The 144,179-nt window shown below is 35.8% G+C and overlaps 1 protein-coding gene across 3 annotated transcripts; it reads left to right on the top strand.

The window, feature by feature from the left end:
- The first annotated feature begins 28,689 nt into the window (after window positions 1–28,689).
- TBC1D32 (TBC1 domain family member 32) lies at window positions 28,690–103,237 on the top strand. 3 transcript variants are annotated; one of them, XM_063151084.1, is made up of 34 exons: window positions 28,690–28,755; window positions 30,825–30,979; window positions 34,714–34,875; window positions 36,017–36,194; window positions 36,814–36,885; window positions 38,031–38,156; window positions 39,041–39,119; window positions 39,276–39,376; window positions 39,452–39,513; window positions 39,996–40,140; window positions 40,852–40,911; window positions 42,719–42,818; window positions 43,086–43,223; window positions 44,603–44,695; window positions 44,940–45,082; window positions 45,808–45,932; window positions 46,872–47,073; window positions 50,726–50,808; window positions 52,409–52,547; window positions 53,062–53,149; window positions 54,610–54,728; window positions 55,324–55,440; window positions 58,897–58,985; window positions 69,138–69,260; window positions 70,537–70,645; window positions 71,482–71,575; window positions 79,235–79,360; window positions 86,182–86,265; window positions 94,604–94,673; window positions 95,474–95,589; window positions 96,569–96,723; window positions 98,144–98,284; window positions 100,099–100,287; window positions 102,545–103,237. In XM_063151084.1, exons 2-34 carry the CDS (start codon window positions 30,825–30,827, stop codon window positions 102,662–102,664), a joined length of 3,903 nt encoding a protein of 1,300 aa, XP_063007154.1. In that variant the 5' UTR covers window positions 28,690–28,755; the 3' UTR covers window positions 102,665–103,237. The 3 variants fall into 3 exon arrangements, with proteins under 3 accessions (XP_063007154.1, XP_063007155.1, XP_063007156.1); XM_063151085.1 differs by having other exon boundaries at window positions 28,710–28,755; window positions 39,330–39,376; XM_063151086.1 differs by having other exon boundaries at window positions 28,710–28,755; window positions 100,227–100,287.
- The last annotated feature ends 40,942 nt before the right edge of the window (window positions 103,238–144,179 follow it).

Below are 144,179 nucleotides of genomic sequence, written 5' to 3'. Positions count from 1 at the left end.
ATAAACAGAAATGAAGGATAGTGGTAAAGTTTGGGCTTTTCTTGTTTGCCTTATTATTTGGTTTTGTGCAGGAATGGTGAGAAAATACTGTAATTGAAACTAAAAGGTAGAAATATGCTCTTCAGTGAAGGAAAATATTTTCCAGCTGCCAGGGAATGGAAACTTCCTTTTGTTCTCAGTCCTTGTATGGCCTGAGTTGTTTATAACTCACTTGGACATGAACACTCAAAAGACAGCAATTTTGGAACAGCAAAATCACAGGTGAGAGGACATAATGAAAGCTATTTCCAGCTCTAAATCTTCTGATTTTGCATTTCAACAACTGGGGTCTTCTCCTTCATTGTGCTGGGGAGACCCGACATATAGTCATAGGAAAATAAATAATGTCCTCTTCTTGTGTCCTCTTTGAAGGCTTTGAAGATCAGTCTCAATGAAGTGAACAGCATAAAGAGATATCACCAAAGGCATGGGCGATTTTTAAACATAAAATCACAGAAGATGAAACTATCTGAAAAAGAAACATAGCACATAGAGATGAAAACTCCTTATTGAAAGCCATGCACCGCATGATGGATATGGTATCCAATATTGCTACAGACATTTCTAACAAACTGCTATCTCTTTAGAAAATACGCTTTAGAATTTCCAGTAGCTGGAAGGAACCCTCAACATGGAGTTGCTCTTAACAGTGGTGCATCCTTTAGAAGTGTGAGGATTTTTTATGCATGCAAAATGCACATAGGTCTGTACAAATTATTAGGGTACAAAAGAGATAATGATGTGATTAATGCTTTAATATGGGCTATACTTCTGTAAATGTAATCCAATTTGTTCTTGAAACAACCATATTGAGACATTTGTTTTACTGTGATCATTGCAGTGACATAGATTTTCAGTTCATCTTTTCAGTTTGGGTTTTTGTTTGTTTGTCTTTTTACCTTGTTTTCTATTTGCTCTCGTATTATGGAGTGTGCTTTGCTCAGTATTAAAAAATTTTCGGGATCAACAGAGTTAATTAAGTCTAAAGCACATTTAGTACTGAAATAACCTTGACTTTAAGTCATGGCTCAAGGTGGAGCAAATAATGGATAAATGTGGGAAATGGAAATTATCTCAGTTGTAAGGGCTTCATTTGGAAGATAATCTCTAGAAGTATCTCATTTATATGAGATTTAATGTTTGGATAGACTCAATAAGAAGTGTACCTCCATTATGAATTTTGTGCAAAGTTAAGGAGTGTACAAATGCCATGCTGCATCATTAGTGGTTTTTCTAGATTTGTTTGCCTTTTTCACCAGTTTTTCAAAACTATTCTCTTTTTATCAAGCAGTGTTACATTTGACACATACCACCTCTGGCAATCTATTGAAGGAAGACATGGCTATGAAAGAGACTGTATTAAAAGACAGATTCAACTTTTCTCCATGTAAAACTTCCATGGCACCCATTGTATTTACTGTGTCTGGGATGGATAGCCAGCCTTAAAACTCACAATTAGAAAAATCAAAATAATTCACATCTTGTAAACAGGTGTAAACTTTTATTTGGAGGTGAAAGGCGAATAAGATAACCATTTGGGGACTGTGAATACTAAATAGGGAATGATATTCCAGTCTGCGAGTCTCAGTGCCTCCTCCCAAAGCTGAAGGTCCACAAGTCCTCCAGTTACCCCTGATCCAATTTCTTCTTTACGTGAGCCCTTCCCGTGCTCCAGATTGTGAACCAGTAAGTGCTTCCAAGGCTGAGCTTTTGCACAGGTGAGTGCACTAGTGTGATTTGCTAAATGATCAACAGGTTCATATCTTATTCCCTTATCTCAGTACCAACAGTTCAAAAAAATTTTTTCCACTTTCTGAGATCAAAACTCCCAATTTTGTGGAGACAGGGTTTTTCCTAGCAGTGACACTCTATGTGGTTCTAGGATCTGGTTTCCTTACCCTCAACTTTTCCTCCAGGCATATGAATTCCTGTCACATGGTTTTCAGAGTTGCTTGGCTATTGAAGGATTAGCATTCAATGTCTGTTACAGAGTGTTCTTCCACCCGAAGCATAATTTGGCAAAAGACTTGAATTTTCTTTCTGTCTTGGATTGGCTGGTTTATGTATGTTTTTAATTTTGGAGTTTAATTACTAAAATTCTCAAGATGTGAATTTGCTGAATTATTAAATAATACTGCAGGGCAAACTAGGTTTTCATGGTCTGTCCATTTAAAAACATGATGGCAGTTTAATCAATGTTTTAAATAATTATTCATACTGAGACCCAAATAGCTAGCTATTAATGTGAACAATTCTGTCATACAGAAGCAAGGATATTGATGGCTGTGTATTTGTTGGAATGCAGAACAAAATTTTATGGAACCATTTTTATACAAGGCACTTTCCCCTTCAGCAGGATTTTAGCTGGAGTTTTGTTCTATTATTTATTTGCATAATGTAATAATCTGTTGCAGTGCAATTAAAAAGACAGATTGGACTGAACCTATGTTTGGAAGAATAGGATATATCACTTTCTGCTGCTGTAAAAATTCTGTTTAATTAGCACTGAAATTGGCAGCACTTACCTTTCTGCCTAAATTACTGTAGCAAACTAAAATGCAATGTTTCCATACCTGTAAAATGTTCAGTATAATCAGGAAGGAGTAAGCTGTGCTTTAAGGTTTTCAGACTCTCCTACAGATGTGGCTGAATGCACTCACAAATAAAATCTTTACCAGCATCAAAGTAGCAGATTACAGAACTGGAAACAGTTTCAGATTTGTTAAAAGACAACACAGCTATTCAATAATTAAGAGTTGAATCCATTACTTTCTTGTTCTGAAAACAAATCTGTTATTTTAATGTTCAATGTGCTCAGTAGAGGCAGGCTGTGGTCTGCATGTATTTACATAAGAGAAAGCAAGAGGAAGACTCACTAAGCACGGAAACATTAAAGCCCACATGTTCTCAACAGCTGCACAAGCTGGAAAATTGTCAGAAGCTGGGCAATATCAGTCTAGCAATGTCACCTGCCTGAGAGCTCAGGGTGCATGGTTTTATCATCACAGTCAAATTGCTGCATATGCTGCTGTCTCAATGATTGTTGTGGAGATACAGCCTGTTCCACAAGCACCCTTCATCTTTGAAATTATTTTAATGAAATGAATAAGAACTTTCTGCTCAGGAACTCCTACAGAGTTTCAGTGGGATGACTTCCAAGATAAGAGACTGCTCTGTTGAGAAAGACTGGCAATCGTTGTGATGGAGAGTGAATCAGGGGCAAAAAGGTGGGAAAAGCTGAGGGATAGGATAATATTTCTTTACAAAAAATAGTTTCTTTACTTTTTGATAATTTGCTGTCATCAAGAGTATAAACTTCTATTTGGACACAAGGAATCTTAGTAAGAGGGAGCTGCACTGAAGGGGTTTGCCACCAAAGCACTATGATTTTGTATTGGAGATATCCATCTGCTTGTATGGTCCTTCCAGTCACCACTAACCCTTCCTGCTGATCCTACCTCTCCCAGCAGCTGCAGAGTATGGATTTATTCCTGTGGAATACCTCTTGTGGACCACCCTTAACACAGCTCAGGGACCTCAATGGAAGCAGCATGGTGCACAATTATCACGCACAAGTAGCTCATTGGTCCATAGTAACAATCAAATTTACTTCAGTAGAACATGGAATGAAATCTGTTTCTAACTTGTCACTACAATACTATAATACTGTTTCTATTGACACATTCTAAAGCTCTGTCTCCATTTGTCTTTGAGAGGCTTGGAATTAAGTTCTGCGTTCCTGCTATGAAATTCATACCCTTTGGATGGGCTCTGAACTGGAGCTCTGCCTGGGGCTGGCTAGAGAATTCTTCAAGGTGACTTGAACTGTGCAGCTTTGAAAAATGTTTTTATAGTAGGAACCTGACAAATATCACATTTCTACCTTGTGCATTTTTATTTTCAAATATAACTACAGTCAGATGCTAATATGCCAAACATCCATGCCTCTTTCCCTTGTCACCTATGAAGAAGTATTTTCCTGATAAAGAAAACTAGATTTTTTTTCTTCATTCCTGGAAAACAAAACTATGGATTCTAACTTCAGCTTACCTAGGAAAATTAATTTTTTTAATAAGAATAGCAGATTCTAACAGAGATGTTACTTGGAGGAAAAAAAAAAAACTTTTATGACAGTGGGGCTCTTTTTCTTTGTTAAAAACCTTGTTAAAATAAGGCACTGCCAGGGCTAAATTGATCCTCCCAACAGAAATCATAAGCCATAATCTGTATTTTATTTATAAAATAAAGAGAAGGAAATTGTATTAAATTGTATTAATTTTCATTCGTATAATTTGTGTGTTCACCACTTTGATTACACATGCATTAAGTGCCTCAGAGTTAAGGGGGATGAAGGTACTAGTGAAAAGCAAATAGACTGAACTAACATGGTAAATTTTAGTGACAGGTATGCTTTCATACACAGGATGTAGGAGCCTAAACAGAAATTCAGTAGATGTTAAGGATAAAATCTAGTTGCATGAATTGCACATGATGAGACTGGCTACATTTACAGGTGACTAGGGCCATTTGGTGCATTTAGGATATTCGTGGCACTGGGAGAAGAACAGAAATATAAGAGATACTCAGCTCTTTGACAAGATTTTCCTTAAAATTCAGCTAAAATTTGTTCCTATGTTAGTTGGCTTAAATCAAGCTTCAGTTTAAGCTCACCTGGAAGTGAGCTTAAACCGAAGGATTGATTCAGCAGTCTCAAACAGACACCTACTGCCATTTGGGAGGCCTTAGGACATTTCAGACATGTGCATGTGTCTGGCAGATGTGACACAGGACAAACAGGATGTCGACACTGTTCTGGAGCATCTGGATACCACACACTGGGCCCAAGAATATCTCAAACTAAAAGCCATTTACAGATATCTGAATTTGATGCTTATTGTCCCACAAAAGCTTTCAAAACAATTACCCACAGGATTGTAACATAGCAAAAGAAGGCCACACTTAACCCAGAATTTTCATGTGAATTTCTCTACAATTAAAACTGGATTTTGTTAACAGATGGATCATTTTCCCATTGTTATTTTTACATTGTTCCAAATCATGTTCCCTTCAATTGCAGGGTACTTTTCAGCTCTTACTGCCAATGAAAACTGAAAAACATCAAGTAAGATGGTTTTGCACTGCCCAGTTCTGCACAGCAGGGTGCTTCACATAGCCAACAGATCAACACTTGCCCACATGCCACTGCTATTCTGCCAGATAGGGACAGAAACAAGTTTATGAGATTCCTTTGAGTTCACTAAACAGAATGTTTTAATCAACTGACATTTTACTTTCATTCTCAGCACTGATGATGTGGAAATTAATGACCCATATGCTGACAGAGCTGAAACAAAGGCTGGTGGTTGCTGCGAGAGCCCCTGAACCCTGGAGCACTTCTGTCACTTGCAGTCTGTGAGGGGAAAGGGGTAAACAGTTACATTCCAAAGGCAGAAAACAACTTTAGCATGAAGTCTATGACTCCATGTCTTAATATGGACTTCGCCTTAGCTAATTCAGTTTGTGTTTGCTTTGGGTTCCCGTTTACGTGATTGGTACTTACAGAGGTTTTGAATGTAATTTTAGCCAGATTCTCTCATCACTTAGAATATTATAAATGGAGCATGACTTCCAATGGACTAACTTGGTGTAAAATAAGCAAAAACAGGGAGAGAAATCAAATAATTCTAGATTGCCTGCATGCCTCCTATCCATTTACATCTCTGCCATTAAATCTCGTCTGATTTTGTTTTGTTTATTCTTCTAGTTAGCATCCTCTCAGTTAAATAATTCATTTTTGCCTTGTTTGTTATTCTTAGGCTCACGGAATAATCTAAAATAACTGACTTCAATATTGCATAAACTAACTGGTTTATAATCCAGTTCCACTGAATAATTTTCATTGATGTAAATACTTTAAACAAATTAAGTGCTCTTCCCTTATAAGATTTGTGATTTACTGTTCTAAATTACTTCAGATTTAACCAGCAGGATACATAAATAATAATAATAATAATAATAATAATAATAATAATAATAATAATAATAATAACAACAACAACAACAACAACAACAACAACAACAATAATATGCAAATCAGTGAGTTTTCAGAATTAAAATGGGTCAATTAAAGAACTTTGAAGGTTGAGAAAGTCATGGGAAAATATTAAATTGAAAAAAAATCAATACTAACAGTGTGACACTTTTGAAGAGAGGTGTTAAGTGTACGCAAACAGTTACGGGGCAAAATAGCTACTATGAAGAAAGTTTTAAAACAGTGCCAAGCTGAAAAGCACAGGACAAAGTTTGTGAGTGTATGGAGACAAAGAATTCCTTACTGAAGGAATCCAGTTATGGTGAAAGAAAAAAAATTAGAAAATATTATAATCTCTTTTGCTTTGGAAACACAGCAAAACCTTAAACAGAAAAGATTCCATGTTTCATCTAAGAATCACAATGCTTTGTACTAACAAATATTAGGGTTGCCATCCCCAACCCGTATTGCAGGAATCTGAAGAAAACAGTAAACCAAATCAAAAGAATTCAGAAGTTAAAAATCACACAGACTCAAAAAGAAAGATGTCAAAGAAAAGAAAATGCCAGGGACTCTGTATTCCTTCAGGAACAACTTTGCTCTTTTTTATTTTTAATCTGAAAGATGACCATATGCTGTGATAATGAATTGGAGTATAAAACTATATTGAGAGTTATTTTCAAAATAGTAGCAGTGAGACTGGTTAAACAAAATGCAAATCTAATTATCTGAACTCTCACAAAGCTTGCCGTTTCTGCTACATCAAAAAGAAAACAAAACAAGGCAAGTATGACCTAGAAAACTCTCCTGGAATATCTTGTAGGAGAAAATTCCTTGACAGACTTTAGGACAGAGGGTATGACCTTAAGAGCCAACTTTCAAAGGGCTTTCAGCCTTGGCTGTAAATTGAGTATGTTGCCTGAGGCACAAACAGGATCTATGCTTGCAGATAAGATTTTGCAGTGTTCTCAGATCAGGGCTGGGTCAGTCACTTGCGTGCAATAGATCTGCAAGAGACCATTAAGGAGTATTTTAAAGCTGCTATGACAAGTAATTTCCTTCTCTAATTCAAGCATTTCTGCAACAGACCATGCTAATCTATGAACAGCTTATTGCATTGACATGTTCAGGAATGCTCCACCCTCTACATCCAGCAAGACATCGTTTCCATCAGCAAGAGCAGATGGCATTAAGCACTGAGTTTATTCCATCAGTAGGCTCACAGCTCTGCACTACTGGGAAAGTAACGTCATTATATATTTCTAATGCCAACTTTAATTGCATTGTGACTTTGTCATCAACTTACCTCTTTCATTGTAGTTTCCCCAACCCCTTTTCTCTTTTTCTCCTGGTCTTTCATGCTGGTCCTTCTCTCTCTTTCTGCAAAACTCCTAGCTCCTACTCCAGCCAAAAGTATCTGCTCTGGGTATGCAAGAGGCTACAGGTTTTATTGTGCTTTCTGGCATCCTTATACTGAAGGTTTATTTTCAAAAGTAGTTGAACTGGAAGAATGCAAACTCTTTATTCAGTTTTCTAAAATAGAAATTTCAAATTTAAATTTCCTGCTGTTATGGACAAGCACTACAAGATAAACTGACACACCATTAGCTGGAGAGGAAGGGTGCACGAATAGAAGTTGGAATACTTTTTTCACAGAGGATATTCTTTCTCGTGATGCTAAAGGGGCTCCTTTAATTACTTTTGGAAGGCTTCTCCCGTCACCTAGAACTGATGCAAGAAAGTAGGCTGAGATTTTCAGCAGTGGCTGGCAGCAATGGGTGCAAAGGAGACCCAAAGAAGCTGCGCAGAGCATGAGCACACAGCGCTTCCTAAAATGCATGGTCCACCAAAGTTTCCTGAAATATACTTAAACACCCCAAAAATCAACTATCTTTTCTGAAAACTCTCATCACCACCTTTTGACATCCTCATAGTGTGTAACTCCGAATAAGCACTTGAAGGGAACTCTAAATAAGCACTTGGAGGGAGCTCTGAATGGCCATCCCTTTTCTCCTCCTAGTGGAACCTTCTTCCATACCCACTGAAGTTAGTCAAACCACTTACACAGTGATCAAAATTAACACAAGAACCCCAGAGTGTTTTGTTGCATTAAAGGAGCTGCCACCATCACTTTAAATAACCAAATTCAGGTGGTGTTTTGTTTCAAGCCTCCAGCAGCCACTGTAAAATCCACGTGGCAGAAATAACCTCTCAATTCAAGCACACATGTAGCCCCTCTGCCTTTCCTTTATGCTTGATGCAACCACTTCTTTCCTGCAACTTAACACATAAATTATGTTTTCTTTGTATTCAGACTTGTATTAAAATGCATTGAGAATTTGCTATGTAGCTATAATTAATTTTTTGTTCTCTCACGCTCCAAAGAGATGCTCAGGGTGCAGCGAGGGCTGAGTGCTCCTCAAGTGTTATAATTGTACTAAACAATGCCAAAACCTCAGAATTAAGAGGAAATCTTAGCTAGAAGCACAATGCAAAAATGAGGGAAGTGTAGAAAAGATCATCAAGTACTTGTGTTGCAGAAGACCAAATCATAACTACAGTATCTGTACATTTTTTTTAATTAGCAAAGAAAAATAATTTTTTCACATGTCATTTTATTAAACATAATATATCTAAATATGCTAGTGTTTTTAAAAGCAAATACACACATCAATTTTTTCTCTGATCTGTCAGAGGTTCATATGGCTCACTGGACTTTGTGCAGCTGTTTGCTTGGTTTTTCAGAGGACTGTGGGTTTCTGTTGTTAGTACTAGTCAGACACAGGCTGAATGGTCAATGGCAGGGAAGGTTATATTGTTTTACATTAGCGATGTAAGCATTATTTCTGACACCTATAATGGAAAATTAAAATTTAATGTAACCTTCCCTGCCATATGGACCTCTGACTAAGAGAGACTCAACATTTCATGTGGCCATAAAGTTCCCACCTTTTCCACCTAGGAGGACAGTGTTTGGCCAGTGCTGCATACTTGTTCAACACTGGCTATACACCTTGCTATCTGTGCTGTGTCTGTGCAATTTAGTAAAAGTCACAGCAGCTTCCTTTTCCCCTCTGTCTACTGATGACACATTTCTGTCCCATATTACAACTTCCATTGTAATGATAAAAAAAAAAAAAAAGAGAAACATGAAAAATTGATGGGGCTGTGTGTTTTCTTTAAAAAACACTAGCATATTTGGATATATTATGTTTAATAAAATGACACATGAAAAAATTCTTTTTCTTGGCTAATTTAAAAAAATGTACAGATACTGTAGTTATGATTTGGTCTGTTCCAACACAGATACCTGATGATCTTTTCTACACTTCTCTCATTTATGAGGTTGTACACTTGTATAGCGTGTGACTAGGAATATGAGGCACTATGGTGCTGTGCTGAAGCAAAAGACTAAAGCAATGGAAACACCTATTTCTTCTTAGTATTTCTGCCACCATCACATCATTATATTATTAGATAGACCCACTGTTGCTCCTGCTGGTAATGTCCTACTCAGTACATGCTTAATCAGAGTGGGTCTAATGACTTCTATTTGTAGCTAGATCAGTGACCACAGGACTGGCACACAGACTGATGATGTTTCCTGTACTGTGCACTTTGTTAGGCAGAGCTTGATACCAAAAGAGAAAAGCTCCAGCCCTGCTGGGTGGGCAGGGATCCTGTTCTGGTTTCCTGGGACCAGCTTCCTATTGCAGACACCATCTAGAGAGCACACAGGATTTAGGTTGTGAATGGCTTAATTTTCCCTTTGAGTAAATAATAAAGTTCCACAGTATAAAACTCACATTGCTGACTCTTGGTTTTTCCCCACTGAAAAAAATAGCAAGGAAAGGAATTCACTGTACTCAGACCCAACTGGACTCAAAAGCAGCTCAGCTAACACTGGAGCACCATCTCCTCAGGTCCATTAGACTTGTTAAGTGTCATCTGAAGGTCTGCTCAGGAACACTGCGAGCAGAAGTCTTTACAACTATGTGTTCCCGCTGAAAATAACTGGAAAAGATTTTGCAGCCTAGGGAAAAAAAGTAGGGATATGAATGAAATTAACTCTGACTTGTCTAGTAGTAATTCAGTAATTCTAAAGAATAAGAATTTCTCTCAAAAATTATTTTCCACTATCCCCCTATTCCCCCCCCCCCCCCCCAGATCTGACTCAAACATTTATTAGCTGAATAACTACTTCAGATTTAGTGTTTTGTCCTGAAGATCTAGGAAACCTTAGACTTTGGGCTTTTTGGCCCCTCCAACTTTGTACAGACTAATTCAGTCGATTAATTTTCAAAATACTTTGAGTAACTCTAATTGACGACACAGTAAGCTATATTTACATGTAAAATTAGTTGAATTTTCCTGACTGTTAACAAAACCATTTAAGCAGCCTTCAGTAATGAAGAGAAAGCAGGTCTATTGACTGACTCCCTGTAACACAAGTTATCAACTGTGGAGAGGGAAAAACAGTACAGTAAAGAAAAATACCTGATCAGGAGGAATACAAGATTCAAGAAGAGTATCACTTTTACAAAGCACATCTATCCACAATTCCTCAATTGACTGTAAAGAATTAATAAACTTTTTTAAATGCAGTTTCAGCCTTTTAATAAGTAATTAGTCAGTGAGGCACCTCGCCACTGTGCTGCAACCCTCTTGCTGCTTGTTGCCTGCACACACATTTTTCTGTCCAATTTCATGCTTTTCTCTTCTCCCTCACTTCAGCAGACCACCAGACCACAATCACAGGCACAATGGGGAAATGTTCCTATGATGTGGTTTCTGAAATTTGTCTAATTTTTTTTTTCTTGGAAAAGGCTTATTCATTTCCATGCTCTGTGCCAATCTTGTTCCCAGTAAACGATAGCTGTGTGAATACATGTGAGTGCAGAATTTGGCTTTCTGTGTTCAGCTGGTTTCACAATGACTTTTTCTGACTCGATGCTCATTCTGCCAAATTAATACAAATTCTGGGAAGTAGGGCTGCCGCTTAGCAAAATCTTTTTTATTAGTTAATTGATTTTTTCCTACTACTTTGATTTTGTTTTCTTTTTCTCTGACATTTAAAATCAAATCCTCATTTTTAAGAACCCTTTAGATTCTACACTAGATTAAATTTTCAGGTGTAAGTAACATATTGTTCCACCTCAACAGAGATCAGTTGTGCCTGGTGCCTACTGTAAGCAATTTAAAGAGTTACTTACAAGATAAGAACACTCTTTCAAAAGGAAAAAAAAAATAAAGATTCTAAACATATCCTTTACAGAATGCAGACACTGACAGTTGTTCAAAGGCTGTATGATAAAAATGCTTGTGAGGTCCTTGCTGCAGCCCTGCTACAGAAGACTCAGTGCAGGGGTTGGACTGGGCGCTCCTGTGATGTCGAACAGAACAGGTCCCAGGGCAGATGCACTGGTGGCACTCCACTGCCACCAGCATCCAGGTAAGCACAATCCTCTAACTACTCTCTGTCCTTTGAGCCCAACCATCCAACAGCTTTTTAACCAACTATCTGCCCACCCATTTGCAGTGTAATGACTCAACTTAGTTCCATGAAGTTTGAAGGAGACTCTGATGGAAGCCTTGCTAAAGTCAAGGTAAATGGCACCCACTGCTGTCAGCTTGGTAAGGTATGATTGATCACTCCCTGGAAAATCCATGCCATCTCTTGCCAATCACTTCCTTCTTCACTTGCCCCAAAATGTTCTTCAAGAGGACTTGCTCCATGGTCTTCCTTGGGATCAGCATTCTGGAGACTACTCTAACTGGTGGAAATTGTTACAGCTTCCATGTAACATAATTCGATTGCATATCCTTCTTTACTGTTAGACAGATTTGAAATCTTCAAAGTGGATACAACATTTAATTAATCACTGAACTTCATTTTAAGTTGGTGTCTTCAAAAGCCTCATTAAATTCTACTTCTTTCATAAGATCTTTTGTCCATTGCTTGACAGCAGAATTTAAGACTTAGTTTATAAAATCCCATCAAAGCTGCTGAAATCTATGAACATAGGTGAAGGAAGCTTTGTTTCTCCTGGGGATAAGTGATGACCATAATTAATTCATCTGAATTCAGTATAAACATTGCCTTTATTTAAATTTATTATTAGAATGATACATTTATTTTCACACTCTTAACTATCTGTTGTGAAAGAAACCTGAGTTATGGTTTAAAAAGTTAGACACAAAAGAAGATAGAAAATACATTGCTTTGTGTATTAAACCTGTGTTTGGGGTACATGCCCAATCCTAGGATATGAGTGCGCACTAAGAGGTCTGAAAACTGGTTTTGCAAGAAGAGTTCACTTGACATTTCCAAATTCTGACTCAGAAAACATATTTTTTAGCATATTGCTTCTTGCTTTCTCCTATTATTTTTATTCTGTGATTATAAACTGACAGGCACTGTTCTTTCTGTGTTTAGACAGCACCTGGGCACTGCAGCCCTGGTGAGTGACTTAGGCTCCTGGCAATAGTGAAAGGGAAGGATCTGTAACATATATCTAGTTGCTATACCCTGAGACACTTCTAGGTTGTGTGTCACTGCCAAAACCAGCTTTACCATAGCCTTATTTCCTTCCTTCCCTCCTCCATACACATGTAGTTTAATATGATGAAATGGGGATTCCAATCACCTGGTTTGTCTGGGACACAATTGACAAGAACCCAGCTTTTCTTCTCCCTGTTCCTGCTCTGCATTTCTACTTCAGGGAAACACACAAAATTTGGAGGTTCTGCAGCAGATTTGGAGATAGAGCTAATTCCAGTCTTAACTGTGTATTTTGGCATTGCATATTGATTCCAATAGAAAGAAGAACTGTTTTTTGCCTTGGTTTCTGAATCAGCCCAGCCACAGAGTTTCCCAGTCCTTGAATATTTCAGCTTGCTATCATAGTCTTTTCTTGTGGTCCATGAGCTAAAGAAGGCCAATGGCTGTATGGGGCATTAAATCTCAGCAGAAGCTTACCAGAATTTAATAGGACAAAGAAGAAATATTTCATCAACTATAAGTACTCCTCCTCTCAAAATCCTCCAGCAAATTATCTATAAATATATAAAGAGTCTTGTAGAAAAAATTGCAAGAATGCTATTAATGCAAAGTGTATAAAAGCCAAAACTTAACTGAGTTTCAAGATAGTAAAAGGAATGTAATGCTTCATTAAATCTCTGAAGGCTATCTGCAGAGGTATTACCCAACAAAAATGAGGATGTGCTTTAAGAACTGTGTCAAGTTTTCAACTCCTCAACTCAAAAAAAGACATGCACAGACTAGAGAGGATCCAAATGAGGGCCACAAAGATGATTCAGTTGCTGGAGAACCTGACTCACAAGGAAAACTGAAGGAATTAGGCCTTTTCTCTCATGAGAAGACTCATGTGACCTCATCAAAATTTTCTAGTACTTAAAGGGCAGTTAAAAAGCAGAGAGAAGGTCACTTCAGAAGGACACACAGAGAGGACAAGGGACAATGAGCTTAAGCTCCATAAGGACAGGTTTCATCTTGATACAAGAAACAATTTATTTCACAGTGAGAACAATCAGCCATTGGAACAATCTTCCAGTTATGTGATAGTCTCCATCATTGTAGGTTTTTAAGATACCACTGGACAAGGCTAGATGTCATCAGGGCTCCCTTTCCCATGAAAGTTTGAATCAAATGAACTTTTTATCTTTTCCAACTTAGGCTTTTCTACTTTTCTATGACCCATCTACTACTTTTTATTAGCATTTGGACATGCATTATTAATCAGTTTATTTTTGCTTTTTTTTTCTTTTTTGTTTGGTTGCTTTTTCTTTTGGTGTGGGGGGGAGTGTTTTGTTGGGATTTTTTTGTTGTGGTTTTCTCTTTTTTTTTTTTTAATTCGGGAATTCCATCCAAGCTGGAAATTTAGAAGCAGATGGGACAATTTACCATTTGCTTGCCTGAACAAGATAATATCAAAAATCTCTCCAAAATGTTTTATTATCTCCTTTGTCTCATCATCCTTACAATTCTCCTGGATTCTAAATCAGGTCTGATAAATTATTTGAGGATTTGGTTTTGACATGAACAATTGTCTTCTGCCACGGCTCCAATTCACAGTCACCATTGAACAAATGGCATATCTGCCTCACTGCAATTTTTTGGCTGTCTAAAATAGCAAAATTATCAGTGTTGCAGTGACCTCTTTTTTTCCATGATGAAGGATCATGCTGATGTTTTTGAATAAACTAAATTACTTTGAACATCTATGTTGGCAGGGATAAGAAATTGGAAAAAAAATTCTACAGTTGAGAAATCACAGTAAAATGAGAGGAAAGGATTATAAATATCAATAAACAAAATGCAATTTGTGGATCAGCTTGCATAGATTTTGTACTATCTTCATTTGATGTAACTTTAAAGCACAAATCCAGCACATAAACCCCAAGGATTTAAAAACACAGGAAATTCTAGTTATCTAAAGAAAAAAGAAAAAAAAAAAAAAAAAGAAAAACAAGACTCCAGAGGATATTCTGATTTGTTCCTAAAGGTTGGAAAAATTGCATCCTGAGGTCAGAATTAATTGTCAAAAAAAAAAAAAATTACAGAGAAAAGATCTTGTGCAACTTAAGCCAAGAACTCACAAATACATAGTTAGGATGTATGTGCCAAGAAGAAAATTTGGAGTTCCAAGATATGTGAAGTAATTTCTTCAAGAGTTCATTAAAAATATTAATACATCATGCCCACCTTGTTATACAAATTTACCAGTCAAATATTGAAATTTGAATAGGAAAATTTGGCTAATAGGTCGAGAATTTTTAAACTGCTTTCAAGAAGTAGAAAAACATTACTAAATTACGAACTTCAGTGAAGAGTAATAGAAATGGTCAGAATGTTGGGACTAATTATACGGAGCAATTAAAAGTCTTGAATACCTCAAACTTAGCAAGGGGCTGACTGAAGGGTAACGTAACACGTCACAGATATTTCTTTAAAAATGTTAACCTCAATATGATATGGATAAAGTAAAACTGGGGAAAAATTGGGTAATTACCAGTAAAAAATAAGAATAAGCATATTCTGGTTTTCTTCATGAAAAATTAAGGAAATTGCATACCATAGGAATATTTGCTATGTGAAGCATCATTGTAAAAGTGCAGATGTATTGTATGAATCAGTTGGCCACTTTCCTTTTTGAAAAGGGTAGGTTTTTTTTGTGGAAAGGTAGCAAAAATTCATAATATTGTGATCACTGAAAAAGTAATATTTCCAACAGCTCAAGAAACAAGTCAAGAAAGAGTTTCTCACTGTAGTAACCACTTACTATAACAGTGAACAAGTGTTTTGGAGAATAGGGTGAGCCACGGCATTCCCCTGGAATCCTGGAATCCTGGATAAGGTTGCTAGGGAAAGAAATTCTGACCAACACAGCCATGGTCTCATGGCCAGTACAAAAACAACTTCCCTGAAATTATTGGAGTCTTTCCATGGACTTAAATAGACTCTGACATTCTGTGAATGAAGTGAAATGAACTTATGGATAGCACTCAAAGTTCAAGAAAGCCCAGAGGACAAGGTCCTGACCTGTCCCCTGCCTAACAGGGAAAGGAAAGAAAAAAAAAGAACAGTAAGGCAGGAGGGCAGGCAGGAGAATGGTATAGCAACTCTGGGCTATGTACCTCTTGGAGAAACTGATAGGGAAGGGAAGAGACATGATCAAAGAAAGGTGGGTCACCAAGGGGGAGGAAGATGAACCTGGCACAGCAAAGGGAAATGAATAACACAGTTGGAAGCCCCTTAATGGAGCTCTGATTAAAGCTGCAAGGGTTCAAGGTCCTCCAAGTACCTCTCCCACTTTGTTATTCTTATTGCAAATTCCAACAAAACTGAAAGCAAAAAAGCAAAGAAGACAAAGAGGAAAGCTATTGCATTGGTGACTAGAAGAAGCAAGTATGCTAGTCATGAGAAAAAGAGAGAATGCAAATCACAGACCAATAAAGTACAGTTTCTTGCATTCATAAATTAACACTGAAGAGAAAGTTTTAGCTCAGAAAAATACTTTGTGGTTCAAGTGAAAGAGACATAACCCAAAAAGATCATTATCTACAGGCCTGGTAAAAATGGTCCTCTATTACTGATGAGCATGCATGAAGCAGAATGGGTGGTCTTAGAAAGGGATTATGAGATGAGATGGGAAAAAAAAGAACACCCACATCAGAAAACCGATGAAATCCATAATAACAATAAGTCTACATAAAAAATATTTTAACCTAAGACTGCACTAAGAGAGCTGTAAATTTTTCATCCTGGGAGATGGTGAGCAGACCAGCTTTGACTATTGATGAAGACACAGCTCCTCACCCAGACATGGGTCATGGTGCAGATGACAGGTGCTTTTTGGATCTTTCACCAGCAGTGACTTGAGTGAAAGGGTTTTGCCTCTCTTCCCCTGCCAGCTACTCCAATCACTAATATTTATTCAAATGGGATAAACAGTAGAAACAATTTTTGGAAGAAAAAGAAACTCAGTTCATTAGGACTATTGAAACTCAATGCCAGATATTTAAAAGTATAATCAAGCCACTTCAGTCCAGCCATAACATTTAGATTCTATTTAATCCTAATGTATTTTTGCAACTGATTTTTGATAAATCATCCTTTTAAAATTTTTTACGTAAACTGTTCTTTAGATTTATATGCAAATACTATCCTTTGTAAACTGAAATGTTGGCATATATTCCTACCACAATTTACAAGTAGCTTAACTATTTACCCTTCAGATTATTCCTAGATTTTTTGATGGTAAATAGCATCCAAAGAAACAAAAGTGTTACCTTTTGGTATACCATTACAATAAACCCTTAGAGATAACAAAAATTCCCGATGTTAACATGCTTGCAATAAGGCTAACCTGATGGGTTAGATCAATTTTCTTCTGATTGTTTGCTTAACATATGCATTAAGAACAGTTTGGGAAATTACCTACATTGTACATGAACTACTTCAAAAACTGCTAGAGTTTGTCAAAATTCATGACATCTGGCAATGTTCCTAGTTAACCAAAATGGTATTCTAACCTCCAGCTGAAGTGAGACACCTGAATAGCACAAATTCAAAACAGGCAACGGAGCAATCTCTTAAAGAACTGCTGATCCCTGTACAAGGTCTGCTCTAGAAAAAGGGAAAGAACCTTTCATTTTCTCACGTGCCCTGCCTGCTACAGCAATGTGTGCTTCTCAAGCTCCCATAGGAGCTTCCACACTTACATGTTTGCCCTTGTGCTACAGATATTTTCATCCCTGTCCAGTAAACCGGAGTGGTCAAAAAAGTCAGAGAGGCTACAAAAAACAAAAGTCATAGTCCTGAGTTAACAGAATAAGCAGTGAGACAACAATTTGGCATAGCCAGTTTAAATATAGTGAAGGGCCCAAAAATGGCCTGCTAGAGCAAAAAGCCTGTAACCTCACCTTTTAAGAGGAGCAGAGATTCAAACTTTATCCTGCATCTCCTCAGATTTCCAAGAGATCTTCCCACACACTACATTGTGACAGGGAAAGCTGCAATTTCAGTGAAATGTCAACAATGTTCATTCTGAATTTTGGCGCAGTCTATAACTACAAGCTCCTATAGATGCTTTCAGGTCTCCTTAACTTCATTTATATATTTCTCATAGTAAAGAATCACAAAACACTCCCTCTGAGTAAAATATCCTGCTTAACATACAGAAATATACAAAATCCCTCCTACAAAACATTGCTACATTAGGCACCACACTGCAGGTCTAACATCATGTCACACAATTTTTGGCTAATGCATTCTATATAAACACCCTCAAATATCACATCTGAAATACAAACATAGAGGATAAGGCATAATGAAAGATATACTATATATCTATCTAACATAACATAACATAACATAAAGACCAAACGATACTTTATTTTTCTCATCAGCCAATTAAATCTTGCTCAAACAGGCACTGTACATAGTCAGGATTTAAGGACTGAGACATTTTCTAGAGTTCAGACAAAGCTCTATACAATACTAAAATTTAGATAACAAATGTAACAAGGTTTACCTGGGGACACTTTTAGCTCATTCCCACATATGTTTTTTAAATGTACTTTTTCCCTTGGTGGTGCAGAAGCAAATTAACAACATGGGAAATCTACTAAGGAAAACAGAAGGTGTACATTAATTTCACACCTAATTATTAACTAATTTGCTCAGGCTCTGCCAGAGTAATCAGCACTTGAACAGCTTCACTTGTTCCCAATGAGCCTCTGCAGTGCCTGTGTTTAAAATTCCAGGGGGGCAGAGTTGCAGCAGGATGAATAATAATGATTGCAGGGAGCCTGAGCCTGGCTTGGGCGCTCTTTTCCATGGGGCCAGCACCACATTCCTTTATAGTACCAAGAATTATTTGGACACTAATGCTAGAGCAGAGAGATGTAACTTCTTTCTGATAGATGTGCTACACTAGCATAAAACTGAAGGGGAGGATGATGCAGATGAAGTAGCTCCATTGGTTTTGTATTGCTGTAAAATTGTAACAGTATTAAAACAAAGTCTGTGTTATTCACATTGGAAAATTATTCAGGACAGATGAATCTGCATGCTGTACTATGAACCAAGGCTTTGGTGCTGTGATACAAACAATATGTAGTGTTGGGAGATGACAAGTTCAACTAACATTACATAAAACAGAAATCATCTTTGACAGACAGATGATGTGAAAGGCTGACACGAATTTTTCTACATGCTGCCTCTTTTGCAGATAAAACTTCTAAACACACAGCACAGTTCCTTATATGTTTGATCCAGATTGTATTTCACTTCCTTCTGTACCCCATGCAGGTTTTAATTTGCTGTAACACCTGTCTGGTAAAGTCTTACATGTATATAAAATCACTGGAAATTTGAAGAAAAACATTATGCTTATATAAACATACAAACATCTTCTACATCCTATCCCTATTATGTTATCCTAGGTTACAAAAATTTATATATAACCCATCACTGACCTAGGAAAAGAGGGACACGTGAAAAATGGAAGACATTTAGGACCATATTCAGAAGGTTTGAAACTGAAAATTAGGGTGCAGGGTGCAGCTTCCTGCTTGGCTCTGAAGACTCCAAATGCCTACACACCTCTTTACACTTCAGTCTCACAGTGCCCACTGACAGTATTTAAATCAGCTCTAGAAACAGGGAATTTAAAACAAACCTGCTTCCAGGAGAACTTTTTAGTGGCTGAGAAGCAGGCTCGGCTGAGCAAGGCTTTCCTCCTCTGCTGAAGTTTTTGTGAAGGTGGTAGCGATTTGCCAAAGAGGGAGGGAAATCCAACAAGTGGAAAATTGACTCTGGAGAGACACTTGGGTAGGAGTGAGTTGTGGGACTGTCTCTATTGTCAGGACTGATCATCCATTTTATATTAAACAGTGACTGGACTTCATAAAAAGAAAAGTACATACACTCCCACATCAGTACTTAACCACAGTGCTGCCGTCAAGCTTCATCTCTGTGTAAGATTTCAAGGAATTTGTAATTCCTATAGGAAAGGAATGCTTTCCTTCCCTCCTTTTCCATTCTCTGTGGAGCTCAAAATATGGAAAGCTGAGAGGAAGGTTTGCCTAAAAATTGCAAATTCAATGGTTCCTTTTGGCTCTTAGGTCCCATTCTGGAATTAAATCAACAAAACGAGAACTGCACAGTGTATTTTTGCAGAGGTCAGCTCATCTCATGAAGCTTAGATCATATCATAGAACAAGAGAAAATTTATTTAATGCCTAAATTTACTCTCTTAACTAAGCATCAAGTCTTTAATGGATAGGAGTTGGACTGTTGTGGTCAACATGCAAAAAAAATCTGCATGGGGTAAATAGCAGAAAGAATAAAAGGTTCTGATCTGCAAAGTGAGATTCTTGACATTCATTGCCTTCAGAAACAATTGAGAATGTGCAGTGACACTCAGGAGTGATCTTCAAGTAACCTTTGAGGCAAAGCATTACAAGTATGGACTAATTTTAAAAGACAAGTGTAAAAACCATAAAATCCTAGCAGAGCTTATTTACGCTTTTATACCAAGATCTGTGTTTCTATAAAACTTTGTGGAATTGCACCTAATTTACCACGGGTTATATCTTGAATAAAAACTAGGAAGAAAGGGTATAATAATTTCTCTATAATTTTATATTATTTTCATCACAGTAGATAACCTACCTATAATAAAAATCCACCAACTCTCTTTTGTAATACTATGTTTATTGTATTGAGTTATATGCAATATAGTACACATCAATACCATAGGGTGCATAAGCAGTAAAATAAATAGTATGAAACACAAAGGCATTACAATTATTTAGTGTCATAAAAACTATAAACCATTAGAATGGCTAGTAAAATTATTCTAAAAACTAAGCAGGTATTTTTAAAGTGTTCTAAGAGGTTTGCCAAGAATTACTCATCTGTGAGTATATCTTTCTTCCTCCTTAAAACTGGGGTTGAATCTTCTACTAATGTATTCTGATAGATCCATCTGTATAAATCAAGTTAATCAACCTACAACAGCCTAGAGTCTACATCCACAAGAATTCTTCCCTCCAGCTACTGCATTATTTTTCAGTGCAAGCTCAGGAACCTCAGTTTGGCAAAAAAGAGTGCATCAAAAGGAAATCAGACTGTAAAATAGTAATTATCACATTCTTAGCATACTTTTCTTATTACAGGAGTGCTCCAAGGATTCCAAGCAGGAAAATCAGTTTCCAATCAAATCACAACAAGTTCACAAAACTCATCTGACTGATAACAAAGGGATGAAGATTACACTCAGCCTTATCAAAACAGAATATGCTCCCAGTTGCTCTGACTGCAAAGCCAGTTATGAAGTTCCAACCCCTATCAAGAGTTACTATTACTCCAGAATCACGGCTCTTTCCCTCTCAGTAGCACTGACTTGCACACTGCAGGTCTGGTATAGTAAACAAGACCATTCACAAGTCTGGGAAAAAGATACCTTCTGAATCCAGAGACCTGAGTCACATCTTGTGAATTCAAATAAACTTCTAACCCAGGAGAACAGGGACTCTGTGTGTGTTTTTCCGGGAATTGCCCCAGACAGGTGCAGAATACAATTGCCTGGCTGAGAAGGTGGTTCTCTGAAAAAAAAAAAGAATTGAAAAGATGAATTTTCTGAAGAGGAGAAGAGGGATCTGGACAGGCTGGATTGATGGACCAAGGCCAGTTGTCTGAGGTTCAACAAGACCAAGTGCCAAGTTGTGCCCTTGGGTCACAACAACCCAGCACTAGAGGCTGTATGATAAAATGTGCATTACAAAATTTGTAACAGTCAGTGAGCAGGTGTACCAAGATACAGAAGTATTTTTCTTATTCCTCTGTGAAAGGAATTCGACTGACAAAATCATGTCTCTATTGGAATTTCACTCACATCATGAGGGCACTAAAAAATACCAGTGAAAATATTAAATATTCTTCTTGTTACTTGGAGATTATTTTTCATGTCAGAGGAATGTATTTGCAGATTTACTGAATCAAATTCATCCTTGATACTAAAATTCACTGGAATCACATTGAGATGATGGCGGCATATTGACTTCAATAATGCAAAACTGTAACACTTTTTAAAAAAAGAAATTAGATTCATTATCTTAAGGAATGTGTGTTACTAATAAGATTCCATTGCTTAATAGATTCTGTTCCACAACAATCTTAAAATAAATTTTTTAATAAAAGAACATATTTTGTGTATGAAGATATTCAGGACTGGTGTTTCTCTTCATTCATTTTTCTGTATTTCAGACACTGTATTTCTTCACAGAATCTCCAAAGAATTTTCTCAGATGTAAAATTCTGTTAGGATCACAGACATTATCTAAGTGAAATAATAGAAAAAAGTAAAAACAAGTGTTTTCTGGAATTTAAATAAACAGTGTTGTTACCAAGCAATGCTTTGACTATTTCTTTAAAACATAACTTTGAGGAGGAGGTCACAGTTTGCTAGGACACAAAACATTTGAAAAACAAAGCACACAGTTCATGTTACTGAAAGTACACAAAGGAATAAAGCATGGCAAAGGATGGGCCAAATTCTGTCTTCCTGAGCCTGTCTTAGAAGAGTACAGCTTCAAATGAGCAGCAAAGAGCATGATTTGCTTACTTTTCAAGTATTTTACAACATTCCAAAAATGAACAGAACAAAGTTATCTGTGCGTCACATCTGGTCAGATTAATCTGTACTTGTAGAAGAGACTCTTACAAGAAGACTATAACTTATATTAACAAGAGAATATAAAGCAACAGCTTACACAGCAAATGTCTCCAGTATTTGACTCCCTGCAAATATTAAGATTACAGACAGCACTTGGTTGATGATCCAGGAAGGAAGCTGTATTGTGTTTGGGATTCAGAACTATAGCAGGATAAGCCACTGGGTAAGGAGAGCAGTAGTTTATCTGGACTGGTAAAATTTCCAGAAGACAAATGGGAGACAGGAAAGAGAAGGTGGGGTCACTTAACACTTAAACCCCAAGTAACAAAATCACTTATGCAGGCTTTGTAGTAATAATGGTGTAATAAAGGAAGTGATACCAGTGATACATATTAGAGAAATCTAAAAGGGAGCAGAAATGCAAAGAGGAATAGCAGTCAGTGTCTGCAATAGGATACCACATCAGCAGCTCACAGGAGCTGATGACTGAATTCTGAAATGCCATGTGACAAGCACAGGAATTAATGCTGATCTTGAGATGAAATCTTAAGGAAGTTACTTTAGCAATACTTTACTAAGGATGAACATAAACTGAGCAATTATAAAAATATTCAACTTCAGGACATCAAAATACTGTTTTGGGAGGTAGCATAAACAGTCATTGGTAAGGACAAGAATAAAGATGGACAATTCTAAGGCACAGAAATATTCATATACAACTACTAAAAAGGCCACCAGTTTTGCTGAGCAAACTTCTTAAGAAGCACAGTGTAATAAAGTCTGTCAGTATAATTTAAAATTGTAGCATTTGTGTTCCATGCACATTTAGGAGTGGAGATTACTTTAAAGAAAAAAAACAAACATTTCTCTCAGGATGAAACATTCAGATCTAAAGGTATGCAAGGATTAGGGAGTCTGTCTGGACCAGCAAAAATTCACAAGAAATCCCCTGCTTATGTTTTGCATTTTGTTTAGAAGCATGGCCATTGGCAGCTATGCAACTGACAGAATCACAAAATAGGTGAAGATAGAAGGAGCCACTGGAAGTCATCTAGCCTAACCTCCCTGCTCAAGTCAGGTCTTCCTAGAGCACATGGTACAGGATTGTGTCCAGATGGCTCTTGAGCATCACCAGTGGGGGAGATTCCACAACCTCTCTGGACAGCCTGTAACAGTGCATGGCTACCTGCACAGTAAAGACTTTCTTCCTCATATTCAGGTGGAACTTCCTGTGCATCAGTTTCTGCCCACTGCCTCTTGTCCTATTGCTTGGCACCGCTGAGCAGAGCCTCGCTCTATCGTCTTGACACTCCCCTTCAGATACTGACAGACATTGATGAGGTCCCCTCTGTCTCTTCTTGAGGCTGAACAGGCCCAGCTCCCTCAGCCTTTCCTCTTAAAAGAGATGCTCCAGTCCCCTCATCATCTTCATAGCCCTCTGCTGGACCTGCTGCAAGAGCTCCGTGACTCTCTTACTGAGGAACCCTGCATCAAAATGGCATTTCTGGGACAGCAGGACTGGTCCTTGGGCCCTTATCCTGGATGCATCGTGGGAGCAGCCCTGGAGCTGACAGAAGACTTGCAGGCAAAAGAATCACCTGACATAATGCAGTTCTGTTAGCGAAAGACAAAGGGGAGGAAAGCCCTGCTGCCCCCGTTGTGGGCTTCCGTGATCCTCCATTAAAACTGCAGTGGAATCTGCAACTCCCTGACCAGGCAACTGCTAGCAAAATGAAAGGAGACAAAAGTTCCCTAAGTTATTTTGTATTTCTAATGTTGATGCAACTGCCTTGCTTCAGTTGCAGATGCATTTCATAAAAATGCATTGTACCACATCTGCAGTAAAAGGAGAAATGTTAAAGTTTCTTTTTTTTTAATTGAAACCCTGCAATGCTCTGAGATAGTTGGCCTGACCCACTCTAGCAGTGATTTTAAATGATTAAGATCAAATGGAGGAATAGAACTGAAAGAAATCCTACAGACTACAATCTTCCTTTAGTGATCACACATAACATTTGTAGTGTTTTGAACTGCTAATGTAGGGCCCACAAAAAAGCTTACAGGTCACTTCAGAAAAAGCATACAATACAGGCTTCAATGAAGACAATGAAATGGATAATTTTAACTACAAGCAATGGTAAATTGCTAATTAATTTAATACTTTAGAAATGCTCCTTTTGTTTACGATTTTTTATCATACAAAAGAATAAGCAATTCTAACACTCCAGGTCAACATAGTTTCTTAATATTTTCTAATTATATTGTACATACAATGTCTACAACTACAATACTGACATCATCAAATTTTGATTTAAACATATTATTAGTGTCCATAAATACAAATACATAAACATTGAAAGAAATGCTGCATTACGGGTCAGTAGGTTCAAAAGTCAGACATTCACGCAAGTCCTGAATATTGCTGCCACCTTCAGGAAACATATGATAAAAAAGGACCAAAATATTAATTAGAAAAGAAATGGAAAATAAAGTCAAGATCTAAGAGGCCACTTGGTTATTATGTTGTGAAATTAATTTTCATAATGGCATATAAAGATATTTTTATTATTCTCAATTTCCAATAAAGACCTAAGTCTGATGCTAAGAGATCTGCCTAAGGCCAGTCAGAGCTAGTAACACATGTCCTTGGTTCCTTGAAGTTGACAAAAAGAAAGTTGTGGATCAGAAAATTATTTTATTGGCATTTGGATATTTACATTGTCATTGAAGCTTATTTTGTCTTTGATTCTTTGAGGTAGTTACTTAGCATTGCAATATAAATTTTATCACCTCAGTTCCAGTAGTTACTTTTACAACTGCAAGCAGAGCATCTATTGAAAGTGCATCATAAAATACAGATGGAAAAATCGGTACCTATATATTCACTAAGCTATATTTTTAATCAATAACATTCCTGATTGTTATAGGACAGGCTAGTTCAGAGCTGATGCTTTACAATGTTATGCAAGAGTCCTATTGATTTCCTGCCAGTCTCTCACTTTTCAGAAAAAAAGCGATCAGGAACAGCAAAGTAAGATCTTCAGTCTTTTTGAAATGTCAGCATAACTGAAGTTTAGTCACCAAATAAGCAAACTGGCCCAATTTAATTTTTTGATTCCTGTAATAGTTTGCATGCATCTCATACCAGCTTAGCTCTCAACAGGTACGTACAAAGTCATCTGATGTAACTTCAGACCTGTCAGGACACTTTACGTTTTTCCTGTTATGGAAGTGATATAAATTATCTTTGCATGTGTTTTAACACAAGATTTCTAAGAGCAGCTGATCACATAAGTGTTCCAGCCTGCAACCCTCATGACCATTTAGCCACCAGTTGCTGCGTGTTTGTTTTAATGGAAACATTTATCCAGGGGTTAGTATTTCCCCAGAGTGCACAGGGAGGAAAGGACACACGGTCTCCAAAACAGAAAATTTTATTTTAAAAGATTTTCCCATCAGCTGTAATATTTTAAGAAGTTTCCTTTTTTTGATATTTATGATTGGATTATGATCTAATGATATCTTAAAACATATTCATTGTTCCTCCAAATTTGGGAAACTGCCATAAGTGTGATGTGAGAGGGCAACAAATGCCACAGCATTCATACAAGGCTGGAGAAGTGTCCTCATCTTTTATTTGGAGTCTCAAGCATTGCTTAAGGGATGTCAGTGTGCAGAAAGGTGGTGAAGACTTCTTGTGTTACCTCCAGAACCAGAATTCACACTTATTTCTGCTTTCCTAACTTCTTCCTTTTCATATCTTAGTTTGGGAAAATTCTAAAGTGAGGACACCTTGGCTCCTTCTGATCTTGATTTAGCTCTGAAAAGGGAGTATAGAAAGTTGGTTTTGTTTTGGTTTGGTAGGGTTTGTCTTAGTCAAATGGAGTTTGCCTTCCCTTTTAGTTCTTTGGAATATAGTCCTTTGAAAACTGTATCAGCAAAGGAAAGGCTGAAAAACTGAAATTTCAATAGATACTGGCTATGCTAAATTTTTTAATCAGATATTAAACCCCAGTTTCTTTAGTAGGTTCTACATATAGAGTTGGTGAAAGTCTTAGCTAAAGAGTCTTGGAGAAACTAACAGCTCTGCATCAACTATATAAAATGAAAATTTCTCCAAACCTTTGTGTGTCATCCAGAAAAAGAGTGGTCTTGTGGGAAGTTATGGTGAAGGAAAAGGGAAAAGTCAGAAAGAGCAGAAAGAGGGGAGAGAAATTATGTCCTGGTTGTAATGACATAAGCACCAACACAAGCTGTTTCCAGTATTATCCAGCTGTAAAGAAAATTCTTCTGTTTTTCACAGTTTTCTTTTTTTCTGGTCAGCCACAATGAAGACACTGCAGAAACGTTTCAAATTTACAGAAATTTGGCATAAACTGATAATTCAAATTCTGGGACATGTTCAAGATATGAAGAGAAAATCATATCAAATTAAACTTCTCTATAATACTTAAATTACATTCCTATAATGTTTCATAGTTTGAAACTCTGCTTACCTTATATGCTACACACTCTAAGAATTTGTGTATTGTTTCCCTCAAGTTTCTAAAATTATAGAAGTCAGCACTGTGACTTTCTAACAATGCTGAGATCTTATGAAGACTATGCCTTCCTGAACCAGGGTCAGGAGCCAGGCTTTCCTGTTTGTACAACCGAGGGAGAACATCTGGAATATTTTTACCAAGGAGAAAGAATTCCTAGAGCAAGAGAGAGTGGAATTTCACCAGTGTGAAATCCACATGAACAATTTCACAGTGATTGCAACCTCTCTCACGTGACAGACATCCATCCATGAAAACACACTGTACTTCAGAATGGTGATGCTCACTCTGGAGTATCACCCTTGGAGGGTGTCTGCCTGGGTATCCCAATAATCATGGCCAACAGCATCTGAGGTGTGACAGCTTTGCTCACAAGAAAGGGCTCCAAGTTCAAATGGCTGCAAAACGTGGCTAAAGAAGCTGGATGCAATATAGAAGGTGGGAGAGGGTAGAAAGGAATGGAAGGATTTCAGAAACATGGCAGGCATCATGAGGACATCTTTCTGTGATGCCACTACAAGCCCAACTTTTCTTATAAGGTTTTTTTAAGATAGGGGCTTGTTAAAGTGGAGGCTCTTTCAGTAAGGACTATGAACGCTGAACACTATGTATATTGATTTTTTTTTCTATTCCTTATCAGCTATGAAACTGAGATGCTGTCACTTGAATCAGTGCTTGAGAAGTGATAAAGGAATTGGAAGTGTTGCACCACTGCACCTCTCAGTGGGTATGAGGACAGAAAAGAAGCAAACTATTCTGTTGTCTGTGAAGGAAGAGCCTGGCAAGGATGTGGAAAAAGCCGCTGTAATGTGTAGCCCATTCCAAACAATGCACTTAGAAGGCGGGGAGAGTGCATGGCCAAGCTACCAGGACTCTGGTCAGTTTACTGGAGCTCTTTTGCAAGCAGAAGTAAGCAGACAATTTTTCCAATTTTATTTTGTGGATACCAGAGCACACTGGCCACATCCAAGCACTGAATGGCTCACTGCTAAAGGTATCACAGAAACTTTGTTGCCACTGATCAAAACCCAGTTTCTGAGAACCAGTAGTAAGAGAGGTTTGTGTTGCTCCTGAATTGTCCCTTTCCAATAGAAATACAGGAGTTTACAAATTTAATTCTAGTGTGAAGGTGGATCCCCACAACTAAGTAGGGCTCTGTTAACTGAAGGGGCTACAGGCTCAGTTAAAGCAACAAGTGCTCATGGAAGGTAAGTGTTACATGGAAGATTAACATTTGAAGGACACATCATCATGGAAGAATAGCATCACCCAACATCAGAATCATTAGAAAAATGTAGGAAGAAAGGATAATAATGCACTATGTAACACCTCACATGCAATCACTGAAGAACATCATTACGAGTGTTTACGGTAACTAAATTCTGGTTTATTATAGCTGACCTAATAGAAATTATTTAATATTAAATAATAGTTTTTGTGTTATGAATTTATTTGAATGTATTTGAAAAAAGAGAAAAAAAATACTATTTGATATCTTTGTAATATTTCCTTCACCACAGGAATGGAGAGCCAAAGAGGACTGAAAAATTCCATGCCTTTCGTAACTTTATTTACTGAGACAACCTGCTCCCCTGCTGATGTAAATTGGGAATAACGGCATGACTGCATTCCTTTGATTTGGCTGCGAAACCTGAGGGCCACCTGAGGGTTGAAGAGGGAGGACCCTGAAGCCAGGAAGCGCTGAGTGCTCCTGAGCTGTGCTGGGGTTGCCCGTACCGGCAAACACATCCCGGCTGGCAGCGGAGCGGCTCTCGGCGGAGCAGCTCCCCCCGGAGCCCTCACGGCGGCCGCCACCGCAGCACCGCCATCCCGCGCGGGCGGGGCCGGGCGGCCCACGGGCCCTCTCGCGATGTTTCCAGGGCCCGGCGAGACTCGGCGGCGGCGGCGCCGCGGTTGCCAAGGGCCGCGGCCGGCCAAGGTGAATCCCGGCGGGCTGCGGGCAGGGACGGGGAACGCGGGGATGCCGGGGCGGGGGGAGCGTGGCGGAGCCGAGTGTGCCCGGGCAGAGCTCCCCCGCACTGTCAGCGCCGGCTGAGGAAAGCACTTGGACCGACCGGCTGCTCTCCTCCTCTGTGGGTTGTCCCGGGAATCGTGGTTGCCGCCTCGCCCCGGTGCGCAGCCGAAGGACGGGCGGTAAAGCGCCAGAAGGGGCAGGGGTTCCCGCCCTGCTCGCGTTCTGGGAGCTGCTCTCCTCGGCTCCTCGCTAAAATTGCCTCCCTGCCCAGGCGCAGGTTGGTGTAAGGATGAATGCTGGCAACAACAGGCCGCTGCTGAATCGTTGCCTGGAGGCAGGATTTACATTTGGGATAGTGCTGGGACCTTGGAAAGACTGTTCAAACTGGGCTTAGGGTAAAGTTGTAATTTAGAGAGAAATTGACCATTTAAATGTTGCCTGGAAACTGAGTGAGGGCTGTTCGTGCTGGGAAATAACCCCCAAAGCAACAGTCACCAAAAAACCAAGCATAACAAACCGCAAACCTTTGCAAATGAAATGTAAGATATGTATCTTTGTTAGGGATTACATGAGTCAGGTAAGACTTTTCGAGGCAAACTGGAGGTGGAGCTGCAATATTCTCATGATTTCTCTCTATGGATAACCTGGGCAGGGCTTTGCACTGACTGCTAATGAGTATCTGGATACCTTGCATTTCTAAAATGCCTAGTTATACCAAAATACTTTGGCGATTTATTTTTTCCCCAGAGGAATAGGATATTGTCTGATGTTTATACAGAGCTATAAGTGCATTAACTTTAGCTAAGTATTTTGAGATTCTATAAGAAAAAGAAGGCTGCAAATCAGTGAGTTAAGATTATTGCAAGGGATTTGGGGTATTGTGATTGTTTCCTCTGAGTTTAGTTTAATAACATTTCTGGTAAAATGATTCAGTTAATATTGAATAATGATAGGTATAAGTAAAATGTTCAACAACTGTGCTACTTACCACAGAAGAGTGTTACCTTGATGAACTATTACCTTTCATAAAAGATAACTCTTACAGCTGGTGCTATATGGCTTTTTTTTTTTCCCTGCTGGTTGATACTATTTGATACTTAAATAGTAATTTGCTATACTATCTCTTCCAATGTGTGTGTATTGTTTATTCACAGGTGCTTAGAGATTTTTCTTTAAATTTAATTTAAAATCTTCAATTTTTAATTCAAAAAAGTCAAATATCTCTAAGTAATTTTCCTTAAACAGGCTAGATATATATAAGATAAAACTGCCACTGGGGTTTGAATGTCTTCCTTGCCATTTAAAGATTTTTAAGCCATTTATTAATAAAGGTCAAAATGAGGTTGTATTTTTTGTTTTTTGGCAGTTCTTGAAAATTTAACTGATTGTCCACCTTCTGGATTTGGCAGATGTTTCCAATGTCTTACTGCTTCTTCTCCTCACAGTTTTCCCCAGCAGTTTCCATGTAATTTGACAGAACTCTGTCAGGTCACTGCTGTTGATTAGCACAGGGCAATTAAACTGTTCTGATAATTCCACCTGGCCCTTGCAAAAGCTGACAGCACTTTCAGTCATGGGCACAGCAATAGCTCTGACTAGAGGGATTCCAGAGTCAGAACTGGGTAGTAATAGTGGATGAGAAGCGGGTGAAAGATTATTTATAAGGCTTTCTTATCAAGTTACTGTCATTACATCTGTTAAACCTTCCCTTCTTTTTATTTTTTTAGCTTGCCATGTAGTCTTGTGCCTCTGTCATGGACAAGTACAAATAGAAATATTTAGGCTTTCTTTAATATAATATCTCCTTTAAGAATATTCTGCTAAAAAACCAGGAGTTTTAGTGAAACTGATTTGATTGTTTTGTTTTCAGTTGGTCTTGAGATAAGCTCTGTCAGATATTTCTTATCTGTGTTTATGACAATCCTGTTGATAACAGTAGAAAAGTGGCAATTTAAGGGATATGTGCTTTTCTTAGCATCCTGAGGAAAAATAAAACTATGAGAGTTTCTTATTCTTCTGTCTGTTTTCTACAGATGTCTCACTTTACAAGCGAAGATGAAGCTCTATTACAGTCTATGCTTAGACAGTTGCTGCAGAGTGTGAAGGAAAAAATCACTGGAGCTCCATCAGCAGAATGTGCAGAAGAAATTCTCTTGCATTTGGAGGAAACAGATGAGAATTTTCACAAGTAAAATATTTTTTGCTATTTTTAGTCTTTTGAAGAAGTTGGTATATTTTAAACTGTACTATTCCTGGGAAATGTGTACACTTTGTATTACTTTGTAAATGTGTGTGTATTTATACATATGTAGATATTCCTGTCACTAATCAACTCTCAGATGATGCTAATTTAAAGAATAAAAGTCATGTTGCCATTTTCTTGGTTTGCTTTTTTCCCCATCCACTCTTGCTAATATATTTTTGCTGTAGTAGTAATTCATGAGCTGTTTGTGAGAGAGGAATTTACAAAGCTCTGATGCATGTGCACACATAATGTACTAAATGCACATGTGGAGCTAGAAGAAGTAGTCCCTGCAGACTCTCAGTATATTTGACACCTGCTAGACAGCATAGTTGTGTTTTCCAAAATAGAGTACTTTTTCAGAGGGCCATTTGGCTTCCATATTTGATTGTTCTCTCTGGCCTATATTACTGATCGTGTCTATCTTATCTATCTATTCCAATCATTGTTTTAATTTATGTTTTAAGTAAAACAGAAATGTATCCCCATCACACTTCTGTTAAATCAGATTTGACAGTGTGACCTCACATGCAATGTAAATTTCTAGATCCTGTGCTGCTCTTTCCTTTCCATGATGTTATAATTTGATTATTTTTTTGCTGCATGGGAGATTTTTAGTACACGGTTTATCACAAGCCAAGGCAATATCAGGCTGAAATAACCTGAGGGCATTTTAATAAGAAACAGTTCTGTGACCTGACTTCTGAGAAAGCTGGTTCCCTGTCAGTTTTTTTCAGAAGTGGCACTATTTACATTCTCTTAAATTTACCTGGGTATTAGCATTCCTTTGTCAGTGGTAGGAGTTAGGTAAAAGTAAAGAAGTGAAGTTGAACTAGGGTTTATCTAAAATTTCACTGTAATTTAAAAATCTTGATGATTGAATGTGTTCTGAAGATTCTTTAAAAGGTATTTTAGTTCAGTTTTAGTTTTTGTTACCAATGTATTGAATTACCCTGTTGCTTTTACTCTTGTGAATTTTGAATAATAGGTTGCTGGGTGACAAGCATGAGAGTAAAATAATTTGGTTCTAAACATGTGGAAGTTGAAAGACAGGCATTTCTGAAAGAAAAAGAAATTATTTAGAGAAGATATATACAATAAAGATCAAACAAAAAAAAATTCTGTCATTTTTTCTAAGAACCTAATAGAATACCGAGGGTGAGGGAGTAAGGTCTGTAAGTGGTTGAAGCAATGCCTATATAGCTTTTTTCCTTTTACAGCAGTGAAACCTTGACATCCATTACTCTTTCTTGTATGTTAGAAAATTGGTGATCCTAAAAATACTTTTTTTCATGAGAACAATTTTAATTTACATTTAATGGAAAATCAAGTGGTCTTTAAGTTCAGAACATGAGGATTACTATCTGATACCGCAATATTTCTGGAGGTATTCTTGTCTTGTTTGTGACCCATGGCAGTATAGACTGGGTTTCATGGAAAGTCAGAGAGGTCATGTGGTTATTTATAAGTGAGGAGATTAAGAAACTTTTTCCTTAACCTATCCATCCAGATTGCAAGCTCTGTTCTTAGTTGTGGTGGTGTTTGCAGGGGTCCCAGGATGAGGAAAGAGATGAGAATCTTGACTCTATGTTTCAGAAGGCTGATTTATTTTTTTATGATATATAATATATTAAAATTATGTACTAAAACTATACTAAAAGAATAGAAGACAAAAGGATTTCATCAGAAGGCTAGCAAAGGAAGGAATGGAATGATAATAAAATCTTGTGACTGCTCACAGCCTCAACACAGGTGTCTGTCATTGGTCATCAAATAAAAACAGTTTCACATACTGGGTAAACAATTCTCCAAATCACATTCCAAAGCAGCAAAACATGGGGAAGCTGAAGCTTCCCAGCTTCTCAGGAGAAAAGATCCTAATGAAAGGATTTTTCATAAGATGTGACAATTAGTAGTGTGTGCTTTTGGACTGTCCACTGCTGCTCTCAGCATTTTAAGCAGTACTGTTTCTGCCCCATGCCTATTTTGACACAGTAATTTTACCAGATTTTGAGGCCTTCCCCTTTGTTCCCACTTTGATGTAGAAAAGACAGAAATGCAAGATCCTCAGAAAGCTAACAAAAAGGAAAATTGAATCAAGTAAAAAAATTTCTGTGCGATAGTAGACAAAAGGATTTTAAACTACATAAGTAACATGTTTTCTGTTACATTTAGTGGTATTTTTAACCCCCAAGTGTGATTCCTTGGTAAGTCCTGCCAGATCAGTCTGAATTGATTCTGCTTGTGAAGAAGTAGAATTGTCATTGCTGAAATGCATAATTGTTACAAAACATGTCTAAGGTAGAAGAATAATGCAGAAGATGAAGACTAGAACCTCAGACATGAAGGTAGTGGTGTGAAGAGTGATGTGGTTACTGCATATTTCAGACTGAAGGAGTCACTGCAAAAACTGATACCCTGAAAGTGTAGCCCTTATAAAACAAAGGGGAGACAGTTTCATGAAAGCTTTCATTCAGTGGAGAGTTGTGTGCAATTTTACAAATGAAAAAAATAAACATATGTTACATCGTTCTTGAAACACATTTCTATTACTTTCACTGAGAGCAAAAATGGAAAGATAGGGGAAAAGAAAAATACTGACATACCTGATGGAACCTGAGGTAGGCAATCCAGTGAGGAAGTATCTATCATGATACAATTTTGTGTGCTTTGTTGTTTGTGTTTTGGGCTTTTTTAATCCAAGTCAACATGAAGTAGGCGCACATCTACTTTTGATAAAATGAAAATAAAATTATGCACCTATTGTAACTATGTGATTACTTTTTTATGTGTTTCTTTTTGCCTTGCCCTTTATACAAATCACGGAACTAGCCAAAAAGAAAATTTGATTTATTGTGAGCAGTACTCTAGCAATTTCTGTAGCTAATATGAAGCTGGAGGGCCCAGGAAGAGTCTTTAGTTTGAGATCTCCCTCTGATTATTCTATTCTGTTAGCAAGTGTCTGTGGGTATCTGATCATAAGACTGCAAAGTGTTGAATCCTTGAATTTGATATGTGTGTGATCACAGAAAGCTGCTTTGTCAGTTTGATTATTCCATGATAAATAAAGTTACTGAACATTATTTGTCCTGTATACATGTCCCTTGCCCTTCTTGGTAACTTCTGTGTTGCCCTTTGAGTCTATTGTCATGACACATAGAATTTCGTAGGCCATAGGTGTTCTCATATGCTCTAATTTATAAACTGTGTTTTCTGTCTATTTTCTAATTTTGTATATATACTGCATAAAAAATATTACCAGACATTTTATATTCTAAGACACGTTTAGAGTGCTACAAGGAATGTTTCTTTTGGAATTTGAAACTTCTTGATACTCATTGTTCTTTGTCTACAAAATCTTTACCTTTTTGTCTGGATTTTTACTTTTAAAAGAAGCACAAAGTGAAAATGTGCATTTTGGTAAACTAACTCTTGGTTTTGTTTCTTCTATTTGGTGTTATTTCTTCCTACAACATGCTGATACTGACCATATTGAAGAAAATCAAACTGTAATGTGTTATTTTACACTCCTGAAATTTATTTCTATGCAAGTCATCAACTCTTACCTCAGAGTAACAGATCTACTGGGAGTGAAGGTAGTGGTTATTGTTATAATATTGAAAATGTTTCATGGTGAATTCAAAGAGATTTAGCATTTTAATTTTGCATATTTCTTGCAGCTATGAGTTTGTGAAATACCTTAGACAATACATAAAAAATACTGTGGGACCTGTGATTGAAGAAGAAACAGAAAAATGTACCTCTGCTCAAAGTCAGGGTGAAATATCTGGCTATGAAACACTTGTTCAACATCTTACTAAGAAGGCCCGTGAATCAAAAGAGTGAGTATATTCCTCTAATTCACATTTCTATTTCTTCTTTGCCTTGGTCTTCCTTTTGCTTTTCCATAATGCGTTTTGAAAAAATAAGATCTGAACCAATAACAATTCTGAACCCTTAACCAAGATGAGTGCTAAGAAATTCACATGTTGCCACCATACGTTGCAGTTTGTCATGCTTTGTCTCATCCTGGGCTTAAGGCTGAGAACAATTGCATAAAAAAAGAGAGGTAGCAAACATGTGACATTTTTGAGGTATTTAGGATTTTAGCATCAGTGGTCATTTTTATGTGTTGCAACATAAAAAAATAGGAAAATAGATGTTAGGGAGACCATTTTTTAGATTATGCTGTTTGTATAATTTTGTTTCAAGGATCAGGACCTACCTTAGGGTTTTGTGTGTATTAAAATTGGTAGAGGAAATGCCAATAAACTAAAAATGAGTCTTATATTTTTAATTTGACATGTAGGAAGATATTAAAGCACAGTATGATAATCTGCATCTTTGATGACTGTAAAATAAATAATTGTACCATTAAAGTAAAAAATAATTTGAAATAAAACATTAATATTTTACAACAGGATGCTTTTCTGAAGGTTTTTTTTTTTTAATTGCTTCCCTGTGGATATTATTTTGCAATTTATGGAAATTAGAAAAAAACAAGTTTTGTTGAAAGAAAATTATTTTGTGTGTATGACCTGTGCTCAAGATCTTGAATCAGGATGATGTGTTCGCTTCTACTGGTTCTGCTCAAGCTTTATAGCAAAAGAAGAATTGGATGTTGAGCGACAAGAAACTAACAGTAACAAGGATGAGAACTGGCCTGTTTTCTCAGGGACAGGTCCTCCTTTTTGGTGGACTCATGTTGTTCTTTCTTAAAAACGTCCCAATAGAATTATGAGAGTGGTATTTCATTGAGTGGTTCTGGAAGGGAAAAAAAGGAGTTTTGTTGTGATTTAAAAACATCATTAACTGAAACATGTAAAACATCTATGTTTCCTTGCTTAGTTTGGATTTGGATTTGGTATTCATTAATTTTTGTAAATTCAGTGAGTTCAAGTCCAATTAGCATTATTTCATATTCTTTTTTTTTACATAGTGATTTTTATGTTCTTATATATTAAAATCATCTTTACTTTGAAGATACAGAGAAATGATGCATGCCTTGAAGAATGTCATGATGGTTGTGGTAGAATCTTTGATTAACAAGTTTGAAGAAGATCGGATGCATGATAAGGAGCTGGCCAGTAAAGCAAAGAAAGAACGTCAGAGTGGCTATTACACAGACAACTGTTCTGACAGTGACTCCTCCTTCAACCAAGTACAATGGATTTTCTCTCTATCTTATGAAATAGGCATGATACTGCAAAATTATTAGGTTACTGTCAATGGAATGGCCCTAGAGAAAGATTAATTTTTCCCATCTTTGTTATATCTTAAATTATTTGCTTTTCTTTCAGTTTTAAGTACTAAGCTTATACAAGCTACCTTAGGCATCACGTGCTAGATGAGATCAATATGATGCCATATGCTCCAAAGTACATATCCAAGTATGGTATAGAAAAATAATGATAAAATCAGTACATCATCTAACTTTTGTGATTTTACTTTAGAAGCCAAATAATGTGCAGTTCATTTCCAGACTACTGTACTAGGCTACATTTCTTGCTGAATAAATTATTATATGGAATTTTTTGAAGATACAGAAAACTTTGAAGTAAAGCAAACAAAATATGTCGTGGTGATTTCATTATCGTAAGTTTAACTTTGGGCAAACAGCAGAAAACATTTGGAATGTTGACTTTACAGTAAAATTAGTATAAATGTTGAAGTCCTAATTATTAAAAGTAAATTAGGTATCAGAAAGACTGATGATTTTAATATTCTGCGGTTCAGTTTAATAAAATACACTAATGATCATTTTATAATGTGTATTACAGAGTTATGCATTCATGAGTCAAGAACAACTGCAGCTGCTCACAGAAAAGCTTGACCCTAGTCAGCCCAAGGAAGTAAGTTTAAAAACAGAAATGAAATGTTGATACAAATGAATGCTTATTGCATATTGTAGAGTAGCCTGTATGTACATACAAGTTCCTATGCATCTGAGTGGAAACTTTGTTGGTTCATTTATTTTACCTTCCATGCAGAAAATACTCTGCAGTGCAATATTTCATTGTTTGTAACCATCTAGTTCAAAAACTAGTCTTGCAGCAAGTATCTATATGTTTTTTGAGATTATATGCTAAAGATTGGCATTTTTACTTAAAAAAAAAAAAGCTGTTCCATGATAAATTAAGTTACTGAGCATTATTTGTCCTGTATACATGTCCCTTGCCCTTCTTGGTAACTTCTGTGTTGCCCTTTGAGTTACCCCTGTCCAAAGAGAGAGGTGCCTGCTGATTTGCCAAATACAAAAAATAAATCCAAGTTAGGTTTGCAATCATGTCAGTGGCAATACTAATTTGTGTCTCTAACCAACAACCAGCACCAGCTGCTGGTATTTTTGAAGCTTGGAAAAATACCAGTTTGAGTGTGCTGCCTTGATAAGACTTGTTGAGGCTTGTCTCGCAGCTGAAACAGGCATGGTAGCTAGGAGGTGGTAAAAACAATTTTTTTATTAGAAAACCAGGTAAAAAATCTGATGCTATTAAATGTTATTAAAATGTCCTAAAGTTTGTTTCAGTAGGATGAAATAAATTGCTAGAGATAGCAGTTGTCTATGAATTGAAAAGAAAAAGTTACTTGAAATTACTTAGAATGCTGATGAAAATTCAGCAGTTATAACACTATGTCTAATAACTGTTTCTGCTTCTCCTAGCTGAGAGCTTTAGAGAGCTATATTCCCCAGTTTCAAAATATTTGATTACAGCCAGAAAATAGAACATAAACCTTGCATCCAGTATTGAAAACCCATTTAAAATGGTTTTGTTACTTCTTCGAATACACTCATTTTCCCCACTCAGTGATGTAGTGTTTTGTCTAAATAGCCATAAAAAATATAGCAGAAGATAAGTAGTTGTTATTCCTTATCTGTTCTACAGCCAGGGTCTGTTCCTTCCTGTCTTCCCTCCCTCCCTCCCTCTGACTTGTAAATTACATATTTCAGAGGCTGCTGTGAATGGATTTTTGGTGTTTATCTTTTTGACTGCTCCAGGTTCGCCAAGAAGCTTTGCAGACGCTGTGCTTGGCCCCTGCCTCTGATATCCTGAACTCTGAGAGTTGGCCAAGTCTGAGTAAGCATCTGACAATCTCTCTGGCAGATCCAGATGCAACATTCAGTGTAAGGGAATGTTTTGTATCTAATTACCAGATTTGTATCCAAAGAAAGGACTACCTCTTACATATTATAGGAAGTTACACCTCTTACATATTATAAGTAGTCCAGCAGGGTTCAAGACATTTTATTATTTGTTTGTGAATCACATAAACTATTTCTTTAAGTAACAGAAATACAGGATTCCAGTACATTTTGGTTTAAAGAACTGCACAGGCTTTCAGTAGGATTTTCGGACACCAAGGTAGTCATTTGCATTTCTTTTAATGTCAGTGAAGACATTTGAATTTATTTTAGCCGAAACGCATGTAAAAAGAATGGCCAAAACTGCTCTGTAAAATAGGTCATGTTAATATTTCCTGTTCAAGTCACGTTTATGCCCTGTGACGATGAGAAAATTATACATAGTAATATGACAGAGGCAGTGATGAGGAAAAGAAATGACAGCTGCTTAAATGGCTTTTAGATTATTTATTATGTCAATTAAACTTCTTTGCTTCTTCAAATTTTAAAGTGATTACCAAATAAATAGGAAACTTGCTCCAGCTGCTGTCATAGATTTCTCTTTTGCCTGAGTTCTACAATTTCTTTTAAAACAGTGATAATTACAAGTTACTGATTCTGAATGGAAAGGTAATGTTCCTTGGTCTACTTTATAACTCAGTGAGGCTTTACATTGGTGCTGTAGTTCAAGTATTTGAATAAAATTTCCTTTGAACTGGGGGTTCCTGTGATCAGAAGCTATATTTTTATAAAACATGCTTAACATCTGTGCAGATGTCTAGATGAATGATATATAACATTAAGAATAAATGATATATTGATTATTTTGCAATTATGATACACAGTTAATGACTATTTAATACCTTCCTTGCTTTTTTCACCCTTAGGAGAAAATTCTTAGGTTCTATGCAAAAACCTTTTCTTCTTGTCCATTTAATATGACAAAAGAAGTCTATACAAGTTTAGGTATGTGCATTTAATTACATTTCAAACTTCATGAGTTATGTACTTTTTGAAAAGTAAAATTTTATAATGAAGATTGTATAAGACAGTCTGTTTTATCGCTGTTGTCATGGAGCTGAAGTGATTTTTTGTTGTTTGGTTTCTCTTTATTTTTTTTAGCACGACACTTGGAGTTGTACTTTCTTTCTGAAGAAAATTCTCTTCATATTTCAGCTGGTCTGGATGTATCTAACTCGGATGTGAATCGTTTACTTAAAAAGGTATAAATGAACTTTCTGTCAGTACTGAAACATTATTCATTAATTATTTTTTAATTTTAATAATTATGTTTTCAGGTTCGCCTTTTAAATGAGTACCAAAAAGAAGCACCTTCTTCCTGGATTCGACATCCAGAAAAGTATGTCACCTTCAAAACCCTGTAACTGTTTTTTAATTTAATAGTCCTTGACATAAGATACATGTAACTTTAGCAAAGGCTTGATTATAGGATGCGCAGTGGCTGGTCAGTGGCAACAGGGGAAATAAAAGTAGAGGGTGGGAAAAGTAAAATAGGGAAGTTGCATAGGAGTAGTCATATTTAGCTGCTTACTTAGCTTTTGGAGTGTTCTAAGTACTTTTGAACAAAAAGTAATTTGGATGTAAGAGTAGTAGGGGTAATACACTTAGAAGTTGTAATAACTTACGAGAATATCGATGCATATTAGCTTTATTCGTGATATTACAAAGAATTAATGCCCATACAAGAGCAAGTTAATGCTGTTGGTATTTATGATTTATCTGAACAAGGTTTTATGAGAAGATTGTTCTTGACTATTACTGGTGGAAGGACTTCAGTGATTTTTTTGTTTCTTGTCTGTTTTTTCCTATTTGTGTCATAAGGTATATGGAAGAAGTAGTGGAGAGTACCTTGTCACTTTTGTCATTAAAACACAAGCCTAATCATCCTGCCTCTCCAGATTTCTTGAGTCCAATGCACTTCTTGGCTTTGCTAGATATCAAAGCAGTGTGGTTTAAGAAGTGGACGGTAAGCAAATAACCTGCAATGCAACAGCATATAACTTGTTCATGTCAGACACTTATTTTGAAAAGTTATGGTTCTGACATCACAGACCTATTGTGTCCTATAACAGCCTATACTGAGAACTGTAATTAAGGAAGTGCAGGTTTTTTTTAGACTTTTATGTCCACTGTTTTTCAATATTACACTCCAAGTCAATTTCTGTTCAGTTACTTGTTTTCATGAAATTTAGGAATATTGTCTGTGTTTTGTGTCTTCACTCCCTTTAGAGGAATTGACTGACAGCCACCAAAAGATGCAAGTATTTGTTTGGAAGAAATGATGAGCATGAAAGAAAACATTTATATTACACACTACACACAACTTGCTAACTTCAGTGGACATTAGAACTTTTTCCAGCCTACCATAAACTTATAATTTAGGATTTACTTGGCAATTTCAAAATGCGTAGTTTAGCATTTGTGTACTTACTGGTTTTCTCTTTTAACTATGTGTTCTGCTACACTTTTTTCTAATGACATAGATATTTTTGTCATAAATGTACTGCAAACAAAAGTCTCAGTTGAGTATAATACTGGCTTACACGAGCTGGATTTCATTGAATATGTACTGTATATGGGATCTCTCCTAGAACAGAATTAGAGATAATTTCCACTTCTTAGTTAAAAGTCAGAACATTTCTTTGTAGTTGATATTACATCTTCTTTGTCATTCAAGCATGCATATTACAGCAGAAGAGTGGTATTTAGGCTTCTGGAAAGGAAATATAAATCCTTGGTAAGTACTTCTGTTAATATACTTTATTGATTATATATGCAGTAATAGTCTGTAAATAAAATTTATTGATAGAACACAGGGTAATGGCTTGAACCTGAAAGAGGGTAGATTTAGATTAGATATTAGGAGGAACTTCTTTTTCTGTCAGGGTGGTGATACATTGGAAAAGATTGCCCAGAGAAGTTGTGGATGCCCCTCCCCTGGAAGTTCAAGGCCAGGTTGGATGGGTGGATGGAGGTGCAAGGTGTCCCTGCCCATGACACTGCTTGGAACTAGATGATCTTTAAGTCACTTTCAGTCCAGGCCTTTCTATGATTCTATGCATTACCAAGGCAAGTTTACTTGCAACTTAGTCTTTTTTTGCACATAGTGGTTTGGACAATTTTTTTCCTTTTTTTTTTTTTTTTTTTTTTTAAATTTTATTTTTGGTAGCTATTTCATGTTCTTCAGCTAAATAAGCCTTTTGATTTTAATTTTTTTTCAGTTTTTTTTGCTTAAATGGATCACTGATAAATGCAAAGAAGCATATATGGCCAGCTCTGTGTAAGGGGAATTTGGATATTTTATTGCAGGTGTTTATTTAGGATTATAATGTATTAATTTGTTATGTTTCATTCATGTTTAGAATTATTTACAAAAAAGCATAAAAATGACAAATGATGCATGATAAATACTGTGAATACACTGTACTAAATTTGGATTTTTGTTGAAAAGAGGCTAAACAAAGTGCCATTCTCTGAATCATAAGGGATTCAAAGTCAGCAAGATAAATCAAACTGGGAAAATATATTTAGTAATATAGTTGTTAATCTTGTAATATATTTTGTATGGGCAGATTTCTTTACTGAGGTAGAATTTTCATTGTTTTTAATAAGACCGCTGTAGATGTGAGATCCATTCATTTAAACAGGACTTGGCTATGTTATATAAAATCTTGTCATACAGATGAAATCAAATGTAAAATATATTGGACCAATAAAACCTTAAGATGGAGAAAGGACACAGATGAGAGAACTTTTTCTTTTTTATCTGTGTGCATAGAACAGGACAGAATAAAGCATGATCCATGCAACAGAGTTTATAATAGAAAGTCCATAAGCAGGGTAGTCTAATCTAATTTGTAGGCAAGGGTAAGCATCCGATTAAGGTTGGAGGTTTTTTTTATTGTGTATGCCTGCATATTTACACTTGTGAATAAATCTTGGCAGCTCCAAGCTTTAATAAATCTAATTATTCTTCTCAGATCATAAGGAAATAGAAGAAATAAATTCTATCCCACCTGAAACCAGGACAATGTGCTTTGTGTTTCCTTGCTACAACAATGCTTATAACTTTTAAACTTTTATATACCTTGATTACATTATAGTGCAATGACAGTGATACACCACCAAGAACAGTAATAGCACTGCAGCACCTGGTAACCAAATCTACACTTTAGTAAGTGTATTCAAGACAAAGGTTTTCACTTGTGGAAATTTAAAATCTTCCACAGTAATGACATTAGGGCATTCACAGATTGCTGTTGACTTCTCAAAACTCTTCCATGTTCTCTGTACTCTTTTTCATAGACTGTCTTTATGTGTATAGAACTGGTTGTGTGATAATGTAATAATAATGGTGATATGTTTTAATAGCCCTGTAAAAGTTTGTCTTCTCTTGGTTAATACATCCAAAGCACTGAAAAATGAAGTCAATGAAGTGAAGTGGATATTTAAGTTCTTGTGTTAAGGGACAGTACTTGAATGCAAGAGAGAAGGAGTTTATTGGAAATATCAGGTACTTTATTATTTTGGGTTTTTTTCCACAGATTAATGCAGCAGTCCAGCAATGTCTTGATTATTTTGAATTTTGCAAGGCAGCAGTTAATAAAAATTCCAAAGTCGGTGACTTTTCTCAGCAGCACTGTAGTGAGTATCTTTGCATGTCTCACTTTATATGTGCATACATCCCCATTCTTTAGGCTTTTGAGCATGCTGCTTCAAGAGGAAGATGTTCTATCTCTTCCATTCCCCTGATGTTGAATGACTATCTTTTAAGAGAAAACTAACAGCAGTGAGTAATTTCTTAAGCTGTCTTTATATCCAAAATTATCTGCTTGTGTTGCAGGAAGCAGCTAGGTACTGTGAAGTAAACTACAAGAGTAAAGTTCTGATTTTTTTGCTTTATTGTTATAGGTGATACGCAGGATTTTTCTTACACTGGACCAGAATTGCAGTACATCTATTTTGTTCATTCACTGTGCCTCTTAGGAAGATTGCTGATCTATAAGGAAGGCCAGAATCTCTTTCCAGTACAGCTGAAAAATAAAAAAGGTAGGGGGAGAGTTGAGGAAAATGGAACCTATTCAGAAAAACTGTATCCATTCTTGATATATATTTATATATTTTCACTGCAATATAGTGGGTATTGAAGAACAATACTTTTTTCACCAATTCTGGGCCTGGAAACTTTCATAAAGGCGGTGTATGTGTGTATATATCTATATATGAAAATTTGTACACGGTTTTTTATTCTTTGATGGATGTGGTTAAATGGATTGTTTGTGTATTTTACTTCTAATACATTAATTTTGTGTAGAAGGATAGTTGGATCAGTATGTAAGTGATTAATTTTTTTCTAGGTGTGAGTAATAGCTTCTGTCAAACCATTTGATGTAGTTGGTTGGAGGAGAGGTATGTCCAGGGGCCAAAACTGGTTTTCAGGTGTGAGAGAAAAATCAGTATTTCAAGCTAATTGCAAATTGAAAACAAATGCTCTGAGTTTAATCTGTTAATTAAGATAAAAAAAGTAGAAGAAAAGTTTCACTTCTGTGGAACAGAGGTGTTAACAGGGACACAAGAAATGAGAGGGAAAAGCTCTTCAACAGACAGAGAAGTCTACACGGGGCAGGGCTGGCAAACAGAAATGTGTGAGGGCAATTGTAGCATTCCATTGCTTTAGTTCTCTATTAATTCAACGTATAATTCCAAACATTACTAGATACTCATTCTGTGACTTGCCTTTTGTCCCTCTGGTTAGAGGACCAAGACTTGATAGATGCAGTGTAGAACAGTTGTGAGTAAGAAATATCTACTAATAAAGTGCTTTCGTCATTTATGCATTACCAGTGTAACACCCGTCCAGCAGAGATCCAGGGATGGTGGTTGCTTATTTCTTTCCTATAAAATGTAACAATCTTGCCATTTCTCTTCTTAATAGTGTCCTCAGCTTCATAGATGGCAACTCTTTCCTCACAAAGTGACTGATTTATTAACATAATTACATGTAAACTTGGAGCAATTTTTCCTATCTTGCATTTAGCTACATTTGTTGTACTTGTTCCAGACCTGAGAAAGAGTTGTGTGACACCTTCTCTCTTTACCAGTTGTTTCACTTAATCTAATAGAAAGGTAATGCTTTTTTTCTACAGCCAGTATTTCCAAATGTTGGCATTCATTTATTACAGTGAAAGACATTGCAGAATTTCAATTGGCTACATTGAGAGCAAGATCAAGTCTTATAAGGTGATCATGAAATGCCTTAGTAGAGTCCCAAGGACACATATGTCCTTTGCTTTATAACTTGTATGTAATTGATTTCCTCTCTACAGCAAAGCATTCTTTACATATATTTACAAAATCCATTTTTTTATTTGGAAAATTTAACTTAATCTTTAATTTACAAAGTTCTTTTCTTTTTTTTTTTTTAATAGCTACTGTATCCATAACTGATGTGTTGGTATTATTTGTTCAACTTATTTATTCCTCTCCAAGTTACCCAAGGACAGCTTTGCCAGCACATACAGGTAAATGCTTTGTTTTTCCTTATACGTGAATATATGTACTTATAATGAGGCATATGATAACTTCTTTTGCAATTTTTTTCTCTGTTATTAAAGCAGTTTTTCCTCTTCCCTTCCACCCTTACCATTCTTCCTCCCTCCATGTTGAATCAGGACTTCACAAAATTAATAAAAATTCAGAAGCAACTGCATAAATCATACAGAGATATTTGTGTAAGTTAAAATAAATATTTCTTGTGCTCACCAGAAAATTATTCTCCAGAAAGTCTTGTTATGGAGATTCTGCAGGTTTTTTGTGATCAAACAGGATGTGCTGCTGAATGTTTGTACACAGACACAGTGATAGATGCCCTGCTTCATCCTGTCCAAAGTTTGCTGAATGGCACAGAGGTTTGTAATAATCTTCCAAATTATTTTTACATGTATAGAATATTATATTTTATTAATATTTTCTATGTAGAAGGTTTATTTACTCACATAATATGGTAACTTCTGTGGTATTTTGTTCCTTAACTATCATAGTGTGTGTTGAATAGTTTAGTCTGTTATTATGATTGGTCTGACATGGAAGTCTTGTTAATAGTAGCAAAAATTATGCTGTAGTGAGACTGTTTCATTGGAAAAAAACACACTTTAATTTTTTTCATTGGTTTTAGCTTTTTTCTGTTGTCGCTTGGATACTTCATGGATGAATATTTTCTCTACTTTCTATTTGAAAGGCAGCCTACTTTTTATTTTTTAATTCAGTTGGCAACTTGTAGGTTAGGTGTTCTCAATAACTAGTGTAAGTAAAAATATATAATTCTCCATGGAAAGCTGCTATTTTCTGGATTGATAAAAGAAAACGTTTTTTTTTCTCTTTTTCTTGTTTTTTTCCTTGTAAACATTTTTATAAGGGCTATGAAAATATTGGGAATTAGTGCCCTTTGTGATGAAGATTTCTGTGTAATGACATTTGAACATAAGCTGTTAACATAACTGTGTTTAAGACATTAAGAAAACATCAGAAAGGTGACCTTCAGGTTCTGCATACCTAAGACAGACTTGAAAAAACAGCTTTCAATAAACCATTGAATTTGAAGCTTCTTTTTTTTTTTCCCCCCTCTTCCAAATAGGTGTATATCAACTGCCTTGAAACTACTTTACTTGATGTAGCTGATATTTTGGCAAGGATTGCTGGTTCAGAAGATGGTCTTTCTCTTCTTCTTTATGGAGAAAATGAAAAAAATGCCAAAGACAGGTAAGAGTGTGTTAATGGATGGCGTTAGTGAGCACTTCAATGAATTACATTGCTCTTATGAGACTCGTTTTCTCATCTTTCATTTATCTATAATGTGATACATTTTGGTTTTGAGTAAGATATCTGATTATAAATTAAAGTAGTAAGTGTTTTATAGAATGTATGAGGGAGATCTTTATGTGTCGAACCAGGTTAAATGACAATGTAAATAAATACTAGTAATAAGGGAGATTTTAATGTTTTTCTTCTTTTTCTAATTAATGTGAGAGCTTTCCTTTCTCTGAATATATTCCATTATACTTGTGTTACTTTTCAGACCAAAGGCCTCTCTTCTTCGATTTTCTTTGTTTGATTTTAGAATAAGTATTTAAACTAACCAAATTTATTGAAAGAATACATTTAATGTAGCATTCCCATTTCAGTACATCTAGTAGAGACAGATCTTGTATATGAAGCTGCCATGTGTAACACTCTACCTAACTTAGGATCAGTGTGTTCATATGTGTGGAATATAGTTAGCTGATGCTAAAACTTCTAACACCAGTAAAACTGAGATGAGCCTTTGAAAACAGCTAAGCTGCAGGTCATGAAAATGTTTGGAATGTACATCTTCTAAGTGGAGAAATCTCCAAGTTGTCTTCCCAACTGGACTCCTATAAAACCAAGAGTCTGTGTAGTTCATGGTCCTGTGGGCTGTGTGGAAGGCAATGGATGTATTTTTGCATAGCATTGAACTATTTGCCAAGGTGACATCACTTTCTGTAAGTTTCTAATCTTCTGACTGGTGTTACAAATTCTAACATCTTTGTCCTTCTGTAGTGGGTCATAGTCTCTTTCTGTAGCTTCTTTTCCCAAAAAAATTTTAAATCATTTTAGTCAGAGGATTTGTTTCAAGGCTTACTACAAAAAAAAATTTTAAATGCATTATTTTATTTCTAGTCCTACAGCTGCTCATGTACTTGTTCAGTTCACAAAGAAACTTCTTCAAGATGACATTTCTCTTTTATCTGGATCTGAGTTTATGCCAGTTGTTAAAGGAGCTTTCATTTTTGTGTGCCGTCAAATGTACAGAACTTGTGAAGGCCTACAGATGCTAATTCCTTATGGCTTGCATGAATCTATTGCAGAAGCCTGGAGAAAGGTAAATTCTGCTTTTGGATTGGGAAAAATCTTACTGTGAGAGGTTCAGCTTGTGTAATAGTTGTTCTTATAGGTTAATTATTTTTAAGCAGTTAAATAGTACTTGAAAATGTTGTAAAAATGAAGTTCTACTTACAAATTTTCCTTCTGAATGTGAACCTAGCAGAAATTTAATTTGAGACTTCTATACCTGAGATTAAAACAGGAACTTTTATGCATTGGTAGACTTGTCATTCATTGTCCTTGATGGTAGAAGTCACTCGATGTCATCATAACCACTGACCACCACAGATCTTGCCTTCGTTCTTGGTTTGGGATACTTTGAAGGAAAATACTCCTGAGATGTGCTCTTATCAATTTTTAGTTAAACTGGTTTGTATCAGGTGAGAGAAAAAAATAGCAGAGTGCAATTATTTGTTAAGTAGTGAGGTGACATTGAAATATTCTCTAGAGACCATAGTTAAAAGTGCAAGGCAGGAGTTTTTGTCTTACCTGAGTACATGAATTTGTTATGAAGCTTAGATTCTGTACTTTAACTTCAATTTGATTGCTAGTCCAGTGTTTTTTCTACATGAAAGAGCTTGGATCCAACAGTTCTGTGCATTTTGCTTTCTGTTATCACAGAATCACAGAATGGGTAAGATGGGAAGGGACAACAGTGGGTCTACTGGTCCAACCTCCCTGCTCAAGCAGGGTAATCCTAGAGCACATGGCACAGGATTGTGTCCAGAGGGTTCTTGAGTATCTCCAGTGGGGGAGACTCCACAAGCTCTCTGGGGAATCTGGTCTAGTGCTCATTCACCTGCACAGTTAAGAAGTTCTTTCTCATGTTCAGGTAGAACTTTTGGTGCATCAGTTTCTTCCCATTGCCTCTAGTCCTGTTGCTTGGCACCACTGAGAAGAGCCTGGATCCCTCCTCTTGATACCCTCCTTTCAGATAGTGACAGATATTGATGAGATCCCCTCTCAGTCATCTCTTCTCAAGATTGAAGAGGCCCATCTCTCTCAGCCTTGCTTCATAAATGATGATGCTTCAGTCCCTCATCATCATCAGTTCTATTTTCATTGTTCTAAAAGTCACATGCAGTGTGAAAATCTTTGTGTATTGTAAAAAATTACTTAAGATGGAGAAATGATGGCAGATCCTGCATATGCAGTTTTCAAAAAGTTCAAAAGGAAGCAAATTCCAACCTTTGAATCTTTAAAATAACATTGGCACAATTTAGGTAAAGGTAGCAAACAAATCTTCAGCTTTGGCTTCCAGCTTAACTGAAAGCATATTTAAACTGTAGGTATTAGGACTCATAGTGGACACACAAAGTCTAGCTGTGTTATTCACTTTACCCTGAAAAATAGGACTATCTTTTTATATCATATCTTAGAGAGGGATCAGATCAAGCTGGAACAAAGAATAGACTAAAAGACTAAATTTGTTTTTTTTCTGGAGGCAAGGAAGTGGGAGGGAAAATGAATGCAAGGGAAACAGAATGGAAGAGCTTTTCTTCCTTCTTGTATGCTTCTACTGTATGCTTTTATTGTGATGAGATATTTTAAAAATACAGTCACAATGTAAACTAAGGCAGAAAATACCAGAAGGCAGAACATGAATAGAAGATACTTAAATCACCAGTTTGAGGGTATTTCTCACTGTTTTATATATTAATGTTGCCACGAAGCCAAGGATTGTCTTGAAAATAAAATGTATTATTAATAAAAATCATAATTATATCACAATAAATTCTGTTCCTCATCATAGAATGTTGGTTTTGAAACTTATGTTATTCCTTGCATTGAAAACCTGAGGATTTTTATTGAATTAAGGAGCTTAGTTCACTTGATCCATGCTGTAATTTACGTAACTCAGCAATCTTTTTTTTTGATGCTTTCCTATTGTGTAACTTGTCAATCTTACTCCAGCTAGCCTCTTACTCTATTTAATGTTTATCAAAGGCCAGAGTGTTAAAAGCTTTTGATGGGTATTTCCAGTTATTTCCTCTAAAAAACACAGCATTTACACTTTGTACAAAAGACTTCTTTCCAGGTTAAAATCCCTTATTAAGGTATAGAACATAATTTAGACAAATTGTCTTGACATGTAAAAGATAAGTAGACTGAATGTGTTGAGTGAAAACAAAGTTTACCCTACAAAATGCTATTTCTTCACTTCACTTTGGTAGTCAGATATAAACTGAAGAAGAATCAATATATTCTTGACTTCAAGACTCAACAAGCTATTACAGGAAAGTCAACTCCATCATCTTAACTACTTTTAAAACTATTTTCTGTCATTTTTCAATTTTAAAATACCTGAAGTTTATAAAATATCATGCCATTTATAGTGTAGCAAAACCAGTGGACTATGGTGGATTCCTTCCAAGTCCAAGTGTCAATTTTTTCAATGGCGGGACTGGTAACTTGTATCCATTTCTTTTACATGTCTCCTGGAGTTTTAAGACTGATGGATAAAGAAATTATTTTTTCTCAGCAGATTCTGATTAAATTCTGAGAGAGAATTTATAAAGATGATAATAAAAGGGGAACAACAGATCCAGAATGATTGACTAGTTTAAGAGAATAATATTTTGTTGATTTTTCACATCACATTTATAAGGTAGTAAATTAATAACTTCTCACTTTTATGTCAATGGTGTAATTTGCTTCTTATCCCATAAATGTAAAACAACTGAAATAATTTTGAATATGCATTCTTTTATGCCAGTTATTTTAAAATATAATTTAAATGTTCAAATATAAAAATATGTATATATTAATGTCTGTAACTCCAATGACACCCATATCAATATAGATAAATTTATATAATTTATAAATAAACAAAATAAAAAGTGGCAGAATTAATAACTTTGGCATGGTGACTTCAGAGCCTGTTATTTCCATTACCTGTGACAGAAACAGAGTAAAGAGCTGTGTTACAATTTTTTCTTTTTTTCCTTCTTTACTTTTAAATACCAGTTTTTTGATTTTGGGAGTTTCCAGTTGGAAACAAAAGATATTTACTTAAGAATTCTAATAAAAAATTAAAATGTATTAGCTTTACAATTGTTTATACCCAAAGAAGAAGAAAAAAATAAACTTTTCTGGAATAAAAACAATATAAAGGAATAGTGTATTATGTACCAAAGACTGGACTATAACCACATCACTGTGGTTTTTTGTCCTTTGTATATAACAAGAGAATGAATTAGATCTGGAGTTTAAAAATACTGCAAATAAACATTAAAGTGTGGCCGCAGCTCTCTTCACAGAGAGCAGCAGGCACAACCTTGCCAGGATTTCTCTTAGGGAAGGCAGTGAGAAAGCTAAGAGAAAGAATCTTATCTCTATTTGCTGCTCGTGTTGTTTGGCACATGTGGAATGTGTTATGGAGGTAGTTTGCCAAAAGTGATTTCTTAATTGGACACTGGTGTTGGTTGTTTTGACTGATTGACCAATTAGGTCAAAGCTGCATCGTGACTGTCTGAAAAATGGTCATGGGTTTTTTCTTGAGTATAGTTTAGTGTAGTAGTATAGTATAGTATAGCTTAATAAAGCAATTGTTCAGCCTTCTGAATCTTGGAGTCACTGCATGTCATTCCCTAGCAGGGGGACATCCTGCATCAATATTAAGGAGGTGTTTATTTGGTTTTGTTTTGCAGACAAGTTTGCTTTCAGAAAGAGTACCTACTCCTGTAACTGATGCAGACTCCACTTCATCAATAAGTCAAGAATCAAAAACCAGGTAACTTGGTACTTAATTTATGCACATGTATGAGTGTGAACACAAACTGCTGCTTTAATTACAATTGAAACATCTTGTTAACCCCATGTCTGTGTTCTAGTTTGATTCCAGCTGGCAACTAAATACTGCACAGCCATTTGCATCCCAATAGCATGGAGAGGAGAATCAGGGAAAAAAAAAGGGTTGAGATACAAACAGTCTAGTAATTTAAACAAAGTCAAATGTAGTAATCCTAATAATAGTAGTGCTACTAATGGTAATGATAACATTAATAGTAATGAAAAGCAGAGAGAGAAGTAACACACAAGAGAAACAAATGACACATGACTCAATTGCTCCTCACCCTCTGACTGATGCCCAGTTCATCTCTTAAGAGTGATTTTGGCCAGTTTATATACTAAGCATGACTTCCCATGCTATGGAATATCCCCTTGGCCAGTTTGGCTCAGCTCTCCTGGTTGTGCTCTCTCATGGTTTCTTGTGTACCTGCTCACTTGCAGAGCATGTGAAACTGGAAAGTTCTTGACTTTGTGAAGTGCTACTTGGCAACAACTAAAATATCAGTGTGTTACCAACCTTATTCTTGTCCTAAATCCAAAAAACAGCACTTTACCAGCTACTTAGAAGAAAACACACTATCCCAGCCAAACCCAGGACAGTCTTTTTTTGCCAAAAGGATAGTGGTAGGTAGAGAAACTATCCTAGCATCAGTCTCAGTAGAGCTACAAAATTCTTCCTGGCCTTTGAGAATTTCCTTGGCTTAGAGAGTGGTGTCTGATCTATGTAAAATTGACTTATAGTTGATTCTCTCTGACTAAAGAATTTGGTTAGAGGAAAATGTGAGTTAGAAAGCACAGAACAAAATAGCTGTCTATCTTATGCTTTTTATGTGGTGCTAATTTAACATGTTGTTCTGCTGAATCATATTTATACCTTCAAAGTATTATGTAGCAAGATTGGCAGCCTTTTGGCTGATACCAAGTGAAAGGTGTCCTTCCTTTTATACTGAAACTTAATGTCCCTTTATAGAAGTTCATTAAGATGAGAAATACACAAGTATTTGGGAGTCTGAAAATTCAGGACAATGTTGATTTTCCATTTTCTGCTCTTATTATGTGACGCTATTGTGTAAATATAGCACCTTTCTTCATAATTCCATACCAAGTTCTTGTAGGAACCTTTAGCTCCTCAAATGTGAGTCCCTCATAGTGTTTTTACATTGTTGAGAGATTCTGTGCCTGTTTTACCAAGATGAACTGCCATGTTAATATCTTAAGACTGTATAGAGTCAGACTGTAAGTCATACATATATTTAGGGATATCACAGGTCTTTTGGGTTCCCTTTACATCATCTCTCTCTTCTGTGCTCCTACATAACTTTAGATTTGCCACACTGAGTTTGAATGTTCACATAAAATGCAGTCTGGTATATTATCTTTTTCCCCAAATGCTCTTTTAAATCTAACATAAGCTTATAAATTAAGCATTGAGTACAGTGAGTAAAGTACTGTTGTTCTTCAAAGTTAGGAATTGTACTTTTTCCTTTTTTCCCATGCTATTTTACATATAGTTTTTAATTACTATTTTGTTACTCTTGCAGCTTGTTATGGGAAGAGACTTTGTTAGATGCCTTGCTAAATTTTTCTACCACACCCAAAGGACTATTTCTGCTTCATAGTACAGATGCCATGAATGACTGTGTGAACTTTATGTTTAACAGTTTATCAAAAAAAATCCAGGTAAGCATTGCAGTCTTTGTAGTTTACTTTTTACTGTAAAGTTTGAAATACTAGAAAATTTTTTTTCTTTTCTTCTAAGTGCAAATTTTCTTAGACAATATTGGTAGGTCATGTTGAAATCTAGATATGCTAGACAAAGCTTAAATACAAGCAAAAAATCAGATAATGTGCAGTTTTAGTTAGGTAATGTGCAAAAAAAGTAATGCCAAAGGCATCCTACGCTATGTGTACAAAAACATTATAATACTAATGGTTTTATTTGCTCATATTGCATGTCTCAACCACAGTATTTTGTGTTTAATTTTTTTTATAAGATACTTGATAAAGATGTTTGGTTAGGAATCTGGCCCTGGTAAGTCTGTAGAGGATAATATCTATGAATTGTTCAAGTCTAAACATAAAGTGAATTAAATTCTGTAAACAAGTGTAAGAAAGATCAATATTTAAGAGATCATTTGAGAGTTTCATGTCTTTTGAATAGCTAACACTGTGCTTTTATACTTCTTATCAACAGACAAATGAATATGAAGATTTTGGTAATAGAATCATTGTTACACAAATGGCAACAACACCAATGGCTGCAGTGGCTCTGCAGAATTCAGGTAAGATGCAGGATGATGTTATTATGAATAATTGAGTGCTGTAGTCCTTCATTTTGAAAGAAGACGGTGGGAAAGATGTTAAATAAAGATCAACTGTGTAAAATAATTACACAGTATTAACAAAAACTCCTAAATGTTTGTTAATTATTTCTGATGGAAATTAATTCTCTCAAGCTTTTAAATCTTTCATTAATCTTGATGCAGAATTTTAGAGTTTGTTTTATTTTTCCTTCTGATATTATGCAAAATCTTTACTTTACTAGTTTGGATTTACAGAAATTTCCTGTATGTGTGTGAAGACATCTGTACTGTTTAAAAATAAATTTGCAGGTGCTTCTTATTGATCTGCAGATCAGAATTAATAACTGTTGATGTCTGTAATTTTTATGTACATTTCCATGGTTACTGACTGCTCAAAGGGTGAGGAACTGCAAGGGCCTGAATGTCACAGGTGAAGTTACACATTAATGAGACGTAAAAGAGATTGTGGTGTGAGAAGAATTGGCAATTCAGACTAAGTCCCTTCAGAGTCAATCTCAGATAACCCAACTGTTACTATATCATCAACAGTCCAGGTAGCCATTATATTAAAACTAGAATCTCATCAATAAAATGAAGGTAATGTCTTAAGCTGCTAAGGAAGTCCATGAAGTACAAAAGCTGCAAATCATCTCTCTGAAGTATCTAGAAGGGGCTGGTGTTGACTGAAAGACTGTCAGAAAGGCAGGCAAATTCTGCCAGTCAAGGAAACTGATTGGTTTCTTAGTTAGTTGCTATTTATGCCTCTGGGATTTTTCACAAAGCAGGGAGCAGATCCACTGAGGAGTTACCCATCTGTCCTGGTGTAAGGTTTTCAGCCAAATTGCTTCTTACGGCCCTTTTGTGCCCTTTGTGCTTTAAAGACAAATGATATACCAAAAATAATCAGCATTGATTTTCAACCCTTACATTTGAAGATTTCAGAGTTAGAGGGCTCTTTCCTTTTCTATTTAAATATTTAACATTTTAAATTTTAACAATTTAAATTCAGCTAGTAGGGCTTCTCCTAAAGTTGGGGTTTTTCTAGTCCTTTTCACTGTGGTCTGTTATAATTTATTTTTGAGTTATAGTGAATCTGTATTTTTAGAACCACAGAGACAATACTAGCTAAGCCTTGATCCATTGCAGTTAACTTTTTAAAGAAGGTCAGAAGCTCATTTACATAGAAGATATATGAATGTAATCCTACTCTAGTGTAATAGCCTTTGGAAACCATTGGTACAGACTGTAGAATGAACATAAGCAAACTGCTCTAGGAACGTAGTTTGGAGTATTGAGAATAGCAGGGATAGTAAACCTAAGGCAATCTGTGTGGTGAAATTTCAGCCTTCAGTATAGAGAATTTTACACATCTTGGTTAGAATTGTGGTGTAAAATATTTCTAACAGGAAACTCATGATTAGAACAACCATTTGTTTTAGGCTTTGTGAAGGCGCTTGTAACTGAATTATGGGCTCTTTTGGAGTGTGGAAAAGATGATTTGAGAATAACCCAACCTAAATCTACTCCGGTTGACCCTATTGACCAAAGTTGTCAGAAGGTGAGAAATTATTAATCTTATGTTTTTGTATGGAAAGAAACAGTGCTGTGGTTCAGATAGGAAGACACATACCTTTCTGTAAATTTTTATTATACCTGCTTCTTGGCATGTGAGTCAAAATTGGTATAATACACTAGTTAAATCATGACTGATACAGGATTCTTATGTTGCATGGCTGTTCACAATGCCAAGGATTAACTATGAAATAATGAATAAAAATCAGGGCAAAATGAAGTCTTAAGGGCTGGCCATCAGTTTATATCCAGATTACTGTAATAAAATCAGCAATTTTAAATTTTAGATTATTCTGTGTCTCAAGATTTTAGAATTAAGTGGTAATGAAATACTATAATTTTCAAAATTGTATGTACCATATGATAAGTAATAGATATTTCATACACTACTGCCCTTTTAGATTATACAGATGCCTACCAGATATGCAGTCTTATTTTCAACAGTTCTATTTATGTTAAGTTCAGCCTGTAAAGGATAAGAACAAAGTTAATGTAGATTGCAAACAATTGCCAACACTTACTTGATTGCACTTAACTAAGATTACTATTCCCTGTTGTCCCTCCTTTTTTTCTTTCTCTAGTCATTTTTGTTTCTAGTAAACTTGCTAACTTACCCAGCAGTTTTTGAGCTCCTGAGTAAACGAGATATACCAAATAAACCCATGTACTCATTCCGTGAAGTACCCACAGATGTAATTGTAAGTATTTTGAGGGAAAAATAATTCTGTGAAGACATTTTTACCTGAGAAAATGTTTTTGTTGTAAAAGAGTAAGTTTTTTTTTCCTATTGAAAGATTTTGAATTTTTCTGCATTTTGTATTATATACAGCATGAGGGCAGTATATGCACATATCACTTCATATGAACCTAAATTTTCATTTTGAAATCTTAAAGGTAATATAAATTTTGATGCCTAATTTAAAGATCATCTTTCCTGACTTGTGTTTTTTCACAGAAAAAAAGTAACATAAATAATCATGTTTGTATGTGCCTACAGTTGCATATGGGAAAATGTTGGAAAATATGTATACTTGTACTTTATACAGCATTGCTCTATCACACTACTTGTGGATTTAAAAAGAATAAAAGAAAAAAAAAACAAAACAAAATGAAAACACAAAAGCCTCATACCTCAGGCTGTTTTTTAATAGGACACATAATTCACATAAAGGAAAAAATCAGTAATTGGAAAGCTACTGATTAAGACATCTTCAGAGAAATAGCTTCACCATTTCTGTATTTAATATTATTTTGTATTCAATCATTCTACTGCAGTCAATTATGGCTTTTTTCTCATCTACAAAGCACAGAAAATTTGTGACCTTGTGTGGCAGTTAAAATCAGATTTTTTCCCTAATGAGTTAGCACTTTAAATTGCTGTTATGTTGAAGTGTTTGTCTAGCATAGGCTCTGGATTGGTGATATTTGAAGTTGTTTAGACAGAGTTTATAATAATAGTGTATATTAGGTTTGGAAGGTATTTTGGGGTTCTTTTTTGCAATACTGTTTTGATGATTTCAAGAGGAAATTGCATGACAAATTTCATTTTTCCAATCTACTCAATGCTAGTGTGTTTACCGATGGATAGCTTTGTTCAGTTATCAAGTTTTTTAAGGAACTAAGAGTGAGAAAGACAGATGTATGCTGAAAATCATAAGTATTTGAGAGCATTCAAATTGTGGTTGATCTCAAGAAGGATTTTTGCAGCTTTTGAAAGCCAGAGTTATTTTAACTTTAGAGGCACTTGAGTATTTTTATGAAATTTTCTAGGTTTCTAGAAATGCCAATACTGATACAATTGTTCAGAGTTCCCTGAGGAGACAAAGATATTTTGGATGAGGTTTGTCTCAGTGAACTACTGTACAGCAGTGGATTTTGTGGGCCTAGCCATCCAAGATACACCTAGATATGGAAGATAGGCATCCAAGATGATGTAGTTAGCAGAAAGGAAATTGTGAGATCCTCTAATGTTAGTTTAACTTATAATGGCCCAGTCTAAGTACTCAGAAAACTTCTGAAGTTAAGAAGAGATACAGGTTTGTTATGACTACGTTTTTGGGCAGTGATTCCAGAAAGCAAAAGGTAAAAGATTTTGACTGGATATAACTACAAGAAGCAAAGTAAAAGCAACTTCTGTGCCACCGGAAGATTTGATGGGAAGACCTAACTGCTTTGTGTCTCTATTTTTGAATTGTGTTGTGTTGCCATGGAATGTGACTTGTTTATGCTAAACTATATTTGCTAATGCACAGAACTTAATCATCTTGGTATATCCTTTATTTCTTGAAAACCCAGGATTTAAACATTTTTACTTCCTTTATATTTTTTATCTGACTAGCTGTATCATTGATTGAACAGATTACCAGTTGGTAACAACTGATAATAGTGATAGTTGATAACAACTTTTACAATTTTTAACTGTAGACTAATGAGGTTTTCATTTGTGCCCTTAGGGAAATTTTTCTTAATGCATGTAAGATTTCTCTTTGCTATGTTTGGCATGTAAAATTATTTTAGAGAATGGAACACATAAATGAGGATTTTCTGCCTGCCTCCAGTCTTTGAGGGTTTCTGCAGTGCATATATTCAGGGGAATCTAGTTTGGAAGTTACCCTCTAGACCTGTAGCTTTGAAAGACATTAGAAAAGGTGATTTTCTTCAGTGATTCTAGAGAATCTTAGATGGTTTGTCTTAGATATTCCAAGTAGATGACATCTGACCTGTAATATTTAAGCTATGCTCTGTGGCTGAGCCGTGAAAATCTGTCCACACATTTTTTGGATGTAATCCTGTGTTAGACCTTGTTCATTATCTTCCTTCCTAAAATCCCAAATCAGAGTTTAGTCTCCTTTCTCAGTAGTCCTCTTACTGTGCCTGCTGTTTGTACTCTTTTGCAACTCCAAGCTTTGATTTATAAATGAGAGAAGGAACATAATGCCAGAGAAATATCCCTTAGCATTTAACTCTTTGTATGCACAGATACCTGAAAAATCTTAATTCCCAAACAAATCAATTGCTTGCCTTATCAATTTTACGAAAAGCCTTGAGGTCCAAGTTGAGTTTTTTAATTGAGAATTTTATTGTAAATATACTATGTGGAAAAAGCTGTCTCCCCCAGTGCCCCAGAAACCTAATAGGAAAAGTATACTTTCACTGTATTTTAAGTAAGAGTACATTCTATGAAGACAATTTAATTTGAAAAGTTCTAGACTTTGTTTTTTTTCTATTGTGAGTTTTACTTGTGATTTTTACTTTTCTCCATTGAAAACCAGAGCTTTTGTTAATTTCAATAAAGTATGGGTATTAACTTTCCCTTCATATCGTATTGAAATGACTCATTGATCTAATTAGGTGAATAATAACTCCCTCTGCTGTCTCTGAAACTGTACTTATAAAATGTGGACAAAATAAAAGTTTGTATTTAATCGAGATTAAATAAAGCTCATAAGGATTTTGTAATCTGTTTCTTGTGACCATAGCACAGCAATCTCTCTCTGACATGATAACACTGAACATGAACAATGTTTTTGTTCATTCCTTAGTTTTTTTAATGAAATAATTTTTTCAGAAGTAGTTTGCATATGCAGTGAGCCAGAGGGGAAGATAATTGGGTTGGCTTTGTGGAAGAAGTGGGAAGCAGCCACAAAGTCATTGTCTGCTACATGAGATGCTCCAAGATGAAAGGTGTAAGCCTCAACATCTGAGCCAAGCCTTGTTAAACCAAGACTAAATGGCTGTGTCTTGAAGCATGTAGTACTAACTGGTGTGAGAAAGGGTTATTACACTGAAGGAGTTGCTGTTCTCTTTATTAAAATAGACATGTACACACTTCAAACGTGCAAAAAAATTTTAACTTTTTTTGTGGTTTAATGCTAAAGAAGAACTAGGATAGTCGACATGCAAGGATCTTTTTGTATGTTTAAATTTTTAATAGATTTCTTTTCCTAACCTTCTACATGGTTAGGAAAGTTTTGCCATTTTTGCCTTCAATTTTGCTGTTGACTTTTGTGTGGAAAACACCTCCTGTTACAGAAATAATTTCAGTGTGTGTTTTAATAATAGTTTTCATTCAATAGTAAATATCCCTATGAAACTATGATGTGCATAAATTATAAAAGCCTACATGGTTTTTCACATTTCTCTTCCTTTGGCAGGATATTATTGACAGGCTTATAATTTTGAACTCAGAAGCTAAAATTCATTCCTTATTCAATTATGAACAATCCCATATATTTGGTCTGAGGTAAGGTGCATGTTTTTTATTCTCTGGTCACATTAACTAAATAGGATATAATGTGCTTGGATATGTTACTTCTGACAAGATAACATTGTTTGGGTTTTATTATGTATGAAGGTGAAATTTCCCCTTTTTTTACCATAAGATTAAATGAAAAATGGCCTTCAAAATGAGAACAGTGATGGATCTTATCTTATTATCTGTAAATGGATATATTGTGATATGAGAAGCACTGATAGAAATTGCATGTTATTTTGCCTACTTGACTGTAAAAAACAAGTTGTACATCCACGGTACACCAAAATACCAAAATTATTTTTACTATGTTTATGTCATTTTGGTTTATGTAGTTTCTCTGTACTTAAAATTGTTTTTTAACTATTTGTTTAATTATCACCTATTTCACAAAAACCTAGTTTAAGGAGTGTAGCATTTGGTTCCAAATATTTTTGGAACCTAAAGGTACACTTAAAAGATGCTCACACTGTTATGCTCATGTATTGTAATATTCAGTGCTTTATAATTTTAACGTAGAAATTAGTTTCTGAATTTTTATTCTGTTTTCCAAGGATGACTATATAAATACTTGAATTCACATTTTTGTTGGGAACTTATTATAGACAGTTGAAATAAAAACCTATTGGATTGTACTTCAAAATATGGAAAACTTTGATTACCTTGCTTGAGCATGATATAGCCCAACTGATTAAGTTCTGAAACCTTAGCTTTTTTGCAGCTTTGTTTTTACTTTAATATCACAATTAAATTATTTCATGCTATATATGAATGGCCCTAAGATACAGTACAATTTGTTGATAAGGATGAGCATAGAGGAGATGAACAATGGCAGATATTGGACTTGAGAGATATATATGATTTTGACATATAAATCAGAAGTTATAAATGCTGCTTTGAGGAAATCACGTTTATATAGGAATAAGAAGTCTTAAGATGAAATTTGAAAAAAAAATTGTTCTTCATTTAGGGTTAGACTGTCTCCATAGAAAACTTGACAGAACTTCCATTGATTTAATTAGGATCAAGAGAAAATGAGATGTTTTACAGTTCAAAATAAAGGGTGGTTGGGCACTGGAACAGGAACGTGATAAAAGAGCCAAGTCTGACAGAGTTCACAAAAGCATTTGGACAGCACTCTCGGGCATGTGCTGTGATTCTTGGGGTGTCCAAGGGGTGCAGGTCAGGAGTTAGACTGGATCCTGATGAGTCCCTTCTAACTCAGGATTTACAGTATTAAGACTTACTTAGAGTATTAAAACCTGCAAATAACCGTGGCCTGTATTACCTGAACATGAGAGGTGTTCATTTCAAAGTTCTGTGATCTTTCCTGTGAATGCTGCTGACTGCAGACGTCCATGTTCTGTAAATGAACCTTGCCTTGTGTAGTTGATTTGCTCCTTGACCAAATTCCATCAAGAGTTCTAAGTTCAGCAGGAGTTATACCAAATAATATTAGATGCTTAACAGATCTGAAAATGTGCAAATTATAGCAAAAGATCTAATTTTCTTTGCTGTTATGTAGAAATTAAATATTTATGTGATAATTGCAGCATTGAAAAACAGTATGATTTTGTGAAGCAATTGTCTGGAAACATTTCTGCTAGACTTAATACCAGTAATTCAGCCAAAGCCACATTCTTTTAATTGTTCACAGATCCACACCGCCATACACTATATATGTGGCTCAACTCAACCCACAGTTGAGTGCTGAAATTCAGATCTCTTTAACTTACAGTGTTATACTGTGAGGTCCTGCTTTTCTTGTTCAAAACAGTTACACATGTACTTGACTGTTAAACAACTTCTGCATTTAGAACTACACTTTGCTTTGTGTGTATGCTGAGCTTCAGTGTCTTAAATTATGTTGGTTATTAGGTATGCAATTGCATATAAAGCATAAAATACATAGGTATTTCCACAGTCTCTTTAATCCCAAATGCACGTGTATTTGGGATATTTATGTTTGTAGTGTTATTACTTCATTTTCTGGTGGATATTTTTTTTTGTTTTGAATAAGCGTGTATTCTGTATTACAATTTTGAAGAACAGTATGGTAGAGGCTTTGCTGTCAACTTCACTTTTCAAGCTCAACCCCTGTAAAGTGATGTGCATGCAGTAGAAGGCAAACAGAAAACATAGGGAAGCAGAATAGGGTGTGCATAGCCAATATCTCTTAGTCTTTAAAGAGTACTCCCTATGGTGTATTCATATAGATTAGGGTTTGTGTGGTCAAGGGTGAAATACTCAGTTCCATCACAAGCTGTAGCTAATTTCAAATCTGTGGTTCCTTTGGTTTTCTTCTTGTTGTTACTCTTTGGTTTTGTTAGGGTTTTTTTGTTTGTTTGTTTGTTTGCATTTTTGTTTTGGTTTGGTTTTTTGTTTGGTTTTTTTATTTGTTTGTTTTTAGGTTCTTGGAAGTATCGTTGCCTAGGATGATTCTTCAGTAGTTTCAGACAGTGATCTGATATTCCATTATTTTAATCTATTATGTGTTTGTGTGATGAGATTTGTTCACTTGAAAGTCCTTTTAAGCTAACTGGAGAAAAAAAAAGGTGTTATTATCATTAATATTATTTATTTATTAAAGGGAAACCTTAGGCAAGAAGTTGGAGATAGGAATAGAAATGTCTAAGTATATAGACAGTTCCTAATTTGTCTATAGAAAGATTTTCAAGCTGTCAGTTCAGCTTTTAGCTTCAAAGCAGATTTACACTTATTTAGAATTGAGAAGTCTCCCAGTTGGCCAGTATCAGTTGATAAAAGAATACTGAAGGCTGTCTCAGACACTCCTTTGTACAGGCTGAAAATCTGGATGCACAGGAGCTAATGCAGAAATTCTCAATGGCCTTTCAGTTGTAGAAGGTTCTGAACTTGCCATCAGAGCACAAATCCTACTAAAAGGAAGTTAGGAGCAGTATATTAATATTAAAGCAATATTTTTTTTAACATACTAAACAGAGAGTATTTTCTTAGTTTAATGATCAGCTTTATTTCTCTGATACAAGTATACCCATAAATCTGATTTTAAAACATACTGCATATGAGAAATAACAGTTTTCTTAAAATGTGACACTAGAAGTCTTTACCACCTCCCTGTTGAGGCCAAGCTCTTTGAAGAGCTCTCTGTCTCTAACTTTTATTAAAAAGGAATCTTTCACATTAATGATATTATATATTATTAACACATTTTGTCTAGTATTTCAGTATGGTAAATGCATTCATGAGTTTTTACAGCCTGCCAAGAAAATATATGCATAATATATATATTTTCAAAGTCTTTGCCTGAAGGATTATTCAGCTATTTACACATTGCTGTTCTCTCTATTCAGAAAATAGGTTTCTTTGAATGATAGTGACACTGTTTTATTAGCTGTATTAAAGTGTGGCAGAGTAAGAATTTCTAGCTTTGATAGTCAGGTTCCTGTCTCTAAACAGTATCAATACCCCAAAATAAATTAGAAGATATTAAATTAGTGTTGGCTTGAATAAAAAACAGGAGAAACAACATTACTGGCATATGTCTACACTGTGGGCAGTGGGAAGAGATAAGAGTTGATTTACAAGCAGGTCTGCAAAAATTCCCATTTACTAAGTACTTTTGTAACACGCTGTTCTTGGAATCTCTTTTTTGTGGATATATGATAAAATGGCAGTAATGGGCATTTGAATACTTTAAAGAGGAAAATTAGACATTTTTTTTCCTTTGGCTATCTTTTTTTTTTTTTTTTTCACCAGTGGCTTATTTTAAGCATAAATCAATAAAACTCCTAAATATTGTGAATTCAAAAGATCTTTTGTACATATATTCTGAATCAGAAGGACCTTTGTTAGTTCCACTCTTGTTCACTAAGGTGCCTCCTGCTAGTGAGCATCAAGCAACTCTGTTAAACTGTTTGGCTTTCTGCAGGGACATACCTGGAAAATTCTGAGGGTAAACCCTTTTCCTTCAGATATGCAAATTGTGACTGTTTAATTTTAAAGATTCAATGAGTTTGCCTGTCATTAGAGATATCTGAAGATAACCCATTTTGTAGAAGTGTAATTTGAACTGCAATGGAAAATAGATTTATTTTAGGCTTCTCTAAGGCAAGGCTGAAAACCCAGCATTTGTTACAATACTTTGTGTGAATAAATGCATTTCTTTTTCTGTGAAATTAAAGAAAATTGTAAATATTAGTCTAAGTCATATGCTCATCTGTATCAGCCTCAGGATTGTAAATCTACTGTCTGCTGCAAATAGAAAAATAATATTGGCTTGTTATTTTCAGGTTTGTGTAATAAAGATTTTGATATTGTTAGGTCACATTTTCTTTGTCATATAAAATAGTATGGTGAATATGTTTTTGTTTGTTTTCTTGCCTACCAAGTGAGTGCAGAGAATTATTAAAATGCATTGTATCTATTTCTGTTGCCCTAAAAAACTAGCAGAGAAAGATTTAGGAAAGAAAATTTAAATGGCTTATACTATACTGACATCAAAATCAATCAGCATTTTGAAATTTGCCTTAAAGCAGTACAGATCTGGCAAAATTTAACCTAGATAATTCCAGTGGAATCCAGGTGAATGAAATAAATGAAAAAAAAAAAAAGTGATAGGCAAAAGATAACTTTGTGAGTTTAGGAAATACAAATAATAAATGTTCCTGCATTCTTCTCCATTACTTTGTCAACTGCATTGTAAACAGCTCCTCCATTATATAATAGCATTTTAATAGTGAGGTAGCCTCAGCACGTGAAATAGGTCATTCCTTAATTGTACTTGCATTATGTGTATTAATTAAGAGAATGTGTGATTTTAATGATTGCAACACAATGCTGTTTATATTTAGTCTTCTTTTCCTTTCTCTTTATGAAAAAGCATCATGAGTAGCAGAATCCAAAGGTAAAAGGGGACAGCGTCTGGATTAGCAGTGACTACTAATGATGGGGATTTGCAACAGGATTGTGCGAGAGTGCTTCCACATTATCTGTGATCATGGAGTTACACAGTTAATTCAGTTTTTTGCTAACTGATAATTTAATACAAGTTTATTAGGTTTATTAATTTAAAACAAATAGTTATTAAAAAAATAAGAACAGTAGATTCTGTGATCAGATTTTACTTGTTTGTTGACTTTTTTTCCTTAACTTAAAATTTTTCACTTCTGATCCTCTAGGCTGGCAAGTGATGCTCATGAAAAGCATTTTTATTTAGCGGGGGAAACTTTTATCATTAGCAATCACGTTACATGTCATTTGAAGGTACATTGGGTAGCTGAAATGGTGTAGGTGGCTCTTTTGCAAATCTTTTTCATGTGGAAAACATTGTAAGGAATATGTTAATCTCTGAGTTTTATTTCTGGGAGAAACATGACTGCTCTGAGGTAGTAGCTTCCAGCACCTCAGGCACAAAATGTGTAACTCCTGTATCCAGAAACCCATTTTTTTTTTTCAAAACCATGCATCATCCTCAGTGGAGCAATTAGAAGCCTCAATCCTTCAGCTAGACCAAGTGCAGAGGCATCCTCTATGTGCTCATTTCTAATGCCTTGTGTTCAGTTTGCAAAGGCAGCGTGCAAAGCTTTGCTTGGCTGAAGCTTCCAAATGCCCTTTGTGTTCCAACACTGAGTAGCTTTGGACTTCTGTAGGGCTTTTTTTTAGCCATAGCCTCTGTCTACTGGTCTGGCACTTGATAATAATTGCTGTTCACTGTTTGGATCCATCTTCTCATTGAAGCTTAGGCTCTTACTCAAAGTATAGTAAGGAGTAAATCAAATTATTAATGTAAGCTCTGATGTTAAATGGGCTGTCCTCCATTATGTTGACACTGGAATTGTTTAATGCAAGTTTGGCTTTGGATTTCACTTTTGTTGTACATAGCCATTTAGTGAAAAGGAGGTCCTGCTACTGCAAAGTAGTTCCAGGTGTTGCTCCATTGCTCTTCAGTTTTTAATATTTATTCCTGAGAGATGAAAAAAATGCACCTTCCCTTGTCCCACAGCTGAGCTCTCTACAAATATCATGCTATGTATTTCGCACCGGCCTGATTCAGCCATGCCTATATCTGTAGAAGGCATGTAACTACAAGCCAAAAGAAAACTTTTTGCTAAAGACCAATTTAGTCCTCTATTTCAGCATCATGTCACTGTCTATAGCAGAGATGTAAGCATTTTGTGTTTAGTTGGCCATTTTATGCTGCATGCACACATCCATTACTGAGATTGTAGTATAGTTGACTTTGGATGAGCTGCTTGCTTTTTTTTATGTGGTGGAAATTTTGTCCTGCTTATAGCATAAAATTTTATCTTGTTTCTCTGGAGTCCATACAGACTGGGGTCAAATTTTCTAATAGCAACCCACATGGGTGCTGTGTTTTGAATTTGGGACTAAAAGAGTATTGATAACACAGCATGTTTCCACTGATGCTGTGCAAGCAGCAGCGCAGCAACAGGGCTTTCTTTTTTATCAACATTAGCCATACCTAGGAATGTGTGAGAGGTTGGGAATGAAAGCAGCTGGGACAGCTGATCTGAGCTGACCAGAGGAATGTTTTGTACCACATAGCATCCCACACTGAGGGCCTTGGAGGCTGGTCTTGCGGGTCTCATTAGTCAGAGACTGGCCTGGCGCGAGTGGTGAGGGAGTGAGAAGCAGGGTGGGTGCTTAGTTGCTGACTGGTGTCAACCCACCACAGACTGTTACAGCTGCTGTTTTCAAGAGTAAAATCTTGCATCTTTCACTGCCAGCTGAGCATTAGCAGATGTGCCTGAAGTAAGGACAGAACATTAGAGTGGCTTTGGAAAGAACATGTGAAAGTAAGGAAGAATAGTGTATGGTGGTGTTGTGGAAACTGCAGAAAAATAGAAAAACATAATAAAGGTCCTGTTTGAGAGAAACATGGTTTGATATTGGGAAAAAGAACAGAGAACATGCTCTTTTGTGTTCTTAAAAGGAACTCCTAGAAAAAATACTGAGGTGGTCATAAGCTATGCTCATAATATGCGTTTTTAGCAACTCAGAGTAAATCATGGACAGTTGATTATATTATTTTCAGGCAGAAAAATTTAGAGAGACAGCGTAAAAATTAGCAAGGTTTATTTACTAGCTGATTTATATCCCACAAAAGAGCTTTTGTTTTGTCGTAATTAAGGAAGTCAATATGATTCCACATAGCAAAACTAAGGAGATAGCCCGTGGAACAAAATAGTAGTTAGAATGCTTTCTTTTAGATTAGCGATTTCTTCAGTGAAGTAATAATTGCGAAATTGTAGTTCAAGGGGTAGAATCCAGGGAGGAATTTTCAAGAAAAATGGATAGGGGAGGAAATGCAGAGTTCAGAACAAAATTACTTATTCCTAGCATATTTTCACAACCATGATATGTATTTTGATATTTCTGTATTTCTTTGAAACTGCTCTTCTATAAAGGACTGCGTTCAGAGAAACTTTTATTTTATATGCATTGCAGTTTGTTCCTGGGTGTGTGGTATATTGTACTAGTAGTACACACTGCAACAATCACAGAATTACATAATCAAAATTGAAAGGGAGATGGAAGGTTGTGTAGTACAACTGCTCTGCTCAAAGTAGGTTCAACTATAGAGCATTACTCAGGGCTGTGTCCAGTCTGGTTTATAGTACTGTCAAGGCTGGTGATCCTGCAGCATCTTTGGGCAATTTGTTCCACTGTTTTACCACCGTCACAGTATATTAAAATGGAATTTCCTTTCTTTCAATTCATGGCCTTTGCATCTAGTCTTTTCACTGGGTATCACTGAGAAGAGTCTGACTCAATTTTCAAACCTTCCTGTTAGATATTTATACACATTGACAGGATCTCCCCTGAGGGTTCTCCGGGCTGAGCAGTCATAGCTCTCTCAGCTTTTCCCTATGTCAGATGGCCCAAGCCTTAATCGTCCTCTTGGCCTTTTGTTGGACTTGCTCCAGTGCATCCTTGTCATGCTGTGACTGGTGAGCTCAAAACCAGCACTCCAGGTATGACTTCACCAGAACCAGTAGAGAGGCAGGGTCACCTCCCTCCAGCGACTTTTGGCAGCACTCTTCATTACACAGCCCAGGATGGTGATTGCCCTCAAGGGCATGTTTCTGGCTCATGTTCAAGCTATTGACCATCAGGACCCCCAGGTCCTTGACTGATTGTCCCCAGCCTGTGCTGTTCCTGGGCTCTTCCCAGGTACAAGAACTTCATCAAAATGTATCTTCCAATTTTCAGCAGTATTTAGGTTGGGAGTCTTTCTAAAGAAAATTTAAAAATGTATCTGAAAAATATATGCTTGATCATACTGTGTTATATCTGTAAAGGTTTTGTACATTCTCATAAGCATGTACTTCTTATAGATGAGATATTGAGATGGGGAGTCTGATCCAATTCTTATGTTCCAAAAACAAACAAAAAAGACAAAAAACTCCATAGCTGTATTCAAGCATGTTTACAAACATACTTACTATAAAAAGTGGGTTATTTTTTTTTAATTGGAAACTTTATACATCTATGACTTTGGAAGGTAATTAATGGAATAGCATGATTAACCAAATAACCTCTACTTCAATAGTTGCATTTTTAAATGTCTTTTTCTATGTAGGTGAAAATTTCACTTAAATGCCCAAGCATACGCTAGATCTTGTGTATTTCATCATTTATTCTACCACTATTCCATCCACCTAATTTTATTTGCTCATGGTTGGTTGCTCTTGTTTTATTTTTTGCTCTGTCTTGCCTACCAGAGGAGATGATGTTATAAAGCATTCTCAGCTACTAGTCTTCTCCCAAGTGGTTTTTAACTGCTGGTCTTTGCCACTTACTGTACTTCACAGAAAAACATTATCCATCTTCATAATGGTTTCAGAGCTCTTTTCTGGGTTTTTTCTTCTAAATAATAATAAAAATTATAGTTGAACTGTCATTTCTTCTTCTGTGATTTCAAAAAGTACTGAGAACAAATTGATGTCACAAAATAGTTAATGTTAAAGAAATAAAGCTGAAGAGTACTGAAACTGAACACAAGAAGTTGTTTAAAAAACAACAGAAGAAAACCTGAGACATAATCTCATTTTGGCTGTTTAATCCTTGGCCACAACTGTATAAATTTGCAGGTGTTAAATTATTGAGAGAATGGCTTATGAATTTTTGCTTTTCTCACTAGAAACATATGAGGAATTCCATGGAAGAAAATAAGCTTTGACTAACAGACTATGAATTTAAAACAGTATATTTTCTAGTTCATATAAAATCTTATGTGAATGCAAAATATAATGCTGATCAGCCTTAATTTATGTTGCATTTTATGACTGTGTTAAAACAGGAAATAAAACCAGTAACAAGAATGTTTAGTTACATTGTTTTCCTTGAACTGGAAGCCCTCGATGAAATTATTCTGTTGTGGTCTTAGAGTGATTAGATTAGTTAAACAAAAATTAATGTGATTTGAACTGTTTTATTTCAGATTTGTATAAAAATATATTGGAGTACTTACCCTGTTAATTTGCCCCAAAGTTATGAAAGAAAATTGTATATAATGTACTGTCTTGTGCACTTGTTATTATTCATTTCATTTACCGTTTTTGTTTCTCTGAAAAAACCTAACCCAGCAGATTTGTTGGTTGTTACATGCTAAATCTTTTATTGCTTTTGAACTGCGTTAAATATGATTATACAGAAGGTCTTAAAAGCCTCTTTTCTAAATGAAAGATATTTTTTTACCTCCCTTCCTTCTTCCCCCTTCAGACAACCTAATTTTGAGTTGCTTTACCAGCCTATTATTGTATAATTTCCTTATATTTCACATAGAATGTCTTACTAAGCCTGTATCATTTTTGTTACAGTGTGATGTAAACTCAAAAGTGACTGAGCTGACCAGTGGGTATTTTCTCTGGTTGTTCAGTGCACACAAAAAAACCAACTGTTGGGAACCATTCCCTGTTTGCTTAAGGTTGTGCCATTTGAGTGGTTGAAAAGGATATTAAAGTGTTCCTGACCTAGTTGTATGTGAGGTTTTTTCAGGCACTTCAAGTGGGTTTTTTTGCTGTTTTTTCCTCTTCTCCCTTTCCATTGCAAGATCTCATAAACATGTTTACCCTTGTCTTTCTGTGAATTACTGGAGTCCTGACTGATGTACTACCATTTCAATGTCTCCTTCTGCAGGCTATTAAATGTGCTGTGCTGTGAGCTCAATACCCTTTTACTCTTGGAGACTCAGTATAAAGTGTCACAAGTTTTACTAACTGCTCAGGAGGAAAATGTCACAGAAACTTTAGAAGGACCAGGGTAAGAAGTGATTGATGTAAATGTTATTTTAACTATCAAACTCTTCTCCTGAGAACAAATACATAAATGCTTTAGTAGCTTTAAACGTACAAATGCTTTCACTTAAACTGGCTTGTAATGTCCGTAAATTTCCTTACATGCAGGTTTGTCAGCAATTTTAAATTATGAAAAGAATAATAGCCTTCTCTTTCTCCCATGTTCACCCCAAAAGTATAAAAAATAAAAAAGCAATTTCTTTTTTACTTCTTAGTTATATTACTCTTAAGTTGTTTCTAAAACAAAAAGTGTTTAAAACTTGTGAAAATAAGTATGCCTTCTAATTTTATATATTTTTTAATGTTATGTATTTAATATAAAATCAGGGTATTTTAATGTTCATGAATTACAGGCATCATACTTTGGGGTTTTTATGGGGGAGTATTTTTGTTCTTGTTGTTATTGTTTGGTTTGTAGCTTTGTCAACTCTCCAACAGCTTATTTGTAGCTCAGTCAACTCCCCAGCTTCTATGACTTTCCACTGCTGTCTTCTAAATAAAATTGCATAGTGCATCCTTTCAAAAGAAAAAAAGTATTTTTGGGACGGAAGCGGACAGTCATTTAGTTACTGACGTTTTTTCCTTTCTCATGGCATGCTGAGTTTGAAGTATTTTCCTCTTACTGTTTGTTATATGGGACCATTACAGAATGTAAGTCAAACAGTTTGGATGAAGATGATAGTTATTTACTATTTGAACATGAAAGCTGCTATTTCCCTTCTAAGGAAAAACAAACTTTTATTAAGAAACTTGGTGAATAAAACCTGGATGTTACTGCTTTCAAAGATTTTGTACCTTGGGCTGCACCGTGATTTCAGAAAGCAAGTTGTCTCCGTTTCAAGTAGTGAGCAACTCTGCTTATTTGTGACAGCAGAAATATACTGGTAGGCAAAATAAGGAGCAAATTTTTATGGTCCATTAACTGTCACTGCCCTAATTATATAATTTTTTATGTGACATAAGAAAATCTCTGAGATTTTCTACTCTTTTGGGTCCAGTAATTGCTCAACTTTTTCTAATCAGTAGTAGGTAGGGAAGCACACAGAACAATGCTTGGAGACAACTCAAAATACCTAATGTTTCTGTTTATTGATGCCTATTTGTATTCCAGCCTGTGTTTTAACTCTGGTATGTTTCTCAAAATATTCTTGCTTCTTTAAGTTTTCTGAATTAAATAGTCAATAAATCAAAGCTTGTCATTTTTAAAGGTTTGTTGTGTTTTGTTTGGGGTTTTTCCACAGAGTTTTTATAATTGATGGTCTGTCAGTGGAGAGAAACCATGTTCTTGTAAGGATAAATCTGATTGGAGGACCACAGGAAAGGATATTGCCTTTGAGAGAATTAGATAAGGTTAGAATTTTAAGTTTACCAGTTTCTTTCTGTACCTTTTGCCTTCATTAACTGAACATTTTTGCTGATAATTAAGCATGTGAAAAATTATTTAACACCAGACCACCTTTAGCTTTATGAAGTGTTAATATTTTAAAGAAGTGATACACTGAGCAAATACATTGCTCCCACTATCTGGGGATTGCCATGTACCTAGGAGATGCTATGTTCAGATGACATCTTTATTTTGCTCCATTTTAATGTTACTTTTTAAGTGAACGCAATTTGTTTGGATTTTTCCTTTTATATTTCTGTGGTTTCTTTACTAACTTTCCATTTATCTTTGTATTATTTGATATTTTTTCCATTCTTGGGTTCTTATATGCAGTATCTAATACCTAGAGCTTTCATTAATGTTCTAACAAAGGAGTGTTTGTCAGGCAACTTCTTTAAATGTTCTACTTCTCGCTGGCTGTCAGTCTCATAAAGATGAAATGCAGATTACTGTCAGCACAACAAAGACACCTAAATCAATATATAAAGTTGGAAATACAGTTTAGTAGGTTGTTGGGGTTTCTTTTTTATATTTTTTGTAAAACTTGCAATTTCCTTTGTGGTTGAAAAAAGGAACTGTAAAATCAAAACTGTCAGTGATATATATGCCATAAAAGAATTATATTCTCAAAGCTTTTTGGATTTTCTATCCTTTTTTTTTGGTGATAGCACATCTCATTGGAAGTTGTAGTATCAAACAATTTTGGTGCATAGGCTGTAATTCTGGGAACTGTACCTTTGTTAATCGAGAAAAAGCTATTAATGTTTCTGTTAAATTAATTTATTTCTGTTCCTGTTTCTAGGACAGCGGTCTATATCCTTGGCCAATGTTTTCATCGCTCCCTGTGCCAAAGTGCTATCTTGCAGAAATTCCTAGGAAAGCTGAATCCAGACAAGGTATGTAGAAAGCATGCGAGCAGTGTAGATTTCATGCAAGTATCTCAGTCAATTAAAAAATTTTCTTATTCCTTCCTCCCTGCACCCTGCTCCCCACGCTCATGTCCCACTGATCATAATCTCATGAAAGACTTAAGGTTATTTCAATGCTGGCTGCAATTGTAGCTAAATAAGTTGGTTTAGTTTTGCTTGTCTGGCTTTGTGCAACTGTCAATCTGGAAAGCTGTTTGGTAATCTAATTCTTATGCACACTTCAAGATTAACCTCCTGTACTCGTTTCTGGTGGGTGACTCATAAGGTACATTTATATCATCTCTCTAGTAACTGAAGCAAGACAGTTTGCTTAAACTGCAGAGTTCTTTGTACACTATTTTCGTGATTCACATCCCTGTGTTTACTGAGCTTGGTGGTGTGTGAAATAGACAGCGTTTAAGGATAGTTGGTTTCCACATTGAACATCAATTTGGAATGTGAGCAGACTGAAGATTCCTTTGAAGAGCTACCTAGGCACAGCAGTTTAATTCGCACAGAGAAACTCTTTAAAGGTTTTAGTTTGCGTAGACAATGCAAAAGAATCAGGTGAATTGTTTGGTAAATAAATAAGTCATTGTATTTATCCATGTTTACTATCTCCCCGAGATGAACTTATTAGAAATTATGAATTTCCTTAGCAGAGACAGATTTACAGAAGTGATAGAAATTTTATATTAACTGTGGACTATAAAATAGTCTGTTTGTAGACATCTGGGGGGAAAAAATTAAAAGGTGATTTCCTACTCTGACCAGAAGAAAGGCCATATAGTTATAAAAGAAGGGAGTTTTCTGTATCTTAGCTTTTTAAATACTGTTCCAGGCTTCCCAAGGCAAGTTTCATAAGACAACAATCAGATAATGATGAAGTGGGTGTTTTCAAGGAGGCAGTAGTGTTGTTCTTGGGTTGGAAAAGCATATTGTATTATTATTATTGTTATTCTCAGAATGTGTTCAAAGGATCCCTCAGTTCTCTTGTTCAGAATAATTCTGTTGCTCATCATTACCCAGTGGGCCAATGAAATAAATATTACAGTTATCACATTTGTGGATGACAGCCAACTAAGTAAACTTGCGTAAAACTTTGATTAAAAGTAAATTTGCTGAAATGAAGTGTCAAAGGTTTTCAAATGAGTTTGAAAAATTGAAATCAAAGAAATATTTTAATTTGGAATGGCATTTTTGATGTTAAGGGTAACTGAAGTAAGATTATATAACTGCAAAATGAACAGAATGTTTGGTAGTGGCATCAAAATATTTTGTGTTTGTTGTTTGAAAATAAAAGGGAAATAAACCATTGAAAGTGTTCTATTTCAGTGCTAGGTTAAAAACACAACAAGCCACTCAATTGTGAACATAGGATTTGCCAGACCGAAGCTTTCAGGATGTGCAAGTTATTTTGAAAGAAAGCATTAGAATAAATAGATCAAAAATTAAAATAATGAGATTCATAAATTGCAATTGTAGTGCTTGCAAAAAAAGAAATCAAGAGCATGAATAGAAAATGGAGAATATCTGAACTGTATTTTTAAGCACTATTATATGGCAGCAATAGAAGTTTTCTTTCACAAGAGAGTTTAAAAATGCGATTACAAGATGGATCCATGAGTTACATTTGTACAAGATCTTACAACTTTATTGTTGTGCATATTCAGAATTCATATTGTGTGCTACTCCGATTGCTTGGAGTTTAGAAAAATACTTGTAGAATTTTCATTCTGCTTCAGGGTTCACACAGACTTCTGACTGGCAAGAGTTCTGCAGTCATTGTGTGAGTGGGAATGCATGACTGCTTCATTGTATCTGTTGACAAGGATTGAGGGCCAGCACAATGTCTGTTTCCTGAACCTGCCTGTGTTCAGATTTCATGCTGTAGTGTTTCATTATGTAACCTGTGAGGTATCATTCTGGTGCCCTTATTTTGGTGTTTCTATGACATGAATAATTAAGACTGGTAGATTCTTAGTACTGTTAAAGAATGTATAGTTTCTTTGGCTGAAAAAGCTGTAACTGTAACTGTCATCCTGTCTGTCCTGACCTCTTATTCATGTCCTCTTTTATTGCTGAAGAGGATTTCACCTTTTCTTTGTACTTTGAAAATATATCCTATATACATCACATAATTGTGATGGCACATGTAAAAACATAACCTGAGTTGATTTTTTTAGTATATTTATATAATAGATGGAGATGGCTTGTGAGCATTTAAAAAAAAAAAAAAAAGATTTACAGATGTGCCTTGAATATGGTACTGCTAATAGTCCTGTTTATGACGCTCCTTTCTGATGGAGTTGAATGACAGATGCTATAACAGAATATTTTGGAACTAGTGTGGCCAAGCTGAGGTCAGGGAAAAGGAAGCTTCATTTCCAGATCTCAGGACTTCTTTTATTCTGTATCTGGTATAATGGAAACCATGGATAAAACTGAAAGTAGCTTATGAGTGGTGGTTAATTAAAAGGACTTGTTCACATGGAGATTTCCAGCATGAAAACCCAAGAAGTGGGTAGGGGCTTTATTCTATAAATTCTTTTGAAGAACAGTGCTAAATGTGCAACACTGACACCTTACGGTTCAGCTGTAATAAAAAGCAGAGCAGTGGTAAATCTGGCATTGTATGGAACCTGTTTTCTAGCACAAAGGCCTGAAGGTTGTATGTAACAGAGCTCTTCTTTTAACACTCTTGCTTTTATTCTATTCTGTGCTATTATAGTGATCACAGACCCTGGCAAGAGCATATTTTGACTCACTGAATATAAAAGGACTCTATTGTAATTTAGTAACTGCACTGATGTAGTAGAGTATCTCTTTGAGGACACTTTGAGTAAGCAGACTTGCTCCAAAAATATGTTTGTATTTGAGGAAAACTTGCAGTGCGTCAATGTTTACAAATATCTGTCCTGGCTTTACAGGTGCTAGGTATTGTTTGTGTGGTATATGAGTCTGCAGGAAAGGATTTATGGAAAAATAAATTTGGTTGATTGTATGTTAATATGCTCTAATAATTTCAGCCAGTAGTTAGAGTTTGAAAACTACTGGATAGCCATATGCTAATGATTCACTTCTGTCAAAGATAACTTATAGTGAAACTTCAAATGATTTATGTGGATCATTATTTATATGTGAAAATTAATTATGCCATTTCTACTTGTTTACACTCCAGCAAGAAACCCTGTTGCTTTTCATGTTTATTTGTTCAATTATTATTTTATTAAGGTAATTTGAGGAACAACTATTAAGTAATTTTCAAAGAGTGATATTTATATTCAGGAAACAACTGTGTAAAGATTTTTTTTGAACTTGTAATATTAACTATAGTGTCGATTATTAAAAGTTAAACTCTTTACAAGGCTATTAAACTGTAATATTCACTCTTCTATTTGTACAGAATATGTTTTTCTTTTCTACTCCTAGCTCTGCAATTATGACAGTTGGTAATGACTGTGGCTGAAGAATATTTTCTGTAAATGTCCTGCAGTGATGCATTCACTGCTTGACATTTCCCTAAACTTGGGTATTCCACCATTCATTAATTATTTTTAATTATTTTCTTCTGAAATCATACATTCCAGAATTGGTACCAAAAATATGGTTATTTGTTATCAAAATAATTTTGCCAATTTATCTCAGCCACTGTTATCTGAGTTCTTTGCTTTAAACTTCTAACTTGAATGGGAACATGCTGCCATGTTTACAGTTTGATTTCATTGAGGGTTTCTTGTTTGTTTGCTTGTTTGTTTTGTTTGGTTTTGTTTTTTTAATCTGATTTTATTCTTTTTTTTAATACCTGGTATTAGCAGTGTTTAAGTTTTTTTTTAATTTTCTCTGTCAAAGAATCAGCTGTATTATCTTCTCTGTTATTCCTTATAATGTCACATAAATGCCTCTATCACCTACGCTTCTTTGACTTGTACTCCTTTTTATATTTGCCGTGATATTAATGTACAAGTTTGTTGCCTTTTGCTTTTAAGTCCACTCAATTAAAAAAAGATGAAAGAGTAGTAAGGTCTATGAGAAATGCACATTAGCTTTCCTTAATTATACATCTCTATATGGATTTGTTTCTATGTACTAGCCGAAAAATTGTAGTCAGGTTATTAATCTCTCAGTTTAGATTTTGAATAAGATATGCATGGATTTACAGATCTTAGTTATTAATCACAGAAAAACACTTCTGCCACAAAGCACAGTCAGATGAGAAGGTGCTTGTTGCATTTCTTATGTTTTATAAAACATTGATGAATTTTTCTGTGTCTTACTAGCTTTAGAAGATCTAAACAAGCTAGCTGAAGAATTATTTGAAGAAGTATAAAGCAGCATCTTTTAGAAAAGGGAGATCAATTTAAACTTGCTGTTATGATTCAGTGGTTCAGATTTCATACGTGTGGAAGTGTAACTTATTTATAGTGCAATTTCATAGCTTCGTAAACTAGTGAATGTGGGAGTTTTGTTTTTGTTTTTTTTCATGGGATTACACAGAACAACCAATGCTAGCACAAGGTAAGTACAAGTAATGGATGGGATGGCAAAATATAGCTACGTGTGAAGAAGAGAGCAGAAGTGCAGCAGATTAGTTAAATTGACATTAGCTTCTTTTCAATGATGTCCATATTTAAAAGCTTGCTAGCTTTTAAATTACTAAGACCTACCTCAGTAGAGGAAGGTGTTAGTCATTTTCTTCCTCATATTTTCTCTTCTTTCTATTTTTTTCTCCTTCCCCTATTCCCTCACCTTGTATCCTTCACGTCATTCAGAAGGTCTAGTATTTTTTCAGGAAAAAAATCAAATTCAAGTCATTAATTTAGAATAACTTGTGAACTCATTTAGTGACAAACCAGAAAAGATAAGAAATAAAAGCAGGACATCTGTTTCTCTGTGTTGGTGGGTTTGGAACATCTCTAGTGGTAGTGGTAGTGTGACAGCCTGCCCTCAGTAACACATAATATACATAGCCCAGAACTATGTTGTTCCTTAAGTTTCAGCTACAGGGTAATACTGTTGGACAAGTTGTAGTTGCCTACAGAATTGTGAAAGCAAGCTGCTGTTTTTTAGATATGAGTGTTTGGAAGCAATTGTCATTCCAAAAAACCCCCAAGGTTCTGTCTTTTTTTTTTTTTTTTTTTTTTTTGTACTATGATGACCTGCTGGCAGAAGTGATAGTCCACATTTAATGACAAGTTAAGGGAAGCAGTGGTTTACCTGGAAGAAAATAAGCTGCAGTGAGTTTCCACAGTATGATACCAGTTTCAGTTTGTACTGGATATATTAAATACATGACTGCACCACAGTATCTTGGTTGCATGGATCTCTGGTACATGGACTGATTAAGTGTCAGCTTGTAGTCTCTGATCCTTGTCTGCCAAACTGAATTACTGCAATCCTTGAGGAAGTAAAATAGCTATTTAACTTGTATCAAGGAGTGTTTCTTTGCAGCTCCAGGATTTTCTTCAATACTCAACTGTTTCAGAAATAACAAAAAAGGGCAGAGAAAGAACTAGAAATCCTACTGATAATACTGTAAGAGTTAAATCCTTCTTCACGTTAAATTTTCATAAGTAAGCTGTTCTAAGCATGACTGTGTGTTATTTGGGAATATACTGAGGACTTATTTATTTGAGAATAACAAAGAGATTTCAGGTTAATTAATTTGGAGGCATTATTAATGATAATAATCAAGTTATTATAATAAGATTGTTTTGAAATGTTATGTATTGTATAATAAATTCCAATGACAGGGATACAATCTACTAATTAGAAATCATTAAGGTTTTTAGATGAGCTTAAAATAAATTGCATGCAAAATCATAATTCTGTTGAAAATATTATAATAATCTAAAAAGAATAGGATCATTTGAAAAGAATGTTTTGAAATAGAAATGGTATAAAGAAGTAAAAGTACCAGCAAATATTTTTCATATCCATAGACTGGCTCAAACTATTGACACTTGATCTGGTTTAGGGCAAATTTAGGGAGGAAATCTCTGGAGAGGTTTCTCTAGAAAGCAGATTCAAGCGGCCCCTCCTTCCACCAGTTTGGGAGAAAAAATTTCCTTCAAGAAAAATGGAAAAAATTTTATTTAACAAGCAAAGTACTTGCAAACATGAAAAATGTGTAATATTAATTGTCCAACAGCAGAGGGATTGTACACAGCTGGAGTGAATGCATGTGCATTTGCTTTGTGTCAGGTATCATCTTTATTTTTCTCCTCCAGATGGCCAGAAAGTGTTTCATAGCAGCATCAAGGACTCTGGGAGCCAAGTTACCTGGTAGTTGCCAAGTGCCCTGGCAGCCAAGAGGGCGAGCTGTGTCCTGGGGGGCATGAGGCACAGCATTGTCAGCTGGGCAAGGAGGGGATTGTCCCGTGCTGGGGGCAGTTTTGGGCACCACAACATAAAAAAGACATTAAGCCATAAGAGAGTGTCCAGAAGAGGGCAGCAAGGAGGGTGGATGTCTGAAGGGGGGAGCTTTAAATGGAGTGGTTGAGGTCATTTGGTCTGTTCAGCCTGGAGGAGACCTCACTGTGATCTTCAAAATCCTTGCAAGTGGAAGGGGAGGGGTAGGCACTGATCTTTTCACACTTGTGATCAATGACAGGATTTGAGGAAATGGTATGATGCTGAGTCAGGGGAGGTTTGGATTAGACATCAGGAAAATGCTATTCATCCAGAGGGTGGTTGGGTACTGGTACAGGCCTCTCGAGGCAATGGTCACAGCAACAAGCTGTGAGTTCAGGAAGTGTTTGGACAACACTCTCAGGCACACGGTGTATTTTGGGGTGCCCTGAATAGGGCCAGGAGTTGAACTTGATGATTCTGATGGGTCCCTTCCAACTTGGCTTATTCTGTGACTGTATAATAGAAAAGCAAAAGCCATGAACACAGACAAAGCAAAATTAATTCACTGCATCCAGGTGGCAGGCAGGTGTTCAGCCATCTGCAGGAAAGCAGGACCCCATCACCTGTAATGGTTACTTAGGGAGACAAATGCAATCATAGAAATAATTAGGTTTGAAAAGACCACAGATATTATTGAGTCCAGCCTTTGAACACCACCATGTCAACTGTTATCATGTCAGCATCACTCAGAATGCTCCTCCCTTTCCTTTTTCTTCCCCCGACTTTATATACTGACCATGTCATATGGTATGAAATACCTCTTTGGTCAGTTTGGGTCACCTGTCCCAGCTTTGTCTCCTCCCAATTTCCCGTGCACCCCTGGCCTCCTTGCTGGGGTAGCAGTAGGAAAGCAGAAAAGGCCAAATCTGTATAAGCTCTGCTCTGCTGACACAGATCTCTAGAACATCTCTAGATTATCTGCAGCACAAATCCAAAGCATTGCCCCATATCAGCCGTGTGAAGAAAATTAATTCTACCCCAGCCAAAATAAGCACAAAATCCCATCAGTAAATAGAATGTTTTGTATAAAGCAGAATGTCATCAGTTTTAGGACTGCTTCTCTGGTTTAATTGTCTTAGGAAAAGGCATATTTATGTAGTCTTTTCTTAAGAGGTCTGAAATACATGTGGCTATGGAGTTGGGGCTACATGATCTTTGAGGTCCCTTTAAACTCAAACTATTCTGTCAGTGTATGATCATTATAGAATAACACTAATTTTTCATTTCTTCTAGATAAAGATCTTGACAAGCTCTTAAAACTCTTAAGAAGTCCAGACAAGCCAACTGGGTGGGCAGAAGTTTGTAGAAAACAGTTCTGCAAAGTCATGAAAACCAGACCAGATAGCATCAGTGGACCAAGTGAGTATGACTTAAGAAGTTTAACAAATAAGGCAGACAAAAGACTACTATTAAGCAACTAATTATTTTCATTGAGGAGTACATTATCTATACAAGTAGTCCATAATTCTATGTTGATTATGAAAACTATTTCAATGGTATTTTCCCAAGAAAGCAAGGTTTATGCATTTTATGTCCTATTTTTCACTTTACGACTATTATCCCTCTATGTTGTCAGTGAAACTTGACAGAGAAAGAGAGCTCAAATACAAGTCTTTGTTCCAGATCTTTAAAGGGTCCATTATTGAGATACTGAGAAAATGAAAATGAAAGCTTGAAAGAAAACAGACTTTTCTCAGAGACTAGTGAATGAGTTAACATGGGTTGGTAAATTATATTAATGGGCAATTTCTGAAAAAGAAAAATCAGAATTAAACCATACTAAGCATCAAAGAATTCATTCATTCAGGTTTTTCTTAATTTTCATATGCATTTCTAATGAACAGTATGATCATGAAGTGCTATAGCTCAGTAAAAAGCCAAAGCAAAAACACTGATCATTGATACGACATAAATCATCTGAAGTAAGACATAATAATTCCCTTGTGATATATAAGCTTGTGTAGCCATAAAGAAGTGAAGTGTTCTCAGAAACTTCAGGCTTCTATTCCTATAGGAATTCTGATTATGGTCACTTGTTTACAGGTGCCCAAGGTTTCCCTTTATGTTATTTAGATAAGCAGTTAATACAACTGGCTGTTGCAAATCTCTTCAGATGTTCTGTATCTGCTTGGAGATATTTCAGAAGCAGCAAAATATTGCAGCTCTGTGGTTTGAGACAACATCATGTTTGCTGAATCACTTTACAAGAGACAGCTGTACTGCCGTGTATCTTTTGCAGCTTGCAAAGCTCTCCCAAATTTCAGAGGAGTGAGAGACTTCAGTCCAGATGCCCAGAAATCAAAATTTTCTCTATAGTTACAGATGGAGCAATCTCCATGGTTTACAGAACAAAGATGTACACTTGTACTTTCTTTACTGGGCCCATTCTAAGGGAGACTGACATTAACAGGAGTTAAAACAGAATATAATGGGAGAAGATAACATTAGACTCAAGGACTGTATGGAGTAATGTATATTGATTTGTTAAAAATATTCTGTGATCTGGTGTAAGGATTACCAGATGCTGAATCTATAGAACTTGCTTGAACTCCATCAAAAAATTCTTGAGCAAACTGTACAGTATCAATATCTGCAATTCACCCTTCCCATGTTGATTACTCTCTGAGCAACTTGGTCAATACTTTTGTGCTAAATGCTCTGGTAATGCATTGCTTTTGAGATGTCCTTAGACTGGTGTTTTCTCTGCTAAAGCATCACCTCTGACTGTAGCTTTTAAGTAATTTCTGTTCTCAAACATCGAAATCTGTTTTTTGAAAGGCTTTATTGAACTGCTGGAAGGAGATACAAACCTTCCCAGGCTTGCATATCTTTTAATACATCAGGACTGAAAGTCTGGGAATTTTCTTGGTCTCCTAACACAAAACATTGTAGACAATCACCTCCTACAGTCTGGTGTTCTAAGCACAATAAGCAGATGACAAAGGCATTCTTCCAGTCATTCCTTCCATTAAGGTGCCACAGATCTGTGGGTGTTAGGGTGTATAGCTTGTTTTCTTTGGGTCACTTACCAGCAAGAGAACCATGGGGAGAGCCTTTGGCCAGGTTATGTCTTGGCTTCTTTTGGACTACTCATTACAATATTTGTGGCCTCCCTCAAGTGTCTTTAGTACATCTAGAAAAGAACTTTCTGTGTATTTGCATCTAAGCTTTGGCAGAAAAAGAAGCAGGCAAATCAACTCCTCTGAATAAAACCTTAGGTTTATGTAGAAAGTTATTATTCTGTATGAATCTAGGCTTAGCATAGTGCATGTTCAAATAGTTCATATGACTGAGAGATGGCTTGTGGCTTTGGTTTTTTTTTTTCTCTTGAACCAGAATCTCATCTTGACTATTTCAGCCATGCCTTTTTCAATTATCTCCTCCTTTTTGTCCTTCAGATATGGCAGAATGTTGTTTTCTATTCCAGAAACTTCTTTTTTCGTCTGTTCCCAGTTAACATTGTATCAGCATCTGACTTCTGGGCAGATTCAACATCCTTATTCCACTCCCCTTTTAGGAGACTTTAAACCCAAAGCAAAATAAATTAAGGGTGTTGCAGAGATTATATCAATTATATACTAACATTTTTCCCTTCATAATGAGTTATTCTGTCCCCAAATCCTATTCTACTCAAGCTTTATATTCATATGTGATGTGGGTAGGTATAGTAAACTCAGCTAAAATTACTTTCTCCATAGAGTCTTTCAGATTTTCCATCACCTATCACCCTGAGGATCTGGATTTAGATATCCAATATTCTTTAGGGCCTATTAATTTACCTCCAAATTGTTTTTTTCTTAATAAAAACCAATCAACCAAGAAAAGAAAATACAGCAGCTCTTGAACTTGCATGTGAGAACTCACTGTAAAACAGGAATTTTCTCCAGCTTTTATAAATGAAATGTTTGATGGAAGCAGAGTGGTTACAGTAAACACAGTGTTCAGGAATCCTTTAATATTTTGTGAGCTCTGCATCATCTGAGATAGCTCTATCAAAACAGGTTGACAAAAAATACAGTGAGCCTTTGAGGCTGTGTTATTGTTTGTGATGTATGTGTGCTGCAGTCTTTAGCAATTGCAACAAAAAGTTGAAACTAACTGCAGGACTTTCCCCATAGGATAAAGAACCCATAACTGTTGTATGCTTTTGTAGTGGTTTTAGTTCAGGATAACAAAATGCTGATATTGTATTTTCAAAAGAAGTTTTTAGAATAATACAAATTAGATGTTTGTGGTTTTTATTTTTATGTCCTTGATTTTCCAAGGAAGCTTGTTAGAATTTGAGTGAAACAGTGGGTCTTTATGTTATGCAGAAAAAACAATTGCAGATCACAAATTCTTTCTTCTGACCCCCAAGTCAGTTTGAGCCACTGTAAGCAGTGGCACGTGAGTGCACATGAATGTCTGTGCAGGTGTGTAAAGATTTGGTTTGGTTTGAAGGGCTGTTTTTTTCCATTAATAAAGAAAATGCTTGTATATTTATATAACATATGCAATGTTCATCTCTAATGGAAGCACTGTGAGAATTTTTATTATCTTGTTTTCTTCTTTCCAGAGAAAATGTAGGTTGTTCATTTGTCATTTTAATGTACAATAATTGAAAGTTCTCCTTGTTCTTGCCATCACTAATGGAATTGCTAACTCTGTTTTTCATATACTTAATAAACTGAAGTATGGTTGATGGAGTTGAAAATTCTGACACTACTCTTGCAAAAAAGTAATCTGTCCAAGATGTTCACTCTTGAATTTCTAGCCTCTTAACAGAAGTCACAAAAGCACAGAATCCCTTCCGCTCAGCAGAGTTGGAAGAGACTGTCAAGGATCATTGAGTCCAACCCCTGGCCCTGCACAGGACCATCCCCAAGAGTCACACCTTGTGCCTGAGAGCAGAACTGCTGTTAAAAAAATCCGTTGTATTTTCTTTTAAGCTCCTTTGAAACATCTGGATCATAGAACATGATCCGGTTGCAGTAGTTAGAGGTTTTTTAAAAGTCTGATGATTTTTACTTTTTGACCTTTTTACTTAAAACTTTCAGAGTAGGAATTAAGTTAGTGCTCATGGTTGTTACCTATTAAAACAGTTTTAACCACATGCTTTTTTTAAAGCAGTGTTCTTTTGCAGTTTTGAAGCTGTTTCAGTTACCTTCTGTTGTACACTACTTCTTCAAGGAAAAATAAAATCCTGGAGGAAAGTAGGCATTTTATAAGCATACTGCAGTAATTTAAGAAATTTAAAAGCATTTCTCTTTATTTTGTATATGATGACACGCACCGAAATTAAAATTATATTTATTTTTTGTGTAAGAATTAAATTTCCATTAGATTATTTCTAGAATCTTAAAAACTTCAATACTAACACAGCCAAGCTACCATAATTTAAGAAAATCAACATTTTCACTGTGCTGGTAGGCCACATAAACTTTACCTGAAAATTTCGACTTTTACAGCAATACTGACTGTATTATAAAGGAGCACAATGTACAATGCACCTGCCTAAATGTCTTTTTTCTAGTTTTCCAGTTAAATGAAGAATCACTGAACCAGTTTCTACAGTGGTGTCCAAATGGCAGCTAAATGATGTAGTAATAAAAGAAAAAAATTGAAATAGCTACTTGTCATTTCACATGGACATTCCTTTGGAGAAGGCACTGTCCTGTGAAAACCAGTTATTTAAGTATTAACCACTTGTGTTTTGAGACACGTTCTTGTGTGTCTTCGTCTCTCAAACTTGATGAAAATATTTTCAAAGATCCTGATAGGCACTTAGATAAATACTTTCAAATGGTGGGAATGAATTTAGTGCTTGAATTTCAAAATATTACTTAACCATTGAACTCTCACTTCTATTAACTCAAGCACTGAATTGAAGTATTCACCTGCTAGGTCAAACATGTGGTTGCCTTATGACAAAAAGAAGAAATGTACAATGTGCCAACTTGGTTTTAAATTTCCTTAATTATGGGATATTTTAGTCTTAACGTAGTTCTCATTTATTATTATAGTATGGCATATTTCAGTAATCACTGTACAAATAATCATACAGTAAATATATAGCTAATTACAAACTTAAAGTGTAATTTCTGCTTTTGGCTGTCTGCAGTTGCAGAAATAGACATGTTTGCTCATTTTACACAAATACTTGTTATATTGTTTGTGAGCCAAATTCCACTAAGCATATTAGTGAGGATTAGTGAGTTTGTATATTCTTCAAAAAAGAATAAATTGTTACTCTTCTGTAAAGTAAATTGCTTTTTTTAGCCTCATGTGTTTTATTAACCATGATTAAAAGTAGCTATGTTATATTTAATTAGCAGTTTCATTTCACTGTAAAAGTGCATAAGAATATAAATTACACATGTAGGTTTTTAGTTTTAATTTAGTAGTTCCTTGCAATGTAAAATTAATTTTGTTACCATTGGAGTTAGAACTCTAACTGTAAATTCATGTTTAGTTCTTGTAGTGAAACTTCTTTAGCATTACCAAAACACAGCCTTTTAAAAACTTTTTTTTGGACTCATTCAGTGTAATTTCTGTAAATATTTTAGGCAATTAATCAAAACAAAAAAGATTGTGATTTAATGTCAGTATGTTAGCTTAAAATAATTGGAACAAGAATTAATTACCTTTATTATATATTTTTTTGAATTGTTTTTCTGGCATAACAAGCATCAGAGTGTGGGTGGAAATTCTGTCTTTCTCCTCCTCCTCCTCATTCCCAAAAGAGCATTAACTGCTTGTGTCGCTTTTCCTGTCATCATGGCTAGCTCAGGAGGTTTCTGGCTTACTCTGTTGCCACCTCCAGCATGTGTCACTGCTCTGCCTCACTTGTGCTGCTGCAGCTGCTCCTACTGCTGTCTGCTTAAACGGTGTACTGGTACCAGTGGTACTGGGTGTTCCTTATGGTCCCTTCCAACCCCTGCCATTCTATGGTTCTTTGAACTATTCAATTCAAAAGCAGAAAACCCACCTTGGCAGTGGGTGCCTGGAGTTATGTGCAAGAATGGGGGAACAGGAGCTGTTGCCTCATTGCTATTAGCTGGAAGTGCTGGGAGGGAAATGGTAACATGGTGTTTAAACAGGAAATCCCACAGGTGGCAGCAGTTGTTACTCTCTAAATAGACTCCCTTGCTTTGATTTCTTGTGAGAAGTATCAGTATGCAGATCTGTATGCTTTATATACCATTTATGGAGGCAACAGCAGGTGCTTTAGGATAGCATTTACTTCTAAAAGAAGTTCGTTGTTGCTATCCTAAATTCCTAATATGCCTTATGTCATGCCGGCCTCCTCTGTGCAGTTGGTGTAAAGGCTTCCTTGTAACCTTTGTTTAAACTTGTATCATGTCATGTGTTCAGTTGCCATAGCCTCAGACTTGGGGAATTGAGGCATCAGGGACAGTTTGGATAATGATTTGTCAATGAGAGGTCCTGCTAACTTGCTGGCTAACATCCTGTCAAGGTGGGAGATAAGATTGCCTCCATACGATGCTGAAGAGGTGTCAGCATCGGGCTTAGCGGTGCAGTGCCTGCAGACACAAAGTTCCATAGCAAGAACTGAAGAAGAACATTATGGTCACCATTAAATGCAGAATTTCCAAAATTAAATACTCCTATTGCATAAATTTAAGTGAATAATTTTTATTTTGTGATGGCATAGGTAGTTTTATATTGAAGTTTGTTGGAAACAGCCCTTAAACTTCATGTGCTTTTGTTAGCATAATTTTGGGATGGTGTCAGCTTTTTGTTCTGTGTGGGTTGTTGAGTTTATTTGGGGTATTTGGTTGGTTTTTTGGTTTGTTCGTTTTATTGTTTTCCTTTCCTGTCTCTATACACAGACAAATGTGGTGAGATATTATAGTTTAATTATAGTTAATTTTCATTTCATATTGAAACCATGTAACAAATTCTGAAGTAATCCTTGGAGGATATGAAGATGAGATTCTCTTTCTGTTTACACTGAATATATTCTCAGTAAAGCTATTAAAATTTAATTTAAGTTAGGAATGGTGTTAGGAATGTAAAAGTGCAATGCATGTTTTGAGTTGTTTCCCCATAAAAATATGAATAAATATGCAGGAATTTAAATAGCTTTACTTTCCCATACATTGTCATTTAGTTAAGTGACACATTTCCATATTTTTGTTTGTTGCCTCTAATTTTTAATGGGTTTTTACTTCTTGCAGTTTTGGCAGAATTAATTGAAAAGTTCGTGTCACATCTTTCTGAAAGCAAAACAGATTGTTATTTCAGCACAGGAAGCTATAAAGGTCAGTCTCCTAATAATTTATTGCCATGCAGCTTCTTCATACTTAAATTGCCTTTCTTCTAAATGTATCTGTACCATTTTGGGGGTTGTTTAAAATGTTCTTTAACAGCTCAGAAATTCATTACTTCACTGTTGGGAAATACCTCACTTTGCAGAAGAAAATTATGTGCTTGAGTGAACAGAACAGATAATTATTAGTGATGGGCTTTCACATTTCTGTGTGTAAAATGGAAAGAGGAAGATGCAGAGCAAGTGAGGATGAGATTCAGAGTATTTGTACTGAGTATTGACACCTATTATAGATGATTTGCAAAGCTGGTGGCATAAATATTTAAGATGGTGTCAGCAATCTGGCTCATTTTTGAAAGCCCCACAAAGGCATACACTTTATATTGTATTAAGGCATATGTATTAAAGAACTGTTATTGTTGCCAGAGTAACCTGAGTGTTAGTTTTGTACAGATTTTGTGCTTACAGCCAAGAATAAAGGATGAATGATAACGTTGATTTATTCTGAGTGTAAATGGATGTGTTTTAATACTTTGAAGCACTGGTAAAATTAGAAGATTTAGAACCAATGTTAATATCTGGAAAATGCACTTCCTTTCTTCACTGTTTGTCCATGACTCTTCTCTCAGGTTGTAGTTCAGCCATTTAGAGTACTTATTCTGTTACTAACTGTGGAGAATCAAGCCTGCTTTGGGGAGAGTCTGTTGTTTATGCTGATATTTTACTCTCCTATCCATAGTATGCAGATACAGTATCCTTGAGGCCTGCCTTTGAAGTTTCAAAGCATAAAACCCCTTTAGAAATTTTAGAAGCTGTCTTTCTTTATATTTAGTGGCCTTTACCTTTCAAAAGCTTGCTAACAGGATACCCTTAATTTAATTTGAGAATCTGTCTCTTTGCTTTATGAAGACAGTTGTTGATGAGACGGTTATTTCTATCACAATTTTATTTTTTCTTAAAAGATACTGATATCTTTGTCAAGGACAAGATATTTGTCTTGTCCTGTATTACTTTTCATCTTCTCATGAGGCATAATGAGCAATAAAGCAATTCCATGGACTCAAAGGCTTGCTAATTACATATTTCTGAGACTTCCTAATTCAAATAATAATAATTTTGGTTGTTCCTTTAAAAGTTAAACATGCAAAAACTAACTCAAGGAAGAAGAAACATCTGACTCTGAATGGATGCCTTGCCCAGCAAAAACAGCAAGCCTGCTCTTCATTAATTATGATAGCTAAGTGCTTCCATCTAATGTGTAAGATCTCTAAAGAGAAGCAGTAGGCCTTACTCATCAAGTACCTTACTTTTAAACCACTCCTCTCAATCTTCTGGTCAAAGGTGGGATTTAAAATACATTCAGGAAGGTTGAACCTAGATCTTTTTGTAATTGATTTCACCACGAACCACTGATTAGACAGATGGGGCATCAACACTGCATAATTTATCTAAAATTTAATGTCAACTTTGAAGAAAACAAAGTTTGAAAATCCCTGGATAATTGCAGGTTCAATTAATTATCTAGAATGAAAAATCCAAAAGAGTAGATACAAAACCAAAGATAACGTAGTGAAAACCTCAGTTCTTGGTTTTCTTGAGCCATAAAGACTTTCTTTTAATGATAAACCAACTCTGTCTAATATTTATTTTTGTATTTTCCGTATGAGAGAGTGTTTTTGAGTCTTATACAGGCACTGCTAGGCATTAATTCTGGATAAGTTTGCCTGTGCAGTAATCAAATAAAGGCTCCGACATTTAATGGGTTGTCTCAGAAAGAGTTTTCATGTGCATATGCTTTTGATATTCCATGTGCTTTAATGAATAAAAGCTTGGAAATGGGAGAATAAGAAGTCTTCTCAAGAGTAGTCAGTAATCTGGTGGTAAGAGGTAGACAGAGGGCTGGTGATGCCCTGTTGAGTTCTTTCCCTGTGAGCAACAGCGTTATCACAGACTTCTTTTGTGAAGAGTTCTCTAGCCCAGAAGTGTTGCTCAGGTAAACACCATGTATTATCAAAGGTTTATTTTAACTTTTATATGAAAACAGTTATTAAGTGTTCATAGCACCTTTTCCAGACAGGTGTAGCCATAAGGGTTAACTAGGGAAGTTAGTTTAGGCCAATAAATTTGTGCTGATTGACATGAAACAAAAGTCTGACTCTAAGACTGAATCTGTGATCATATTCTAATTCTACTCTGAAACAGTAAAAGGACAGGATTTTAGGAATGGGTCATATAGCTAAAATGACGTTCATTTTGGGTTCTTTTTTACATCATAAAATAAGCAGTATGGCCTTCCTATGAATGGAGGGTGATGAGCATTGAGAACCCAGGATGCATCATGCTTCCTGTGTTTGTACCACAGGGACAACAAAGCACACTCAAATCTTTATCCGACCTTATTTGTTTAAAATTAGATTTCTCACTGATTGAATAATGATTGGCCAGATTTCTGTACATTTCCCAAGATTTTCTGGTAGTTTTTATGAAGCATTGCAATTGCTTCAAGGACAATTATTGAATGCCATGTTATTTCACAGTATATTTTTCATATCCTCCTGTAAGAGCCATCTAACCTAAATCCTAAAACTAGTTACAATAGAGACTTTTTTGGTATGAGGTAAAGCTAATGAGTTGTTAGAGGTAACAAAATAAATTTGGGTCTGAGGAACTGAAAGCTGGTTTCTAATAATTGTTTCATTTCAATGAAGAAAAGTCACATTTTGCATGAAAGTGGATTCAGTACAGCACATAGATATTCAGCGTTTATCATGTTTCCTGAAATTAGAATTTGATTATCTTAAAAAAATGACAGCCTTATAAACCTGTAGCTAGTTGTAATTAGAATAACACAGTCATCCATCTGTCGTGGAACCCCTTAGGATTTCAGTCTCTTATAAAATTTGCAAATATGGAAAAATTAAATTAGATTGGGTTGTTACCGTTTTCAAGATAAGAGAGAAGGAAAAAATATCTGATAAAAAACTATGCAGTTGCAATATTCAATTATAAACAGTAACACAAATCTTACATGAAGTTTGCTTTCTGCTAGCAGCCACGATACTGCTGTGATGCTTATTCAGATGACTGAATCTGTGCATATGTTGATGATCTCTGTCTGTCCCCTTTCCTAGAATTAATAGTTTCTAGTTTTCTTTTATTTTTTCTTTCTCCTTTATAAACCCTAAAACATTGAAAACCAAACCCTTGGTGTCTAGCTGTAATAGGTAATAAAATGGCAATAAATTGAAATTTGCTGTAGTAGTAAATACCATGCATTATATATTAGGGATACGAAGTTCCTAAAATAGCCTCTTCCCTTTCTGTTAGCAAATTCTAGTTCAATGTAACAGAAATGCTTTGTGAAAATGTCATAGTTTTCTCAAGGTTTAAACAACCCATTTATCAGAGAAATGTGAAGTCATCTAATGTATTGGTGTCTTGTGCTTCTCAATTGATCTCCATGATGTGTTGCAGACCATGATGTGTTGCAGACACTTGGGACTGTTGCAATGTTCTGTGTTCAGCAGGTGTTTTTTTGGGAGCTCTGCTTTTGCAGATGAACTTGCAGTCAAATCCTCTGTTTCCACTGGACTTTGTCTCTGAAACAGCTCTGTCATTTACTGCCAAAGGGACAGAACCTCTGGGATTTCAGGTCTTGGCCATAAAACTCAAATGTCATGATGTGTTCCTTCTCCTAGATAAGCCTAAGTTCTCTGACTGAACAAAATCTCTAGGAGCTTTCTAGCATTTAATGAGCTCTTAATCTTCAGAGGGTCAGGTGTGTCAGGTAACAAACTGAGAAATTTTAAAAACACCAGGGGGAATGTATCAATATAGAGCTGTTCAGGAAGAGCAGCAAACGAGAAACACTGATTACAACCTGAAATTGTGCTGAAAGGGAAGGAAGAAGGAAGGGAACTTTTCCATTCTTTCTGCATCATTTGATAAATTCAATTCTTCAAACTGTCCACCATTCTGAAGATGCTGTTATCAGAAAGCATTTTACCCATTGCCAATTTAGGTAACTGGATGGAAAATGTGGTTCATTCTTAATGAAGCTGTTGCCAGAAACAACTTGAGCATTTGAGATGATCATTACATAAGTTGAAGTTCCAGATATCAATATTTTGGTCTTGTATTGTTATGTTGAGTATTGATGGCATAAAAAATACTTCAGATAGTCAAACTAGAATTGTGCATAAGGTTACCTCTGAGAAGTCATCACCATTCTCCAGCACTCTTAGATCTTTACATTGTCTCCAATACCAGTTCAAATCCAAGAAAAGTAATACTTTTTTTTTTTAAAAAGGATTATTTTATAGACATTTCTAACAATGAATGTGAAGTCAGACTGTCAGAAGTGTTCTAGATGAGTAGCTGGTTGAAGGAGGTGACATCATGAAAAAACAGTAGCAAAATGGCAGAACAGATTGTGGAGAAAAACTCATAAATTTTGCTCTGCCACCAGTCTAAATAATGTTTAAAATAGAAAACTTTCATAAGAACTTTAGAATGAGAAAGGATAGTTACTGGCATAGCATAAAGATTAATATTAACTGCCTGGGTATCTGCCAATGGACAGGGTTAGTGTTTAGGTACCTGTTGAAGAGAAAGTGAAAACCTGCTGGTTTGTTAACATAAATAATAAATCAAAGGAAATAAATTATTAGTTCCATAATTCAGTTTATATGGACAAAGCCATAGACTAGAAATCTGATAGCAAATATACCTATATACTTCTAAGTATTTTAAAGCATTTATGAGAATCATGCAGGTGGCTCTGGCTATCATGGTATTTTCAACTGTTTGCAGAAACTTTACTTAAATATTTTCTTTGAATGAAAAGTCTTTTTCATCCATAGCAAGAAACCTAATCTTTGTTATTGTCGCTGAAGTTAAAATTTAGCATCCATTAGTATATTCCAAAGAGTATTTATATAGATATAAAACCATTTGGCCTGGGCACCAGGAACTGAAAGAGCTAAACCAATAATGTGAGTGACAGCTTTAGTAATATTTTTAATTAAGACAAAATGGAAGCCAGTTGTGTCTTTGGTGTAACAGCACTTTAAACAGGGAAATAAATTAAATATTATCCAAAGACCATACAAGTTACATGACATATGCTGTAAAGCTGTTTCAGCTTAGCATCCTGTCATTTCAGTATGAATGCTATGTAGCCCATTTTCTGAATTAACCACAGAAAAGCTTTGTCATGGTAAGAGGAAAAATTAGTAAGAAAGCAATCCTTAATATAAATTGTAAACTTAATTGAAGTGTAGGCTGACCAGAAAGAATGCCACAGGACTGTGCATGTTAGTTTAATTTATGCTGGAGTGCTTATAGCTATAGACTGATTTTAATAATTTAAAAAATCATGCCTCATGGGAGTCTCTTTTTGTGCTCCTGAATGCTACAAAACATTTTGAAAAGTGCTGCCCATTGAGGCGCTTTCTAAGAATTTTCTTAGATCGTAAATCAGCTCCTAGAGAATTTTGATATTCGTCAAGACACCAGTTTAATTTTGGCTTCTGTTTTACAGTGTTTTTCATTTTTAAAGAAAAAAAAGTGTGAAATATCTGTTCAACATAGATTATTTTGCTTTAAGATAAATAAAAAGGAAGCTGCCAAAATATGTTGTTCATTCAATTTAATAATAGCCAGAGTGCTGTATCATATTATTAATTCACAGTTCAGAGAGGTGGTCTGGCCTTTGATGATGAATGGCATTCTTATTTAGAGAACTGATTTTTCTCCATGCCTTTTTGTTATGAAACCTTTTGTGTTTCAAGACAGTTATATCAGTATTGAAAAATATTTTTCAAAGCATTTTTGTATAAAATTAACTCAGTGCATTAAATCAGATATATGGACATCATCACAATAGTACAGTTACAACAAGCAAGCTTTTTGTCCATGGATTGCAATATTCCACTTGTTTTTCATAGCATTTTTCTAAGTTTAATGGAGCATTTAAGGTTTCTAGGTCCAGTTTTTAATCAGTGGAAAGTAGTCCTTTGTGTATTCTAAATGACTTTACAGCGTTCTTAGGCCTAGTCTTCCCAGTTTGTTAAGTAATAAGCAAAAAGGAAAAAAAAACTTTGGACCCAGGACAAAGAAACACAATTTTTGGATTAGGAGGATACAGAGCTGTGATTATGTGGAATACAGTGGTGTGTGAAAGCAAGAGGTTTTGTTTTGATAAGGTACTGTGTGCTAGAGAATTATTATTCAGTCCAGACTTCAAGTTAATTTTATCTTCCTTCACAATACAGAAAAAATATAAGAAGGAAATGTGGTGGAAAAAAAAAAAAAAGCCCTTTCCAGCCACTAAGAAATTGTTACAATAGAGAAGTCGATGAAAATCAGTGAAGTCAGTTGTGTTCTTTTAATGTTAATGGACAATGAGCATTCAGTACTTGCTGTAAACTGTTACAGGGCAGACACTGGGGGCTGTGACAGCTTTTCTTTGTTACACCCTTGCTGGACTGGGAAACCTGCATTGCCACCCACAAGAGGATCAACCTCAAAATGGAAGCAGGACTGCAATGGAGCTTAGGGGTCATTGCTGTCCTTGCCCTGTGCTGCCATTAAACTTGGTGGTGTTAGGACTGAATTAGTCATTAGGCACAGCCAACTCATTTAAGTTCCCCCTATTTCCTAGGATGTATGTATGCCTCTTGCCTTCCCACTTGCACACACAAACTTGAAAATATATTGATTTCATATGGCAATTGCAGCCTGAGTAAACAGGTAACTTGGAACAGGAGCTGTAAAAAGTTATAAATGTTTCAGTAATCTCCGTGGAGTTTTAACTGAAATACCCTGTGAAGTTAATTGTATTCTTACAAAGATTGTGCTGCTGGTATGCTATGTAAAAGATATTTGAACTTCTGTTCTTTGGATTGCATAAAACCTCTCTGATGTGTGTTTATTGTTTCAGTCCCATCAGATTATTGAGTAAGATAATTTTATTCAAAGAGCAGTTGATATTTGTTATGTATAAATATATTGTCAAAGGTACAAGGTTAACTTCTCACAATGCTAACACAAATTATTGTTCTCTGAAAAATATAAAACAGAGTGGGGTTTTGTTCTTGCCATACTTACTCTGCTGAATTTTATTGCTTCATTGTTGAATGTATTTTGCTGTATTATTTTCTTCATAAAATTTTTGCCCTAATCCATCTGATATGAGCAGATTGAATCTTATTTTTTTGGGTTTTGGTGGGGTTTTTTTGGTTTGTTTGTTTGTTTGTTTTCCCTTTGAGTCCTTTCCTCCCTGAACTTGTAACTATTTCATCTTTACTACCTTAGTCCCTGTTTATGTGGCAGGAACGTAGAGTCTTTACCTACATGAATATCAGGGAATCCTTCACTTTGATTTCTCTGTCTGAGGATATAGAAAATATACATAAGAAGTTACTGTGTGATTTGCTTTATTAGATTTTTACATTTATTGTTTACATGAAAATACTTTAACTTCTGCTGACATATCTTTTATTTACATTTTAAACTCATGTTGTCAGTTAATAAGGGTTTTAATTTGTTTCATTTCTTTCTGGTTTTAAGCAGCACTTTCAAAGAAGTATATTCAAGGTTTATTCCCTGAGCTTTGTAATCATAATATTATAAGACTGCAATTTTTATCTGTGATATAGTTATCTTAGATGATAACTAAGTACCTGATGTACTGTACCTGATAGGGAAAATGCCCATTTAAAATTCAATTTAGAATTTAAAATTTTGAGGAAATGCTACAGCAGTGGTTGCTTTAAATCCTTATTTATTAATTTTTTTCTAGCTTGGATTTTTAATTTAAACAACTGCGGAAAATGGGGTATATTTTACTATAGGAAAAAATGCATTTAAATATAGGATTTAATTAATTAAATCTATCAGTTTTAAAGTTTTCTGTGATTCATATCAGAATAGAATTTTTGTTAATAAAGTTGGAATTACAGTTAGGAAATTTTAAGGCCTCTGGAAAGGTAGAAAGTGGATCACAATAGGCTGCTTTTTCTGATTTCTAGGCCAGAAAGGATGAAGTTCTACTAAGATATGGGGCTGAAAACTATGTTGCTTGCTGTAAATGTAATGATAACCATACCAACCATGAAGATTTCCTTAAAACAATGGTGATTTTCATTTTTAAAAGAATCTTGTGAAAAATGGAGATTTTTTATGACTCCTTTCCAAATGCTACCAAAATAATTTTGAATAGGAGACAGTTCTCCAGAGTTGATATTCATACACAGAAAGAACTTTACATTAGCATTCAGTTCAAATCATATTTCTTGTAACAGTTTATTTAATTTATTTTGTTTTAGCCATGGGTGCAGATGTGAAGAAAGAAAACCTTTCATCTGTGCAGCAGCTTGGTGTTGAAATGACAGTCAGGTACATGGTATTAAAATATTTCCCTAGAGTATTTCTAAGATTTGTTTGATTTTCATGGAATGACTTTAATAATACGTAATCCATCAACTCATTGCTTTATAGCATTTAATCTAAGATAAACTTTAAGAAAATGAATTCTAACTAGAATTGAAAAAGGTATTAGAATAGAATTAAATTATCTTTACAGTTTATGTATGTTATTATCCTCTATTTTTGTAAAGACTAATTGTAATGTGCTAGTAAGATTTACCATAAAATTGCATTATCCTGATTTATGTGGCTTTTTTTCCCTCGCATTACTTCTCTAAATGGTTGTGATTAGCTAAGCTTAGTTATATGTCATTTAAACATTTTATTTGGCTGGGAATTTGCAGAGCTGTGATGAAGGAAAAGCTTAGATGTCTGTACTTCCACGGATTGCTATCTTTAGCATTATTGTTTGAATTCTGATTATAATAATTACACGCACAATAATTATATCGAATTCTAAATATTGTACGTGAAGAAACTGAGTTATGTGTGATGGAGTACTTGCTCATCCCCACCACTGTCTCTAAAACTGAACTAAAGGCAATTTGGGTGAAGATTTGTAACAATGAGCAGCAGATGTTTGCTGTGAATCCTTTCTAGATAGAGCACAAGTTTTATTTAATGATCTATGTGTATATCTACAGCATAGTTTTAGTGATGAACAACTTCATGACAGCTTAACTTTTACAGGTTTATTAAATATGAGTTCTTCCTTTTTAGGAATTCAAAAAATATTAAAGAGGGTTTTTTTTTTACACTTTATGAAATAGATATGGAAAATACTTAAACTTGCTAAAAGAAGATGCTGAAAATGGGCTGTGTTTCGTGTTAAAGAATTGTGAGGAGTTTCTGAAACAACAGCAAAGAACTGTGGTATCTTCACTTTGTATCCTTTCCTGATGGTATAAGTTATATTGTCTAAAAATTTCAGTGTAATTTGAACTCCTGGTTTGTACTTTTAATAGAGGTGTAAGTGTGTTATATTTATGGAAAGAAAAAGAAAATTAAAAGAGCACTTTTACTTTGAAATTTTATTTTGTTAAATGCATTCCCAATGCACTTAGGAAAATGTTCACCCTTTCGTTCCCCTACTTTGTTAGAAGTGCAAATCACATTCACTTTTGTCATCAACTGTTTTGGAGTGGGATCACATCTTTGGATGTGATAAAGAGCCTGCAGCAATGACCTTTGAACATTAGTGAGTATTTGTGGTACTCCCACAATACCAACACTGTTAATGATACTGCCCATGTAGTGATAAGTGTGATAAGTGTAGTCAGATCAACAGCACTGGTTAGACTTCTGGTTCTTTTGCATCTACCGTGGAACTTCCTGTAAAAAAAAATAAAACAGATAATAGCTTTTCAAGCAGCTTTGCTATATTATTCTCTGTTTAACTTGCATACCACTATTAAATTATACTTCGGGTGTATTACTCAGAATGTGCTAAATCTCATTTTTAAGGCTTTTTACTTTTTTTTTCCCCCAATAATTTTAAGTCCTGTTTTATTCCTCCACTCTTCTTCTTTCTTGCACTTTATAAGCACGCTCATTTTGGTGCAGATTTTTTTTGCATTTACTTAATTTTTTGTTTTTTATAAATCACTTTTACTGATTTAGCTTGACTATATATGGACTGAAAAATTTAGTATATGGGGAAAACAGCTTAAATTGTTTCTCTTAGTTCAGTTTGAGAGACAACTGTGCCTTGATGCTGCCTTCTGTGCAGCTCTGTTCCCCTTGGCCATGCCTAACAACCCAGCTCCTGGCTCTGTGTGCAAGGGCCTTGGAAGGAGGAGAGCTGTGGTTGCTGCAGGAGAGTGAGGAGGAGATCTCTGCCCAAGTTCCTTAACCTTCCTGTCCAGGCTGCTTGCAGGAGCACTATGCTGGTTATGACTGGTTTGCATCTTCTGTCTTCCTCATAATGTCAGGGGACAGGGAGAGGACACTGATGTTTCTTCAGCAATTTTCACGTCTTCTTGCTTCAGCGTTTCTCTGGCTACCAAGACTGCATTTATCCGTAAGAGTTTACAACCTGTTTCTTTCTGAAATGCTCCTTTGAAAGTTTAAAAATGAGAGTTTATTAATCTCATTAGTTTTTTTTTCCCTTGGCAATTTTTTGTTTGTTTGTTTACTTTTCTAATGCATTATATTATCCTTATGCCCCACTAGCTAAATACATGACCCTGAAAAATTAATGTAAAAATGTAGATCTGATATTTGCTCAAATTTTTGTTTAAAAGGAGAGAGGTAGCAGGTGGACTGAAGACAATGTTACTGAATTTTAAACCAGACAGTAAAACAAACTTTGTTAGTGGCACTAAATTCTGTGTGAAGTCAGTGATACTGCTGAATGACCTTTTCTTTTTTTTTTTTTTAGTTATCAGATTCCAGTAAGAGAGCAAGTCTGTCAATCTGATTTTTGGGGTTTTTTTAGTGACAGTTTTGAAATTTACTTAATACATTTGAATATATTCAGTAACTTTTAAAAATTATTACTGCACAAATACTGTATGATTGACAATTTTAAATTGTCAGTATCTGGATTGAGGTTGTAATATAGGAAGCATCATTTCTATCTTTCATTATGGGAGTTTTCAGCCGTTTAAAATAAAACCCTTTGTACATTGTCATGTTTTGAACATAAACTCTAAACTGTAGTAGAGACTTCCAGAGAAATCTGAGATACAAAAAGCACAGATTAGGTTCTGTGTTTCTTCTGCATGGAGGCTTCTGTAGCAATACCAAGTGATCTGTCTTGTCACTAGGAGGGGTGATGATATCGGTCCATTCAGCACTGAGTCTGGCCTGAGGTTGTTCCAACATAATAAAATTTGTGCTGAAATTTGCTTCACTTTGCTAGTGCTGAAAAACCACTGCTGCCAAGGATTCATTAGCTGGAACTGGGCATTGATATCCAGAGCCTTCCATAGTGATAAAACCTCTGCTCCTTTTGTGGTACACAATAGAATTTCGCTCACAGCCTCCACACATACTGCAAAGATATGTGCACACAAAAAACAAGTTGAAATACCATGAAGTTTTACTCCACCACAAAATGAAGGAAAAATATTCAGCAGAAATCAATCTTTTTTTTTTTTTTCTCCTGTTAAAAATACAACAGTTTCTCCATCCCTGTTTTGACAATTAAAGCCTGTATACAATAAGGAGCTAGCTAGCTACTAATGCACAGTAACAATCAGGATATATTTACTAACACTTTAGTTACCCACATGTTTTTCTTGATGGAAGTACAACCTATTTTGTTTATCCTGTTTCCTGTCTCTAAAATAATCAGAATTACTTATCTTACATATATAAAGGGTATATTTTTATATATTGTTCTCAGCAAGGCATTAAAAACCAACATATTTCTGCAGTCTGTAATCCTGTTCCTCAATTTCATTGTTGTTGATGACGATGATGTTGTTGTTAACCAGATGCACCTGCCTGTTACAACAGTGGAATATGGCATCCATCCAGTCTATTTTTGCAGTGCTCACCACGTTGAAATGTTGCTGAAAGCTGAGTTGCCCCTTGTCTGTTCAGCCTTCCACATGTCTGGTTTCACTCCATCCCAGGTAACCAATTCAAACTCTATTAAATGATCATCAACCTATTGACTTAAATCTGCAAAATCAAGAACACTGAGGAACTACTGACCATTTTTTTTCTAAATGGCATTTGTGTGGTTATAAAACTGAGGGTAAGAGATAAAAACACATAGCGACTTATCTGAGTATCTGAAAATAGAAAGTGACTGACTCATAGAATAATACCAGTGTACGGGAGCTGATGACCTTTTATTACATGTTCATGAAGAAAAATTGATAAAAATAATATATAATACATCCTTAGATTTAGCATTTAAACAAAATGCCTTATTCCCTGGAATAATTATCTAAATCTTCCATAGGAGAGAAATGGGTAATTTGCAGTAATTATATACTAGGAAGCAGTTCCTGTGATATTAGAGAAAAAAAAATTTTTTATGAGCTACTATAACTATTGGAATCAGGTAACACACTGTTCTTTCATATTAAAGAAGTGTTACAACAGCAGAATAATTATCTATAACATCAGCTTTCATTTTGCCTACTTACAACAATTGTTTGGTAGTATTGAAAGCTATGGATGAAGTATTGTTTGTGAAGATTGCAATCATGATGAAGGGTAAAGAACTCTGTGCAGTGAGTTAGATTGTCCATGCAAAGAACATCTTGCCAGAGCGAGAAAGTGTACTGCTGTGCCAAGGCAAGAAAAACATTTTTCATCCTATGCCTTCAAAATTCCTTTTTGCTGCAAGATTTGCAGCTGAAGAGACTCTCTAATGGGGCAGATGTCAGTGTGGTACAAACATTGCTTAAAGTAGTCATCTTGGAGTTTGGTTTTTTGGTGAGAAAAGAGTGGCAGATGAAGGAATTTATCTCAGCATAGGAATAAGGTGCTTGCAATAAGGTTCCTGTTTTAGGATGAAGAAAATACAAGGGGACAGTCACTCCTTCAGCTATTCTTGTGCAAGTTATACTATTTCATTTTTTTAATTGTGTGCACTCAGTAGTAGACTAGATACTGTTCGAAACTGCTAATAATGATGTTTTTCATTTATTTAATGAGCTACTGAAATACCACTTGTGGGTACCACTCTATCTTCTCTGTGATTTTGCAGTTTTACTGCAGCATTAAAAACAAACTCTGAACTGTAGAAACAATTCTGATGTATTTAAGTGATTGTGTGCCTCAATAAATACCTCAAAACAGATTTACTGCCAGACTATGGTTGTCATCTAATTGGAATTGTGGTAATTCTACTGCATATTTTTAAACACTTTAAGGAATGATTAGCAGAAGATTTGTGGTCTAGAACCAAATGAAATGTTCATTATACCTCTTAATACATTGTAATTTAGATCAGGGCAAAGGAGTCACTGTGTTCATACTCACTTCATTAAATGAAAATGTGTTTTAGGGGAGGACCTAATGTTCATTTATAATGCAGATAACTAATTTAACTGAAAGGAAAACCCATGTTGAACATGTCTTCATCACTGTCATTACCCTTTAGGACACATTTAAAGCAAAATCTTGAAAAAAATCACATTTTCTTTCATTGGGCTTTGAGTCTCAACCTCAGGAGGCGCTGGAATACATTCATACAAGTGAGCTGCATGGATACAGGCTGTAATGTTTAGTCTAACTCACTAGGAGCCTGTTCAAAGGCTGTGTGTTAAAAATGGTTGAATCTTGGCATCTTTTGTACTTTATCCCTTTTGTTTTCATAGCTGGGATAATGTTACAGGGGAAAGGTTCTGTAGTATAAAAAAGAGATAAAACTGATTAATTATGACTGAATGTATAGAATGATTTAATGATATGTCATTTTATTCTCATCTAGATCTGTCTGCAATGGATAACTCAGTGTTTCTGGAATTACATGGATTGGAGTGAGATCTGTCACTACATTGCCATATGTATTTTTCTTGGTCCTGATTATCAGATATATATATGTATTTCTCTGTTCAGACACCTACAGCAAGACATCCTGAAGCACACAGAAGCCCGAGATCTTCAGGTTTTTCTGAAAGTAAGTGTTTCCTAATTTTTCAACTGAGGAGTAGCAAAGCTCTGAATACTCAGGATATATACATTACTTAATCTGAAACTCTTTCTGAATTTCACTTAGTCATTTTAAACAAGTGAAATAATACTTTAATTTTATTTCTTCCCTAGAAGGAAATTGTGTATAGTATTTTCCAGAAAATAGTTTTCCTGCATTTTTTACTGAGCAATTTTGTTCATGAGCAAAGAAAATAGGCACATTAACTTGGGAGAGCATTTTACTCAGTTCTCTATATGTGGGCGCAATCTCACTGAACGAGGTGCTCTCCAGACAGGTGGGTTTGCACAGTTGTCTCTTGCTCTGAAGCTTGTAGAGATGTGGCACAAAGCTGATCAAGGTGGTAGTTTGAAGAAATGCCAATTACCATGCAACCAGCCTCGCAATTTCATATTCTTTCCCAATTATAAATTATGCTTGGGGTTTTTTGCAGGGTAGTGCAAAGCTGTAGCTGCAGTCATAAATTGATACGGTATCTTACTCTTCTTCACAGGGATATTTTTGTCTTTTTTGCTAGTTTTTTTTCACCTGTCAAAATTTTTTGTGAACTAGATATCTGCATCTTAGTCTGTCTCAAGAATAATAGTTTTCTGACTAGTTTGCCTCCAACTAACATATGCTTAAATATGGAAAAGTATCTCAGCCCAATCAGCTTCCTTGAAAATGTTTGCTACACAGTCTAATGAATGTATTGTTTTGTTTTCCCTGGTTTTGGACAAAGTGTCTTAAAAGCTGAATCTTGATGGCATTGTTGGATTGAATATGTAAAATACAGAAGAAAGAAATTGTACATTGCCACATGCAGTATAAACAGACTCAAGGTTTGGCATGGTACTGTTTAATTAATGAGAAAAGAATGTAAATTAATGCAGTACTGGAACATCTGCAATTTATTGAGTGACCAGTGCAGAAAAAAAGGAGCATACTTAACTTGAACTCTTGCTATTGATAAGTCTTAATTAATTGAAACAAAAAAAAAAATTTAACTGTAGAATGGTTTGGATTGGAAGGAACCTTAAACATCATCTAGTTCTAATCCATCTTCCACTACACCATTGAGCCTGGCCTTGAATACTACCATAACTTCATTTCAGTGCCTTACCATCCTCACAGTAAAGCTCTTCCTCATACCAAATCTAACCTACCCTCTTTGAGTCTGAAGCCGTTCCCCCTTGTTCTGTTACTACATGCCATTTAATTCCAGATATATGTGTGTGTATATAAATTTATATATATAATTTTATATTCCACTGTAGTCAGCTTTCTCACAGTGCATAAGGAGCAACTTGGAAGGTAAAATCTTACTTTTGCTTTGCTTCTGTGTAGAGAAGAAGAAATATAAAGACTATTTTGAATTCCTGTTCAGATGCCAAAGTGCAGTTTTCCAAGCCTGAGTAGATGTTCTCAGGAGAATTCTACTTAGCAGAGATTCACAGTTAATACACCAGAGGTACAGCTTATGTCCACAGAGACTGGTTCCAGAGTTTTTTGCAGCACAGGCTGCCAACAGTGGTAATAATGATTAGTAGATGATGAGTACATAACAGTAACAAATTAACCCTTTTTACACTTAACCATTCTTCAGTATCCTGTGTTCTGTGGGGCATCCTCCTTATCCCTCCAATATAGTAGCCATGAGCAGGAACATTATCTATTTGTTTTCTGAGGGCACTTCCTTTTACTCTGTGTTTTGGAATTAATAAGAATTATTCACTTTTAGTAGTGCAGAACGGTTTATTCTGGTTTTATTTAAGCACTTCATGAAAATCTTCTTTTATAATTGATTTTAAAAAATCCTCATCTCCTGTTTTTCTTTACAACCTAGCTGGATATAAAAGCCAACCATAAACTTATACCATGTGCTGGTGTAGGAATCTTCTTTCAAAAGAATATTTTAGTACCTGGCTTTCTCTTCTTAAAATTTACTTTCATTTCCTTAAAAATCTTCAATGAAGTGTTCTCCAGAAATTAGATAAACAACATCCCAGTGAAATGAAATTCTCTGATACCAAGTGTGTAATTAGAAAAAAAAAAAACAAACTGCCTGGAAGCAGATATTGCCAAATCTGTATTTCTAAATAAAACATGATAAAATATATTTTAAACAGCCAGGCTCTGACAATCAGAAAAAAATTAGCTACCTTTAGAAACTTGGAATTCGTTAAATTGAAGTTGTACATTTTTTTCCCTAGCTAATAAATGCTTTCTCTGTGTACCTGTGCAGGAGGAAGCACTGCATGGATTTCGAGTGAGTGATTATTTAGACTACATGGAAAGCTTGGAGGAGCTCTACAGACCAATGCTGCTGAAAGACATGAAGAATATAAGAACACAGAACACATAGATGAAGCAAGCAAGCACTTTATTTTACAGTTTTGATTACATCCTTTAAAAGGATCCTTATTGATTGATACCTCAGTCTCACCTAAAATCAGCCAGGCTGTTGAAATGTACATACTGTAAAACAAATAAGTGTTTTCAGAATATAGTTTTTCAATAAGACATAGCCTACTTTTGATAACCCGATTTTACCAGACAGGTTATGTGCACAGCCTCCTTTTCAGTTAGCAGAAGGCAGCTTCAGAAGCCACCTGTAGGATGCTGAAGTTTCTTCCTTATAAAGCCTTGAACCTGTTCTCAACTCATTCTCTCTTTGTCATCTCCTTATAGCACTGTCCTAAAGCTTTCGTATTTTGCTTGGATCTGACAAAGGGATTTTTTCTTTAGAAACAACTGCTATTGTGTATTCATGTGCAAGAAAAGTCAACAAATGGAGACCAAATTCTCTGTTCCATCTTTGTGGATAATATTGAGAAAATGGGATGTTTGAATACATGCAATGAAAAAAGACTTGATATTCCTGCCTTTAAAAAAACCCAAATAAATAGTTTTATGTAATAAAGCATTATTAACCTTTGTTGTGAGTGAAATTAGAATCTTTATTATTTGGCCAAAGATGAGGGAAAAATACTATATTTTGTCAGCAGCTGCAATAACATTTTTTTACAGAATGTCCATAATCTCAAACTATTTTGATTAGAAATTAATGATACAGTGTTTTGGAAGTCCAACAGACACCACAAATGTTGAATTTAGATTTATCCAATATTGTTAACACTTTCCTGGGAGAAAAACTAAAGATTACTGCAAAGTTCCTGAAAAACAACTTTGCTAGATAAAATGGTTATATATACACTAACTGAGCCCATACTCAAATTCAAATTATAAAACACATTAGAACCTGCTGTGAAATTTCTGAAATTATATGCAACCTAGAGTGAACATTGACAAAGGTTTTGCCACTAATTTCTACTTTCCTGACTGTGCATTTCATAAGTTCACAAGTTTAGGTTTTTTTCCTGTCTAGCCAAGATATGTTTTAAAAACTTTTGCAATTTTGTGAACTGTGTTAGCTCACCTACATTAATAAAAGAGGCTGGCAAGTATGAGGAAGGAATTATGACAAGAACTGATAGAACCAAGTGCTTGTCTGACACTGAGGCCATTGAATGCTATGACTTACATGGTATATATTCTTTTAACCTTAATAGCAGTTACTCTTTTCTTAAATAACCTTATTTAGGCATATATCTCAAGCCAAGAAACAACAAATAACAAACATCCACCTGGTGAATAACACTTGAACACTAATATATACATATTTCTAGACAGACCATGGGTGATTAAATATCCATTATGAAGTAAGTCATCAGTTCCTTTAGCAGCAGCAGAAATTTTCCAGGAAAATAGGCCTTTGTGATAGGTATGTAAGTAACCTAGGAACTCTTGCCATATCAATAGCTGTAATTTTGTATTCCTTGTCCCCCAACAAAGAAGAGAGAGGTACTGCAGAGCTGACCTTTAATAATAATACCTTTCATCACTATTGCATCAAATTAATCCAAAGAGATCCAGTATGCAATAACCAGAAAGGAAAGGCAGATACAAATAGTAGAAAGCAAACAGCCTGACTGCCAAGCAGTGCTATTGATAAAAGCAATTTTTGCATTTCCAGCAATTCAATCGACTTCAGTTTTGCTATCTGCAAAACAGCTGCATTTTCATACAGTCTGTATATGCTGAGATGATTAATTAGAGCACATCCATAAAATAGTTAATGCATGAAAATCTTACGTAAATGCTAAATCTTCATACCTGGTAATAATTTAAAATTCCATTGTGCCCTATGACAGAAACAGGGCCTTGACACCTATTACAAGTAGACTGAAATAAAGCTTGAAGTGATGGGGAAACCAATGGCATCTTCTTTAAATCAGTAACAACAGTGTGAATACAGATGACCATTTTAGCAACAGATACCTGAAGACATGCTCACATGCTATATTACCTCCAGTCTGAAGACTCCCTTATACAGCTTTGCTGGTATATATATATAAATTTCTCCATTCAGTTCCCTGTTTTCTTTCTGGGAGCTATTCTACTGAGATGTAGACAGTTTCTATCTTAAAATCTACTTGTATTTTTCTGGTTTCCTCTTCCAGATGCTTCTTCCTTGCTTTCCATCATGATTGTATTTACCTCTGTCAGGCTTTTTCTCTCTTTTATTTTCAGCTGTCTCATTGTTCCCAATCCCCAGTGACAGCCCAAGCACTAAAGGATAAGAAGTATTTACTTCCTTGTACCTAAAATGTGTAACTAAACTTGATTTAAAATAAACATAATGGTGCAAAACCCCCAAAACAAGACACTAAATAAATCCCCAACTTGGAAATCTGAGGAGGTGGTAGTAGGAAGGCATGACCTTCCCAAATATGCTGTCAGCAGTCGTGACCCAGGCTCCTACTGGAGGAAACTGAGCTCTGCTGCATCTGCCTGTCTGTCCTATCCCCCTGGCCATCAGCTGGGATGCCATGATGGATAGAAAGGTCTGCGTTGTTTCTAAAACATATGTCATGTCGAAACTACCTCCTTTAGTCTGTGCAGCATGAGCCAGCCTGTTGGGATAAAAAACAGTAATATCCAAAAATACTTTCCAACTCGTCATCTCTGCCAACTTATTTTTTTTTAATGACAGTTCTGCAGGTAGAAAGTTTCTCCATTACAATATATAATGTTCACACAACAAGAGAAGTACTCACAGTGAATGCAACTAGAAACTTTGAAATAAAATATTTTAGATGTGGTAGGAAAAAAATATATCAGTGGTAAATAGTTGGACTCAAAATTCTGGGTTTGAGTGTTTTAATAGGTCCAGCTCAATCACTAGGACAACAGTTAAAAAGTCTCTGCTTTTCTAAACCATTTTGTGTTGTCTTAAAATGCATTTTAGCTAATCCATAGCAATTGTCCATAGATTCAAGAATAGGTGGTAATTTCAGCGTACATTTTCCCTCTCAAATTATAATATCTACCTATATATCACATTAGACTAGAACAGAAGATAAAATTTTACCTAATTTGAGCAGATAAAAACTAAAAACTAGTTTGAAATGTAACAGTGTATTTGTGCCAGGAGAAGTAACGATCATTTATTTCCCATGAAGAAGTCATTTCGAGAGCTGCAGTGTTTGTACTGTTTCTGCAAATCTGTGGGCTATATTTATGACACTTCTACTGGTATTTTGTTCATTAACTGATCATACATGAGTAGACAGTGATATGACTCTTCCAAGCTAGATTACTTAAGGTAGTTTCCAGTAATTTAAAATGACATTTCCATTTAGACAGATCCTGTCTTTTTAGAGTTTATTTTTATTCAACATCTAAGCTAAAGGAGAACAATTCTTTACATTTCAGATCATGACTAAGTTACCAGTTTTACTACTTCATCTAGCAAGAACTGATTCAAAAAGTTTTGTATACTCATCAGTGTATAGAGAAAAAACATCTTCCCTGTTCCTTTGATACCAAAACACCAGTAAATTAAAAAATCCCCACAGCTCCAGAACATAATGTTGTTTGATTCTGTTTCATCACAAAAAACAAAAGGCCTCAAAGCATGCTATACAGAGCAGTGGTGCATAGGGAGGTTTCAACATGGTTTGAAAAATTAGTTTAGATGGTGTTAAATCAGGAACTGATACCTGACTAATGTTTCATATGGTCAGTTTCCTGTTCAGAAATAGAACAAGACAAGGAGAATACATGAAATTCACTTAAAATGATGAATGAAGAAAGCAAGCTTTTTTGGAGCACATTTTTAAGAAAACAACCACAGGAATAAAAACTCCAAGGGAAATTAACCATTTAAATTAGTGTTAACTCTCTCAAAAAATTTCATCTGCTCTTGGTATTTTCTCTGCTCTAACTGAAAGCCTGTCATGGAATGAGATTCATCCATGTTGTGGGAATTAACTTTAAAATTTGACTCAACTTTTAAAATGCTGCTTTAGTTTTAACACAGACGTTCACAAGCACAACAATCCAATTAAGCTTCCCTCTCCTCAAAAATTTTGATGGCTTAGATATGATTTTTTTTTCAGTTATCCAGGCTATTGCCACACTATTTTCACTTAGAAGGCATATTTACGAGTAGTTTTTTCAGATACAACTTTTCTTGATTTGTAAAACCCACTGTTGTAAAAAATGCCATAATGTGTATACTGTCACAATTTCTGTAATGGATTTTCTAGGCAAAGATTTCTTCTCCAAAAAAGCTTATTTCCCATGCTGATCCAGGAGGGTGTTTGGTTACACTGCCATTTTCCTCTAGCTCTAAATCAGCAGAGAAAATCTTCCTGCTAGAAAATAGGAAACCAAAGTTTGGAACAAATACAATTTTGGCAAGGAATTCCTTCTGAGGGAAACTATAGACCCATGAAGCCAGTTAGACCATCTGTCTAAATCACTTTGGAGTCATTCAGATATTTGTAGGAAATTAATTTTGTACAGAATCTGGAAATGAGACGAAACCATGGTCTCTAGATATCCCAAGCCTTTCGGACTCCCATGAAAATTAAATTTGATGAATTTTCAGCCAAGTCACTTGGAGCCATGCAACTTTGTCCCCTAGAGAAACTAATTTTATATCCTGAATAATTGCCTTGACCTTCAACATGCAGTAGACTTGAAGCTTCCAAAACATCCTGAGCTGAAGAAGTGGGAGAATTATCTAATGTTTAACAACCATTGTTCTGTTTTTAGTCTGCAACACTGCTGCAGCTACCACTCTGGCTATTCTTGGTGCCAGCTGTTTCACACAGCTATGGACAACATCATGCAACTAACTAACACACTATGCCAAGGAAAACAGGGATATCTTCCACCCTGAGTCAGCTAGCTCATCCTCTCTGGTGAATAATAATGAGGCACTTTGCCTCAACAGAATTTTGACAACAGATTTCATCAAATATTTTCCAAAAGCACAGTGATTATTTTCAGAGAGGCAAATCCTTGTAAGTGTCTCTCAAAAAAAAAAAAAAAAAATTAGTCCACCTCACCATCAGCACTGCCCCCCAAAATTGCAGGGAACTATTTAAAACATAATACTCATTACAGAAAAATGGTAATACAGAACTCCTGGAACATGCTGTTTCAGGCAGCTAAAACAATCTTAATAAGCTGCTACCTTCTATAATCCCTGCCTGAGCAATTAGTAGTCTCACTGTTTGCACCACTGATTCCTATCAGATGCTTCCACTAGCTGCTTTATATAATTAAAACAGCAGAAGGATATAATTTTATTTTGTGAGCGTTGTTTTCTAGATGCTCAGGTGGGGTGTGGAAGCCCCATCAGGGCTGCAAGGTGAACCTGTAACATGACTAATAGTGTGCACATGGAAAAATGTCTCCTCCACTTGTGTCACAAGCACTTAAACTGTCGTTTGTTACAGTAGAGAAGATGAAAGCGTCAAAGTCCCAAAGTAAGAATAGTTTGTTTCCCCCAACATGAACTTATTTCTACTATAAATTTCAGCCACTGAAGAAGTTTCAAAGGTTCAAAGAAATACATTAACATTCTTTATGGTACATTATGGTCTGGATTGTGAGCAGCCAGTTTGACTTGACTTTGAAGAGCAGAGGAGGTAAATGTCAGAAGTGGTCTTCCAAATGACCCTTTCAGAAGATAAAAATAGACCAGAAACTTGGAAAAAACCCAAATATTATTTCTGATTCTAACTAAGTGTCCTGGTTTAGGGCAAATTTAGGGAGGAAATCTCTGAAGGAGCCCCTCTAGAAAGCAAATTCAAGCGGCCCCTCCACCCACCCAGTTTGAGAGACAAAAATCTCCTTAGAGAGAACTGGAAAAAATCCCTGTTTATTTAACAAGCAAAGTACTCACAAAACAAGGAAAAATGAGTAATATTAAACAATGGAACTTCTCTGGGTGTTCTCTGGTGTTTTCCATCCAGAGGTGGTTTGAACAGTCACAAGAAAAAGAAAAACCACAGTCCAGGGAACTTCTCTGCCTCAGCTAGCTAACAAAAACTAACTAAAAAGCAAAGGACAACTTTCTCCCACTGTCCATCCATGCTGCAGACAACAGGGTCTGTGAGAAGGAAAGCTGAAGGTCTCCATCTCTGTGTTTTTGAATACAACCACCTCAGACATTCCACTGCTTCTCCTTCTTCCCCTCTTCGCTCTCAGATCTAGTTTTAAAGGTGCAAAAAACTAATTTCTGGGCTAAATGGACAAATAGGGATAGCAATTCAGCATTATACGGTCACACCAGACACTAAGAAAACAAGCTCAGCACCTATAATAAAACAAAAGTCTTCCTTCAGGAAAAACCCTGGTAAGACTCACAGCACATTTTCTTTGGCACATAGTTTTTATTTCAGCTTGCTGATTGAACTGTCCTTTTCCTCTGCTATACACCACAGCTACCAGTTTATCCCTAAGGCCCTTGAATACCCATGTCACCTACAACGTTTTAAAAAACAACAGTGAAGTTACACAACAACTGCAAGGGTAGAAGGTAAACTCATCTTAGGGGTACTTTGGGATATAAACTGCAAAGAGGTACTAGAACAATTACTTGCAAATTCCAGATTGATGACAATACAGTCAACTCAGATTGATTTTGGACTCTCACAATGCAGTTTTGGATCAGCCAAGTTTTTTTTTTTTTCAGCCTCTTTCAGCCTTTTCTCCAGCCTCTCTAACATTAACCACAGCCTCTTCACACAAGGGTTTGTTCAACTTGCTACACTTTAAAAGTTGCCACAGGTCCTAACAGAAATCTGTCTGAAAGCTTGTGATAAATTGAATACTCTGAGTGTTACTTAAAAGTATGAGCAGTATGGAGAACTCCACATATATGTCTTCAAATGTCTTTTGCCATGAAAGGGTTGTGCTTAGCTCCTCGTTACACATCTCTCCTCATGGGTAGTGGCATGCAAATCAAGTTCTCCATGCTGCAAATCCAGAGCTGTAGAATATGGAGAAGAATGCTTGGTTCCTCTTCACCTTAGCTTATGCAAGATCTTCAGAAAATAGCCTTTTCCTTGTATTTGTACCAGCAGTTTCTGTTGGAATTTCAAAAAAAATTGAGGTCATGGGACAGAATGTATGAAGAATTCCTTGACATACAGTAGCAATTTCATGGTTTGTGTTTATGAAAAAAACATTGACAAAAAGTTGTGTCCCTTGGTCTTTGTGCTGCTCACAAAGACAAAGGGACATAACTACACATTATCACTGTAGCAAAACATTCAACTGTACTTCACTGGCCATGTAATAAAGGCCAATGTTGACACATTTTTGTTTTATTTAATCCTGATGAAAAATTCACTAAGATTATATTATTTGCAAATTCTACCTCAAAAGTTTCATCTGTGAATAGAGAAAGCAATGCTAACACTTACAAAATCTTTTACACAAAAAAGGTAAATTAAGGAATTTAGGCTAGATATGATGGGTAAGTTAATATGTACCTTCAGACATATTTAATCTGTCTGAAGAAATTAAAGCTTTGTATGTTCTGTTTGCAAATATAATTTTAGCATCGTAAGCTCAGTGCACAAGCCAAAGCACTAAGTTTAAAACTATAGCTTGGAAGAGTCCATGCTTTTCTCTGTTGGCCTCAAACTAGCATCATATTAAGATACATCATTACCTATTGGGTAGTATTGGGAATTTTTTTAGAAATATCTTCCTTTTATTAACTCCAGAGCAACTGACCTAGTAAGATCCCAGTTTTTTGTTCTGATGGAGCTGAATGTAAGGTAAAGTTTCCAGCTGGGTATTAATATGTAGAGTGAGAGCTCATCAATTTCAGCAGAACTTTGAGCAAACATACTTTGATCATTTGTGGGGTGACTGTGCAGTTTCATAGATTGCAATTATTATCAGTTAAAAGTTCAATTCTTTCCACAAAGTAATCAGCCAACAAAGATTAGCTCATTATGCAAATACAGGCAGTGAACACTGCATGCACAGTGGTGTAGCAAAGATGCACTGGCAGCAAGCTACTTAAGGTACAGAGAGAAACCAGAGCTTAAAACAGTAAATGTAATAATAAAAAACAATTAGAAGGAGCATAAAGATTAGGTCTGAGACTAAGAAATTAGAAAAGAAATAACTATCAAATTAGTATGCCAGCATGAAGCTGGAAAGCAAGGTCCTTCGTAAAATAATCAGAGCACAACAGAGACCATCTGAATTTAAAATTGCACTTTCAATGGATATGAAAGCATCATCTGCCTGGAACAACAATCAGCCCCTAGGGGTACATGAGCTCTTATCTTACTGTAGAATGGTGTTTTCTGTGCAATGCCTTGCTATGTTTGCACAACCATAAATTTCTTGACAGAACCCATTTTTTAAGAAGTACCAGTGTATTGACCTGAGGCAGTTCTTTTGAAATATCTTACAGTGAAAGCCCTCTATAAACACAGGGCCAATATTTAGAAAACTCTCCTTGCCTTATCCAAGACCAAGCTCTTCCTACCCTCCCAGTCTGGCTGTTCTGAAAGTGGTGGCAACTATACCAAGAGCAAATTTTCAGGCAAGAATGATCAATTTTGAACTAGCACGTCTTTTCCCATATCCATGTCAGCCTAGCAAGTTCAAATCTTACAAAAAACCTTCAAAATCTGAACACCTTCTTACAAAATGGAGAGCTCAAATAATTCCAGATTTTTCAATGAGAAAAAATAAATCTACTGGAAGTTCCAACTCTATACATTTGCTTAGATATTGTCATTCCAATAGCACTACAACAGATAGTAATTCTTGGAAACTAGCTCACAGAAACATACTTGTTTCAAAGTTTGGGGCAGCACTCAACACCTGCCATCCAATTCCTTGTGTAAGCATTCAAATTAACATATGTGCTCAAATCCTTCTGAAGGTATTGTTCATATCTTCAGAAGGATCAAAGCCTTTAAAAATCATGTTTGGATGTTCACAGCCAACCACGGGTGTGTGCCATAAGAATTTATTCAGTTTTTCTTTACAGTATTTTGGTCACTCAGTTCCAATAAACTGATCACTGATACATTACCATTCAATATCTAGCTGAAAATTTTTCACTGCTTTACAATGTGATCTTCAGGCTTTATCCACAAGCCACCAATAATCCATATCTCAACTGCTTTTTGGAAAGCAGGAAGCAATAATGGATTTTAATTAGCCATATGCAGTAGGAAAGCATTCATTCGGAAGACTGCTTTGTTTCTCACTCTCTTCAAATTGAGACTAACCCCATATCATTCTGCAAAGACCTATTCATTTCTTTGTGAAGAGAGAATGCTCTTAAAGGGAATCTGTTCAGAAATGAAGCAGTGCAGCACTTCACCTGGTCTATAGATGAAAGGTACAAGAGCTCTTAAGGAGCAAAGGCTGTTCATCAAAGAGAAGGAGGTCAGGCTGGAATAAAATTAATGCCCTTCACTAACAAAAATGTAGGGATTAAGCACATGCACAGTTTGATTGAAAACACATTCCTTGCAGTATGTTAGACTGAAAGGGAAACACAAGTATTAGACCCTGATATAGATGAGAAGTTTACAAAAGAGGAATTACAGAAGAATTAATGACAAAATATTTTGGTTTCTCAAATTTCCAAGTAAACACTGAAAGTTAATTGGAGAAGGAAGAAGTGAAAGAAAAAAACAAAAAAATCCTCAAACCAATACAAATAAATAAAAATGGGGCTAGATAGTAGTCTTTTGCTGATTAACTTCTAATAAGACTTAAAGTTTCAGTTCCACACAGCAGTCAAATGCCAATAGGAGAAATGCATTTATAATTTGTAATCTTGATAAAATCATGATACAGGCCACTTCCCACAACACCGAAAGAATTAAGACCCAACTACCTAAGAGTATTTTGGCTAATCTGCCTTTGATATTTTAAGATTCACTGCTGTTCTCTGATCTAACTCTGTAAACATTTCAGCCTGTGAAGCTTCAGGCAGGGAGACTGCCAAACCAAAGTCAAACTCTAAAATTTACACCTGGCTCTTCTATAATTCCTAGCCCTATACCAAATAATACCTACATCTTGGGTATAATCTCAGCCTGCCTGCCTGTGCACCAAAGAGGCCAGTAAAAGAAATTTATACCAACTACTAGTGCTACATAACCTTTCAAAAGAATCTGTAAGGATCTGTTATTTCACCTGAGGCCTCTGTGTTTTACTAGGAACACTTCTTCAACTTCACTTCTTTCTGTACTGTTTGTTCACATGACAGTGATCCTTATTTGTACTGCTTCAGTGTACCTCGAGTCCAGTTTGCCCATGACACCAGAGCTGCAGCAGGCTCAGAAACAGCTGTGGATTAAAGCAGCAGAGATTAATGAGTTACAGGCCTGAGTTCATCGACATAAGCACTGTAGCTAATGACCCACCCCAAATTATATCAGCACTTAGACAAACACTTATTTGCATAGCATTTCTCCTCGTTCTCCTTCTGCTTTATCCCCAGGAGCCAGGCAGGAGCACACAGGGCCACAGCTCTGTGAGGCTCAGTTTGTCCATGGCTCCAAGGTGTCATCTGCCACTTCCAACATGAAAGCTCAGAGCTGATGAGTTCCCAGCAGATCCTTTGAAACACAGAAGTCTTTAGGTTTTTTGATATAATGTCTTTCTGATCCCCTGCTAAAAATTGAGTTTGTATTTTGCATTAAAAATTGAAAGAGCAGCAAGATAGGTGCTCCAGCAGCCTAGTGTGGGAACCACACCACGAACAAAGCAGTAAGAATATTTTGGCCATCCTTTCTGTGTCTGGATAAATTATTACTATGATTTCTTTATTTTTCTCCTCTCTTCTACAGCATATGCTAAAACTTCTTATTTTCTTCCTTTTTTTCCACCCTTTTGTTCCTCCCAACACCTGTTTTGTCATAAAGTGAAACAGTGGCAACTTGATAGTCTGGCAGCTGGCTGATGTCAACCTCACACAATCTGATTTCTTCTGATATGGCTAATCATGTATTTTCTGCACTTTAAGAGGAAATCAAATATATTGTCTCCAATTCTTAGAGCATCCTTGCTATTCTTCCACACAGAAAATGAACAACTATTTTTGGTATTTTCTACATTTTTATAACACTGGTAAATAATGTAAATGGTAAATAATGTAAGACTAAATAATGTAACTCTTTGGGTTTTGCTGCCTTTTTTTTTTTCTTAATAGATAACATTTACCTCATTCCCATCCTTTCAGATGTTATTTTCCCAGTGTACTGATGAACAGTGCTGTGCAACTTTCACCATTTCCACAGCATCATCAATAGCCAAGTTCAGCTTAAGGCAATTTAGGAATTCAGCTATGGAAAATCTCATTTATTCTAACCCACTTGAAAGGATAAACCAAATCATAATGCGTGATCAACTGAACAGATAGCAGGATTTGCTACAGTGGCTGTATTAAGAGGGCATTATTTCCAAATGCAGGGAGAAAAATATGTCTATGACTGTGAATACAGACTGAAATTTTGAAGCCCTTCCCAAAGTACTGTTGCATTCATGTTTAATATCCAGTTTTCAAAGGCATATAACTAAAGAAATTGATCAAAGCATAATCAACCAAACCTTAACCAAACACCTGGGTAGAATTATTTTAGTGATGGTACTTGTGTGTACATCAGTACAGCAGAGGATGTCACAGTGATCAATTCTACATGCTCTTTTCTGGAGTATAGAAACAGTGAACTCAGCAATTTGTCTTGCAGACTTGCAAGAACAATCCAAAGATGCCTATATAATGAGTTATACTCAATTTCCACAGGTTGATGCACAATTCTAGTTATGATTAAGTTACTTGAACCCTGCATACAGTACTTGGCAAAAGAATTAACAGACATTTGCTGATTTTCCTTACCATTTTTCATAATATCCAGATTCTTCTAGCAGGAGATTCCTGCTTTCAACACTGTTCAGGATATACACCTCAGTTCCGCTACCGCCACTTCAGTCAGCACAGCCAAACAATATTTCTGATTATACCCTAAAACAAGTTTCTCTCCACGTTGCATACAGGCTGATCATTTGTGCTTATGGTCTTAGGGCCCCTCATGGTCCTGTGTCTGTACTTTCAAGACTTTTGTTACCATCCCAAGATTGTTATTTAAGCTCCTTAATGGTTCTAAATTATCTTTGTTCTGAGGTGCAAACTCAGCAGACCTTATTTCTGACTGGTACACACGTTTATTACAGGGCAGCTGAAAATTTGTTCTTTATAGCTCTGTTCCACTAAGAGAGTCTATCAGCACAAAGCATGTATTTATTATCCTTTATTTTGTCATGGAAAAATATATATTCCCAAAGATAAATACTTTCCCAGCCCACGAACAGTTAATGACTTTCAACAGCGTTTGATGTTCCTGACCAAAAATGTACTTGGAGAGGAGATGGGCCATTGGTATTTTTGTTTCACAAAACACCCAGCAGAACACCCTATCTTTTTCTTGACCCAAAAGGTTTTCACTACATTTCCTCTCCCCTGTCCAGCTGAGGAGGAGAGGAGTCATAAAGAAGTTTTGGTGGGTGCTTGATACCCAGCTGGGGTGAACCCAACCATACCCATCAGGAAAAAAGAAAAGTATCTTACAAATGTTGTCTCACAGGACACCAATTATTCGGTTTTAAAGGTATTTTACTGGTGCAAACTCTTCTGTCTTAAGCAAAGCAATATTGCCTACACCATGGCGACCTGAACGCTGTCTACCATAGCCCCAAGGGAGCCATTACCCCTATCCAGTGCCATAGGCCAGCGATTGCAGTTCAGGAGGATTCCTTCCCTGTTGATGGAATGGATGGAAACGTCCTAAATACGCCAGGTATTGAAATAAGACTGAGTAGAAGCAAATAAAGCTATATGCCAGCGTGGGGGGAATTTTAATGAGAATAGAAGCTCATTTGGCATCAGCAATATTCCCAGAAAATTTTCTCTTTTTCCGTGGATATCAGAACAGTAGATGAACTTCTCCAGTTATGTTCTTTAATAGAAACAAATAGGCTCTTTTAGACCTCATAAGGAGTCTACCACCATCCATTAAGTACTGCATTTCTTCTTCCCCCGTAGAAAATGAAAATTCAGAAGGTTTTGATCCCTTCCTTTTTCATTCTGCTTTCCCTTTCCCACTGTCCTCACACAAACAGCAAATGAGTGGGATATACATCCTCAGGAACAGACCCTACCCTACCTCATTACCCCTCCATCACCATCACCTGAGCCATGACTGTGAGTTAGAGGCAAGTGAATGGATGCTGATGAGAGCCTGAGGTGTGTCAGCTAGCCAGCCATGCTTTCTGCACCTATTGCCAGAACTGAACTTTCAGTCATTTAAGAGTTTTATTTTAAGTTCACACTGGCCTCTGATAAACGCAAGGTAATTTTCCCATCTAGTTAAACCTCACTGATAACACACTTGTTGCTCTTTTATTCATATGTAAAAGGGAAGATTTGGTGGCATATCTTTCACATGCTTGGCAGTACTTGCTATGGGGAAAGCACTGAAAAAATAACAAAAATAGACAATCATCTTACTGTGATCACCTTGCTGTTTTAACAGCATGCTAAGAGCTACACATGTAAAAACATTACAGAGTGCATTGCAAAGCTCTAACATTTAATCTTGCTTCAAAATATCCAAGCAATGTTTACTAATTGCATTGATGGTTACAAAAATGATATCCCTAAATTAGCAATGGTTTATTACCAATATTTTTTCTCCTTTCCAAGAAAAGCAAAGTAGTTGCTCCAAAAGATTTAATTAAAGGTGCATTAAGCCAGAAAGAAATACACTATTAACATTCCAGTTCCACTTTAATGGTACTGGCTTTAACAGCAGGTCAGTAACAAACTCAAATTTTTCATTCCAAGGTAATAATAAAGAAACCTAGCCAATTATTTATTCCTTCCTTACTTAGCACAATTTTCTTTTACTCTATCTGTATGTCACTGTTTGTTCTCTCTATCCTGCTATGCTGTCTGCAGTGATTAGCTCTAATTCAGTCCTGAGCTCTGAACCAGACATTAACATGCCACACCTGCACCTACCTGGGGCAAGGTCAGCACTGCTAGCAGTTGGATTTCTGAAGGTCCCACATGATTAGCTAATTCCAGGCTTTTTAATGTCATCCTATCTAAGTTTTCTAGCACACCATGATGTGGCATAAATTGGTGCATTTTTTCTGTGAGGATGCCTGTTAATCTAATAGCAGCTGAGAGAAAGAAGGGAGACTTTGCAAGCAGGTATCAATTTTGTGTGTGCAGTGCATCAGGGAAAACTGATATTTTTTTCTTGTTGATCAAGAATTGATTGCTCTTCAACTCATAGAGAGTGACTTGCTGTCTGAGCCTCTTTGAGGTGTTTAGGATCATCCTCTGGGCTCTCAAATCAGAAACATAATCCCTTCTAAGAAAATAGCAGCCACCATCAGAAGTTCAGAACTTGAGAAAGGAAGGAAATATAATATATCCATAATATATACAGCCTGGCATTGCCATCTTGAGCAATAGCTTTCCCTGATAGGCAGCAAGACACTTCTTACAGAATGCCATTGCTGATGAATTGATGCAAAGGTAACACAGACGGCTAAAGAGGCACACAAGGAAAACAAGGAAGTGTTCATATTGCTTTCCCTGTCATGTAAGAACTGATGCCATGCTGCCAGGACCGTTCAATTACAAGTTTACAAGTTGTACCTTATTTGCCATCAACATAGCTGACACTTATTTGATCAACCCTCCTTATCCTCACACAGAATCAAATTGTTCTATACCAAATATGCAGGAAGTTTACATTTCTGTAAATAGAAGTAACAATTTGTGATCAGTGCATGCAGAAATCACTACAATATGCGGATAAAGGTATCAAAAATTTAAAACTTTTTACCCTCCTCAATTTCAACAGAAGTTGCAAGGCAAAATTTTTACACATATTTTTACATTTTAGGAAGAATAAAAATCATACCTTTTTCCATTATTGTTAAGTTCTGATTTATTTTTTGATAACATAAGCTTATTTATGGCTTCATGTTTATCTAATTACAAGAGCTGTTTCTGTGCAAACCTATAAAAGACTCCCAGACACTTAAAAAATTTTGTCAATCACCATTTAAGGATCCAACTTGCATAGCTGAGACATTTCCTGACTTTGCAGCAATGCACACATCACTTATGCAAAAGTGATATTCCACAGTAACACAGCATTAAAAGGAGACTGTGGATTTCAAATATTAGATTGTTGTACTTCTAAAAACTAGTCAGAGGTATAAATGGACCTAATGAAAAAGTCCCCAGCCAGTGTTTCTTCCAAGAAGCTGTGAAGATTTCTGCATACCTCATGTGATTCTGTAGCTTTTGTGATCTCTAACTAAAGTAAATAAGACTGTTTGTCTTCAACATTTTGTTTTTTATTTCTACATGCATCCCAGCTGACAGTGTCGATCCCCTCACTATTCATTTAGCAGAGACTGGAGAGTAAGACATATATATATATATATATATATATATATATATATATATATATATATATATATATATAAGATCCTGTCAAAGACCTACACTGGGAAAATATTTCCTTTAGTTTTTTTCTTTCCTTACTTTAGCTTCAGTGAAATCAAGAGAAGGCCTCAAAACAGAGCCTACTGGGTATCCTGGAGTCCGTTTAAAAGCCTTGCCTGAGGCTGTTTAGGTTGTTGCTTCCTGCTGGAGGCATTAGAGTATGAGGCCACCTTCATGAGCTCCTTAGCAAATATTACTATACTAAAACTTCTCCTACTTCCTCAGATAAGTATGAAAAAATAAAAAAGAAAAAAAAAAAGAAACTTTTGGTTCACTGATCTCCAAGTATCACAACTTTTCATAAAGCATAAAGCTCAAAGTTCTACTTCAACAGAGCCCTTTGGGACAATGTAATTTCTATTCTACAGCAGCACACAAGGAATGATGTGTCTATGCTGTCTCCTGGCAGCACTGATTATACTACATCTTTTAAACCTGTTATCAGCTCAGACTGAATACTGATGCCTTTCTCTACAGGTTAGCAAAATTTGATGAGAAAATCACATTTTCCTGACTTTAATTCAACCCGCTGGCATTTTCTAGTGCATTGAGCTCTCAGTGTCTCCCCGGGGGCACATTTGGGGGCAGAATATTCTTGGCAGATAGGTCTAAGTGCAATTCCACCTCACAGTTTCCCCACCCACTGCAGTACCTGCAGGCTGGACATGTACAAACTCCTGCAGATGCCACCTTTGTGTGAGAAAGATCTTTCCTGAAAGAGGCAATATATGGTACTGCACTGCAAAACATTCCCATTTTGTCTGCCTGTTATGGCCAAATATCTTACCTCTTATACCTTTATACCATTGTCTCCCCATCTATCCTCCCTCCAAAATCAATCCTACAATGATTTACAGTTGCAGAGGATATTGTCTCTTTCCTATAACTCCATTTTTCCTTCAAGAAGAGATGAGAAAACTCCCAGCAGGATGAATGGAATATTTAGCCTGAGCAGAGGCAATGCTCTCCTGACAAAGTGGTCAGTGCTTCATCAAAATATCTGGCAACTACAGAAATTAACCCATACAAGGCTCTGCTACTAGGACTGCAAAATGAGGATTAAACTTGAAGAGTGGCTGTAGCAATAAGAAATGTGAATTTACACAAATAAGTAAAAGCCATGTTACTCTAACAAAAAAAAAGTGAAGATTTAGGGAAAAAAATCAAATCAAACAAACAACAAGAACAAAAAAAAAAAAAAAGAAAAAGAAAAAAAAAAAAAAAAAAAAAAAAAAACAACAAAACAAACCAGCAACAAAAACCCCCAAAGCAGATATTCCTCTGAAACACAGATATATGGAGTTTCTGGCCATAACAATGCAAGAGTAAAGTAAAAGCAGGAGTGCTAGATAAAAGCTGAAACATGCTTCAACTTGAAAAACATCCAGAATAGGTATTTTAAAAGCCCATTAAGAAGAATAGACTATTCAAAATATCCTGAAGTGCTGTTCTGCACCTTTGTAGAAGTTCAGACACATTTCAGTCCCAGAAATGAGTAGCAAAAAGAGCAAAGTGGTTATCTTTTCTGTTCTTAGCCTCACAGCAAGCTTTATTAGTAAAAGCCTAATCTCCATTCTAGAAACACAAATTGAATTCAGCTGAAAATGTAATGCATTTGGCCCCTAGTTCCTTTTCACTTGATAAATAGACACTTCAACTGCTATGAAAATTGTTTCAAGCCACATCTAGAAAGCACAGCCCACACCACAAATGACATTTCATTACAAAAGCAAGTCATTTTCTGCAATTTTTAGGGGAAGCAATGTTATGACTTCAGACTTCTGTGACATTTCTGATTTAGCTAACAAGGGCACTAGAAACCCAGATGTTGCTAGCATTGCAAGGAAGGGAAGCTGACTTATTCATTGCTTCTGGTTTCCTTCAGAACTGATAGTCCACCTTGGGATGTATACTGATCGGATCTGCAAGAAATTAATCTTGCTAGGGTGAGTAAAGATGGAATAAACAGTCCATGGACTGTTTAGTTCTCACCACTTCAAAAACCATTCTTCCCTGCTGGGTTTTCAGTCAGAAACAGAGTGAGCAACTTTCTTCTACTTGTAGTGCAGTTAAAAGATTTTCACATTGGAATAAAAACTAGCCAAATCTCTTCATCTGGAAACTATATTAAATAATGATAGAGACCATGCTAGACAAAATTAAATTACGATAGAGACTTTTGACTGTCACTAAACCTGTGGCCCACAATGACTCCATAGATGGCCAGACACATACTGTGTACAAAAATGTGGCAATGTCCTTGCTAAGCTGAAACACTCAATACTGGGTATAAAACAAACTCACCTGGACAGAAAGCTTTGTCTGCAATCACATTTTTTGTTGTTGCAGTTGAGTAATAAATGAATCAATCAAAGGATATGCTTTTGTCCTCTTTAGTCACTGACAAACAGACTGTATCATCTCTATGGACAAACACTGGCATATAAGGACAAATGTGTGTCAGCATTGCTTGCCAGTCCATATGCTCAGCACAGTGATTACACATGGATTGCCATCCACAGTGCTCCCATTCTGTGCCACGTTGATAGCACTGAGGCAGACTATGATGCACGTGACCAACAAGAACGTGTAGTAAGATGAGATCATCTTACTGCTACCCAAGATCCAAACAGCAGATATGGCACCAAACATTTGTTCAGGGAAAATGCACTACCCCTGGACATCCAGGTAACCCTTTACTGCTCTGCGAGGGCCCTTCCTTGTTTCTGCCCTAAAACCCAAACCACCACATAGTCAAAAAGCCATGCAACTTGATCCCAAGTCCATCCCAACTCCAGCTAGGAATGCACAAAATATAGTCCTACTTCAAAACTGCCAAGGAGTTGGATGGATGATTTTGAGGGAATTAAAATGTAAGTGTTAAGGCATTTCTAAAATGCATGAATTCTCTGAGCAACCCAGTTGTAGGTAAATTGAGGATTAAGAGACCTTTGGCAGAATGGATCAAAGCAACATTTAGAAAAGAGCTTTTACAGAAAAGACACAAATCTTCAGGCTAAACAAGTACTTTGTGGTCAAGTACTTGACCATAACACAGGCCGCACACCTTACCCAACTATCCAACCTTGCTCTATTTGATCTATGAATCTTAACATGAGGCTCAAGCATTAAAGACTTGTGATGCTTCTTGAAGGCCATATTTATTTGCCTGCCTTAAGAAAATTGAAAAGCAGCAATGTATTCCTTGTTATGGAAACACATCTGCTTGGATTCTGCCTTTCTTTAGTAGTCTACATTTTCCTGCTACTTTAAGAAGCTACTTAGTTTCAGAAATCTCAATTGCTAGGTATTTCTGTATTGCATTAAATTTACCTTTTAATTTGCTTCATATTAAAATGAACACCAAATTGACTGGAATTCTTAGATCTCTCACTAAAGTGGAAAAAAATTTAGGGTTTTAATTTTTATTGTTGAGTTTTTTACTTCCCCCCCTTCTCTAAGAGTTGAAATGTTCTTATTTCTTTATTGAACCAAGTTTTCAGTGTGCTCCATTGTGGCCATTTAACTTCTTCATTGATAGATCTCTGCTTTTGCATCCCCAGAGTCTGTTCTAGCACAGGAGGGAACCAATAGTGCACTGATAACCTACCATGACACATTCTCATCTCCAGATGCATTTTGCAGAAGTAACCTAGTTTTTTTGTCGATTTTGTCAAATTTATTTATAAATACATTAATTTACCAGAGGAGAACTTCAACATACAATTGCTAAATATAATAGCATAAAATGAAAAGCATTATCCAAACTGAAACCCTTTTTTAAACTCTAACAAGAACAGAATTCTCCTCAAGAAAATCATTCATTTTACACATTTTTTTTTCTTATTCCTACTCATGCATCAAAGGTTGGCCTATGCTCCTAGGATTGTTCTTTTTATTTTCATTTTTCTTTTTGCAAAATGGTCTTTCTTCCATGAAAAGAAAACTTTTACATGAATGACTACTGGTTTGAATTAGTCATAGGATTCCTGCTATGCCAAATTGTTTGGTTGTTCTAAAAGACAAAAATATCATCTTCTTCCTTTCAGCCTTCACAATGAAGCAAAATGCCCCGCTGTATGCACACTTTTTCATAATTTCATGTAGCACTTATGAGATGACAAACTTTCTCACCTGTCAGGTGACATTACGTTTTAGGGGTGTTTTTTTTTGTTTTTTTTGGGGGTTTTTTTTGTGGTTTTTTTTTTTGTGGCTTCTTGTTTGTTTGTTTTTTTTTTTTTTTTTTCCTTTTGTTTTGTTTTTTGTTAAAAAAGAAATACCAGTTGTTTACCAGAAAGAGGCATTTTATGTAGCGAAGTCAGTGTTTTCTTTTGACAAAAGCTTCTGCAGTAAACATTCCTCCCTAAGATTTTGTTCCGTTAAAATACATATTGAAATTCTCTCTAGAACATTTGTTGCACCAAAGAGGAGTGACAGCTAATATTTTATTTCTCTAAGTAAAAAAGAGTTGAGACTCTCCCCCACATTTGTAAGAGGTGGAAAAAAGATAAATAGCCAGTAGGATTGAAGAAATAAAGCATGAGCAGATGAGTATTTTCTAATACTTACTTGCTACAATGTTGGTCTTTCTGTACAGTTGTTCCAAAGTTAAATTCCACTGTTAGAGGTAAGCCCAAGGCTTTAGCACAAAACATACTACCTGCATTCAAGAACTGTAAATGACTGTTCTGATTCATTCTGCATTCTTGTACAGTTATTGGGAAAGGCCTGAAAGAGAAGATAAAAGGAAAGTCACAACCTCTCTTTTGTATTCAAATGATATCCCACATAGATTACAGGTTCCCTTTTTAGTGGTCATGACTTTCCAACCTACAACACTGAATTAGATCCAAGATTCTTTGAAAGCACATCAAGGTTTCTGCAGGAACCAATAAGACTATTTCCCATCATTATTATATGAACTCACTCTGTCATGTTTTCTGAGTAGTATTTTAATTAATTCCCACTTCCTTCTAAGATCCCTAATAAAAAGTTCTTACTAATACTCAATAGTCCTGAACTTCAGGACATAGGAATCATTTATACAACACCTGCCTTATTTTAAAGGCTCTCTCCTGTCATTTAGATGAACATCTGCGTACTAAAAGAGATTTTGCTTTTCCAACCCAATAAGAACCACAACATGCATGCTCAGCCAGTTTCTCCGAGTGCAAGAAGAGTTTTAAAGTTCTATATCATTTTCAGTTGTTTAATAAAATATGTAGCAGTGGGGAAAGAAACAAAAGAAAGAAACAAAAACATCTTCAGGAAAAACCCAAGCAAACAAATGACAAAAAACCACAAGAGGTCAACAATATTTCACCTATAACACCTTCTGAAAAGCAAGTACATAATCTGTACCTATACATAAAAACTTGAGAGATTTAAAAAGGTAGATTTTTTTTCCCCTGTGAGGTTTGTTCTCAGTTGCTGCAGTGGGAAGCTCTAGTGTGGTGCACATGGGTGTGTTAGGGGAATGTCAGGGGAGCAGACACACCTGCCAGGAGCTCACAGCTTGTGCCACAGTGGCAAATGAGACCAGGGTGAGGGCAACCAAGCACCCCAACCCTATAAAAGTCCTTGGGAGTGCCCATAGCCAGGGTGTGGTGTGTCAGCAAGGGCATGGATTGACACCTTGAGCAGGAAGGGGCACAGGAAGAGCACTGAAACCCAGACAGCTCAGCTAAGGAGCACAGTTACCCACGGAGTAAAAAGTCACTGCCTCACCAAGCTCTGCACCCACCACACCGATCCAGCTGCCCAAACAGTGCTCCAGTGGGAACACACTTTCATCCAGATTTATACTGGATATTGTGAAAAATTTATTTATCAAGCTGCACAGGGAAGTGGTGGAGTCACCATCCCTTGATGAATTTAAAGAATGCATAGATGTGGCACTTAGGGACATCATTTAGAGATATACTTGGGGATGTTAGGTTAACAGTTGGACTCAATAATCTTAAAGGTCTTTTCCAACCTAAATGACTATTCTTTGTAACCTATTGATATGCAGCATTTCTCAGCAGCTAATCAATTATCTTTCATATCATTCTCTGCCCTCAGATTTTGCTGGTTAGGGTGTAAATTTTCAGGGATGAGGATAGAGAAGTTCCATGTATCAGTTCAAATTTGCATAGCCTATACTGAAATGACATATCTTCCCTGGACCTGTAAAAAAATAAGTTCATTGTACCATCCAAAATTTTTCACAGTCCCTGAATTTTTAGACCATTGCCTGCATAAACAGTGACCAATCTTTTGCTCACTTTCCAGATGAATGGCTACAGAATGTTTTATTTTAGTGGGACCCGGATTTGGATTTTCTTTAGTGAGTGGTGCTGAACTTTAGGCCCTGCTCATGACTAGTTCAGAATATTCCTGCACCAAATTGGGCCAGAGCCAGTGAGCTCTCTCTTCCTCCCCTACTCTCCTATAGAAACCTCTGTTTTACCTGAGCCAACTTTTGGGATAAGATTTCCACCTTGAAATGTGGGGTATCAAGGAATGGCTTTGAGAACACAGTCTAGACAGTGCTGAATTCCCAGCTTTGTCTTGACATTCTATGGGAAGCCAATAATCACATAAAAAAGCTGGTCTGATGTGCACTTGGAGGGCTAACTCCCTCACAAACATAAATGCTATTACCTCAGCTGGGTAATCCTTTCCTCTGGATGGGAAGAGGTGGGGGCTGCTGCAAGTGACTCATGACAGAAAACATTAAATGCTATTTTACAACATCTGCAAAGCCACAAATGTGTCTGCTACCAGATTCAATTACAGTAATCATCCTGAAACACCCCTACTGGAGAAACTAAACACACCATCCCTCCTGCTCGAATGAGACAGGGAAGAGAGATACGCTGCTGCCACTGTGCCTGTTGTCTATCCAGCCTTTCACAAGAAATTTACCAAGAGCATTTTATGTGTTCTAGGATAAGGGCCAAGCACTATGAATGTCAGTGTCTACTGACAAGGCAGATAATGCAATACCTTTTATTGGGCCAACAAATAAAATGTTATGCTTTAGCTTTCAGGTCAAAAAAGCTCTGTCTTTTGGATGTTGTCAGTATTTCCAGAGTATAGCATTTAAATGAGGCAACTGATTTAGGGCATTTCAACAGTCCAACATCAATCACATCTTAGGTCTACATCAAAAAGAAAAGCCTGCTAGGAGAAAAAGGCAGGCAAGGTGTCTGCAGGCCCTCTTTCCTGTTTTAGAGAACCTGTCCTGATATCTCTAACCTAAAATTATTCTACACTTTTATTCAAAAGTGTTACACAGCCTGTATAAAAATTTTCAAAATAAGGATCAGTTGTGGAGATGCACAAGGAGAAATTACACTGTCTAATTAATTTGAAAGAGGCTCAGGAAACCTGAAAAAAAAGCAAAAGATTTTTAGAAAATCTTCCAATGAAACTGATAAACATTGAGAGAAACAAAATAGAGACAGAAAGAAGCATTAGAGCCCCAATTAATTTAATCTAAACTGAGCTATTTAGAAGGAAACTAAAAAAATTGATCAGGAAAAACAAACAAAAAAAAAAAAAGACAAAAATTCCTGTGGGCCAGCTGCCCAGATCTAAGCAATTAGTTATCTGAGTAAGATGATCAATTTCTTATCCATAACTAGCTTTTCTGGTGAAGGTGTATTAAAGATCAGATCACATTGTCAGTAAAGATTCAAGGATGGGAAATGCAAGAGTAAAATTTTTAAATTTTCAAAATGGTGCTAAAAGTATCTTGCTTGCTTCCTTTGATTGAAACTTTGAAAACTGTAATCATCACAAGTGTAGATGAAGTTTTTACCTGTCTTATTCAGAAAAGGAATATAAAGTGTTAAATTATCTTCTTAAACGGTGTATAAGAACTGCAGAACCTGAAAACAGAAACCCTCTGTTAAGGGGCTGAGCTGGGCAAAGAAGTCTAGACAAAATGCTGACAAGGGCCCCTCTGTAGCCTCTCAGCAAAGCTGCAGCTGGCCAGGGAAACCAGAGCAAGGGCTTGCATTCCTCCTTTGTCTGAAATCCCTCGGCCTGGGAGTAAACAGCTTTCCTTAGGAAAGGATTGCTCTTAGACCTTCAGTTAGTAAGATGTCTTTCCAGATAATTTCTTTCACTGATGCATCTTTGGGGAGATAAGAAACCATTTCATTATTAAAAACTCTTGATGCTACATGTGAAAAAACAGATTATTCTCATCCTAGTTCATAGTGACCAGTAAGTCTCATATATAACTTCCACGGTTTTATGACCCATTAAACTTTTACATCTCTTCCAGTATTGTCCCCAAATTCCTTTCTCTTCTCACAAAACTTAATTTAACTGCTAACCCCAAGATGATGACAAATCACTGTACTTTTTTAATCCTTTTTTCAATGGCAAATTAGTACCCTCTATGCTAGAAGATGGCAGTAAGCAGCCTTTAAGCAAGTTTCTTTAGTTCCCAGTGTAATGGAAGAATTACAGCTAGCAATATGCAGTAGCTTTAAAGCAATCATGTAAGGACACTGGCTCACCAGTACCTTGGCTTAAAAGATTGATGGAACCCTCAAAAATCAGGAAACTGCTTAACCTATGCTATCCAAAGAGCTATTTTATACCTTGAATACACAAGAAAATTCTATTTCTTTACAATGAAAGCAGGAGATGCAGTTGTCTACCATCTTAGACTCAAAAGCCTGTCGCTAAATTAGAGCAAATTAAGAAATGTAATGCATCTAAGCAATAGTTGGTTTTTGTAATTTGTAAATTAAACTTTCCCATTATTTGAAATAAGTTACAAAGTACTTTCATACTAGCATACTATCAGACATTATTTTCTTATTTTCTTATAATAGTTCCTCTGGTATTACCTGAACTTTTTTTAATATATTACTCATGTTGTCAAAGTGTTGATAACAATTAGCAAAGCAGCATTATAAATAGTATTGAATTATTTGCTTTGTTTTTTTTTTTTTTTTTTTTGATAGCTTTTCCCCCCAGATATTCTGAATCTTTTAAAAGATATAAGTAGAAATCATAATCTGATAAAGTGAGAGTCTCAAAAGAAGAAAAAGAAAAAACAACTTCAGGCTAGACAGCCAGATTTTCAAATGGAACAGCTAACTCTTTGGGAGACCACATGGTCCCAAGGATTTTGGTAAGGTTGCCCCTGATCTAATTGAGAATCTGCCCCACTTTCTTAGCACTGGGTAAAACACCAGGACATGCAATATCCTGTTATAACCAGAGGCAAAATATTTCTTAATCCACATCAACAAGGTGTATCTACATCAAAAGAAAAAACATTTCCAATGCAGTCTCTTCTAAAGATGGCATAAAAAAATTTCCAAACTTCTTCATAAAACAACATTATTATGTTCTTGCACAGGAGTTCAGTGCCAGAATTTTGGATCAAGTTTAGATGCAGCTTTGCTCTGCAAAGATACTTACACCCCTGCAGACCCAGCTCTCAAAATTTCTCATCCTCATCCAAATATACAACTCTGTTTTTCTGGGAGATGCCTTTTAGGAAGATCATCCTTAACTTCCTTAACACTTTGAGCATTCAGCATTGATATATTCTTGAGGCACATATCAAAGTATTTCAATTAAAAATTAAGCATCTTTTAAATCAGACATGGATAAGACTTGAAACAAGCTAAACAAATAAGTGGCAAATGCTGATTTCTTAGCCTTTTCACGTCAATATTTTATGCCTTCTTGATCAGACATGTCTATCAAATACTGATTACAGAGTTTAGTGAATTTCTGTCAGTGACCTGTGAAATACGAATGAACAGATGGGATCCTGTCATCTGATGTTACACAACATGAATCTCATTATCAATTATGTTTCTAGTCCTAACTTTAGATTTCTACAAAAGTGGGTTTAAAGCTAAACTTCAGGATCCATGTTTGAACCTTTTTTCTGTATACATGAAAATATCAACTGGATTCAGTTACCCTCCTTGAAAGTCTGACATTTCTTTCATTGGTGAAGTGCAGTGAAGCACTTGAGTTTTGAAAACAGCAGAGACAAAGCCAGTGTGAAAGTCCTCAAGGTACAATAGAGTTTTGCACCAAATGCTGTACTTGCTTAAATTCAAGCCCATTATATATTGGAAAACAAAGTTTTTCCTATTGAATGGTTTAGTTTAAGATTATACCAGTCTGTAAAATTCAATAAATGTTACTATATTCTGCTAAGTTATTTTAAAAACAGTTTTAATCTGCTCCAACTACCAAAATAAACTGGCAAAAGTTTGCATTTCTTAAAATAAATTGTACAAATACTCAGCTTTACTAAAAGCTTTATCTATCATAAAAGCAACAGAGTTTTCTACAAGATATTTGACAGTTTATTAAAATTACTGAAACTCCCCTTGAAGACATAGATGTTTTTACTTTTATATGACTGTTCAGTCCTTGCTAGTAAAACACTTGAGAAAGGAAAACAAAATAATAGAAGTTTCAATGTGCTGAAGGGTTCAGATTTGGCTGATGACCTGATCTGAAACTTACTAGCACTGTCTTCTTCTGAACAGTTCATGATAAATTTGTATGCTTCCACACACAGATTCAAAAGGTCTTCCAAAATCACTTTTGTCTGTACAGTATTCCTAATCCTCTGTCTGTCCCATGTGCCTGCCACTCACACTTCTGAACTTAGCACCTTTAGGTTGACATAAAAATCTGTTTGATGAAACTAGACACACAGCTCCTCACCTTCATGAATGTGTGACAGCAGCTTTCAAGATAATGCAACACAGTTCATTTGACAGACTTCATAGTTTTAGTACTCACATTAAAAAGTGGTTTAGTTTCCAGGTCTTCAGAAAGCAAACATATGCTTCCAGTCTGAACAAAATTAAGTTTGCTGTCAGAGAAATATTTAACAAGAGTGAAGATTCCAGTGTTCATCCAATTCCTCTTGTGACAGTACAGGTATGATGAAAAGAGGAAGGAGAGAGGAAAATACTCTGCTCTGTAGTATCAGAGCTGCTGCTTGGTTCTTCCTGAGACAATAAAGTATTTTCAATGCTTTAGAGATATAATTGTAAATAAAGCTCTCTCTCATATGCAACTAAGAATCCAACCCTAGAGGAGTCTGGAGATCACTCATACATGCAATGTTCATAGAAAAAACTTAGGTGCAATGTGTTTCAGGACTCCATTTGTCAATACTGAGAATAAGAAAATCCAAAATACCTGTGGAAAATATTTATCTGCTTAGCTAATAAGCTGTATCTCCACAGAGAAGATTTCTGGTTGTCTAAACAAATAGACTACTGTTTTTATTCTGTAGAGACTCTAAGTAATGGACCTTGCATACCAAGTCCACTTGACAGTTTTAAGGTAAAAGTCAGACTGTTCACACATTTCAGAAATGTTCCTCAAAACTGCACTGTAGTCACAAGTCTCAGATCACACTAACTCCTCTTAAAGTAGCACTCTTCTACAACATGCTAAAAATAATTCACAAATAGAATATGCAAATGCAATATTTACTAATATTTGCTATTTATATGTCCAAATACTCTATGTTATGTCTTACCTGTTAGGTACACTTCTGTATTCTCACTCTCATAAATTTTGTTGAGTTCACATTCTCAATATTAAGTAGCACTCAGTGCATGAAGTAGAACAATACAAAGACAATAAGATGAATGAAGAGGCAATACAAAGAGAATGAGCATGCCAGGAATTTTTCTGCCTGCTTCAGACACAGTTGTTTAATGTTAAATGTGCTCAGCAGCAGTGTGGGAGCTTTTCAGCTGTGGCATAAAAGCAAAATCTTGATTACTTTGTTCTACTGGTAACAAATGCAAAATGCAATAATTACTACATTTAACTGAAATTTTCTACTGTTTGATATCCAGTGAGCAGGTCAGCAAGTTAAATATGTTTGGAAAAATCTGCAATGATATTAAATACCCAGAAATACATATTTTAACTGTTGCATGCCTATGTAAACAAATGCACTGATGGATAATTTTTCTATTCTGTAATTTAAATGGTTTCTGGTATGGTCTTTTTTTTTTTAAAACCTTATTATTTTTTGAGATTGAAAGCTTTACACATATTTGGTGTTCTGTTAAGAGCTTTTGGAACAGAAAAAATGTGGCTGAAGGTATTAAATTGCTTCAAAGATGCAACTATTAATCAACCAGTTTGAACACAGGCCAAGAATATACAGAAGCTTGTAAATTATTAAGCAGAGGCTCAAAAGAATTATACATTGGTGATGGTTCTGTGCAGTACTACCCAGAAATAAAAAAGAACACACTACATATGTGTTTCAACTGTAGAATTGTTCTTTTTAAAATATTATATGGAAAATCAAACTTTCCTTGTATCTACTATGTTAGACACCACAAGAAACATTTTAACTCTTAATTGAAGGAAATATGTTTCCTTAATCCCAACATGCAGAAATTTAAAATTGTTTTGATTATTTGTTTTGTTTTTACACTACAAATAAAGAGTACAAATTTACTGATAGCACAAGCACTTTTAAGTTGTCTCTATAGCAGATGAATATAATTTTCACCTATGGAGCCAGCAGTAAAGCTTCCATTTAGAGAACCCTGACCCAAGAAACATCAAAGCACAGATGCATTTAGCCAAAGAAGAGACCACTGCAATTCCCCATTTTGTCTTTTTCTAAGACACAAATAGTATTTAAACTTCTTGGGGCTGAGAAGTAAATTTTCAATCAAAAAACACAATCTGAAGAGTTGATTCTGTAGCACGATGAATTATTGCCATGTTTAACATGAAGACACCCTTTACATGCAAGTGATTTACACATAAAACATGGCTACAAATTGTGTGACAGAAAAATAATTTACTTATTTTAAACTAGGACAAATCTCAGTGGAATTTGAACTATACAATCATATAGCATTTCTAAACATATTATTGTGTTACATTAGCCAGCTGAGTACTTTCTTATTAGTTAATAGTTATGGGAGCTCACAGATATTAGGCTACCTCTAAGGAAACAAATTCTTTTTCCCTGATCTCAAGAGAAATTGATTAGGAATTGCAATGGACCACTAATAAAGATGCTGAATATCAATTTTTGGACATTTTAAAGCCAGTAATTCCAGCAATTTTTTCCCTTAACCAGATTTTTAGATGTCCCAGGGATTTGTTATGAGATACCTTGCACTTTTCACAAATAGAAAGAGGAAATGAAGGTTAAAAAAAGGTCAGCTTTATAAACACATTCTGCATAAATTAGATTAACTAGATGTTAGAAAAAAAGTTTAAATGTTTAATCTACAGTTTAATCTACTGTTAATATTATCTGGATAGTACTGCAGCTTTCATTACACATAAACTGTTAACAGTTATCTTGTAGGTAAATATCAAAATTCACATTGATTTCAAGGAACAGTTGAAAAATAAGAAATCACTTTGCAATCTGGTTTATAATTATCATCAAGACATTGAAGATATGCGTGGAAATGAATGAGGGTTAAAAAATGCCTTGAGTTATAGACCAATGTAAGATGATTCAGCAGCTAATTCAAACCAAAGTCACAGTGTCTTAAAAATCTACAACTAATGGAGAAAACCTGATGAAATTAAGACCTTCTTTCATTTGGAAAGTAAAAGGAAATAGGCACCTTTTCCAATCTGTGGCCAGGGGTTCACGGCATATTCTTAAGTGGCAGTGCTAACAATATTAACAATGCTGAACACTTTAAATACAGCAGGCATACTTCTTGTGTTTTCTTATATTGCTATTCATTTCTGACACTAAAAGACATTCTTTAAAGTGTCCAAGTAGAATACTAATGGGCATAGGAGGCTTTTTACTTCAAAATAAACATTTGGAATTGGTGAGTCAACAACTGGAGTGGTATCCTAGTCACCAGCTCTGTTTTAGCTCCTGCCTTCCCTGTTAAGCTTTCTGATAAGGGAAAAAACATGCTATTAAAATTCACCACCAAAGGAAAAACAGTCATCACCTAACTTCCAATCTTTCCCTTCTAGCAAGTGCTAAAAGAAAATACAATTCCTTTTCTTTAATCATACACAGTTCTCAATCTCAAAATCCCAGTCTATATTTTTGTCTGAGAGTGGCATCCAAGTCAAAATCTCTTCCTATCTCTCTCCTCCCAGAAAATGAGATATCTTCTTTTCAAGCATTTCACTCTCAAGATCTAAATATCCAATCTCATTTGTATCTGTATCTGACAGGAGTTTGTCAGAAACACAAGATTTCATGTCCCATCCATCTTGAAGTTTTAAAATCTCAAATTCCCATCCAAGCACTGTCATCAGAGATTGCATTGAAGCAATTGCATTCATAGCAAATAAAGTTTAAGAGAATTTAAAACTTCATCCTTGCTTCAATTTACTTCCTTCTTCAACACTAATGAGTATATTTTAAATCCATGGGTAGGCTTGCTTTTCTTCCCTCAGTTTTGAAATACATATTGAAAAGAGGATTTCTTTCACGTACTCACACAAGCAACAATGCCTGAATGTAAATGGAGCTCTTTTATATGTAACTGCTTTTATCTTCCAAATCATACTTGCCTTCTGCAAAGCCACAGAATGTGCTGATTCTTTTTCAAAGAAAACTTTGTGACAAAATGGCTCATGCACCTGCCAGGGTAATAAAGGATGTTTTTTGTTAAACAAAACCAGAACTTTTCTCCCCTCCCCTGCACTATCATTGGTAATTGCTGTATTGTTTCAAGAAACAAAAATTCACAGAGAAAATAGCAACTGCATATACAGCACTGTGTATCTACAAATTGTTGGAAGCTAATTGGAAGAAGCTTAAGCCAGTTGTTCCACCACTTGTATTTCACAGTGCAGAGGATTCAGGAAAACTAATTCTTTCATCTTTCTGGCTTTGAAAACCTTGATTTTCTTATCAGTTTACTTCACATGCAGTCACTGTTGATTTTCAGTAAGTACCACAGCACAAACAGTTATTTGAATTAGAAAAGTCACTGATTCGGGCAGAAATAAATTTCTTGGAGAAATTTCAGAGTTTCAACAACACCCACACCCCTGCAGCTTCACACCAGGTATGCTGCAAGGCACCAGGCACAGTAGTTTTACTCCTGTCCCTTCCTTCACACCATAACCCCTCCTGCTTGTGATTTCAGCTGTGTAAGCAACTGAAATAAGTTTCTGTTCAGTTATGATTGAATACATCAGGGGAAATTTGAGACATGACAAAATAGAGGACAGAAAAAAGACTCATGACCACAGCAAAAAGCCCGAAAGGAACCCTTAAGTTAGTATTCAGGGAGACCACAGTCATTAGCAGGAAGACAGAGTGGTAGCATCATTTTTACCTGCAAATAATGTTATTTCTGCAAATTAAGAATAATCCCTAGAAAAATTGGAATACCACTGGAGTTTTATTGCCTGCTTAATTTAAAACCCCATGTTTTCAAATCAAAGAAATAGAACTACACTGTGAAATAAAAATAGCTCCTTAAGGTCAAAGACACCACTAGTTTCTCAATGTAACAGAAAAAGGGATTTTAGTAAAACAGACTAATCATCACTGCTGCCCCACCAACCTGAACTAGGAATCGTTGCCAAGAATTGTGCAACCCTAATATGAAGGCCTCACAGAAGCACAGCCTGTCCCCAAGAACTTCCTACAAAAATACCTATGGTAAAGTCCAATCAACATGAACAGGCCCAAAATCTCTCTCAGAGATCCATTCTCAAACAGTTCCCCAACTATGTCTCCATATTCAGGACTTAGTTTCAACCTTAACTGCAACAGATCTGTTACACAAATCTGGATCCAGCTCACAGAAATTACGTTGAGTGGATTTTTTTTTTATTTTAAGAAGAAAACAACAGCTCATAAATGGCTGCAGATATATATGTTTGACTAAATATACTGATATCATTCTGATATCATACTGATATCAAAGTTTCTGAATCATTCACCACAGATGACCTCTTGAGTCAGAGATGAGCAAGTCAGGGTTAATTCCATCTCAAAGAAAATGTTCAGCAACATTAAAACCAGCTGAATTGAAAGTCCTCCTAAGGCACCCAATTCTCTCCACTTGACAAAGAACAGAAAACTTATACTGTTTCACAGAGCTAGAATTTTATCTTAGGAATGCTTGGCCCATATTTAAAGTAAAGTAATGCCCTTAAAGCTGCATTTCAAAACCAGGTTCCACCTCAATTTTTATAGAGCATATTGAATTTAATGAGCTTTCTTAAAAAGTAAAAATCAAGTGATAATACTTTCACTGTCCCCTCCATGAGTTTACTTCATTCATATTTGAAAGTGGACAAGTTTTTAAGGATATTAAAGTATTAATTTCCCCTGCTTCCCCATTAGAAACTTTTAGGGAGAAGACAGTATTTATGCTTTTAGTAATGGAAAATCAGAAACAGCTCCTACCAAATCTTTTCCAAGGAGAAAGAGAAACATACAGGAAGAAAAATAAAACTCCTTTAGCAAGTACACTGCCCCAGACAAGCTACACTCTTGCTGTGGTGGTTGCATACAAGTGTGGGCTGGTGTGCAAGGACTGGTGACAATAGGAAAGCAAGTTTCATTAGTTCTGCTACTAATGGAGCAGGTTTTTTTAGCTTATAAGCATTCTAGAAAAATTTAACAGCTATTAGAACCTTTGAAGATTACATTTGATCATTAAAGTGTGAAATAGAGAAATTTATGTCTGTTTTAATTGAAAAGCCTAATGTAACATTTATGGCAGAATTACCTCCTGATACATCTTCAAATGCCTGCAGAAGTTTCTTCTGCTGTGAATATTTTACATCTGCCAGGAGATTCTAACTAGGAGAATTAGATGGTGAGGACAGAAAAAACCTAATGGAGATTCAATTAAGATGTTCATAATTAACACTTGAGAGTGATCACTTTGTCCTTTCTACCCTTTCTAGTTGTATAAAACAAGGGGGAAAAAAATGTGCAATCCTAAAGAGGTCATTTTAGTACGGAGGGGAGTACCTCTCCACATAATGTGTATTTAAAGTGTAGACTAAGTGGAGCATAGGTCAGCTTCTCAAAACTTCACCTGCAGCACTCCAAACAGAATTCTTCTATTGCAACTAGTGAAGTTTGTATTTATGTGAGATAAAAGAAAGCTAATGAAGCTGCAAATCCTCATGCATCAGAGAGACAATTCTGCTCTTTGATGCGGTTGATGTCATACAAACCTTGTGCACAAACCACCTTGCCCCTGGAGACTGTCAGTTACAGGGTCAGCACAAAAACCATCGCATCTTGTCCTGTCACTCCAGGCCTTGGAAAGAGGTCTCTCTTCCTCTAACTATTGAAAGGACACAATCAGGCGTCCCCAGAGCCTTCTCTTCTTCAGGCTGAACAGCCCCAACTTTCTCAGCCTGTCAGCAAAGAAATGCTCCACTCCTCTGAGCATCTTCACGGACATGCTCTGGACTCACTCCAGCAGGTCCACATCCTTCTTACATTGAGGAATTGGACACACAATTCCACTGGTGGGATCTCACCAGAGCACAGCAGAGGGGCAGAATCCCCTCCCTTATCCTGCTGGTAACACTGCTTTCGATGCAGCCAGGACACCATTGGCTTTCTGGGGGACCAGTGCACATTACTGGGTCATGTCCAGCCTCTCATCCACCAGTAAGTCCTTCCCCTTAGGCTTGCTCCCAATCTCTTCATCCCTGAGTTTGTCTTTGTGATTGGGATTGCTCCAACCCAGATGCAGAACCTAGCGATATCAATATATAGATATATAAATATATTTAGTTACAACTGTGTGTCTGTCCATCATCACACTGAGAACCTTTATAACTCATGGGGAGCATACTGTGAGTCAGACAGTTCACTCAGCATCTGCATGGGAGAATTTGTATTCCTTTCTCCTCAGATTCAAGATGCAGTCAGGAGCAGCTCATCAGGTTTCAGCAAAAGCTCTTGCCTTGAGTTTAATGGCACAAGTTGATCAGAAAGCCATCAATTACTGGCTTTATTTAGATAAAAAATGTTTTTAAGAAATAGCATAGGAAACCTCTCTTCACTACAAAATATGTGTTTGCACCATCTAATAGATAATTGCTAGCTACATTACCGAAGCCTGGGAGCTCTTTGCTCCATTTGGAATACTTTGAATACTCTCAGAACAGATGTGGTGCATTCAACTCTCTAGTTGAGGTCAAAACAAATGCAACAGGAAAACTCTCACTTCAGTATCTGATAGCTTTTCCACAGCTTATATAAAAGAAGTTGAGGGAGGTGATTGCTGAATGGGACCTTAGACAGATGATTTGATAGAAAAAAGAAAAATAGCTGTTGGCTGGCACATAGTCACAACTTCACTTAAATTGGTGATTTGAGACTAGGAAATACAATTTGCATCCTTACTGTACAATGTGGAAAAATGACATGGCACCTGGTATACAATAAGATACTGGAGTAAAAGCAAATTCTGAAGAAAGGACTTTAATTAATAAAAACCCTTATGACTCAGGCAGTCTGTGCATGGAAGAGAAAAACTCCATCTTTTAGAAGTTCATAGAAAATAATATCCCTGTAATTTTCTACAGGGGATTCAGAAATCTAACATTTCTATAAGAGGCTCAATTTTGCAAATACTAGATACTACTGATGACCATTGATTAATGTAAGAGTACGACTATAAGATTTTTAATCATGTGTAAGGGTTTCATAGGGAAGTCCATGATTTTTTTTTTAAAGGCACTTTTAAGAAATTAAATTAAGAGCAGGACAACTAAGCAGTTCTGTGATTTCCAACTTCTTCACATAGCAAGAAGCAAAGTAGTGTGGGACCAATCAGACTGCAAAGAAAATCTCTCTTCAGTGACACAATATCTCTGTTTTATCTTTATAATTTCAAACATCACTGTTCTTAGATTACCTGTCTTCCACAAGTTATCCTTACATCACAATATTTCTTCTTACCTCAGTTATCTGGGGAATCTCTTGTATATATTTCAAAAATTAAAATTTTTATACACAGCTAATTTTTTCATTCACAGGAAAAGAGAATGAAATAGTATTATCAAGAATCAAGACTATTATTAGAACTGGGAAATTCTTTGAATTATTTTTATGGAAAATTAAATTTATGAAATTCAACTTGCAGTCAAATTTGCTGTGAAGCCATTTACTGTTTTATAATTACAATAACACACTTAAACTGAAAAGTGGATTGAAAATTAAAAGCAGACACTTTGTCTCTTCTGCCATTCTCAGAATAACTTGGTTTTATAACAAAAATAGTCTTCTCTCTCATGTATTATGATTTTTTAAATAAAATTTAATTCAGAAATGTGTTGGGATAAAATAAGATAATTTCCCACCAGAAATATGTTGAATACTTAATGTGTTTAAAATTATCATGAATTTTTTGTATTGAAGATTTTGGAGGATTTTTTTGGTATTTCTGGATAGCTTTCCCACTCAGTTCATAATTTATACCAATTCAGTTCTTCTGTTTTGAAGTCAGCTATTAAAGATTCTGCATAGCAATGCTGTGACTCTCAATATGTGAATCCCAGGCAAGAGCTTTTCCAGACTTTTGATTCTGAAAATGGAGTTATGCATCTCTATTTAGTGATTTTTTTACAAGTTTTGGTGACATTTAATGTCTTATAAGTGATCCAGAAACCCCTGAGAAGGTCAAACCTTTTGCTAGGTAATGTTCAATTAACTATTCAAAGAACTTTTTTCTCTAAGAGCCTGAAACCTAGGATAATCTGGTTCTAGTTCGTCAGACTTAACTATTTTTCCAGCACTGCCAAATTGATTCTTCAACCCTTTATGCCTCCAAGGTTTCTGTCAGGGCATTCTGTACAAAGTCAAATTCAGGGTTAAATGTCTAACACAGAGATCTCATAGAAGGTAGAGATTCAAGCAAATGAGAAAATCAGGTTCTTTCCTTTCATTAAGATACAATCTAGAAGACAGCAGTGCAGGTCATATGTGGGTCAAACCACTCTCCTAAGATGGGCCATCCAGTAGGCAAACCCTGAGGAATAATCTGAGATCTCCTTAGTACTGGTGGCATAAAAAAAATTCACAGGAGTATGTTGAAGAGGGAGAGCTACTTTAGAAGCACGTGTATAAATGAAAAATATCTAAGGCAAATGCCCTAACAAATAGACTAGAGTCAGGCAGCCAGCTGTTGCTTCTCTCACTTCCAGGATGCTCTACATTTTTTGGATAGTGATCAAGTGCTGGCAAATATGTGCTGTAACTTAGCTGAATGCTCTTGCAACCAGGTTGTAAGACTGATGCTTATCAGCCAAACATCTTCAAGTCCATATAGTCACACAAAATTTCCCCTTTGAATCGAGGCTAATTGCATTACAGGACTCCAGGTGATCATATGCAGCACTTTTTCCTTCCAAATCCCAAATATATACATAAGAGAAAAACAAGTTAGGTTGTTTTAAATATGAGCATGTAGATGGTATTTTATAGGTATGTTTATCTGCTTTCAGGCTCAAGACATTATTTATAAACCTATCATTAGCTAAACTACTACTAATACTTAGGAGACAACAAAATAATACATTATTCCACAGGATATAATGTCTTAGAAGGCAAATTTTCCCCATGTTATTGTTTTCTCTAGGACCAAAAGCTGCTTTTGAGTCATTAAGACGAAGAATTTTCCCTTTTAACTCAATGAAGGCTTCAATTCTGATTTCAGTTTGAGAATGGTGACAGCTTGTGAATTACAGGCTCCTGTACACTTCTCTGACTCAGATTTATCAGCAAGGTCAGGCACGGCAGTGCAGGAATAGCATTGTAAATACAAAGGTGATTGTTCTGCCAGCTAGGTGTAAATTGTCCCAGCATGCACGGTGAAGCCTTTCTTTTATGTGTAAATTAATTGCAGTAGCTATCAAACTACAGCTGGTAAGGCAGCCAGCTGGGCATAAATAGGAATTCCAGACTGCCAGAGTCTTCCTGCTGGAAAAACAACATCTTCCCAACATGACTCTTCAGCTGTTTGAGATGACAAAGCTGAAAGGGAAAATGCCATCTCACACACCTGACTTGAAAGTGAGCATCTGAACAGCTGATACTCTCGATAGAGCCAGAAGCAGAACACAAAAAAATCCTTCATGTCTGGTTATATGATAACAGCACAAGATCAAATGTTCAAGATTTCATGGTTTTTCTTACAAACTGGACTTGAGCTACATTGCCTCTAAATAGAACTGCTAGTTTCTATAGCTTTTATACCTTCAATCTTTGTATCTTCAATCTTTTTTTTGTCTTTTGTATGGAGATGAACACCAGTTAAAGGAAAACAATTATACAGCAGATTAGCAGCCCCATGATACAAGGTGTTCAACAACAGTAATAGGAATTTTGAGATTTTTCCTCTTCATACATTCTCTTGCACTTCAGTGACAAAACCATCTTTTGAACTGGCCCACTGAACATGCATGAATGAAAATAAATCCTGAAAATAAAGTTATTATAATCAAAATATGAAGCTGAGGTAAGAACCTCAAACAAACATCCTTCATTTCCCGAAAGCTCATCAAATGTAATTCTACTACAGTGTCAAATATATATTTAAATTTTATGGTCTTATTGAGTTTCAAAATGGTGTTTTTACTACAGTCATTGACTGAACATTTAGTGTTCAGAAAGAAACCAAAAAGGCCAGTTATAGAAATGATGAAGAATGAAAAATACCTCTTCAGCTTCATAAAAAGAAAATAAAGCAGTCTTAAGTTTAATTTATTTCTACATAATAACACAAACAACAAACTTCCTTTTTCGTGTGTTTTAGGAAGTTTCTCATTCCATCAAAGCTGACATGGGGAGGAGTAAACCTCTAAATATCTGCATAGCCCACAGGTGTGGATGGATTCAGACGGTGAAAGACAAGGTGAAACAGAGAAGAAACCAGCAAATTAATTTATGTCCTGTATACTTGTGAAGAAGAGGGTTGCTTCTGGTTGAAAACACACTGATGGGAACATCTGTGCTGGACATTTATCTCCCTATTCTTTTAAAGCCTGAAAGTTTGTTTGTAAGGACTCTATTTGTAGAGAAAGTTGATTTAGAAAAGCATTTTCTAGACGATGATGATCATCCAAGGTACAAATAACAAATTGAGAATAAAGCTTTCATCAATCAAAGCAAGGAGGAAACACATCCACTCATTTACAAACAGAACACAATCTATATTTGCTTCTTTGCACCTGCTCACTTGACAATCTGTCATCGAACAGGGAAGAATAAAGTTGTGATTAGGAATTAAGAGTACAGATCTCATATTATTGAAAATCCCCAATGGGCTTGTCCACTTCTAAAAAATTGCATTAATTAAGAAAATTTATGTCAATATGTCTGACACAAGATTGTGCTTGTCTCTGTCAGCTGTTCCTATATCAAGCCCAGAGATCACTAATTTAAGTTTTCAGGACCGTCTATAAAAGTTCCCAAAGCCTAGCTGTAATTACACAATAGCAACACAAACAGCTGCTAGAATTTCTACTAGGATCATATTTTCAAGATATAATCCCTACCCTTAGAAAAAAAAAGTTGGCTTACAAAAATACCAGCACCGGAAAATAACTAGGAAGGTGATCTTTTCAAATAACTTATGAAAGAAAATAAAAAAAAGGAGAAAAAAAAAAGTCAAGGCCAGAAGAGAATGGTGAAAGCTTAGAGGCCTTGGAGCCTGGAAGAAGAGGCTTACAGATTCAAACTGCTGGTAATTCACAAGTTTAGCTTCCTAAAGCTATATTATGTTATTTTAGAGAGATGACAAGAAGTAATTTTTTATGCTTGAATTCAAAATGTTTCCAAAATATCTGCCCTTTTTCTCAACACTGAATATGCATTTTGACCATTGAGAAAGAGCATATTCTTTAAGAAAGCTCAATGACAAACACAAAACAAATTAACAATAGAACAAAAATTAACCCCTAAGTAAAATAAATATTTATCCAGAATGGATTTTGTAATTCATATATCCCTCTAAGCTCAATTAGATCTCTCAAAATGCATTCTCCAGTTACAAGATAGAATATAGTGGAATTTGTCCTTGGGAAATGAAGCCAATTTTCATCACTTTAGTTGTTGCATGAGCAGAAGACAACAGGCATGAAATTGTTCATTTAATCAAAATATCACTTTTCCATTACAATCAGTTTTGACAGAAAGTGATTGATTATCCAAAATTAAAAAGCAGAAGTACAAACCCATACTTATTTATGTATTGAAGCATCACAAAACAACCACTTGGAAATCCTTCCTGATACACAAATCCTATAATTAAAAACATATACAAGGTTCAAATATGCTCTCAGCAAAAGGGTCACTTTAGTTACTATTTTCTATCTCTCCACTAACATTTGCATCATTCATTCCTCTACCTAGAAAAAGTATTTCATAGAGAATTCATCAGAAACAGTAGTTTTCTTGGATTTTGCCTTAAAAATAAAAAAAAACCCCAAACTCACTTAGCTATTTCTATACAGCTACTCATGTTCCAATTCTCCCCATTTAAATGATATTCTAGGAACCAAGTGATCAGTGATCAGCCTAAGCTAGTTCTTGATGGGCATTTTAATAAATATTTAAATCACTAGAAGATGTAGGACAGATTTCACTGTCAAAAAAACTCTATGGAAATTGGTATCTTCTCCAAAATTAGTGCCAGAGATAGTTAAAGTGGTATAGACTTCCTTATTAACTATGTTAGTTGGACAATGTGCTTGTATATGTACTAACAAATAAAACATTTACTCATAGAATTACACTGTAAAAAAGAATTTTCTCTCTACATACATGTTTATATGCATATTTTGTATGTGCATTTGCATGTATTGTATATACACATACCTACATACATACCTTTAGACAGGGGCAGCAGCAATTCCTAATATGTTGCATGAATATTGCAGTGCACTCAAAATATAATCGTGAGTTTTCAGTGCATCATTTCAGTCCAAAAAGCTCAAAAACATCAGCATGAAGAGAGATAATATTCCCCTTATGAGGAAAATTGCATTGTTTCTACAATATTAAAAAACTTTTGACAATGTGCATGTTACATATCATTTTTAGAGCAGACATTTTATTTACCAAATGTATTTGAATAATTATTAGGAAAAAAAATTAACTTCTGAATGCCCAAATCATCTTTTTGACATTATATTACACAGAAATGAGGTTAAAAATGTTTTAAAAATTTGTTTTTATGTATGAAAACACTGCTTACAGTCAAAAAAGCTAAATTCTTTCAACTGCTATCAATTAGCTGCCAGCAAAGAATGCATGCCTCTTAAAAGAATCTCACAAGGGAGGTTCTTAGTAAAAATTCTGGCCCATTCTGGCCACACAGCACCAATCTACCACTTTCCATCTCTCCCAAAGAAGACATACAAGGGAAAAAAAATATGCAAAAAAAAAAACCGCTGCAAATGGTGAAGTAAAGAGATATCAAAGTATAAAGGAAAAAAAAAAGGCAAAATATCTCCCTCAGAACTTTGTCTTTATCATTGAACCTCAAGTCAATTTTTACTAAGGTTCTTTGGGTGCTTCTGTGATTAGCAGCAATGAGTTCCACCCTCCTGCCATGAACCAAACCACATCACCTTCTTGACATTACCTAAAGAGCATTTCATAGTGCAGCCTTCACTGCTGGAGCATTGCATCCTCCCACACCATAAACTCAGCAAAATTCTCATCTATAGATGAAAACAACCAACAACAACAATGGTTTTATAGGTTGGCACAGCAACAAACCTCTTATCAGAATTTCTAGTGATTTACTCCAGTCAAGGACACTTTTAGAAGAGACGGTTCATTAGCAGGCAGGTCAAATCAACCAAATGACTGAACTGCTTTGAACTTTGTGTGTTACACCCTGAAGAAGTCATGGAACATAGAAATTTGTTTTAATTTTAATTATTATCAGTGAACCTACAGGGGCTATGCAGTCTGCTGCTAGGCAGAGGGCAACAAAAAAACTGTGCTACTGAACCAATAATATTTATAATATTTCAGAGTTTGATGAAGTAGACAAGTGCTGCTGTACATATTTGCTTGGACTTGACTCTGCAGCTAACCAAAGTCCTAATAATGTACAAATCTCCCAGAGAACAGTCATTCATTGTTGCTTTCTCAGTCCAAATGCATACAGTCCAAGGTGATAAATACATTAACAAATAACTTTTTAAATTCAGCCTTCAATATAAGCAGCTATTTCTCAGTATGGGCCTTGTGAGTCTGTTCCATGGCTGAAAAGACATTTGTTTGCATTTTCAATGAATTAATGCCCAGGATACTCTTGTGCAATGAATTGTTTTGCTTTGAAGGGAAAAAACTTTTGAAGGCAATCACAAGAAATAATCAGTTAATGAAGAACATGTTACCAAAGCTAAAGCTCTTCAAGACCTCTTAGATGAAAGACTAATGATTGATCAAATTAATCATACTGCCAAACATTTTATCCAGCATTGAGGATGAGTAGGCAGCCGTTTTAAAGAGGAAGCAGATATTAGTTCGCAGACAGCCTTGTCCCTCTAACAAAAGGGCTGTTGAGGATGGTTTGAACAAACTTTTTTCCTCCAGGGAGGAGTCCCAAAGAGGGCTACAAGCTCTCTATGTTTCAGCTTCATAAAGTTGCTTGGAAGAACTGTAAGACAACGAGCTGACAACAGTGACATCTGTAGATACTCTGGTATATGTTCTTTTTCAATCCAATAACGCTTGACAATCTAATTTCTTTTTTTCAGATTGTCTCAGGATTAAAATTGATTAAATCAACTTTGTTCATTCAAAATGAAGTAGGAGTGACACTTATTGTCATGGGAAGGGACAGAGTGGTGTTGCTGAAAATTTTTTGGTTGATGACACAATTTATTGCTAAATTGGTTCAGAGGCACTACAGGCCTTTGGGCTTTGAAAAAAGGGTTTGGATTCTCAAAGAACAGCACAGACTTG

This window comes from Melospiza melodia, chromosome 3 (genome assembly GCF_035770615.1).
Source record: "Melospiza melodia melodia isolate bMelMel2 chromosome 3, bMelMel2.pri, whole genome shotgun sequence".
In the NCBI taxonomy this organism is placed as follows: domain Eukaryota; kingdom Metazoa; phylum Chordata; class Aves; order Passeriformes; family Passerellidae; genus Melospiza; species Melospiza melodia.
Note: the sequence above shows the minus strand (reverse complement) of the source record. Positions and strands in the feature narration are given on the sequence as shown.

What these genes read in the sequence shown, in the direction of transcription:
- TBC1D32 (XM_063151084.1), top strand. Translation starts at nt 30,825, where the DNA reads ATGTCTCACTTTACAAGCGAAGATGAAGCTCTATTACAGTCTATGCTT. An exon ending in GTGACTCCTCCTTCAACCAA is followed by an intron (nt 36,195 to 36,813) that starts GTACAATGGATT and finishes TGTGTATTACAG; the next exon opens with AGTTATGCATTCATGAGTCA. An exon ending in GTTTATCAAAAAAAATCCAG is followed by an intron (nt 52,548 to 53,061) that starts GTAAGCATTGCA and finishes TCTTATCAACAG; the next exon opens with ACAAATGAATATGAAGATTT.